This window comes from Microcebus murinus, chromosome 11 (assembly GCF_040939455.1).
Source record: "Microcebus murinus isolate Inina chromosome 11, M.murinus_Inina_mat1.0, whole genome shotgun sequence".
Taxonomy (NCBI): Eukaryota; Metazoa; Chordata; class Mammalia; order Primates; family Cheirogaleidae; genus Microcebus; species Microcebus murinus.
Genome location: NC_134114.1, coordinates 65,300,601 through 65,444,779, shown reverse-complemented (window position 1 = coordinate 65,444,779; position 144,179 = coordinate 65,300,601). Strand labels below are relative to the sequence as shown.

The following is a 144,179-nucleotide window of genomic DNA, read 5'->3' as shown; positions in this document are numbered from 1 at the left end:
CTAGCTTTTAATTTTGTCATGAAGCTTTTCATACAGAAAGTGAGAAAATATTCACATGTTACACATCCGATAAAGGGCTGATAACTAGAATCTATATAGAATTCAGGAAAATCAGCAAGAAAAAAGTCAAACAACCCTATCAAAAAGTTGGCAAAGGACATGAAAAGAAACTTTCAAAAGAAGATAGACTAATGGCTAACAAACGAAAAAATGCTCAACATCTCTAATCATCAGAGAAATGTAAATCAAAACCACAATGATAAATTCCCAGTGAGAATGACCTTTACCAAAATGTCCCAAAAGGATAAATGTAGGCATGAATGTGGAGAGATAGGAACACTCCTACACTGCTGGTGGGACTGCAAACTACTACAACCTCTGTGGAAAGCAATATGAAGAAACCTCAAAGAGCTACAAGTAGAACTACCGTTTGATCCAGCAATCCCATTACTGGACATCCACCCAAAAGAACAAGAGACATTCTATAAAAAAAAATTCTGCACTCAAATGTTTTTAGCAGCACAATTCACAATTGCAAAGATGTGGAAACAACCCAAGTGGCCATCAATACATGAGTGGATTAATAAAATGTGGTATATATATACCATGGAGTTCTACGCAGCCACAAAAAACATTGGTGATCTAGCACCTCTTGCATTATCCTGGACAGAGCTGGAACCCATTCAACTAAGGGAAGTATCCCAAGAATGGAAAAACAAGTACGACATGTACTCACCATCAAATTGGTATTAGCTGATCAACACTTAAGTACATACATAGTAATAACATTCATCGGGTGTTGAGCAGATGGGAGGGGGGAGGAGCGGATGGGTATATTCACAGCTAATGGGTGCGGTGAGCACTGACTGGGAGATGGACAAGCTTGAAGCTCTGACTCAGGTGGGGCAAGGGAAACACACATAACCTAACATTTGTATCCCCCTAATATGCTAAAAGAAAAAAATTTTAAAATTCATTATACAAAGAAGAAATGAGCAAATATCAGTTTATCTACAATAATCTGCATATCCTTCCATACATAACCATTAATGTAGATGATATTAAGTTGATTTTGTTTTCAAAAATTCATATTTAGTCTTTGAACAATTAAAGGTTCTCTAAAAGTCAAACATACTCAATGTTCAATTCTTGTTCATCCAAATTCCAGCTCCCCTGTCCATAGTCTGTATATTACACACTACACCACAAATTATTAAGCAAGGAGTTGTGAGCATTTGCTTTCGAAAAATATAAATAAACAAAATAAATCTTGATTTAGTTATTTACTACCTGTGAGTTATTCAAGTCACTTAACATATGCAAGTCTCAATATTCCAACCTTAAGATATGGAAAATCATATTTATTTTATAGATTTATCATGAGGATTACAAAATATAAATTCATAAACATATGATTTTAAATTAGGCATACACAGAAAATGTGGAGCATGATAATTATGGTTATTATTAATATTGTTATTTCCATGCAATAATTTGACACAGAATTTGAAACAAAATGTTCAATAAATTTGAATTTTTAAGACAGCATATCCTCTCCTGAAAATGATTTGTAACCTAGCAAAAAGGTGTTATTCTTGCAAGAAAGTGAACATCAAACTTAGGCACTGACTTCTTGAAAAATATTATTTAAAGAGTTCTTTTGTTCCATGGTGACAGCTATAAGATTTTAATATAATCATTAAAAGAAGAAGCTTTCTCATGATTTCTCAACTTGAAACATTTAAAGCACCATAGGACAAAACTTTCAAAGCAAGTTACTTTTCCAGATATCTGAGGCTCCTTTGTCCATATTTTGGACTTCACAGATATTGACCACATGATAAAAAGATGATTTCTTCTACAAAGTAATGTAACTTTTGATTTGAAATATTTTCCTTAAGAAATTTCAGAATGAAAAAGAGAATAATAATCCGTGTTGACAGTCTAAGAAAGGTGAAAAGTAGATATTGAACCACTCTTTCTCAAAGCTTATTGAAATAAATTACTCTCTATTTACTTGTTAAAGGCATATGCCACTTACCTGGTCGTGAGCTCATACACATTCAGAACTCTGCCTCTTGACTTGCTGTGAGGTACTCACCCTCACTAAAGCACCAGCAAGGCTCCCACTCCTACAATGGATAAGTAAGTTAATATAGTAGGTCAAATGCAGACCTAGCATTGGAGAGCAAATCTCAACATAATTATAATACAATTTAATTAGACTATATTTACTTGCTGGAAATACATTTTATAGCAAGAGATCTTATGATCTGGACCCACTGGTTTGAAAGTGGGTATTTGCTGACTCTCATTGCAACAAACATTTATCAAATGCCAATCAGGAATTAGACTAGGCATTAGGGACTCATAATGAAAATAATACAGTCCTTAAGGATATCATGGTCTCTGATGACAAATGCATAACCAACATTTATATTTATGCGTATTGTTAATATAGAGAAGGTGCATGGTCCACAGAGACACAGTGGAGAGTATCCATCCCAGCCTTTCCTAAAATATACTATGCTAAAATGTATGGAGTTGGTGACATGAGCAGGAGGGACATATGGACAATGAACAGACAAAAACTTGATAAGTGAGGGACGAAGTCTGCTTCAGTTATGAATGTACATTTAGTGAGAAACAAGGATCAAGTTTGATTTGAACATGGTAGGTGTTTGACAGAGCCCATTTGGACTTGGATAAAATGGAATGGAAAATACGAAGTGTAAGAAAGCTTGTCGTTTGTTTTCCAGATAGTGTTTTTACTGCTGCTTTACCACCAGTTTAAAAACAAATTTTGAAGCACTGTGTCTGTTCAGCATCTCTTGGTTTATCCTTCTCTTTGAACTAAGTTATTATGAAGAGTTCATGTTTCTGCTGCTTCTGATACCTTGTATCTGTTTATTGTATGTAAATTCTCTCTTCTTTTTTTTAAATGTAATGAATTAAACAGATTTCATATTTATGAATAAAACTATTCCTGATGGACTTTATGTATTTTAAAATGTATCTTACTGGGAGAGGCATTTGAAGTATATTCTTTCCCTCCCCAAGAACTGCAGTAGCAGTAATTTGGCTACATACAGAACTAATTTTATGTTGCCAAACATGCAGCCTCCTCAAATTGTCAACAGGAAGTGGGAGTTCCTTAACCACAAAACTTTGGAATTGATAGTATTTTGAGGGTACAGTGAATGGGATTTCCTAATGTATCTTCTTAGAGTTTGGCAACTGGGGTGGTGACCAGAGAATTCTTGATGCTGAGCCCTCAAGCCTGGAACATGTTTCCTGTTCATTATCCTGTAGCCTGAAGTTGATAGTTGTTAAGTCACAATATAAGGAACATCTGTTTAAAACTTTTTTTAGCAATTGAAAGGAATTTTTCACTGACTGTTAGGGTGGGCTTTATTGATGAGATAAAGTTAACTGTAGACATTCTTTAGATGGTGTTAATTTGTTCTTAATGTTTGTTTTATGCACTGAGAGACAGTTGTTTTTGAATGAGTGCAAAATAATAAATACAGTGTGTTAAAATAGTATTGACCATACACCTCAGCAAATAGACTACTATAATTGTGAATGGCCATGTAGGTCCATAAAAATCATTTTGGGTCCTGCAGTAGTCCCCAACCTTTCTGGCACCAGGGACCAGTTTCATAGAAGACAATTTTTCGATGGATGGGGGCAAGCAGAGTTTAGGTGGTGATGTGAGCAATAGGGCCTCCTGCTGTGTACCTCCCCATCCCAACCCTGCCCACTCCCCATTCCTAAGTTTCACAGAAGACAATTCTTCCACAGATTGTGGGGCGGGGAGAGGGGGCAGCAGAGTTCTGTGGCCCCATCACCCTAACAGGCCACAGACCAATATTGATCCGCGGCCTCGGGGGCTGGGGACCACAGCTCTAGAACACATACTAAGACAAAATGAGTGCAAGTAATTTATGGGAGAAATTTCTGTGAAAGATAAAGCAGAGAGTGAGTAGTAAGGCAGGAAAGACTTTCACACTAGGATGTAGGTCTAACACTTATGAAAGAAGAGAGGGAAGAAAGAAGAGTCTTGAGTAACAAGAAACTCAGACTGTTGTACATTTGTGGGATAGTCTTGGCCAGGCCAATGGGGACCCCAGAGCAAAAGTTGACCATTGGTGCTGCATTGGGCCAGGAAATGCTGGACTCTAGCTTCTCTACAGTGCTGGGTTATTGACTAATAGAAGTTCAGTTAAAACAAAGCCTCCATGAATTTTGTGGTAGACCCTAAAGGTGTGACAGTTGAAGACTTTCAGGTAAATTCTAGCCATAGTTTCTTTATTCAAGGTGATGCTGACCAGTGCACATCCTTGGCTGCCATAGTATTTTATTGCCTATAATGGAGGTCTCACTTAACAGAAAAAAAAAAAAAAAATGGAAGGGCTTTGAAAAACCATTACACTTTAATTAATTACAGAAATATTTTTAGTAATTTGGATGAAATAATTATTTAAACTTTACTGAAAAAAGTCTTCCAACTCTCACTAAAAGAGTTAACTACATAAGATTGCTATCTTTGACCTTAAAATGTCAAATGTCCTGGGGACATTTAATTTTTTTCAACACTAACATGAAGTTTTCAAAGATAATTAAACACACATTTTTTTCATGAACAAAATTGAGGGTTTTATTTCATAATCATATTGAAAGAATATAAGTAAGAATATCATAATCATGAAAAAATGGGGGATAATACTGAATAATTTGTGTTAGATTGTATGGGGATTATATAAAGGAAACTTGACATAGAGTTTTAGATAACCTATCCTACTGAGTGTCTTCAGTTGCATGTAGTGGCACCAGAATATCTTGATAGAGGGGGAAAAAGAAAGACATATGGCCCGCCATATATTGTATTCACGGTATATAACAAAATAGTTTAGAAGAAAAGTTAATGACAGGAGAAAATATTTAATACTATAATTATGGGAGATAAAATAGTGGAAAACAGATCCTTCTGATTGCCGAATTTATATACCAACATTTTAACAACTTTATCCCTGAGTATTCGGATTATATTCCTGTTTCTTTGGGTTTTATTTTTGCAATGTTCTATAATAAAGATGTTTCATTCTTATAATTCTGAGTAAACAATACAATATCTATAAATTTTTAGGGTGGAGGGTAATGACTAGTGTAGGCAAGTTCTTGTATACCTATGCATGTATACACACACACACAATCACAAATGCTTACAACACAATGTCAGAAACAAGCCAAGAAGAGAAAGGGATTTGACATAGAGCTTCTTTGAACCATCTACTTTGCATTGTGTAGCCAAAGTAAAAGTTTGAAATTTATGTTTATGGATTCAGTTTTATTTTGATGAAACATCCATCTAAAAGTGTAAAGATCCTCAAACTTCCAAACTATGATCCAGACAAAAAATACCTAACTCTACCCAATTCCAACAAATAGAATTGGCTTTCATGCAGGGGCATGTAACCTCATCCACCATTTTGTAAATCTACATTGTATTTTCAGTGTTTGTACTTATTTTTGACTCGTGATTTACCCTGTATGTTCAATATGTGCAAAGAAATATGTCAAAAGTGCTAGTAAAAGGATATATGGGAAATATGGTTACAATGGGAAAAAAACACAGCAATATTTATAATTGGCAGTGGGCAGAAGATCACAAATTTGTACAGAATACATAGTTGAAGAGACAATATGACTATAAAGAACAAAAAAGTGCCATGCCTTATGATTGAATATAACTGGACTAGAGAGAAGGAAGAATGATCTGTAAAACAAAAAATATTTGAGATATTAGATAGATATTTAACAACCTTTTTGGATATTCTTAGCCTAATATTAATTCATGGAATAACTAGGAGCTGGCTCAAGAATGTAAAGGCTAGGCCTGGTAAATATGCCATTGATAATACTTTGTATGCAACTAGAATTTGTAGAGGCTTTAGAATATAAATACCAAATTGAGTGGGCAGGCCTGGAGCTCCATGTTTGAGTTGAGACCCTCAAGGAGTGGCAGTACATGCTTCAAGAGATTTTCAAAGTAGATGAAAGTGATTTATTCTGGAAAATGATGCTCAACAGAATTTTCTCACCAATAATAATAAGAACATACCTAGTAGAAAATGCACACACAGTCCACAAGCTTGCACCCCTGCCAGTCACCAGTGACTGAAGAACAAATGGAGTCATGGGTAGAATCTTTTTTTCAGTAGAGAAAGTTCTCTATATATGAGGTAATATTTCTCCCAGATTAGAGTAGACATAAACTTGAAAGCCAGAAGTAAAAGAAAATTTAGAAATGCAACAGTATTAATAAGTTTCATTTACCTTGTCTCTTGTTATAACACAGGTATCCATTATTAATGTAAATGTACTCAAAGCAATACATAAAAATGGCAATTAACTTATAGTATTCTACATGGAGAGCCATCTCACAGTAGATCATTAAAGTGATACCTTCCTAAAGTGGACTAATTTAAACCACATAGGAACATTAAAAATATGAATTTTATAAAAATATAAAAATGAAAATCTTATGAAATGTGAAATATCCTGGTTCTTTATTCCAATGCAGGTTTTCTAAATAAAAATAACTGCTATAATCATATCGATTTTAAAGCTGAGTTAAAGACATAGAAAATATCAGGAATAATTAGGTGCCTGAGTCTGTCCCAGTTGAAACTTTAATTATGAACAATCAAGGAAAGTTAGATTTTAGATTAGAAAATCTTGATAAGAAATGTCTCATGTAAGGAATCCTTTCTATACAATTTCTAGGTTAGTGAATGTTTCAAAACTGTCATAATCTCCTGTGTGCTGTCTGAGGTCATTATTCCTTCATTCACAAGAGAAAACCTGCTCCTTAGAGGTAGAGCAGGTAACTCTTTATACCAAAGAGTTACATCAACTTTTTCTTCCTCTATCTTTTGTCTCTGAAAAGTTCTCAAACTTTTCTTCATGCATTGAATATTTCAATCTATTCCTGCATTTGTCCTGCTATCATCCAGGTAATTTCTGAGTTCATTTGGACAATCACAGCCAGTTCATCAATTTTTCTCTCTCTCTTTTTTTTAATCTCCTCTAGATCAAATCCCTTAATTACCCAGCAGCAGTTCATCCACCATTACTATAACCAAATCTTAGACGCAATCTTCTTTAGAATTGCTGTACTTTTGAAATCTTCAATTTTTATCTGTTACTTTCTCAGGACAGTCTCCAGGATCCAGAATTTTTAAAAAGCTTATGGAGAAATCAGAACCATATATGACTTAATCTTAAAAAAGCTATGAGAAAGAATAAATTACTTACAAAGAAATGACAATTAAACTGACAGCATCAATAGACACCAGAAACAAATGGAATAGTGTTTTCAAAGTGCTTTGGGGAAAATGATTGTCAAATTAAACTTCCATACTCAGAATTAATAAGTGAAGGTGAAATAATGATATTTTAATATATACAACATCTAAGAGTTGTTCTGCTCATAGACCCTTACTAAGTGAACTACCATACTTCACTGGACATAAGATGTCATAAATTTATGATGTAGTAGTATAAAAGTGCTATCATAAAACTATGAAATACTGTCAATTGTAAGGTACATCTCAATGAGAGTAATGTTAAAAATATGAAAAACTGTGACTGAGAATGAATTTTAGAAAGGATAGAGGAAATACTTCCTGAAGAAGGAATGAATCCAGAGAGTAGGAATAAGATGTAAAAGACAATAACTAGTAATAATGATAACTATGTGGTTTAAAAACAAAATTGAGCTAAAATACCAGTGAACAAAAACATGGAAGAGAAAGAAGAGATCATGTAAATGATAGTTTATGGCTGTTATATTGTTTGAAGGAAAGGTTAGCAATACTTTCAGGCATTGTTGAATGTGTTAAACATTTTAATGTAAACTATAAAAGAATAAGAAAAAATGTACAATATTCAAAGAGGTAAAGTAAAAACATAGAAATCTTTATTCATATAACAGAAAACAATATGGCAGAATGAATTAGATTTATATCTATACATAAATCTCAAAAATGATGAATGGAAAAAAGCAAGCTGTAGTACAGGGTGGGACCCTTTTTATGTTGGAAGGCCACGTTAATTTAGCTTTAATCAAATAAAGCCACATTTAAGAAACTTCAATTAGATACACTTAAAAATGTACATTATTTTAAAAAAATCTAACTACTATGTACTTAATAATTCTAAAATATGAAAACTGTTAATTTTAAAGTTAAATAACCTTTAATGACTTTGTTGTATCTGCTGTATGTTGGAAAGCATTTGAATATTTGGTTGCAGTATGGAAGTCCACAATTTTGGGTCATCTTCTAGATGAGTATCAGTCATTTGTGAACTTAATGTCGTCTGAATTAGGGTTAGGTAGGCAAATGTATACCCACAGTAATAAGCGGTTGAAAAGCAAGAAAACTTTTCTCTGGCATGTTGCCAAAGGTGTGGGTATTCTGCATTTTTCCATGTTTCAGTTGGATCTTCTTAGCATCAAACAACGACTTTAAAATGTCATCTACTGAGAGCTGAATCAATTCCATCTGTAGTTATTTAGGTGCCTTGGTGATATCAACTAGGTGCGACTGAAATGCTAATTTGAGTGTGATGTCATGATTCTCAAAGTCAGTGAAACTTTCATTGTATTCTCCAATTCAATAACAGGTGTATATGCTTCAAATGATTCTCATATATCATCCTGCTCATCAATGACCTTTGCTAACTGGGGAAAATGTTCATCTGAAATTTCCTATTAAAGAAGAAGTGTTTTGAAAAAGATAGCTTTTTTTGAAATGCTTGGATTTTTGCCACATATCATGTACAGAATTAGTTTTACCTTTCAAAGAAATGTTCAAGTTGTTTGGATTTGACATATCACACAAAAATTCTACATTCCTATAGAAATTTTCTTTCAATAATTCACATTGCTGATTCTGTTCTTCATAAAATTTAACTATCTGTGCTAACAGAGATAAAATTTTGGCTAACTCCCTTCCCTTTGATAGCCAATGCACTTTAGAATTATATGGCAAATCCACACTGAAGGCCTCATCCTTCAACTTTAGCATGTTGCGAAACTGAAGATGCCATGTTGCATTTGCATAAATATAGTTAACATTACTTATGATAACTTGTTGCAAAACGTCACTTAAAACAGTAGCTTTAGCACAGAGATTTTGCTGGTGCAAGATACAATGAAAAGAAATGAAAGCATCTGGATTTGTTAATATTTTTTTAATCTGTGCCATAAACCCTTCATCTTTTCCTGTCATGGAAGATGCATGGTCTGTATATACACTCACTAAATTTATCAAATTCAGTCCAACTTCACGACATTTATCTTGAAAGTTATTGAAGATATCCATTCCCCGTGTTCTGCTTGCAAGAGTGCCCAAAGTAGCTCTTCAGAGCAAAATAAATCTTCTGTTATGACCCTAATGAAATATAAAACCTGCACCGATTCAGTAACATTGGTTGATTCATCCAAAGCGATCGAATTATATATATATGTTATATATATATATATTTCTTTTGAAGTATTGCATCAATCTGGTCTGTTAAGTTGAAGGCTAATTCATGCTGCTGATCACTTACAGTTCTCCTTTAAAGAGGCGGTTGTTAGTGTTTTAATACGTTATCCAGGTCTAAGCATCCTACAACTTTGATAATGCACCCTTTCACAATTTCTACATCAGTGAGTGGCTTCTCTTTTTTTCCCCAAGTATAGTAGCTACTTTCTAAGTTGCTTCAGTGGCATTTTTTCCAGGTCTTATTGCTGCTTGACAAAATGGTCTTTGCTTTCGCTTTTCATCTTTTAATTTCTGCAGTACAATCTTTTGTGCTTCTTCCTGTAATTTAAAATATCTGTGGTCCTTATGAGTGTTATAATGCTGATGAGCATTGAATTTCTTTAATGTTGATATTGTAGTATCACGAAGCAAGCAAATCCTCTTATCTTTAGCAGGAACAAGATAATATTGCAATTCCCAATCCTCATTAAAAAATCTGTTCTTCCTTCAGCATTCTCTTGGTCTTCTTTGACATGATGGTCAGTTAAGCCGACAGGATTAAGAAATACTGTCAAGCTGTACAACTATGCACAAATTCTACTTCAAACAGAAACACAGTACACCATTGTCAAAAAGTGATAACAGACTGGCATACTCGCCCCCCATAAAACTCCCGCCAACCAGCCTCATGCAGCAGTGGCACCAGTCAGGTTGGAGAAGTTAGAAATAAATCATGAGCGCACAGCTGCCGATGCAGTCCTTATGGCTTACTAATGTTCTAATTGTGCTGTTCAATCTGGGAGGATTATTTCATTGAAACTTATTTTATTCTTTGGTATTTTAAATAAGTTCATTTAAAAAATCAAATAAAAATATAAAAGGCAAACAAAATGTATTAATGAAAATAAAAGGATTTGTTCTGTAATATTTGGATTCAGACAAAAGTCTGCACTTAAGGACCTAGAAGGCCACATGTGGCCTTAAAGCTACAGATTCCCCACCTCTACTGTAGTATAATACTAGCATAAATGTAAATTTTTTAAAAAGTAATATTACAGATTGTATGTATATGTACATGTGTGTAGTAAACATATAAAAACATTGAATGGAAAAATATTCATCAAATCTGTGACAGTGGTGGCCTTAGAATAGAGAGGGAGAGGGAAACCCTCAGTTGGTAATAAAGCGGACTCAACTTTAGGGATAATATTCCACTTCTTTTAGGTTAAAAATCTATTTAGAACTTCACAGACTAGTGGTGTTAAGTTTCAGATGCTGAGACCACATTTTTCTATATTCTTCTCTATGTTGAGCTTTTAAACACAACTACAGCAATTAAAAAAATCATTATTTTCCTCCTTAAATCTGATCCTCTGATTTCCTGGCCCAAGGCAGGAAAGTGGAAACCTACTCTTTCCCCATTCAATCAGTTACCACTCCCTTCCATTCTAGCCCTTCAGTATCCCATGATTTTATTTGATTTTTCTCTTTCTCCAATCTTGCTCCTTTCCCTACCTACAAAGCTATTTTCCAAATTGCAGCAGGAGTGACATTTTTGATAGAAAAGTTTCTGTCATGTAACTCCTCTACCTAAACATCTTTGATGTTCTTCAAGCTCTTTAGCAAAACATGCAAGGTGTTAGGGTAATCTATCCTTGAGTACTTACTAAGATCATATCTTCTCCCTTTGTACTCCAGACTCCAGCTAATCCAGATGACTTGTATACTCTTGCAAAGGAGTGGCTGCTTTGCCTCAGCCTGGAGTACTATTGCTGTCCTCCCTCCCATTCCTTGTAGACCAGCAGATCTGACTAAATTTTCAGTACCCTATTCATATGCCACTCCCCAGGAAAACATCCTTGTCTCTCCAAAGCTGTCTTAGATGCACATTTTATATGTCCCCACTTCCTCCTACTGTGGGCTTTAGTCCATCATAATGAAATTGGATTATTTTTTAACTTCTCTGACTTTGTACTTCTTAAAGGAAGGGATTCCATAATAATGATAACTAGCAAAACAGCTAGTTATTGATTGCCTATTACAGTCAGGCCCTATGCTAAATGGTTTGCCTGAATGTTCCTATTTAATGTACCCAACAACCTGAAGAAGAAACTCTACTTTCCTTGTGAGTACAAAAATGCTCAGAGGTTAGCTATATAGTATGAATGTTACTCCATGGACTTTGAGTAACACAGTTACTAAGTGATGTAATTCGGCTTCAAATCCAGGTGTTCCAACCCAAGAAGAGTATGTATCCTTTACCATTATCTCCTATCTTTAGTTCACAAATCCTTGTGTATCAGTACCTCACACCTAGCAGGCACTCAATGAGCATATTTTAAAGGAAGGAAATAGGGTAGCAGAGAGGAGGAAAAGATGAAGGGGGCAGAGAGAGGGATGTTGGGATGTAGGGAGGCCAGGTGAGAGGAAGGAAAGAAGATTGAGTGGATGCCAACTCATGAAACTAGTACCAAACTACCTTTATAGCCATTATTAGAGTGATGACGTGCTAGGAAGTTTTGTACATTTCCTTAATCAAGTAAATGAAGTGAAATTTATGATAAAGTTCAAGTTACAAGTGTGTAAAGTCAAGCCATATGTCATCCTTGCACTCTTTCAAATGATATACCAAGAACCAACTGAGATATTTATAATCTCTAATCAATAAGTTTGATAAATGTAGTTTGTATAATTCTAGAATGAAGATATTTGGATAGTTATTCTGTAGTTTCATCTGCTGGGAATATTGAAGTTTCCTAAAAGGTTTTAGTCTTATAAAAATGAGCAAAGTGGATGAGTAAGAAGGGAATAGAGTAGGTTGATCACTTATGTAAGATTCTGAAGATCCAAATATAAATTGCTAGTGGTTTCCCATTATGGAAATGACAATTTCATTGAAATATGAGTCAATGACTTAGCCTAGAACATTATATATAACTTACTTAGCTGGTATGATTCTTCTTACACGTGGGATCTGACAATTTGCTGAGTTGAGGAGAAAACATATTTTTTTTTTTACCATTTTTAAGATTAGAAAATCAGTAACAAACTCAAAATATAGTGGATTTTGTTCAGTAGAATATTTGATATTTGTATCTGACTTTGAAATAACAGCACATGTTTCCCTTTGAGAATAATTTAATAGTGGGGTCATTTGGGAATAGAAAAGAAAATAGCTCTCTCTCATCCTAATTCTCTCCCCACTTTCAAGTCTTCAGCATATCAAGAATTTCCCTTTATTTTATCTAGGCTTTTAAATGTGCATGGCATGACGTAGAGACAAAAGAGTAAGTAGGGAAACCCCTAGGAGAAAATTGGAAAAAATAAATACTGAGACTTTTCTTATCACTATTACCTATGTGGAAACTATATTTCTTGGTGGTTACAAAAACTCAAATTTGCGTGTTTTACATTTATATTCTCCTGACCATTTATGGATTTCTTGGGGAAGGAGAAGCTGATAAAATGAAAATACAGTCTAAATACACAGTACTCATGGAATTAGTTCTACCATTCTGCTTCATAGGGGAACACCTAAATTGTATTATTTTGCACATCAGTAAATGAAATAATATGCGCCTTATTTAGGGTTGATGGGTTAGTTTAATACAGACAAACACTTGAATATTTCCCAAAATGTTAGTGATCCTTGGAGTGATCTGTCATGTTATTAAAATTTTAGTCTTTTAAAATTAGTTTTCAATTCCTTTTTCCTTTTGAAACAGAGAACTTGTGGCAGATGTTAATATCTACCCATAATTAAATAATATTATTTTGTTTTTATAGTATTTACTTTTAGTTTTCCTTCTATTTCTTTCAGTGATTCTAGTTTTTCATTTATAGCAGTTGCATATAGTTTCTTATAAACAAATTTCTTTAATTGAAAAAGGCAAGCCAATTTAAATTTAAATAAGAAAATATTGGATAATTATACAAGTTCTTTTCTCTTTTTTTTTGATAATGCAAAAGTCACAAATTTGATAAAAGAATGTCTGAAATCTGGTACAACATTGTGGAGAGTGTTAAGTAAGTGTTTGGAGCATTGATTGAAGTAAGGATATAGATTAAATGCCTTCTATATCAGCAAACTTAAGTGAAGAATTGTGGCTTATCCTTCAAATAATACCCTACCCTGAACAATCAATATTCTACATGATTCTGTGCAGAGGGTGAGTGTATATTTGTGTGTGTGCGTAAGCTGCTGGTGTTGGGCAGTTGCCTCAGTTCTCCAGTTCCCTTGTGACCCCACAGTGTCCTCTGCCTTACAGTCACTGAGCAATAGAAAGTGTGTGCTAATATATTTAATATATTTTACTGGGAAGATGAACATATGCACCTTCAGAGCACATGTGCAAAACCCATAAGCAGAGTCAGAGTGAGTATGAATAAATTGCATGAAGGAACAATTTTCAATAGAAGGAAGAATCCCTTCTTTTTCTATTTGAAAAAGGACTTTGATACAGTATTTGTATTTTCATTGCTTGCTGGTTCCATTTAAAGGCCCATATGTTTTCAGAATCTGAAACTCAGAGTAAGGTCAAGCAACATGCTGTAATTAGGGTGCTCATCTTTAGGAACGGAGAAGGATTTGTGTAAGTTTTGAAAAGCATTATGAATGATGAAATAACCACGAGCCTGTTAAGTTGATTGTTACTGTAACCTTTGAAACTGAACAATTCATAACAGCTCTAGTTCAGAACCGTAGCAAAATTCAGAATTATTCAAGCTTTCTACATAACAGGAACTTAGCTTGCTCCAATGATAAACAGACACACATGAAGAAAAATTCCACTGACCCTGTATTCACCTCTGCCTCAGAGGCTTAATTGCTTAAGAAGTAGTATCAAAATAGAATATACACCTTTAGTCTCTACAGTTTGGAAGAGCAAGGAGGTGAATATTTTGCTTTTAAGTAAACCAGAATATGGTTAAAGTTAAACTGTTGCAGAATGATGAGCCAAATGTTGTAATGGTTTCCAAAGATAAATTAACATTCTTCTATATGCAGAAAAATTGCATGTGAATCTTGGGAAGGGCAACAAATAGTTGTCTTTGTTCATTTTTAACAGTGGTCAAAAGAGTCACTTCCATAGTAGTAAGACAGATGCATAGATAGTAGAGAGAGAGAGAGAGAAGATAGAATTTTGGTTTGTGGAGATATAGAAAAACAAACTCTTACTTTATTTAGGCAATTTAACAATATATATCAAAATTTATATTGTAGATATTTTCTAACCCAATTATGTCACTTGTGTAAATTTACCTTATTTGTAGAACTTAATCAAGTGTAGAACAATAATGGTTCATTAGAGTATTATTTAAAATAACAAAAATGTGGGAATGACCAAATATTCACTAATAGTAAGACTGAATAAACAAGCTATGGGATAGCCATGTTCTTGAATAGTATGCAATTATAAAAGCAAACAAAGACAGTAAGGTAAATATGCATGTAATCACATGAAAAAAGTCCACGATACATTCTATATTGCTAAAGAAGTTACAAAGGTGTTTAATAAGCAAGCATACAAAACATGTATATATACATATACATGCATGTGTATGTATGTATTCCTATGTACTGCTTATATTTTATAAATGTTAAATCATCTGAAATGTTTTTCACCAAACAATTAGCATCAATGAGGAGCCACTCTCCAGTGACTTTATGGGAATTCTGTCCATGGGAGAGTGAGAGCAAAGTGGAAGAATATAACAGAGTTATTTGTAGCTCTTGGAAGATACTCCTTCAAACTCCCAGACATAACTGGGTAAGACTTTGGTAGAAGTTGGAGACCTTACATTAGCAAAGAGGACAAATACCCATGATTGAGGATTGCTTAAATGTGACTACATCCATTGTAGAAATCCTAGGAAGTATGAGTTACAATTTCATTTTTAAATTTTTATTTGGCTGTGTGATGCCAAATAACAAATGAAAGATTATGTGAAAAGGTCTGTACAAAAGTGAAGTTTGAAGGGATACATTCACTGACAGGATGGCCAAATGTTAAGACTTGCGTTCATAAATGGCATTTACACGGAGCTTGATGATACATGAAATATGTCCACATAACGGTGTCTGGCTCACAGTCAAATGTCTTGATGTTAAATAATGCACCCAATTCTTTAGTGTTATACCATGTTAGATTCATCAATTATGAATGAAAAATATATGGAAATAGGAAGAGAAATATATATTTAATAATTTTGGCTTTGTGGTAAATTGAAATGAGTTAACCGAAATACCCTACTACATTATGAGTTAAGATCAGGAAGGAATGCTTTTGTCATACATTAGGATTTTACAAAGAGAACTAATTGAATCAGTGTGCTATTTCCGACACAAATGTGACTCTGATAAGTGCAAAACATGGTGACACAAAAGCCCTCTGAGGAAAACTTGAATGGATTTTTTTCTTTCAAATGTCCATAAGTCTGAATCAATACTATTTTTTTTCTTTCTTTTTTATATTCTCAAGCCATGTAACAAAACAATACTATCTTTCTAAGAATAAAAGTAAGTGTCATTCCATATGTGAGCCAGGATTTTTCTGGATTAGTGGGATTAACACTACCTTACAGAATATAGCCTTCATGTTGAGAAAATGATAAATGAAGATTCAGTAATGTTTTTTAATTAATTTTTCATATCTGAATCAGATATTTGAATACAGAAGACCTGACAAAGGAGGAAGTGGAAGGAAAGAGGAAGAGGAAAATAGGTGGGAGGTTGTTTTCAAGAATATCAAAGAACCATTTCAATATCTATTGTAAATGTTTATTTCAAATTGAAAGTGACATAGGAGGAAGTTTATAAAGAACTCAGAGGAAAGAGGTGATTCAACCCATGAGTTTCCTTTGTCTACCAAAGAGAATTTTTTTCTTCTTCTTCTTTTTTTTGCATATGTTATTTTAGGAATTCTATTTCCTTTTTTAAAAACAGGAATTAAAAGCAATACAATTTAGAAACTACTGACTGTTTAATCCATAGAAATTCTCCTCAGGGAAAAGACTCTATGACTAGTGTCTATTCAATTTGTGTTACTTAAGGAATAGAGCACTCATAACAACAAGCAAAACTGATTGTCAACTTCAGTAGAATGCTTCCAGAAAATGAGCTCTGTCCTTATCACCAAAACAACTGATGACTTAAGTATAGCCTAGTAATAAAGTAGTCATTCTACCCAATAATCAGAATTGAAAAAAGAAAATAATGAAATTAGTAAAAATTTCACTCAAAGCAGTTGATTCAACAGTTTTATTTAGATAGATGACTTGGTAATCTTGGTTTGCCCTAATAGGAACACATTTTACTTTAGACAAAATGAGAGAATAAAAGGTGAAAATGAATCCTCAGAGCCAGGTATACTTCAAAGTGGCTGAATCTTGTTACAATGAATTTCTGGAGGGTATACAAATTATTTTGTAGAGTAGTTGTGAAGCAGTATATTAAATATTATTTTAAATAGGCCTTTGGTGCTTAGAAATTTTAATAGCTTTTCTAAATAGAAAATGTGTGATAATTTCCTTGTAAAAGAACTTGATCTAGATCTCTAATTTTTACAATTTCATTATGTATTGCTAATTTGACTTTTTGTTTTTGAAATGTGAACACAGAGAATGAAGGAAACCTTTATAGCCATTTGCATTGAAAGACAAATAATGTATGATCTCACTGATATGTAGAATCTGAAAAAGTTGATCTCACAGATACCGCAGAAAGGTGGTTACCAGAGGGTAGGGAGTAGATGGATGGATAGGGAAGGGCAAGATGTTGATCAAAGGGTACAAAGTCCCAGCTAGACTGGAGGAATAAGTTTTAATGATCTATTGCACAATGTGGTGACAACAGTTAATAATAATGTATTGTATTTTTCAAAATTGCTGAAAGAATAGATTTTTAACATTCTCACTACAAAAAAATGATAAGTGGATGAGGAAATGGATATGTTAATTAACTTGATGGAATCTTTCTATAATGTATACATAGATTGAAACATCACAATGGACCCCACAAATATACACAATTACTATTTGTCAATTAAAAAGAAATAATTTTTAAAAATTGATTTTTAATTTTGGTTGTTGATTTTCAATTGATTCACTGATGGCCTGTTATATGATCAAAAACTCAGTTATGATTTCCTCAGCAATTCATGCTAAGGGAATCATTTTTGTTTCAATCTCATTCAATATCTTTAATATACTCTTTATATAGAGTGATAATACATCTTTTTCTTCCTATCTTTTCAATTTTGGTTTCAGATAGAATAATAAATTATTCAAAGTGGTCAATATAGTGGCTGGTTTGTAAAGTGAATACACAGTTTATCTGCAGTTCCTGAGGCTTGAAACTTTCTAATATACTTCCTCAACACCACTAGTTAATGAAGAAGAAAGTATTTAATAGATCTAAGTCTAAGAAAAATGCTTGAAAGGCTTAAAAATATCACCATACTTTTTTACCTTTACTATATCAACTAATTCTCTTGAAAAATAATATCTTTTATAAACATGCTAGGTGCAAAAAAGATGGAAGTAAAAGATATAGTCCATTCTCAAGAAACATATTAGACTGATGCGTAGCATATGATATAACATGGTGTGATACAATATGATTTAGCGCAATAACTAGTCTGATAGAGACATGACCAAGATATAATCAGTGCCCAGAAGAAGAGCACTTAACCCTGATGTTAGAAGTAGAAAATTATCTAGGGAAGGTTGCTTTTTATTTGTTTGTTTTCCATGAAATCTGAGCTGAATCTTGAAGAAGAAGTTGAATAAAGCCAGATAGACACAGTGGAAGAGATTTTATTTAAGGCCTAAAGGTATGAAACTATAGGATACACCCGGGGAACCACAAATAATTTCATTTTTGGAGGAAACATATCTAGAAGCTGTAGCAAGTAAGACCAAATTGATTGCAAAATCCAGATTATGAAGAGCCATCTCTGCTGAGCTAAGGATATTATTTTACCCAGAAAATTACATGAAGCCATCAAAGAGTTTTAGGGGGGTAATATGAATAGATGTTCATTTGGGGGAATGCACTATGGCAGCAGTGTGCAGCGTGGTGCAAAATTGTATTATGAGCAACAGGAAAATTAGAAGAGGGCTCTTTGTGATAATCTAGATTGAAATAAACTAGCAACATATTGAGAGAAGAGCAGGGGGTAGATCTGAGATATTTATGGAAACTGCGCATCAAGACTTAATAAGAAACTAGAGATTGAAGGGAAACTGGGGGATAACAAGGATTATAGCCAGATTTCTGTCTTGGGAGACTGGATGTGAGTGCTATTGCTTTATATTGCTTGAAATCACACTCTTTTTGCCTCTAAAACTACCCCTTCATCCATTTATTCCTTTTATATCACAGTCCCTTTGCCACCATTAATGAGCAACTGGAAAGATGAAGTACCATGAACTACTTTACCCCATTCCAGCTAAATATATGTTTATAACAAACATCTCACTAGTTCTTACATTGAGGGACCTTCCATTTTCCTGTCATTCTTAAATAAAATAAACAGTTTCTACTGATAGAAAACTCCACCATTGACAAATTGGGTTTTATGGACCTATCACAGTAAAAAGATTTATTAAGGCATAATAATTGATATAATAGAACATTGAGATATTAAAATATGTTGTACATTTTTTTGGAAACTTCAAATAAACAGATACCCATATAACTGACTAAACTTTTCCTTCTTTATTCAGAAAACTGAAAATCTATGACAAAATTTCAGTATGGATTAGACATATATAACTGATACAATTTACAGACGTTGACTATTTCACGCATATATTAGATCTCCAGGGCTGTGTACCAACAAAAATTATAGTGCTTGGTGCACATATGTATTTATCAAAAACAACTGGATTAACATGCTTTTCTCACATTACACGCAAAACCTGTAAATAGGGACACAGCTGGTAAGTAGCTTGGTCATTGGAATTTCCATTCTGAAAAAAAAAAAAAAAATTCTCACTCATTTTCACTCCTTGCCTCCAACCAAGTAGATTTGGATTTTACCCTTAGACTATGACATCTTACATCTAAAAACTAAAATGTAAATGTTTGGGTGGCATTATTCATCCACTCATTTAAAAATGCATTTGAACTTGTATTTATAGTGGTGTACAAATATAAATATCATGAAGCAAGAATAAACACTCTGTCTTAAAACGTTTCATTCCAAGAGTCTGTGGAAACCTTTAGAAGCGGGCAATAGAAATATCACACTGCCTGATTTAATTTATGATCTACCCTTAAAGGAGTGGGCAGACCAGAAAATCTGTACTTTTCTTTAGAGGTCAACTTCATCTAGGAGCAGGACAAGGTGTAAAACTGAAAGTGAATTATCAAAGTAATGCGTTTAACAGTGGAATGTGAATTAGTGCAATTTGGATTATTTTCCCCTCTGTTCACAGAGCCTTCAGAACTACCAAAAAATCATAATAGAATTACCTTCAAAAATAAAGGTGATCTTCATTCAATGGCATTTCAGAGTTTTGATTCCCGTGATTCCAAGGTGTTATATGGGTTGCAAATGCCAAAAGTAGTTTTACCATAATAGACTATGGCCCCAGTAGAAAATGAACTAATCTTCTAACAGTTTAGATCCTATTGTGTTCGGCATTTCTGCCAAACTTGAAAAGAAGTATGTACCTTGAGAAGTCAATGTTGACTTTAACAACAACAACAAAATAAATAAATAAATAATGCAATTGATGAATACAATTGAGTAAAACATGCAAAGTATAGTATTTTTTTTTTTATAAAGCAAAGGAGTTAATACATCTAGGTCATTTATCACTGGTTTTACTAACTTTTTTTTAATCCGACAAAGAATATGAGTATTTTCATAGTGAAAGAAAGAAGCAATTGGTAACTGTTTAAAGAGACTTACTTGTTGAAGGCTTACCTTTTTAAAAATTAATTTTCTATTGGGTGAATTTCTTTAAATCCATCATTTTACTAAAGGTAGAATTTTAGAATTTAGTTTTCTACACTTTTTGGCAGTATAAGTGGGGTGATAGAATAAGAATAGAAATATAAACTACTATATTTAGTAAACATCTTTTGAAAATGTTACTTCTTTTTCAGAATAAACATTCTTATTAAAGAGTTATAACATGAAATTGTAGGGGAGGAATTACAGTGGTATAGAGAGAGGAGTTATAAGAGTTACAGAAGTTAGTAATACGTATAGCTTTATTGGCCTAAAATGACTGCCTAGTTTTGAGAAACAACTTACTTTTATTTGATTTGAATGGAGTATCAGGGATGAGAAACAAATAAACCTATTTGGCTAGGAGGACAGACAGAAGTATAAATTAATATACTCAGAGACTGAATAATGAAAACTATTTCTACCACGGCAGCACTCTTTTCCAAAGGATTTAGGAGTGCTTATAATGACCATTTTTACTTGAAAACCCCTTTATCTACATGGCAGGAACTTAGCTCAAATAAGTAGAACATTTATGTATCTTAACATCTGTCAAATTATTAATATTTTAATGCAGAATCATCATTTGTTGGTAAAGAATAAAAGAAATAAAGAAGTAAAATAAAATGTGTGTTCATCATATAATCTGAAATAAGGAAATTTACTCTCATTGGGAATTTTTTGAAATTTCCTAATTACTACTATCAAATCCAAGAATAAAATATTCTTGAAACTTATTAAAGGTCATGCAAGTCATTCAGTCCAATAGACCAGATATGCAAAAGATTAAGAATGGTCTATATTTTTCCCCTAAGAAGTAAATATTTTAACATGGCTCTAAAACCTTTCTCTGACTGATAAATATAATATAGGTAAGAATTGAGCTCCAAGTATTTTAATAACTTTACAAATATATTGAGGCTGGAGACATATTTACTACTCTATAGTTTAGCCAATCTTTCACATATTTCAATCACGGTTGTGACATTAGATGTATAGCACTCTCTGGTCTCAGTTTGAAGTATAAAAAGGCAAATGTTGGATTATAGAGTCTCCAAATGCAGTGTACCATATTGGTCTCACATTATGTGCTCCTAAGGGATTCCTGGTCTTCCCACCATTTATAGAATTAGTTGTCAAACTTGGTTGTACATTAAATCACCTGCTGTACTGTTATTTTCTGTTTTTCCGCCTCCCTTGCATTTTTCATCCTTCTCTACCCTGCTTTGTGTCCCCCCAAAGGATGACTTCTACACACTACACTCTCTGGGTTCCCCTAGGCTTTGGCCAATCGGAGGCATAGACAAAAGACAAGTGGAAGGGAGGAGAGAGGTCAGGGTATTTTTTTTTTTTTGGATGAATTTTTTCCCGTTTTGGAATCACATCTCTGGCAGTAGTTTTGTCCCACTGTGACTATAGCTCCTGCCAGGAGACCTAATGGGTTCCAGATGTTACTAATTTCTGTCCACCTTCTCCTTAACACTAGGCCTGTTGCATTTACCTTGCTCATGCTTTTGCATTTAGTGCCTTAAAGAACGTTTTCATTTGAATCACAGGCTGGGACTAAAAAATCTAGAGAGATTAAAAAAAAAAAAAATACCAGTGCCCAGATCTTACTCCCAATCAGTAGAATTGAAACCTTGGGTGTGGGGCCCAAGCTTTCTAAAAGTTCCTCCTGCTAAATTATGAAGTCCAAACACTTTATATTATCATTCAAGGCTGCATGCAATCCAATGCCACCCAATCTTTTCAGCCAAACAGATATTGCAGGGACAAAAGTCTCTCAGAGCAAAATTTGGCTACTTAATTTTTTTGCCAATAGGTTAATTTAAAGAAACATGAAATATAAACAAGTATTGATAAATATAATGCAAAGTGGACCCACTACTTACTTGCTGAACAAAGGTTCTCAAGAGGGGCGATAACCTGAATCAGGAAGAATATTGAGACAAAGGCTTCTGGAAAGATGTGTTTTAGAGTTAATGAAATATATTAAAAAGGAGAAATCTTTCAAGGTATCACATACTTCTTAGATCTCTCTCATACTCTAAAAATGCAAATAACATCAAAACACCACTTACATAATTTTTCAGTCAGGTATTTGTCTCTTATGATTTGATCCGTAGCTAAGCAGTCACACACTTGACTGTTTCAGATTCTCTCACTGGTGTTGATCACTATTGGTTTAAGTGCCAACATCCTGAGAAATGGGCCAGTAAGTCAGTAGCCAGATCGAAAGGAAGACTTGCCAGCATTCTTCAACTACACAGGGACTGGTGTGTCTGCGGTGAACCGTGAATGCATGGGGGTTAATGCCTCCAGCTAGACACAGAGCTTGGTTTCTAGGCTTTTTCAAGTCTTGATTGTCTGGCAGACGACTTCTTCTCCCTGTCTGTCATAAAGACCTGTTTTGACTTCTCTGATCTCAGCTGGGAACCTACTGTTAACTGCTATTGGGAAGTGGTTTTAAATCAGCAGGTCAACCAAAGCTTTTGAAGAAAGAGCCATTTATTCAATAGTTAGAACACCAACCCCCAGCAACCAGAACAGCATAAATTTCATACCTGGAGCTGTTCATTAAAATAGGCGTTTACTGGATGTGGTCTTTGGTTGACTCAGTAGCATCACTGGTAAAATGAAATGATAAATGTGCATCTATGGCCATTGTATAATTTATTTATTCCAAACCTATATACAAACCTGCTTCAGGATTGAATGTTTGATTGCAATTTGTTCTGGCCCCACTGTCTCTAACAGTGTTTGGTTTCAGGTGATGACAGCTGTGAGTAATTTACCTGGAGCCCACCAATTAATATAACCTTTGGCTTTTATCACTCACAAATAGAACAAATCTTGGCTGAAGAGCTCTGTTATTTTCGTTTCAAAGCCTAGAAAGAGAAGTGAATGTATGTCAGTTTTAGTTGTAGTATTTTACCAGAACTAAATTATTTTATTTAATGAGCTATTTTCTAGGAAGTTCAGTTCTTGCACAGAGGAAAACAAGATGGTAACGTTTGATTAAATAGGCCCAAAATTCTTAACCTTAGCCCATTTGGTCAAATGTAAGAATGTAAAACACTTCTCAGGAAAAGAGTTGTTTTGATTCATAAAAATCTTTCCTTCATTATGAAACTTGTAGCTTTATATCTATTGCAACATGACTTATACTTTTTGACTTATCGGGACATAATGATGTTTTATCATTAGTCCCCAGTGGTAAATTGGCCAGTGACGCAGAAGTGACTAAAACATTCTCTGATGGCTGGTTTTCCTGGCTGTAGCCAGATGTGAAGAAAACTGCATCCTCTAGCCAATCAGTTCCAAGGTCCAAACTATTTAGTGTTTATATAAGGATGTGTCCTGTGGAAAGATACTTCTTCATGCTAGACCTACTGTTTAATACACATGTAGATTACAAAACCATGTAAATGAGCAGTGAAAAACTAAAAGAGCCCTTCTCAGTCAGTCAGAATGTATGTTTATACTACAATCAAGAAACTAGAGCTGCCTCAGAATGAAACACGATCTCGGCAGGTATTGTGGGCCTTGGAAGGCGTCGCGTGACTATGTCATTGAAAACCGTATAATTTTTTTTTCACTCTTTAAATCCTTTAACAACAACAAAAAAATGACTTTTGGCAAAAAGAAAGAAGAGTATGTCTTCTAAACACTAAAAAATTCTCTCAGAGGTCTTTCCAAGATGTTTTGGATGGCTCTCTGCCTCTCACTCTCTGGCAGCCCGCTGTTCCATCAGTGTTTGCTGAAGGTCAATAAACCCCGCGCAGGCCGGTGCTGGGGAGTGCATGTGTGAGAAAACCTGCTGTTGTTGCGGTAAATGCAGTGTCCACAAATTCATTAGGAATGCATTTGTTCCTGGAAGTGCTAGCTATTCCGGTAACTGGCTGCCGCCAATGTTTTTAACCATATTCTCTACTTTTATGCAGACGTTACAGGGCAGAAAACCAGTCTTCTGTTCTCACTGCCTGCATCAATTTGTAGTTTGTTACTTGATCGGCTCATTTTACCTTTCGTCTAGTGTAAAAGGGCAGTCTGGGACGCTGCAGTTATGTCTGGGGCCTCCTTATTAGACTTTATGATGAAAGGAGCTCTCTGGGTTAAAGGAAACTCTGAATCTACTTATTTGGCTCTAAAGAAAATAACAGGCATCGAGAAGAGCTGAAAAATTATAGGCAGTGTGAAAATTGAAGGAAAATAACTTCTACCTTCTAGATTTTTCTCATGTACAAAACAACAGAAAAAAATTATATTTTGTGATTCCACTAAAATGTTAACAATTATTTTATTGAGGATTCTTTCTTTCTTTTTCTCTTTGAAAAAAAAATGAGAAAAATGTCCCAATTTTTTTCTGAGCAACACTTTTTGTAAGCTAGCCCTTCTGAATGTCAATAATACTAATAGACTTGGAATTTATAAGGAGAAATTGTAAAAGGCAAAATGAAGTTTTCTGCTAAGACAGCCAGGATTTTATGAGCATAGGCACCAAGCAAAACACTGCTACATTTAACCTGTTCTGACCACCACGCTGAGAGGAGAAAACACTAAACAAAAATGGAATCACTGCCTTTTTCTCTGAAGATAACTGTGGTCTGGTTTTCTTGAAGGAATGTCACCTTAAGGGGGTGACAGCATTGAGCTTCCTGTGATAACAGTAGCTGACACATATGGCTTCAGCTTACTTGTAACTGGCATGTTAGAACTTGTGAGAAGTGCGAGGCCCTTCCATCACGAATGGAACACATCTGTCCAGGAAATACACTTCACTGTGCCAAAATGCTTTTAGTGTATCTGCCCCCTGAGTGCCCTATCAAGCTACAGTTCCCTGTCAGCAAGTACCTTGTAATTCCTTTCCTTTTATGTTGATGAAAGTCTTGATCTATTATGCCAATATTGCATACTTTCCAGTCTCCTAGAAACTATTACTCAGTAATGTGCGTAGAAGATCATGCTCTGTTCTTTAGACAACCAACCTCAGCAAAGAGCATCAGCCCTTGCAGAAAAAAAGTAGCTAGATAGTCAGACTTTTGATATGGCTCAAGTTCCACTTTGGGGGAGCAGAGAGTGGGGAGAAAAGACTGATGGTGAGAGTAGACACTAAGAAAATAATGCACTGCCTTGAGCAGGAGCCAAAGGAATCAAACAGTAATATGACTTGCTTTGTTCTCCAGCCTCATGGGTTCTGATAGGATCCAATGAGTTAGGGTCAGGATGAGTCAGACATGGAAGTCCCCCTAGTTCTACTTATAGTGCCAGTAGCAAGAGAGCCTCAGAATGAAGCCTGGGAGCCTCCTCCCCAATTCTTGAGAAAATCATAGAAGCCCAGATGCTCTCTCTGTTTGAACTTACTCAGGCATTCTGATGTGTTATCATATTGACAGTCTTTCTGAAGAGCAAACTGAATTCTTTTTTTATTTTTTTGAGACAGAGTCTCACTCTATTGCCTGGACTAGAGTGCCGTGGCATCAGCCTAGCTCACAGCAACCTCAAACTTGGGTTCAAGTGATCCTCCTGCCTCAGCCTCCCTAGAAGCTGGGACTACAGGCACATGCCACCATGCCCAGCTAAATTTTTCTATATGTTTTTAGTTGTCCAGCTAATTTCTTTCTATTTTTTTTTTTTTTTAGTAGAGATGAGGTCTCACTCTTGCTCAGGCTGGTCTCGAACTCCTGAGCTCAAACAATCTTCCCGCAGCCTCAGCCTCCTGAATTCTTAAATTCAGGAGTGTTTGGTTTAGCACAATCAGTGAAGACTCACAGGGAAGGGTCTCTGGTTAGAGCAACTCTAAGCTCCACTGATGTTTACTGAGACCACAGTGTCAGACAAAATGAAGTAAATTCAGGAGGGTAGGAAGTTGAAAATCAGTTGGTTCCTTTTGCTGGTTTCTAGATAAATTGAAATGTCATTAGCTGTTTATTCAGAATATATGAATGTTTACCTCGTGGCAGTCCCTGTGTGGGGTGCTGAGGTTACAGAACAAGTAATAACAAACACACTTGGTATGGCTTAATCTGTGCCAGGCAATGAGAATATTAACTCATTCCATCCTCACAACCTAAAGAGGAAAGTATTACTATTATGCCAGATTTACAGGTGAGGAATCTGATTCAGGGAGATTAAATATCTTGCTCCAAATGACAGAGCTTGTAGATGGCAGAGCAGTGACTTAAGCCAGGCAGGCTGGCTCCTAGTCCATAGCCCTAATCAGTGTGCTCTGACATTGCACCCATTAAACACAAACAGACACTGCTGGCAAAGTGATTACTATGGTCACAGGCCATTGATGACAAAGCCAAGAAGACAGTCCATCCACTTCTGAATCCCTGACAACTTGGGGTCAGGCCTCTGAGGCACTGGCAAGTGAGAGGTGAGAAATGTCCACCAGGCCTTCTACAGCCCAGGCTATGCTGGACAAAATCCATGGCTTTGAATGTGGCTTGTTAATTAATCTTTTGTTCTTAAACTATTCATCAAAAACAAAATAAAGCCACACATTGCAAATTCCCCAAATTGATATCTGTTCCTATATTTTATATCCAAAACCTACCCCAATGGAAGATGATATCTTTGAAGGTAGCACTAATATTTCATCAGCATAGGGTTTTTCTGCTAATAAGAAGCATGCTTTACTATAAAAATTCTCAACAGTTGCAAGAGTTTCAAGTCATGGTCCTCAGTGAATGTTTCTCAATGAATAATACACAGGATTTGCAATAGACCTTTTAGCCTCCATATCCCAGGCATCTTGAGAGCAGGCTAATAAATCCCAAGGCATAGGTATAATTCAGATTTTCAACTCCATATTCATATGATTGTTTAATATTTATTGACAAGCACTATTTGTTGGAGGCCCAAGTTGGCCAAACATTTAAAGTAATTCCCCCCAGCAGAAACTCCAGTTTATAAAAATAACTTGGCAAATAATTCGTAAGTGATGTTCTTAAGTAATCAGCATGCCATCTAAGGAAATGTTGAAGTTGGTGTGCTATTTTAGAGAAGGAGCATACAAAAGTTTCCAATACAATTTATTATGAGACAAAGTCGTAGGTGGAAAAATCCTGAATATTATTCTTCGGGTAGATATAAGAGATAGAAAAGCACTCCATTTAAAACATGTCACTGCAGGAGTGACTTAATTATCCATTTTGGCTTCTGAATCGTGTGTTCAAGCTTTGTAACCTTTTGGTTAAAAAAAAAAAACCTCCCATTTACTTTATAGGTTTGAGGCTGTTTTTAATGGCTGTTTTAAAGAAAGCCAAGTGAAAAATTGTCACTGTCTGTATCATAAAGAAAGACGTGGTCCATTTTCTTGTTGCTATGACTCCAATTCTTTTATCTATTTTATTCAATATGTATAAACAGATATTTGTCTAGACATGCAGTTATGTAATCTATAGCTACATTGACCAACCACTATATTCAAGGTACTATTTCAAGCATTGCAAGGTGAATAAGGTATAATTCCACACCTTAAGAAATGTATAGCTTAGTTAGAATATGAGATGTACATGAGTAACTTTTTAAAAGAAGTAGGTGACAGTTAACAGTTAATATGGTTAACTGTGTATTTAAAAAGTTCAAAGGGAGTGGCCACATCTCTGTTGAGACACTGAAGTGCTTCATGGAGAGAGAGCCTCTGAGAAGGCTCTGGGTGACACATGGATAGCACTAGGCTTGAAAGGAGGTACCAGGATGGAGGAGAACAGACCGAGGTAGGTACACGAGAAAGAAGCACCCCAAATACCAACAATTAATCATGTCATCAGTAGGAAAAACAGTGAAGAGAGACCAAATTAACAGGAGTGTAGAGTGCCTTAAAAGGTCAAGGTGGAAAAGCAAAGTGAGGAGTTAGTTTGTGTTTCATCTCATCAGGTAAAAGACCTTTAGAGGCCAGACGTGATAGCTCACGCCTGTAATCCTAGCACTCTGGGAGGTCAAGGCGGGAGGATTGCTTGAGATCAGGAGTTCAAGACCAGCCTGAGCAAGAGTGAGACCCTGTCTCTACTAAATATAGGAAAAAAAATTAGCCAGTCAACTAAAATAGAAACAAAAAATTAGCCGGGCGTGGTGGCTCCTGCCTGTAGTCTCAGCTACTAGGGAGGCTGAGGCAGGAGGATCACTTGTGCCCAAGAGTTTGAGGTTGCTGTGAGCTAGGCTGACACCACGGCACTCACTCTAGCCCTGGCAACAAAGCAAGACTCTGTCTCAAAAAAAAAGACATTTTGAAGAGGGTAATGTGTCATCAGAAATGCCATTTATGTAAGTATATCATGTGGTGACTTGAAAAATAAGCCAGAAGAAAGCCCAGAGATAGCAAAAGCCCAATCAGGCTTTGTGTGTATGGTAAACCAAAGTAGGACAATGAACCCACTGGTGCTAGAAGGACAACAGAAGGAATGGGACAGGAGAGAGAGGATTTGAGAGTCACTGTTAATGATGAATTTATAGAATCTGATTAGATTTTAAACCTGGGTTAAGAAATTTGAGTTCTTAAAACTGAGTTTTTCAAGCCTCAATGAGTAGGAGGAGCATCCCAAGGAAAAAAATTGATGCAAAAAAAAAGGATGAGCCTAACATTAAGCATCAGGCAGTTTAATATGTATGAGGCTGTTGAGAGAACCTTTCAAACTCCCAAAGCATATTCACAAAAGTAGATTTGCATCTTGAAATCATGAAAGCAGATGTATTTTCTATGACCAGGACCATTACTAAAAATATCCTCCAAGTTTTTTGTTCCAGATGAAAGTGCTACTTGGGTAAATATGAGCTTTCAAGTTGAAGGTGCTACTATTGTTACTTAGATGTGTTCTTCTTGCGTGAGAGTGATATTTCCTGTGGTGTGAGTGTTCCCCTGATAACACCAGCATGTTCTGATGGCCCCTCGCACAGATTGGAGAGAACAGTCTTATAGCTACGGCTGACAGGGCTCATGCTTTCCAAGTTAAGGTCAGAGAGAGATTACAGCATTTTGTTGTGCTACTCTCTCCAACAACCTCAATGGAGCCGACCACCGTGGCCACTTACTGCTGTCACTTCTGAGTGATTGACAGTTACCTTGCTCAGTTCTGTACTCAGATTCCAGTTTGGCATAGTGAAAAAATGCAGGTGATTTGTATCCTACAGACTTGGACTCTAATTCCATTTTAGTCATGTTGGTTACAAATTCACTTAACCTAAGGTAGGATAATTTTTACTTTAGCAATCTAGGCTTTATCAATTCTATCAGAGATAGTGATTACACTGTGTGCTCCTAAACTTAATTTTTGTTTCTTTAAAATTGTTTTACTGAATAAAATTTTTTAATGAACAAATAAACTGGCATATATTTATGGTGTAAAAACATGATATTTTGATATGTTTATACATTGTGGAATAGTTAAATCAAGCTATTTAACATATGTATTATCTCACATACTTTTTTGTTGTGAGAACACTTAAAATCTCTCTTAGCAATTTTAAAATATACAATATATTGTTATTAACTATAGACACAATAATACAATAGATCTCTGGAACTGATTCCTCCTGTCTAACTGGAATTTTATTTCCTTTGACTGACATCTTCCCATCCCCTCCTCCCACCCTCCAGCCTCTGGTAACCACCATTTTACTCTCTATTTCTATGAAATCTTGTCATTTCCAACAGCATAGATGGAACTGGGGGACATTATGTTAAATGAAATAAGCCAGGCACAGAAAGACAAATATTGCATGATTCTACTTACATATGGAGCACAAAAAAGTTAAAACTGAATTTTTGACAACTACTAAAATGGACATTCAGGCAGTTATTTAAAGTCAGAAGTAGAGCTATGTCCTAAATTCCCTTCCCTCTTGTTATCCATGTTAATTATTAATAACAGTTCATTTTCCCAACATAACACTTTGGTAATATATTTTATGATTCCATTGATTAAAAAATATATTTGGGTACCTATTGTGTTCCAAGCAACGCGGCAGGCTGTGAGGATTCACAACTAATATAAAGACACCTATGTCTTCAAATGATTTATTGTCTTAGGGACAGAGACAGGAACACATACCTTTTTCAAGAATATATTTTTCCCACCAATTCGAGAATATTTCGTATTTACTAAGTGCTCAATGAAACCTTAAGACAATATGAGTTACCTTGTAACATAAACTCATGAATTTCCCGAATATTACTTATCTGAACATTTTTGCCAGCCCTTAGCCAAACTTTTAATGCTTCATTTATTTACTCTCAGAAATCCCCACAAAATTGAGGCACCAGTCCTAGACAGTTGTTTCTGGAGTTTTCATGTTCCCATTAAAATATAGAGGGAAAAAAACAGTAATAGAAGTAAGAGTTGAAGCTGACAAGATATTGTGTGTCTGAAGCATATATTTACTTTCTGCATACAGTGAATACGTTGGTCACAATCTCTTTTCTAATTTAAACACAGGGCTCCTTCATAATTGAAATTGTTATGATAAGGACTTAAGCTAGCTCAGGGAAAAGAGTGGTCATTATCTCCTCTATGAGATCAAAAATAAAATGGATCTGGACTTCTGCTCTTACAAAGAATCTATTTTCTGGACCTCGTTTCTCTGGCACTTCTCTCCACACCTGGAGACCCTGAAGTTATTGCACCCAAAAAGTGTATTTTTAATCTTTAATTATGTATCATTAATTGATTATCTTTTAATTAATGGGTTAGTTTAAAGTAATCATAAAATACTTTTTCTTTCCTCATTTATAATGAATTAGAACTGAGGATATTAAATAGTTTAGAAATATAATCAGGAAGTGATTTTATTGTTCTCTATCCATTTCCTTTTAATGGACTATCATAGATCTATTTTCTATGTTCCTTAATAATAATTTGGGCATATATTAGATTTCCAGCCTCTTTCAGATATAAGAACACACACATGATGATGATGATGATGATGATGATGATGGAGGAAAGGTAGAAAGATTAAAGAAAGAAAAAGAAAGAAGAAAGAAAGAAAAAGAGAGAGAAAGAAAGAAAGAAGAAAGAAAGAAAGAGAAAGAAAGAAAGAAGAAAGAAAGAAAGAAAGAAAGAAAGAAAGAAAGAAAGAAAGAAAGAAAGAAAGAAAGAAAGAAAGAAAGAAGAAAGCAAGAAGAAAGGAAGGAAGGAAGGAAAGGAGGGAGGGAAGGAGGGAGAGAGGAAGGGAAGGAAATACTATATTTTTAAAAGTCCAATCTCTACTAAATACAAATGTCAATCTCGTATCTAATTCATGGTTCTTTTCCTCACTCCCATAAGAACTATATTTCCTGCAAAGATAATGAAGTTTAAGCTTCAGGGCCCTGAAATTTCCATGGTGCTTTACAAATCCTCTACCTAATGGTGTATTTGTAATTTTGTATTCTACTTTTTAAAGAGCATTCTTCATATTGCATAAGGCCCCACAAAACCTGGATACATCTCTTTTGGCAATTTAGGCCTAATCAGTGGCCAGGAGGACATGTGAGAAGGAGTGGAGGACTGATCTACACTTTAACGTTTTCCTCCTTTCTCACTCATTTCTACCCCTCACCACTGCAAAGTTAAAGCAGAAGAACAATGCTTAGAAGAAAGGAACAATTGCTTCTTCACTTAACAGCAATTATTTATAGTTAACTGTTGACTCTAGATACCCTCTCTGAGACCAATATTTAAATACTGTCTCTCTCTTGGGGTAGAGTTCCCTGACATGGGCAATGGTCTCTCTAGATGACCTCAGATAGCTACACACAAATCATTCCTCCCCTGGTTCCTGGTTCCTAAAGTTCACACCACAGCCCTTAGAAAGATGCACAAATAGTATAGTACATCCAATCATTGGGAAAAAAAGTTTATTGATATTTTTCTCTGTACCAGGTTCTGTGTTAGATATTTCTGTCACATGATTCCCCAATAGCAATTAAAAACATCATTTATGGTCAACACACACACACACACACACACGCATACACAATCCTTCAAACAGATAGCAAACATCACACTTCATGTATCAAGTGCAGGTGCAAAGAACAGAACTAGACAAGTTTGTATCCATATTGTTTGGGGATTTCACAAAATATAGCTTTAGAAAATCTGGACAATACAGTGAGTCCCAAATATTCCAGACAACTCATTCTCTGTGATAATTATGATGGGAGATTCATCTGAAGTTCATCTATTGTCAAATAGTTTATCCAGGAAATTTGTTGAGAATCTACCCAGGTAAATTAGGCATCAACTTTTTGAAGTGTTATAACTCAGTTCGAAACATAGTCTCTGGGGTTCACCACTTTACCTTCAGGTTTATACTGTTTGTGGCACATAGCAGGTGCTCATTAAATATTTATTGATGAATTAAATGAGTGAGTGAATGAATGAATGAATGAACAAATGATGTCTTTTCCCAAACTACCACCCAAAGCAAACTTGAGATGGAATCATTAAAGTAGGCAGAGAGGAACTTTACCATAACCTGCCAAGTGTACTTTTTATTTCTTGCCATGCCTGCCACACACAGGAATTACATATATATTTCATCTAATTCTCAGCTTCCTCTGAGGCTTGTGACTATGTGTGGCAACCATGTTTATCTTGTCTCCAAATAGACTAGTAACATTCCTGGAAAAGGTACCAGAGCAAAGAAAACTCTTTCTACTATCTCCTAAGGAAATGAGTCTCTTTCAAGAATAAAGGAAGCTACTTGTAATTATATGTGTTTTCTATTCTTCTGTCATATAGTTTGTCCCAACACAGGTAAATCCACAATAAAGTCCTTAAAAATCCAAAAATTGGAATAACTATACCTTTCTCTAGAAATTAGCTTTAGTCTTGAAATTTGCTTCCAATTTTTATTTAGAAATTAATTATCCATTTATTTTAAAAATGTAATAAAATTATGCAACATTTTTTACTGATTTTCTTAAAGAATGTAATGAAACAAGACAAGAGAAAACTTTGATTAGATTAAAATCTTTAATAATACTGCAGCGTGTCCTGATTATTTTTGTAGCCTGTTCTTTATTTTTTAACATATTGTGAGAATCGTAGTTGTTTTAAATGGAACTTCTTGAAAATATATCTCTAGTACCACATATGTAATATTTGTGACATGATGCTTTACATTTTAAAATGAATTTTATGGTAGTATTATCACCGATATGTAAATAGGACAGGGAAAAATAAGAAAATGAAGAGAATTTTCTTAAGGAGTCAGGTAATTTGCTTTTTGGTGAGTATAAGTAAGTAAGTCTTCAACCCTTTATAGACTTGTCTTTTCTCCCCGTGAGTTAATAATGTGACTTAAAAATGAGTCACATTATTAACATGGTGATTCTATGGCAGTGACCTTCCAGAATCACTGCTCAGGCTTCACTGCCTGAATTGATGATAGGAAGCTCTGGATCTATCTCCTTCCTCCCATGGTGACATTCCAACCTTCACTACCCCACAGAACTGCAGATTAGGATCCCAGATTCTAGCCATTTGTGTATATTCCATTGTTTTTAATTTTATAAGCATTTTGGCTAGTGGCAATTTTCTTTAAAATTATACTAGCAGCCAGGAATGAAAAAGAACCATTATTTTTTCTTTTTTTTCCTTTGACTTCATTGAGGTTGCACTCAATCTATTACTGATTTAAGTTGATTATAAAAACAAAACCTGCTGAACGTCCAAGATGAAAGTCTGGAGTATGGTTTAGGGTTTTATTTAACCTCCATTAAGTTGCCACCTGTATTAATTGTGAATTTCACTCAGCGTTTGCTAACCTAAGGGAGGGAGAGAGGGACACCCTAAGAGAGTTTTACAGTGACAAATGCAAGATAAACTTATTGACAAGGAGACATCTTCCACGTGATGAAATTTGCTCTCTTCAGTATATACAGTGATAACGCCATAGGCTTCAGTATTTAAAACATTTAAAAAACTCCATGGTAATATACTTTTTTGTAAATACACACGAGTGATGTAAATTGTGTTATTAGTAAAGCACTTGAGGTTGTGTTTTTAAGGCTTCCCCTATTTAAATCGACAAGTAGTTTGCCAAGGGACACATTAAGTCGACTTTTTGATGGCACGAGCAGGATTTCCCTCACCCATGACGAGTATGATTTTGAAACCAAGAAACTTTAGTTCTCCCTTCTGGAAAAGTGATTTATAAGAGATGGCTGTGCAGGGGGTGGAGGGGAAGGAACCCTACTTTACCCAAAAAGGAGACGAGAGCCTTGCCCCAGGCAGCATTGTGACACACTGCAAGTGCAAGAGGGTTGTGAAATACTGAGTGCATGTTTTTGTGGCGATGTCTGAAAGTACTGATCACTGCACTGATGTCTTGCTATCATGCATCTGTGGTTCAGGATCTACTTCCTTATAATTGCTCATGAAAACAGGGCAATGAGCAGAGCAGTGGGGAGAGCCCCACTTCCACAGTTCCATTCTTCTGTTGTTTGCATTAATAGGTGTCTTCTTCTGAAGGCGTCTAAATAATTCTCTTCAGCTTTGATGAAAGAAAATATAATTCTGTCTTTTTCTAGTTAAATAAATATGCTCTATTTTTAAAGGTTATTTAAACTTTTGTCCTATAAGCTAGCTTATCTAAGTCTTTTTTTTTTCTTTTACCCTAGGCATCCATTAAAAACAATCTCTGACTATTAATGTGCATTTTGCAAATAATCAACTGACTATATTGCAGTAACTCAGGAAAATCAGGACAAGCCTAATAGTAGCCAAGCTCTAAATAGGACTTTAAAATAAAAATAGAACATGTGACTCAGAATACAGTACTAGTTCTTCATCTTACAGATGTTCCCAGCCATCAGAGTCAGCGTGGGCTCTGACACTGCTAAGTGTGGGCTAAATGGGTACAAATTTGGAGAGAATGATATACTGTTTTTTCCCAGACTATCTTGTGGACGATTACCTCATATTACTTTATGTTTTATGGAACACACAGAAAACTTTGCCTACTCATTTTTTACTTGCCTTAGTAGCAAGCTTTCGGTGAGCCTTAAATTAATAATAGAATTGCCTGCCTCTTTTAATGGCATTTTAGGTTTACAAAACACATCTTAGGAAAACAAGCATCTAGGTTTAGTTACTTATTAGCTGAGCGGTGGCCTCATTAAACAAAATTCACCAACAATTTCTGTCCATTCATTGGGCCAACTGGACAGAAAAGACGGCATCTCTGACCACGAAAGGGACATGACAGAAATGCTGCCATGATATTTATATCCCACCTACTCAAAAGACCAATTGAGAAGCTCCATATGGACTCCCGTTTGCCACTAGCCCACAGAATTAAAGTTTCTTAGCTGGCTTAAATTAAGAATTTTGGGTAAGTGTAAAACTTTGCAGATATTTACTTTCATATTTCTAGGCAGTTTATTTTCATATAGTTCTTCTCATCCTACCTAATTCTTTTTTAGTTGACACATTCAGCTAAGGAAATGGCTTCTTAGAAAGCTTGTAAGAAGAGATCGCCAGGTATAACAGGAAAATACAAAAGAACATTGTCAAATGGCCTGAAGGTGCATTCATGAGAGCAGGTATCTACACCCAGTTTAAGACAACAAGGAAAAGAAGCTGGCCCTTATGGAGGTGGAGTGGGTGATTTGAATTATCTGAAACCCCTTCCTCTCACTTCTCAACATTGGGCAAATGACAGGTGGTACAAGTCCAGTTCCCCAGTAAGTTCCTGTAAACAAAACTACTTATTTATAGACAGTTTCTCAGTACTGTTTTCAGGAGTTCAGTCAGAATGCAACTCAGAGCCACCTATCAACTACAAAGAAAATGAAGATAAAAGATCCCATTTTCAAAAATGTGCTTTACAACTGGAACCAGGTAATCTGATACTCTATGTATTTGGAGGACCCTCAGAATCATGACTGAGAATTTGTTTGAAAAACAGAGACAAGCCCATGAGCTCCTGCATTGGAACAAAAGGAAAATTAGGCTGACATCATGGAAATCTGCCAGCAGACATAAGCAAAATTCGACATACCTACTTCTCCTTTCTATTCTTTTTTCTTTCTGTATGGTGTTTGTGGGAATCAGTCTTGATGGAGGAATTACTGAGCCTTAGTGTATATAAAGTGAAGAACTGAGCTATTGAAATATTAAAGCCTTTCCCCCAAATTGCTCTTATTTATTTATATAATTAAAGAAAAATAAAATAACAATAATGCTAATAATAATGTCCTTTAAAAAATATATTTCAAATTACTTTCATTTATTTTCATAATTCTCCTTATGATATTTGCAGATATGTACAGATTAACTCAGTATATTTTTCACAAGATAAATTCTTCAATTGTTTTAATCTAGACTTTGTTACATATAGAAAATAGTAGAAAGATATATAACTGCCTAGAAGGATAGACTGTATGGCAGTTTTTAATGTAATCACTCCATATATTTGAAATTACTATATACACATTCACCAATGGCTAAATGAAATCACTCCATAAGTTCAACAATTTTTATTCAGTTACTGTCAAATTCCAGACATATTGTTTTGTTCTGAAGTGAATATAATCACAAAGGTGCATAAACATAATCTTACTTTTGGGGAACTAAATTTCACCAAAGAGATAAAATGTAAGCTTCATTAAAGCAGAGATATATTTGATCCCTGCACTCACAACGCACATGTATTACAAATTTATTGAATGAGAGTATAAATTATGAAATCAAGTGATTCCAAAATGATGTAGGCTATCAGTCCCAAACATGATTAAATGTTTTGGGATTTCAGAGGAAGGGGGAATCACTTTTAACTTAATGATCAGGGAAGAATTTATGGAGTTGTGTGAACTGATAATGCTTTCAATTAGGCAATAGTTCAAAATGGGGCATTGTTTGGTTGGCAGAAATAAAAGAGGAAGTCGCAGGCAGAAAGAACAACAACAAAAAAAAAACAAAACAAAACCCAAGACCATAAAGACTATATAGGGCTGGGGTAAAATGCAGTGTACAAAAAAGTGGCATCCAAGAGATCAATTCAGTTTGAGTAAGTGGAATAGTAATGGGAGAATGGATTGGAGCCAGATTGCAAAGGTCTTGGTTGTTATACTGAGCACTTCAGACATTATTCTGTGGACCAGTGGTCTCCAGGTCTCCTAGAGTACTCCTTTATTGCTAAATTTTTTTGAGCAATCACATTATATGCATATTTATATATTAGGGTTTTATAAATCATACACATTATATTATCTATCTATATGTATATAAATGCATATTATAAGTAGACATTTTAAGTGTCACACAGCTACTGTACTTTTAAAAAACACATTATAAATGTAATTAGCTACTACTTGTACATATTTGTTTACTATATGTCATCCACATTTCCTACTGAATTGTAATCTCCATGACAGCAAGAGACTTTGTCTTGTTCTCTCTGTATTGCAAGTGCCTAGTGCAGTATTTGGCACAGAGTAGGTGCTCATTAAATATTTGTTTCATGAAGGAATAAAATGAACAGTTGAATGACTGATAAAATTTATTTTGAGTTGACCATACACAAATCTGGAGCTATCAAACATCCTCCATATTTCCCACTAGAGATTGATCATCTATTTACACTGTCTAATAAATATTAATCTTTAGTCCTGAAACTATTAATGACAGACTCTATAGTAAATAAAAGATGGACAAAATAAGATTGCCCCATCTTGAAGTGTAACACTAAAACTGTTTCTTTTCTTAACAACTTTATTGAAGCATAGTTGATATACAATAAACTGAACAGATTTAATGTGCACAATTTGATGAGCTTGGACATATGCATACACTGGTAAAACCATCACCAAAATGTCAAGGTAATAGACATATTCATCACTTCCAAAATTTTCCTTGTTTCCTTTTGTTTGTTATTTTTGGGTTTTTCTTGTGTGTGTATGTGTTACAAAGAATATTTAATGAAACTTTCCTAATGTATTCTACATTTCTACAAACTGAAAAAACAACTGGTCTACCTTAGGCATTTTTTTTTCTACAGAATATTTAAAAATGAACACAAATTTCATTTATAATTTATTCATATAAATTCATATAAATTTATTTATTCATATTAATTCATATAAATTTATTCGAAGTGGGTTTCTTGAAGCCCAAGGCTTCCCAATAGGCTCTTTACTGGCTTTTCTAGGGTGAGGGTTAGAAAATGAAGTTTGAGGGTCCATACACTGCTGCTTCAAACAGCCATCTCCAGTTTCCTCCTTTAATATGGGTACATTTTTATAAGATACTGTTGAGGGAAAAAAGTTTTAAGACAATTACAACAATATTTCTAAAAAAAAATATAAAACACTGATTTAAAGTTGTTTAAATACTGTAGACATCCAATAAAGCTAATTAATAACTGTTTAAAATCCTCAGTTTTAATAGTTTTGTCATATTGGTTTGTTTATATTGTAGCACACTTACTCCTCAGTCTCTGATATTCCTGCTGAAACTAGAGTAAAAAGAAATAAAATTAACACTATAATCAAAGACTGATTTTATCCTTAAAAGGTTTTGGTGATTATTCTTTGTTTGCTTTCCCAGGTCCATCTCCTCTCTTCTATTTTTTACTTAATCCCTGGAGTCCCTTGTTAGGTAGCTCCTGGTTAGGACCAACCAATGGGAAGCACTGGAGGGAGATGGGAATGTGGGAAGAGAAAGAGGTCATGGTTTATTTTCCAGCCCCCTACCTCCTGTAGCACTGCATCTCTGGCAGTAACTGCATCCCTCGTTGGCTCCCACTGGCAGGCCCTCCCCCACAGTTCCAGTACCCACTGGACTTAGTAACACTCTTTCCTTCTGTTCAACCCTAAAGGGTAACAACTTTGCACTGTTACAAATTTCCAGATCTCACCACTCCTTTGTCTGTTCCTTCGCCCCTTTTACATCTCCAATTACTGTCTCTTTATTTGAGTTATCTGGGGAATTATGTTTCCTACCATGATCCTGACTGATAAAAAGTTTAAGCCTCTTAAAACAGTAAGAACTACAATACAGAAAATGAAAGTGCTGGTCATTAAAATGCTTTAATTCAACCTTGTTTACTGTGTTTCCAAAATATCATACCATAGAATTTCTTTTTGTCAAAAGCAATAACTGCCCCATTCTAATAGACTATGAGCAAATAAGGATAGAAATAATTAATTTAGTGTCATGTCAATGAATGTCAAGAAAAATTCTTAGTTAATTGCAGATGAAGATTCAGAACTCCCCACTCTACACCTGCATGCAAGCCAGGGGGTGACAAGGCCAGACAACTCAATTCAGGAAGCCAGGGAAGACTCAGGAAATATCCTCGAAAAGAGTAATATTTATACCTGTGCACATGTGTTCACTTTCTGCAGAAAAGCAGAATACGTTACTGTCAGAGGCCTAAGGAACTAGTCAATGACCAGTAGCAAAATATTTTCACTCAAGTATAAAGTGTCAGTTACTGTCTGTATTTCAGTGAAAAGCATAGCTGGCAAACACCTTGATAACCATAACTAGCATTTACTTGAAAAAATGTTGTCTCAAGAAACTCTAAGCAAAAAAAAAAAAACTTATGACATGAACATGAAGAAACTTTAATAAGACTAAATAAATAAAGAACATTACTGTATGTTTTGAACATATTCTTGAAAAGAGATCATAGAGAGAAAGTTTCCATAGAGCTTTTTTGAAAACATTGACTGGTTATTTTTATATAGCTGTAAAAAAATAGCATGCTTTTTTACAAAGGACTAAAGAGAAATTTCTTGCAATGAGATTTTAAGAAAATCTTGTTTTGAGAGAAACGTTCAACAATTCATTCTATTACTTTAGGCATCTTAAAGGGATACCCACAAAAATAAATAGCGATTAAAAATAAAGTCAATCCTTGAACATGTACTGAGACTTTAATTACAGCACGACCATCTCTAAAAATAAGAAGGAAGTCTCATCTAGGTCCACCATTAGTAATGCACAAGACATGTCTTCAGGTCAAAGAGTTGAAGTTAATTAGATAGTGGCTTCTGCCTGCCTTGAATTTATAGACTATACTCAAAGTATGCAAAACAAAACAAAAAGAACCAGTTTAGGGCAATTGTTTTCTCTGTCAAGTAGAAGACGGAATGGCCACAACCACCAGGCACTATGGGTACATGAGATGAGAGATTTCTTACCCTAGAGACATCACCAAATACAGAGAAAAAGCAGGGAGTTATGAAATTACATCATAAGTCACATTTGCAATCTAGGGCATCCAGAATACTGATCAAATGGAGATAAAGAATTACTATATGAGAAAGAAGATAATAATTCAAACAGAATTATGAACAAAAACAAACCTCATGAGATATTGAAACCATGGTACCATTTTACAATTTGATGCAGCTGTGTTCTTCTAATCCTGCAGTAATTATTTTGTAATTCATACGTATGATAAATTCATTAAGGTCATCACTTTCTGATCTCTGGGTACTTACAACCTGGCTTCCACTATCACCAATCTGAGAATCCTCAGAAAAGCCTCCAAATTCTCTTTGCAATATTCAACATGAATATTGAACTTCCACTTATAATTCTTCCTCCTTTGGAATTGATAACACAGTATGCCCTTGCTTTTCCTCCTATCTCTCCAACTATGCTTTCTCTGACACCTTTCCTCTGCTCGTTCCCCAGATGCCAGGATGCCTCCAGAAAAGACTTTTTAATCAGAGTCTTGAGACATGAGGGAAAGCGGTTTGCTTTACATCCTAAGAACTCTTTCATCTGCCAATTCCTCAAATTGTCATTGAGATGGTTCTTAGGTTTTTTAAGGTCAGGAAGAATAAAACTTCACTTATAACATTCTTACATCGGAGTAGTCTTGTTAGTTTTGCTGTGAAGTGTGTGTGTGTGTGTGTGTGTGTGTGTGTGTGTATAACAATTCATAAGCATATCAATGAGTTTTTCAACTCAGAATACTTCCATGATGCATAAACTCATTGTGAAATTATATATTATATACTAATATGGGAATGTGCTAATTATTACAGGGATAATACTTATTTTCTAATAGTTTTCAATTTATAATGTAGAAAATGGTTAAGTAACAGTGCAAAATTAATGAAAGATTGTGATTATCAAAAGAAAATTAATTTGGTATAGCAAATAAATTATTATTAATGAGAAACCTATTTTTCTCAGCATATAGGCTTGCCTTGAAAAATTTAGTCACATAGCTTTTCACAAGAGACTTAGCTATTGGTTCATATAGTTTTCTTTTTATACACTTAGAGGAAAAAATACTGTCCTAAATTACTTTTGATACCAAGTCTAGCAGTCATCAGCTATTGATACAAACTTGTTTATATTCTTCAAGAGTTACCACAAACCCCTGTCCTCTTTCTCCTACTCTTCACCTTGTAAGCTCCTTGGGACCTCTCCTATTACTTTGGCATCCTGAGTTCTAATTCCTTAGTGACCACACTGAGTATGTGCTATTATGTGAAATGCTATGTTATTATTGGAAGGGACCAATTGATCATGAAGACATGAGTCCCTGAGAGGTTTGAAGATTTGCTCAGCTCGGAGAGTGAGAAAGGGGACTGGAGTATGCTTCCTGATACACTATGTGGAGAGTAACACTAAGCCATCATTGTGTATTAAGCTAAAAATGTCTAACACTAAAGGTTTATGCTAAATCGCATAGCATTGTATTTTATTTTTATATAGATAAGGAGTAGCAGCTACCAATATTTTAAGAAAAATTATGGGAAAAAACCCATTGAATTGGGAAAAATTCATATCTACCTTTTCCAATGAATTGGGAAAATATTAATATCAGTACTGAAACAAATTAATATAGCTTAAGGAAAACTGTCTAGAAAAGAGCTTGCAAACTTCCATACTGTATCACAGAACAATAAAATCACAGAATATAAGAAATTAAACAGGAATTATACATTATTTGTTCTAACCTTTTAATTTCACAGATTTGAAAAACGAGGCTCAGATAATTTGGGTGGAATTCCAGGTTAAGTAACCAAATATAACAGATCCAGGACTCCAAAACATAGATATTCTAAATCCTCATTCAGCACAGTATCTCTACTCAATAGTATCTTCTGCTTTCTTCGTTACTGGAAAATTTTTTTCTTTCTGAAAACATCCAAGAAGTATGAAAGGATTTTCAGGTTTCATGATTAACATGTTAAAGTTCTGAATTGTCACTAACAGGTATTTGATTCACTACCTTTTTTTATGGCCCTCACCCAGCTATTTCAATATATTTTATTGAAAGAAAATAAAAACTTTTGCTCAGTAATGATCTTTAAAATTCAGTGGCTTGAAATGCATTAGGATTTCACTTAAATTACTTAAACAAAACTCTTTTAATAACTTTTGAAATCAACATTTGAACAAATAATTATTGAGCTATTATATGACCTACATGCTAAGAAGTAAATATTTGGTATTCAAAAAGCAATAATTTAAGTTGATATTATAAATGTATTTTAGAAAAATCTGATTTCTTGAGATTTTTGTATCCATTAATTTTCGCCATTTTTGTGTATTTCAAATACCCCAGAGTTTAATGGTCGTATTCACAAACTTATTTACTTGCAGTTCTGCCTTTCCTTGAGGAATTTCTAAGTGCCCAAAACTATTAATAAGGATGAATAAATAGACACAAATGAGCTTCTTTTCAGTCATTCACAATTTAGTCTACTATGTGCTAATCCTGTGTCCTCTGTTAATCAACCCCCAAACACAAGTCTTCCATTGTGCTCCATAGAGATGAAGCATATGTGGTGGAATTCAGTCAAAATATTAATTTAGACATTTGGGAACCATCACCTTCTTGAGAAAACTATCAGGTAAAAACATTCATTTTCAGCCAACCTAAATTCCCATGTCCATGGATTGCACAACCCTGTTAAAGTCAGTAAGTGTCAAAGTCTTGAGCTATGGACTAGACAACATTGCCCAATAACCACAATTAGGGTTTCCAGCATCTGCTGTTCCTCTTTTACAAATCTGAATTCTTCTTCCTATGCTATCTCTCATATACATTATTCATGCTGATGTTGAAATAGTGACAATTTATGAGGAGAATTCAGTAGTTTCATGTAGCACTGGAAATCACTGCCCAAATAACAGAAGGAAAACTTACCCCAGGAAATTGTCTCATAAACGTTCTTAAAACCCCATTTTATTATGATGTGCTTTAAATATACAGAGAGAATAGTATCTTGTTAAATCTTTGGTTTGTCCTGAACACTGAAACTAAGATTTTAACCCTAAGTTTCAAGTTCCCTAACTAACTTGCCCTGATTTTACTTCTCTTTTTTCCCTCCACTCCCATATTTGTCCTTTTATCAGTCAAGTCTACCCAACTTGTAATCATCTCTCTTGCTCCTGGCCTCCACTTACACTTAATGTCCTTACCACTATAATACAAAATCCTTTCTTCCCCCTAATTCATAGAGCTCTCAAGATTTAACAGTTTAGTGTAATTGATAATTAAATACAGTGATTCCACTCTGTAGTCTTCAAAAAATTGTCCCCTTTCCTCTTTGTAATGTTGAAAGAGAGAGAGAAAGAAAGAGAGAGAGAGAAAAGCTCACAAAACATGTAAATCAACCATAAAAATAGATATTAGCTCTCAAGCCCTAGCCTGAGAGAAATAAAAGAAGACTTAGTAAGAATCAAAAAGTGGAACTGAAACAAAAGATTTAATATATTTCTCTTCATTGAAAACATTTGTTTGATTTTTGTGAAAATATAAGTTTTTATGAAACTCTAAATATTATTATTTTATGCAAAATTTTGACTTCTCTGATATAGAAATGGATCAAATTTCTGGATTACCAAGAAGAGAACTAAACGTGGGAAAGGTCAATTTTGAGGCCAAATACACTTGAAAATAAGAAAAGATGACAATTATTTGTTTATATTATGCATTAATTAATGTTTCCAAATGTGAAAAATTCTTTATAGGGGACATGGGAAGTCCAGGCACAGATTATCATTTTTATATTAAGTACTGTGGATACATCTTCCATCACTCTTGATGAATGACAAATTGTTCAATGTGTGACCCAAGATCTATGGTTGAACCCAAAAATCTCCATGATGAATTTCCTTGAGGTTTGTAATAAATAAACTTTCGGCTTGAGGGAGAAGTTGACTTGTTGATTTGCTGATTTATTACTAGAGCCAACTCCTAGGAAACGTCTAAAAATATTTTTAACATAAAGTTAGCAGAGTTTAGAAGGCATTCTAACGTTTTCATTCACTCCTTCTATGCAGACCACATTTGTTTTCTGTGTAATCCTGTCCCCCTCCTAACAACAGCTGTAGCACTACTTAGCGCCCAATAGTCTAATGCTATTCTTAACTAAAACTACTAAATTGCCTCTAAGAGAAGCACTAGAGGGGGCCAAAGAGTAACTCAATGTGGGGTGTTCCATTGTCCTATCCAATGTCTTATCCATTCTGAGCTTGCTAAATCACATACTTCATCAATCAGATGATCAACCAAGCTAAAACTCATTGACAATCTACTACATGTAAGTCATTACAGTTGGCATTTTTTGAGAATACAAAGAAATGTGTTACTGACAGAGGATTTAACATTGCTACGTTGACTACTGTCAAGAAATAGTCAAAGGTTCATGACATGTAGCAATTTGTAATTTTGCTGAGGCATGAAATTGAATTACATGTGGCGAGAGACTGGTCTCTAGCAGGAATCCCTTAGCTACAGTGTGCCCAGCTGACTGGCCGACATATCTTCTCACAGCAGTTTAGATATTCTCTCTTTGTGGTCAAGTTACTACGTAGTTATTCCCATGACATGATAAAAAAACAAAACTATTTTCTTTGTGAATACTTTTCCTGCAAATAATGTTAGCTGTTAGTGCTGGTGATAAAAGTAAAATAGAGGAAAACATATCCAAGAAAGTGATGGTTCCAAATCCAAGAAATAGAAGCTTGATGAAGACAATTACACGCTAAACTGATATTCATGAATTTGGGACTGTGGTATCCCTCATGAATATTGAGGCTCTGCCATATGTAATGAAGTCCTTATCTTTAGGAAACATTTAGACAAACACAAAATTGCTTCATCAAAGTTGTCTTCTTACAACCCACATTGTCTTTAGACCCTTATAGACATGAATGCCATTTTAATTACATTTTTAGATCAGAATATTCATGTTATTTGTATTTTGCTAAATATTGTGCATAAAATCACCACAGTATCTACTCTTCCATCATAGAAAACTTGGGATAATAAAAAAAAATACAGAAATTTTATTTATTCATTTAGCTTTAGTTTTACATGTTAGCAATTACAGCTTAGGTTAAAATGAAGCTAAAAATCAGAAAATCTGATTTCAATTAATTGTGACGATATGTACTACAGACTTAAGTTAAAACAACTCCATAAGCAAGTAGGACTTGATGTGTTTTCTGAAGTTGCCTTAAACATTTTTTTTTCTAGGCAGAATAAGCTTGGAAACAGTTTTTGAAGCCCAGAACATTGTGACAATATACATGATGTTACACAACGAGAAGTATATAGCATATATTGGCCACCTGTCCCTTGTGAAGACCAAGGCCCATCATTTCAGCTTATGGCAGCTGTTGTTTTCCATCCTCCTTTCTTCCTGCTGATGGTTATATATCCAGCCACCCAGGGTCCCCTAACCTCAGGCTGCTACTGTTTGTGGCGCTTGCCCCTCCTGTTTTCACTGTATGTGGGCTGCCCTATCTTCTTTCAAACTCATAAAAATACTGTTCTTAATAAAGATTGAAAATTCAATGCTTGACTTCATGAATATAAGCATCTCTTTTCCTGGACAAGCACACAACAAAATAGAGGGGGGGGGGAATGGGGATAACGGAAGCAGGAAAGAAACAAGTCACTTAGCTCTTAGAGTTTGCAAAGTACTTTTGGAAAATGAAAAATCTTTGTATTTTTAAAATCCTCTCCACCCATTAGCCTCAGCCCTACATTGCTGCTATACTTACACCTCGCTCATTATGTATTTACTTTTTATATAACTAAGCAGCACCCTGTCATAAATGAAATATTCATGCAAAAAAAAAACCTGCTCAAAATGAATTTATAAAAAGAACATATAAAAACTACCATCTGCTCCCACTCCTAACAAGCCCTTAGATACCCAAGTGTAAGGCCTCTGATTCCACAGAGAGGTAAAGCAACATGTCCATGAGGTATTCCTGAAAGACAAAACCTTAGACTTTGTGTTAAGATGGATATATGAGCTCTGGCCATCAAAATGCTTAGATCAACATTGATGGGCTTAGATATTGCACATAATGAATTCACGTGCTGGCATATCATAATGGGTAGTTATACCCGGTCATATTGTGCTGAAATGAGCTGAAACTCTTCTGGGAAGTTGTGAAAGCATTTTGTAGTCCATTGATACCGTACTACTTTATAACATGCCTTCCTTTAAAGAAAGTTGTCCAGACATTCCAGGACTCCAAGCTGAAGTGCAGGCACTTGGAGACTTTATTGTTTTTATAATAACTCAGCTAAGAAAGCTAAGGATATATCTAATGTACTCAATGCATTTTACTGCTCACACTTGGAATATCACCACTGCTATCCATCATAAGATACACCTGATTTTCTCAGTAGTCGAATTTCACCCAAGTGGCAAGTTGCCCCTTTAAAAGTTTGATGAACACCTTAAAGAAACTCTCCCCTTTCTGTACCCTTCCCTTCTTATCTAACCCATCCACACTTTCCTCAGTGTTCTGTGCTGAAGTTTGCATATGGAATTTTCATGTTTTCTTCCTGAGTCAATAAGAATTGTTTGCCTGCAAGTAACCAAAAACCAAAATAATAGTGATGTAAACAAGAAATGAGTTTATTTTCTCTCATAGGGAGGATATGTAGAGGCAGGCAGTCTAGAAATAACATATTGCTTCCAGGATCCTCAGGAATCCAGGTTCCTTTTCTCTTGCTGCCCCACCATCCTTGGTGCACTGACTTATGGTTGAAGGTGGCCTCTTCAGTTCTAGCCATTCTACTGTATTCCAGGTAGCAAGAAGAAGAAAGTTCTGCTCTCTTCTTTTTTAAGAAAACTTCCAGGAAGTACCACATACTTCTAAATACATTTCTTTGACCAGAACTAAGTCACATTTCTAATCTTGCTGCAAATTGCTCTGGGAAATGCAGTCTTTAGATTCACACATTGCTACTCCAAATAAGTTCTGAGTTCTGATAAGGAGGAGGAGATTGGATGTTAGGATAAACCATTCGCAGCCTTTGTTTCACATCACTAGATCATATCATAGCTTGCTGTTACATATAATTCGTTCAGGTTTATATTTCTAATTGTCTTAATTAAATAATCCAAGTGTTCACTCAATAATCAAATTATAGATAGAGTGATGATAAAAATGGGGGCGGGTAGAGAAGAGATTTGGGGTGTTGTAATGAAGCCTTTAGCCCTTGTTACACTCTGTTTATGTGTAAGGTAAGCTCTGAGACTGCCTTCAAATAACTGGCCACACTTAATGACCTGAATAAATACAGAATCAAGGCTCAAAATCTATGGCCTAATATTATTGATGCTTTCCTCATCAATAGAGTGGCCATATAGTTTATGAACCAAACCAGAACACTTTTGACCGTGTAAGAGGGAGGTTATTAATAATAACATTGAAAAATCAGGGGTTAAATCAGGGTTATCCGGGGAAAAATTGGGGCATGTGATCACCCACCTCACCCTGCATTCTCATACTGCATTCTTTCACATGCTGGACCTTGTGGAGATATCAGCTTACCTTTATTTTTTTGCCAATGGTTTGTCACTGGAAATGTGTTAGGATGTGAAGGAAAAATGGCAGAATTGGATTGTTATCATATACATTTGTCTTAGTCCATCCAGGCTGTTATAACAAAAGAGCTTAGCCTGGGTAATTTATAAATAACAGAAATTTATTGCTTACCATTTTAGAAACTAAAAAGTCCAATATCAAGGCACCAGCAAGATTCATTGTCTAGTGAGGGCTGGTTCCTCATATATGGCCCTTTCTATTGTGTCCTCACTTGGCTGAGAGGCAAAGAGCTTTCTTAAGCATCTTTCATAAGGGCATTAATCTTATTCACTCTTCCTTTATAGGCCTAGACACCTGCCAAAGGCCCAACACATTGGGAATTAGATTTTAACATACAAATTTTGAAGGGACACAAACATTCAGACCATAGCAACATTATATCTCTGAGTTGGGTACAGAAGGGCAGAAATCCCAGTTAAAGGGTCCAGATGAACTGAAGAGTGACATTAATGAACTATTTCCAGTTGTCCATGCTACTGCAAAGACAAATTGTTCCAATAGATGGGTATGAGAAATAGGAATCTACTCTTAGTGCTCAGAATCTAGTTACAAAGGATTCTGTTTAGAATCTCTCAGTTTGCAGTATTTTTATCCACCATTCTGAGTAGTTTGTCACTTTAATCTGTAACCTGTGACAGTTGACAGCTGTCAGTTGAGAGGATTTGCTCTGGCTAAAGGCCAACTGTAAAGAACAAGGCTGGGTGTGAGCGCCCAGGATGACTAACTATTTTGGCTTTCTTCATGGGGTACTAACACATTATTATGTTTGAAAAATCTCCCTGTCTGTGACAGAACCTAATACCAGATCCTACCTTTTTCCGTCATTCCCACACAATTTTGTAATATATTTTTTCTGAAATACATTCTTGTCTGGAAAAGATTGCTATCTGTTAAAGGGTACCTGATTGATCTGGAAGCTTCCAGAGATACAGAATGCTCACCAAGGGAGAAACAAAATCACTGGAATAATTTGGATTTGTAATAAATAGTAGAAATAGTCCTAAATGTCCATAATCTACCCTATAATTTCTTTGTTGGTTTCTAACTTTTCTTTCCCTAAATGAGTTTATAAGAAGCAGGATACCATGCAAGGTCAAAACATGTATTTTTGAGTTTGACTTACTGCGTTAAAATCTTTGCTCTGCCACTTCCTAACCATGTCACTTCAAGCAGATCAACTATCTGTAAAATGAAGATAATATTATTAATTACTTAATGGTTGCTTGAGTAATTCTTGAGCTAATATATATTTAAAATGCTTAGTGTAGTACCAGGAATACAGTAAGAACTTTCTAAGTGTTTGCTATTTTACAACCTAAAGATGGACACCAGATATAAAACTTATGTTTGTATATAGAGCCGATTAAACTCAAGGAGTTCAAAACTAACTTATCTTCTACAAAAACATATGCCTTTCCATGGCATCCTAATCTTTCTTAAGAATATTACTCTGTTCTATGCACCCAGACTCTAAATCTTAGTCTTAGTTCTTTTTTCTCCTTTTCCTCCCTCACATCTAAAACTATTCAACTATTCTTGATCCAAAATCCATTTCCTTCTCTCTCTTCCCACTGTCATTGCCTTAACTAAGACCCTGTCTACTCCTTGCTCAAATAATTCCAATAGCTCTTCTGACTTGTCTTTGCACCTCCAGGCTACATACTTCAGAACAATTTTCATACCATTTATAGAATAACTCTGTTAGAATCCTACTGTGGATCTTCATTTTCCAAAATGATATCTAAACTACTCCTCATGGAATTTAATAATTTCATGAGAAATTTCCAATCTATCTTTCTATTCGTATTTTTCTCCATCCTCATGTCCTAAGTCAACCAGATAATTAGCTGTGCATTTTGGCACCTTAATAGTTTTTTGCCTTCTTCCTTCCATACAAGGAATATTCTTATGTTCTTCCTTTTCTGAATATCAAAGCCTTCCTAGCCCATCCTCTGCTTGCCAACCTATGTAAAGCTGGGTGTGTCACCATAAATAAAGAGTCTTTTTCTAATCAATCCACCTAGAGTCTGCCAAGAGGCACTGCCTCATTCTTTCATTCCTTTCGAGAGGACAGCCCTGAACCCTCAAGGAGGAGGAGTTTTTCTAAAAAACTCTTAGAAAGATGTAGTTTCAGTTATTAGTGACCCTGGACGCTTCTAATAGGTTCTTAAGTTTAATTAAATAAACCAATATTGTCACAGAGTTCGGACAGAAAGATGTTAATGAGGCTATGGTAGAAAACTCAAATCTCAAAGATTTTGGCTCTTGTGCCACAGACAGCCCCCTTTACCAAGTAGATCACATCGGATAGTAATGATTAACAAGAATGTGACATGATCATACAAACAACTGCATCTCACGGCTGCAAAATTCCTAAATTAGTTAGGACAGGACAGGCTAACACATGGATTCAAGACTATATAACTGCTGAAATATGAATGAAGTGTATCTCTTGCTCACACAATGTGCTAAAAAGGTTGTTCTTGGGTGGGCAGGAAGCTCTCCTCCATATAGTAATTCAGGGACCTAGGATTCTTTTGTCTCATTTATCTACCAGTCTTTAAACTCTCATAATCACCTGCATCTAGATGAAAAAATTGGGGAAAAAAAGAATGGAAGAAGTATATTTTCTTTTTAAAAGCTTTGGCCCAGAAATGACGCACATCACTTCCACTCATAATTTCCTAGTGAATGATTATTCAGATGGCTCTGCTTCATTGAAAGAGAGGCAAAATATGTAGTTCAGCTATATGAAGAAGAAAAAATATGGATTTTTGGTGAACATGTATGATCATACTGCCATACATACTAGAAGCTGTCTTTATAAATGTTCTTTCTACCTAGAAGGTAGAGATAATTCCCCCTTTTAATTTTTGACAGATGATAAAGATCATATTCAGGGATTATAAATGACATACTGAGAATAACCGAGCTAGATGGTGAAGGAGAAGCGTCACAAACCCAAATCTTCTAATTTCAACTTCTGACTTTTAACTGTTTCACTGAAGCATCTTAGAATATAACTTAATGGAGAATTCTCAAGTACTTTTCAATGACTTAGCTTGAAAGCTACATAAACTTCCCAGTACTAATTCTTAACTACTAAATAGCACTTCAATATTTGGCTAGAAATGGCTATTTTTTGCTGTTTTATAGTGAGGGGAGGAATGACCCTGGAGCAGACAAAGGCCACATTACTCATGGTGGTTTTCAAACTTTTTTGGAAGTAGAAACTTCTTTACATAGTTTTATGTCAGCCCCTAAGATATGATGCTGGTAGCAGAGGAGCAATTCTGATCAAGGTGGGGTTGGGGACCCATAATCTCTCTGAGCCTCCCTGCCTCATTTCCAGCACCCTTGAACACCCTAAACAACTTTTGTAGAACACTAGGAACTTTAAGAATTCATTTGAAAACCATCCATATTAGAAAAATGTCCTTTTACCAGTTATAACTGGAAAACAAATCCAGTAAGTAAGAATGTCCATGTATCCATTAATTCTATAAACACTTCTTGAGAGCAGTAGCAAGCATTATGCCAGTTGCTGATGATTCAAATAGGAAAGAGGCAGGGACCATGGCCCTTCAACACACTGTGATGTAGAAAGGGGTATAGGTATGAAATGCAGAGTGAGAAAATGATATCATAGAAATATAAAATGTGCTTGGAACACACAGAGAAAGGATGTTATCTGGGAGGCAAGGGCTTTCCAGAAAAAAAAAAAAAAAAGCTTTATTGAAATGTAACGTGTAAGCAGAACGTGGAAGGATGAATTTGCAAGGTGGATAAGGGAGAAGGACATCTTTGTATGAAGGCATAGAGAATCCATAGCCAGTGGAGAGAACTGCAAATAGTTCTGTCTGGCTAGCATGCTGGAAGCATGGGAGAGTTTGGTAAAAGATGAAGTTAGAAAGATAGGTAGGGCCCCAAATGTGAATGCATTGAAAGTTTTTTTTACAGAATCAGACTTGCCCTTCAAGTGATAGGAAGCCATTGGAGTTTGGTTTTTGGTTTGTTGTTGTTGTCATTATTGCTTATTTGTTCGCTTTTAAGCAGGGTGGTTAATGTCATCTGATAGGAATGTTAGAAAAATAACACCTCCAGTTATATGTAAGCTGGTTTGGACTACTGTGAACAGAGAGTCAGGGTCACCAACAAGAAGGCAAATATGGCATTCCAGAAAAGATAGTGAGAGCCTAAAATAAGGCAATGGCGGTGGTGATGGAGAGGAGGGGAGAAGAAAAAAAGCAATTTAGGAAGCAGAGTAAAGAAGGTTTGGTGATTATTTAAATTTAGAGAATTAGAAAGAAGAAGTTGAGCATGCCCCAGCTTTCTGGCTGAATCTGTGTTAGTGCCAACAAAAATAAAAAGTTATTCATTTCTACTTTGCCACTGAATTGAATTGGCCTACCTAATAAGATTGTTTATTTTGCTCACTAGTGAACAAACTGAGGGAAATAAGTAGCACTTCCTACTACTAATCCTCCAGAGACCATGTGGATTAAGGCCTTTCAAGGTAGACTACAAGAATCTATCATGTTGTCATAATAAAGTTTCCAGGGTCCCTGTTGTTTAAGTAGGCAAGTAGCTGGCGAAAACTGACTGTGACTTTTCAGTGATGGTTACCTGACATAAACATCACCAAAAAACACCTCCTGGAGCCTCAAAATAGGATTAGCTCTAGCTCTTCTGAAGTTTCTATTCATTACTGATTGTCTTAACTTTGTTTTAAAAAGCATTGGCTTCTGAGTATTTGCAGCCCTCAATAAAAATCAGCATATATTAGAAGATTACTGGCTCTGTATGGCTGCTGAGTGCTATAAAGTTAGAAGCAATCAGTGAAACTTGTGCTAGCTGCTCTATTTCCCTAGCAGTGTGGAAAAAAAAAAAAAAAAAAGGCGGACTGGCCTCTTGAATCCTTTTCCCAGGGATCAAAGGAAACTGGAAATGGTTTTGACTCTTCACTGACTTGCTACATGAGGCTGGCTGAAGATGGCACTCTTAATGAATTGGCACAGCCCTGCACCATCACTGGAATGGTATTTCTTGACAGGGTTGGGTGGCATATGTAGTTTTGTGTATTGTTCTGGTGCTTCTTAAATCAAGTTGCCCAGTTTAAGCCAAACAAATGTTCTATTCTCTGTTCTCCTTTCAAATCACATCAATCCTTTGCATAGTCAGGTCATATTCCCCAACTGCGCTCTGCAAATCTCCATAGATCTTAGAAAAGGCTTTTGTTATAATAGATATTAATACAATATCTTTAAATGATTCGATATTTTTTACTTATTTTAATTGTGCTACTCCCATAGAACTGTTTGAATTACTTAGTAAATAAGTAGACGTTTTTAAATCTGTACAAAATAAGGCACTCTTGAAAACAAATTGAAAGCAAAAATGGTTCCCAGATCTTAATCAGTTTCTAGATTATACTACATCATGAATACAATTTTCCTGCACTAAGTTGTGCCCAACATTAATCAAAGAATGCTTAATGCACCACTGTGACTTTTGTGCAAGAGAAAAGGAACCAACTTGAAAGGCACATAGGGTTTTGGGTATTTCCTCCAACACCATGAGCAAGTGGGTCATCAAACTACTGCTGGTTTGTATTTTATTGGAGTCAGATTTAACAAATTTGAGGATGATTACAGATAGGTCTGTCTTATAATTTTTAATCTTCTATTTTAATTCATAAAGGCATTCCAACATTATCACTACCTTCCTAGATAATTTCTAAGTCTTGTCCATTCAATGCAGGCCCACGTTTCTGCTTTATATCTGCTGGGTTCCTAGTTCTCAGCCCCAAAAGTCTACTCAGCAAACTACTGGAAAAACCAGGCTCACGAATGATAATTCCCAGGGAGTGGCACCACAAGGAAAAGAGCAGCACTTTAGTAGTGACGTGTGTCACTGGTGTGTCAATGATGTCTCCCAGATCATGTCAGTTGTGGAGCATTTAAGAGTACCTAAGGTCAGGCGGGAAGGCAAGAAACACCTGCTGTAGAATAAAGAATACATGGGCCTATAACAAAATTCTCACTGAAAATCTAGATGTCAGTATAGCTTCAAAGTGGGAAAGAATAAAGATCAGATCAAAGAATTAAAACTTAATCAAATGGCTCAAGTTGATGTGAAAACAAGACAACTCCAAAGAATTACCCTAGCTGGATTCTCATAGTCTGTTTACCGTCCCATGACATTTTTGTGAGGTTTATTTTGCAAAATCTACACCCCAGACTGCAACGTCTTCCCTTTCTTTATATTTCCTGGTGGGGATCTACCCAGGCGGTACTGTCCCACTCCTGCAGGCTCAGAATCTCTCCTATAGCAATTACGCAGCAGGTCTTTAGCCTGTATGAGGCTATGATATGCCTAAGGGCTGTTTACATTGACACAGGCTCTATCTTCTTGTATCTTAATGCTTGCTAATGCTTTTTAGCCTCCAGCAGTTTGCTTCAGGTAATTCTTGATGGCACTTTTTATTCCAGATCTCTCTTTGAGCCAGGACCTGGGGGTGTTTAGAGAACAGCCCTTCTTCTTCCACCCTGCTTTATTATGAGCACACTTTCTAGCCTCATAGGTCACCAGGAGAAGTAGATGGGAAAAGGAAGTGGCTTGATTTTTTTTGTCCCTTGCAGGCCCCAGGTCTGGCCCCTTTGGAAATATGAAAATTCTTCACAGTCACTGGATCAGGCAGCTTTGCCTCAAATAAACTTTTATGGATCAGAGACATAAGACTTTTATTCATTTTTTCACGTTCAGTTTTTCTGTGGTCAGTGTTCTTTAGCTTCGTTTTCTTCTCCGTCTTCCTCTCTGCTTTTATTTTTTCTCTATAGCACTGCTGTCAGCCCCTGCCAAGTTTCTTTATCAACTGTCTCTATAGCCAGCTTAACTCTCTGAGCCAATGGTGTCAAATCAGAATACATATGGGTACTGTCAATCTCACATTGGGAAACTTGGAACTAATTTCTGATGCCTACCAGATACTTTACTCATAAGTAGAGTGAAACTTGTCTGGCCATACAGTCTCTAAAGTGACATGCTTCCTCCCTCATCCTCTATTCTCTCTCCTGCTACTTTAGCTCAAACAGAAAGCCTCAGGGTCTGCCTTGAGGCAGGGAGTACCTTCAGCCTTTTCTGACACACCTAGGTTTCTTCTATGGCTTGGGCTCATCCCCTCATCCCAAACTCACTTGTTCATGCTCCTGCCTAACTCTTGCTAATCCCCTGCTTCCTACTTGTTGTCTGCTCTAGCCCAGCTCCAAATGAGAAAGTACCTTCAAACTCAAAACCTGCGGTGTCAGAAAAGTCTGTAACTAACCTGTGCACACTTCTGAACCTCATCACCACCACTGGCCCTCATATTTGCTAGGACCCGACATGAGTTTGGAGAGTTTCCTCAAGGCACTTTATCTTATCCTAGTCAGATACACAAATAACCTGGCCTTACCTGATGAATGAGATCTGTGGTTCAAGCTCACTCTCCCTCTTTAAAAAAATTTCTTTCAAAGTATTTTAAGGGTACAAACGTTTTTGGATACATGGATCACTTTCAAGAAGCTTCAGTCAGGGTTATAAGTGTGCCCGTCACACAGATAGTATTTTTTGTACCCGTTAGGTAGGTTTTCCCCCATCCCTTCCACTTTCCCTCCCCTGTTTGACTCCCAGTGAGTTATACTTCCCTCTATGTATCTGTATGCTCATCGGTTAGTTCAAATTTAACAGTGAGTACATGTGGTATTGGTTTTTTCATTCTTTAGCTATTTCATTTAGGGTATTATTCTCCAGTTCCATCCATATTTTTGCAAAAGACATTAAGTTATCATTCTTCATGGCTGAATAGTATTCCATGGTGTGTGTGTGTGTGTCACATTTTTTGATCCACTCATAAATTGATGGGCATTTGGGTTGATTCCATATTTTTGCAAGTGTGAATTGTGCTGCAATAGACACTCAAGTACAGGTATATTTTTGATAAAATGACTTCTTTTCCTTTGAGTAAATACCCAGTAGTGGGATTGATGGACTGAATGATAGGTCTACTTTTAATTCTTTCAGGAATCTCCATATTGTTTTCCATAGAGATTATAAACTAAGCATAGAAGGAACATATCTCAAAATTAAAAGCCATATATGACAAACCCACAGCCAGCATCATTCTGAATAGGGAAAAGTTGAAAGCATTCCCACTACAAACCAGAACAAGACAAGGATGTCCACTGTCACCACTTCTATTCAACATAGTGCTAGAAGTCCTAGCCAGCACAACCAGGCAAGAGAAAGAGATTAAGGGTGTCCAAATCAGGAAAGAGGAGGCCAAACTATTGCTCTCTACAGACAATATGATCTTATACCTAGAAAACCCTCAAGCAAATCAGCAAGGAAAAAAATCAAACAGTCCTACTTTTTAATGTTAAAAGATTTGAACAGAAGCTTTCCAAGAGAAGATAGACAAATGTCCAATAAACGATCTCCTTCTTAGATGACCCTGTTTTAATGTCTTAAGCCAAGGCCCATGTCAGATCATAGCATCCAATTTGGATTCGGTGTATTCTCTCTGTCTAATTTACTTTTCTATAGATGGTAGCTGGCAACTTGTCTATTTCTTCTTGACTCTTAATATCCCTTTTCAAATACATCCTCGTCAGGTCCTCTTACCATACAACACAATCTAGCTCAATAGGGAACTTATTTTTTAAAAAAATCTCTATTTCTTTTTTTTTTTTTTAACAACTAGTTATCTAGCTCTTCAACAGAACATACCTTTCTCTACTCTGACTTTGGAAGAAGTTCTCCCCATGCCCACTTGTTTTGTGTTTCCAGAGCTCAAGCCTGACCTAAGTATAGTTAATATCTATTGACCATTCACTATGTGCTAGTTATTGTGCTAATAATACAATACTGGTTAAAATCACACTATATCCATATTAGGAAGATACAGTTCTAATCCCACTTTCTCTGTAAGAGCATTAGACTTGGAGAAATTAAGTAATTTGTCTGTGGTCAGCCAGATATTTTGTGATAAAGTGAAAATTTGAACACAGAGTTCTTGCTTTTATCCATTGTCACACTCAGTATGCATGTCTTGAAAGGACTTTTCCTCAAGTACCACTTAAGGATCCATTTCCCTGGAGGTAATTATTTTACTCATTCACCAAATATTTTCTGAGCACTTAGTAAGTGCCATTGATTGTCCTAAGACCTGGGGACATAGCCATTAACTAAAGAGGCAGGGGCTACTCAGAACAAGCTGCTGAGATCAGGAATGGACTCACTTGTTATGGTATAAGGAGAAGGGCCTTACCCCAGAGGAGATGTTTCATGCCCTGAGGGAAGTGAGGGTCCTCCTCAGCACTGATGGGCCTATTATCACCCTCTGTGGCTGGGGCATTCACCGCAATTTCTACCTTTGGTCATGAATGGCTCATTTTAAGTTAACCTACTGAGCATATAGACTGTCAGAACCAGATAGAACAACTGAGATCATGTGGTTTAACAGTCCCACTTGTGAAATGAAAAATAATAACGACAATATGCAGAGAATTTAACTTTTTCAAGATCACACACATTTGTAGTGAAAGGCTGACTTAAATATAGTTGCCCCAACTCCCCATCCAGTATTTTCACTAATACATCACACTGTCTTCTGGAGAAAGATATGATACATACTGAAACCAAAGTTTTCCACAGCTGGAGGCAAACGTCTCATGACCTTACATCACTTTCTCAGAAGATATCTCTTTCTTTTAAGCCATTGTCCATGAAGCATTTCCTCTAGAGTTTTTCAAAATGGTGTCTAAGCATTAAACAATGGGAACCATGTAGAGTAATAGGACTTGCACATACTATATTACTAATTCCTGTATCTAATGGTGTATGGTCTTAATACTTTGTGGAGAAAAAACTGGAAAACTTAGCCCCATCTTTCCTATTGAACCTGCTTATTAACCAACAATCAACATCATTGCAGGTTTCTGTCACTTTTCCAGACTCTCTCCTCCACACCCATGTAGGCAACAAAACTTGGGTTTTCTTTGCCACTGAGGATATTAGGTTAGCATGACTGAGTTCCGTGTACTCGCCACATTCTCCTCTTATCAGGTTACCAACTTTTGCAGTTTATCCTGGTGCTTTGTGGGTATAATCATCTCCTTGCCTCCTCCACCCCATCTCTTGCAGTGTGAAGCTAGTTGCTTTGTTTTTTCCTTCTAACAAGCTAGCTCTGTGCTATATTTAACTTCTGTACATTAGCATTAATATCCAGCCGCACAAGGGAAGTTGCCGCTGTGCATTACTTCCACCAGGTACGGTAGGGGTTTGTTCCGCTAATGCCTTTTGGGGATATGGAAACAGATGCACATACAATAAGAAAAGGGCTGAACACTCTCTCCACAGTAAATTGAATACAAATCTTTATAATATTTTTACATGCATGATTTCATTCTTTTGCTTTTTGCCTACTTTTGGTTTTGGATGGCGCACAAAGCAACTTCCAAAAAGGGAGGCTGACAAAATAAAAGAATATTCCCTTGAAAAGAAGGTACTTGAGACATGAAAAGAACACAGATGATCACCAACATGAATGATTCTTGTAAGAGTGTCGATTGCCTAGAACAAGACCTAGTACATAGTGAGGCCTCAAAATCTGTTCAATGAATAAAATCAGAGTGATTCCTCTCTTTTGGCTGATCTTCCTTTAACTATAGAGGAATGCCACTTATGTCTAGAAGGGAATAACCCTGAACCAGAAAGAAGCTATAGTCACTACAAGCTACCTGTTTATTTTTCCAGTTTCTCTTTAACTTTTAATTTTTCTTTCTTTTTTTTATCCAAGAAAGAAGCAACACATTTTGTCATGGTTTAACTTTGTTTTGTGAGTGAAGGAAACACAAAACCAATATTATTTGATTCTTAGGTGGTAAAATTGATTCAATGAATATGCTAAATATGCAAGACAGGCTACCATTTTATTCAATTAAGGAGATGGAGATGGCTTATAGGGGAAGAGAAACAGGGAGAAAGAAGGTTAAAAGCCTTGGGAAGGGTAAAAATACTCAAAAGTAACAGAGAAAGGTGACAGAGAGAAGTAGAATGCGAAAAAGTGACTGAAAAATTCAAGGAAAGCTAACAGCTCAAAAGCAGAGGCACTATCCATGTACTCTCAAAGGTCTTTTCATAGGACTTTTGAAGGGACAGCAAGGCCAATGTGGAAGGTGGTGTTCTTCTCTAAGTTTTATCCAACAGAAATGCCAGGTTGTTCTCTTATTAAAGCCCTGGACCCCATCTGCAAATCTTATTTCCATCCCCTGGGTTCTTTAGCTGCTTCAGATAGGAAGCCTATTGGGCCAAAGAAGGCTTCTAGGATGATATCCAAAGTTAGAACACTCTGTGCAGTTCTGCTTGGGGTAAATTAGAGTGCATTCAACTTAGGGGCCTTTTAGCTAATATAAAACCTGCCAACTACAGAAAAGTCCGGCCTACATCAATAGTGTACATGCACGGTGACTCATAGCCATGCCCACTCTTACTGTTAAGTGCTGATACTTTGTCTATAAATATTTTGAGTATCACCAGCTACTTTGAGGTAGCTACACAGAAAATTAAAAATGAAGACATTATTTGAGACTACATATACCTCTAATTATTTTAAATACACAATTTTAAGCAAGTTAGTTGTATTCATTCATTCACTTACCCAACAGATGTTTTTTTTGGCTTTGTTTTTTTTTTTTTTTTTGGTTTTTTTTGAGATAGAGTCTCACTTTGTTGCCCAGGCTAGAGTGAGTGCCATGGCGTCAGCCTAGCTCACAGCAACCTCAAACTCCTGGCTCAAGCAATCCTCCTGCCTCAGCCTCCCGAGTAGCTGGGACTACAGCCATTCGCCACCATGCCCGGCTAATCTTTTGTATATATTAGTTGGCCAATTAATTTCTTTCTATTTATAGTAGAGATGGGGTCTCGCTCTTGCTCAGGCTGGTTTCGAACTCCTGACCTCGAGCAATCCGCCCGCCTCGGCCTCCCAGAGAGCTAGGATTACAGGCGTGAGCTACCGCACCCGGCCCCAACAGATGTTTATTGAGTTTATTGTAGGTGATATGCCAAACAGATGCAAATAAGATTTGAGATAAAAGTGGTGGCCCAATTTAGGGGTACTTGTAGATCTTTCTTGGAAAACTATATTTTGTTCTATTTTTAATAAGGAGTCAATGAAACATTTTAAATAGGGGAGTAGTATAGTTAGATTTCTGCTCAGAAACATCAGTCTGATAGCCAAAGGTGAAACTAGTCAATTGCTGTTACAATAGCATAAGCAAGAAGAAATGATCACTTTAACCAGACCTGCAGTAAAGAGTCCTGTTGAGAGATACTTGAAAATGAAAAGAACAGGACATGGAGACACTTAGCCTGTCGCAAATTAGAGGAGTCAAGGGGGTAGGGTTCCTCTTGAGGGGGTTGCATGGAATGGATGGGATTGCTTCAGAAGGAGAGATCTTGTCAGGGAGACAGGAAGGAGAAGGGGAAGAGGAGTGCCCAGGGGAGAACATTGAGAACCAGGAAGAGTTGAGAGGAAGGCTGACAAAGACATGCGGCAGGAGCTGCCGAGCAGGCATGGTGTCAGAGGGTTAAGAAGAGAATCTAGGCAGCATAGTGAAGTTCTGAGTGATTGCAAGTAGAGACAAAGAGACTTAAAAAAAATAAAACATTGAAAATAGGAGATAGCATGATATAGTAGGAAGTGGGTAGGATAGGAGTCTGACTGACATGAAATTAAAACAGCTGTCACTTGCTACAAGCTCTTGGGCAAGTTACTCAACAATTTTCAATTTTGTTTGGTTTTGTTTAATCTATAAAATGAAGATAATATCTTATATGTAGAATTGTTCTGAGTGGTCAGGGTACAATGTTTAGTGTCTATCACTATGCCAGTATATTCCTTCACTGTTTTTTCCCTTTAGCTTTACCCTCCTTCATGCCTTCAATTTCTGAGCTTTTTTCAAAAACAGAGATCTGATGAGCCCAGAACTCTGCTTCTTATACCTCATGGTTTGCCTTTACCTATGAATGGAGGACACAGGTGGTCCTTCATGGCCTGATCCCTGCTCACTCCTCTAGCCCCATCTCTCATCACTTTGATATCTCACTCCAGCTACACCACATTCACAACATCATGCCCTTTCATACCTTCAATTCTTTGAACAAACTACTTCCTCTCCTTAGATTGTCCATCCTTAGTTCTCTGGCTGCATAACTCTTCATCAACCTTTCAAGTCTTAAGTTCAAGAACCTGTTTCTCCATGTCGATGTCCTTAGCCCAAACCATACTCTGCACTAACCTCTATCCACACACCAAAACTCAAAAGCTGCTTCCTTGCTGCCATGATATTTTATAAAACCAGGCATGGTGGCATGGGCCTATATTCCCAGCTACTAAGGAGGCTGAGGCAGGAGGATCACTTGAGCCCCCAAGTTCAAGTCCAGCCTAGACAACATAGCAAGACCCCATCTCTAAGAAAAACTTTAACAATATTATTTTGTACATTGCACCAGTCACACTGAAGCAATGTTTTAACTATTTGTGCATTAATAGTCAACTAGACTGATACAATCACAAAAGCAAAATGATTTCTCATTGTATCCGCAGTAAATTTTCATGTATGCATGAAGGAATTCCTTTAGTGAATGCCATATATTTTACAGGGTAAGTATGCCCTGTATTAAAAATTGCAAAGCCACATAAACAAAGAATATGTTAGAGCAATACTTTCTTGGGAGTTTTGTGGTTAGTTGCCTAGCCCAAGACTAGATTAGATTTGAGATTCAGCCAGTTATTATTCTACTGGCACTATCTAGGCTCCAAAATTATATTACCCTCAAGGTTTATTCCCAGCTCTGATTTCTGATCCAGTGTGGAACTGATCAGTAATTTAAGAAAGAGGCAGCACAGTGTGGTAGTTAAGAGCATGGGTGCTGGAGTGGGACTCCCTGGGTTCAAATCCCTTTCACTGATCTTCACTATGATCCTGAGCTAATTAGCCTCTCCATCATCCAGCTTCTTCATTTATAAAACAGTGCTGATAATAATGGGACATAACCCCTAGAGATGTTATGAGAATTAAGTTAGTTAATTCACATAGGGGATTGTAACTGTCTGGCACATAATAGCATCTTCACTTTCATAACTTGTGACTCCTTTTAAGAATCTTAGTAGGTGCAGTTATACATATCCATGTAACACTTTGTGCATGGACGTGGTTAGCTAGATAAGTACCATATGTCAATAGGAAACATAATTTCAAGAAAGCCTCAAGGGAGATCCCCAGATCCTACACTGGCCCTGAAATCTACCTGTGCTCCCTATCATTCTCTTTCTGCTAGGGCTTCTCCACCATGTACTCCTTTCAGAACAGAGCTCTGTTGGAAAGAATGAGGCATGGCAGAGCACTCCTGGATGAGTACTTGTTTTTAAACAAGGAATTTGACAAGAATGGATACTAGTGATGCCAAGCAACAAATATTTCTTAAATACCTACTGTGGTTGATGCACTGTTCTAGATACAATGGAACCAATCTGTTTTATTGGTTTTGGGATGTAGAGGAATCTTTTACTTGGATGAGAAATAATCTTTTCTTTTTTTCCCCTAGCTTTGTGATTTTTTTTCCTTTGTTGCTAAAATAGCATTCTTATCAACGTGTGTAGGTACTATGGTGATAGCTGTTATATAAATACAAGAAGAGAGAACAAGAGAAGAGGGGGAGGTAATTAACTCAATTGTGTAAAGCTTTCTTGAAGAAGTGGAAGAAAGGTTCTCCATAATTTCATTCCTATCTCCAAAGAGGCAGGAAAAGGTGTTAAAAGGGACACCCTTACAATCAGCCCTAGAGCACGATGCTGACTCCAAGACAGAGTCTATTTGCTTTTTCCACCTGAATGTGCAAAGCAATCCACTTTCCATACCACTTTTGCCCCTTTAAGTAAATAATCTCTTTATAAATGGGAAAATGAAGAGCAAGCCTTTCAAACAGTTGTCATAAATTAGAATACATTGCATTAATTCAAAATGTAAAACTAGGAGAGCCAGGAGAACATGCAGCATATTTTCCCCAAATAACACTGTGAACAAGCACAAGTGTATACTTTGGGCATATGTATATCTTTCTTCTGACTGACAGCCTGAAGGATCGTCCATGTGATTTTTGTGTTGCTGAGGTGAAAACATTCTTTATTTGGATTGAATAGCAGAGTAAACAGGAATGAATAAGAGACACAAAAGTTTACAGTACAGATGGTTTTTCAATTCTTTTTAAAAATTGTCTGCCTTATCAATTAAAGGTGCATTTGCCTTTTGTTCTCATCAATTGTCATAAGGTCTTTTCATGGTTATACAACAGAAACATTAGAGATGATCAGGAAAGTATGTCCTCAGTTTAATAATGCCATGCAGGTTAGATGTAGCAATGAAAGTTTACCTTTCCTACCTTTTAACTGTAAAAATAAAGACATACCTTGTAGTGTGGCTATGGAAATCACCAAAGAAACTAAAAACCTTAGTGATAATAAGCCAAGATGAAGAAATAAAACAAGAAAGCAGTGTGTGTGTGTGTGTGTGTGTGTGTGTGTGTGTGTGTGTGTGTGTGTGTACTTACAGGGGGAATGGGTAAAAGATTTTGATGATTCAAGAAAAACATTAAAAGGTGTGCCAGAAGTGGTCTCCGGAGACACACAAGGATTTGATTAAACTCTAATTACGCCTACCCGTCAGCAGCTACACCTGTGCACCTGAGAGCCTCCTTCCTAGAATTGGAAGAACGTTTTCCATCCCACACAGTCATCTGGCTCTGTCATCTGAATGAAGTGCTTCGGGAAGCGCAAGGAAGGGATAACATCCCCATCCATCTTCTGTCAACAAGACCCCATCCTTATGCACGGAAGCAAAAGGCTATTCTGATTGAATTATCTACAACTTTACTGCGGTAATGTCAAAATTTTAAACAAAACACCCCTGCCAAAATATTTACTGAGGATTTTTTGTTTAATATGCTTTTGGCACTGAATCATGCTATATCGTTTAATCTGTGACAAATAGTGCCTTTATCCCCAACATTTTTTGACCACAGACTCTATAACAGTTAAAAGGTCTAATTTAGGGGCACTTGAGGGAGCAAACACGCAGGTCTGACTTCCACACTCGTCCTTGATCCTGCGGGTTCTTCTGCCTGCCTTGAAAAGACCAGTTACGGCTCTCGAGGGTGCGCTAATCTGGAACAATTCCCACAAAACAATCAATGGCATATCATCATGTCTTTCCTTTTCCAAAAGAACAGGATACACAGAAAATAGTGCACAGGCAGGAAAGACTTGAAAGCCTAATGCAAATAGGAAACGGGCCCCTCCAAATCAGCACATCAGGTCACCAGATACCAGTCTCGGGCAGGAGTTAGTCATCATTTTCTTACATAAGCCACGCTCTTCTCCCAGGATTTATGTGTCTTCTTCCCCCCTCCACATAGAGAATTAGCTGAATAAAGTAAAAATAAGAGGACTCTGGGCCTGCAGATGGCTGACCAGCTGTTTCTGGGTGACACCCCATGAATCAGTGCCTCATCCAGCTTTAGTGCTTCCATGTTTTGGGGGCAAAATATTCTGCATTTTGGAAAACTAGTTCATGGAAAATAATACAGCAAACTAACATTTATAGAAAACCACAGTAATCTTGTAACAAATGTCCTAAATTATGTACTCAAAAGCAGATCCAATTTTACCCAAGGTTCTCATCTACAGAGCCTGCAGGACCCTTTTTAGTTGTTTATTATTGCGGCTACTCCCAACCCCCAAGCCAAGTGCCACTTGTTTTTTAGATGATATCCCACTTTCTATAATACACCACACAGAAGACAAAATTTCAGCCTGGAGAAGAGGCTCGGCTGGGGAGCTGGGGAGAGATGGAGTATTTAAAGGACTTCACTTTTATGCCCCCTTTGGAGATTCCTCTTATATATTTTCATTTAGTTTGATGTTAAGATTAATGCTGCTTTTAAAAGCCTCATAGTTTCCTTTTGAACAATAGTCATTCCTCAGTGCTCAAGTGCAATGCCGGGGGTGTGGACAAAATAAATGTAGAAAGGAACTTTATATTCTAACCTCTCCCACTCTCCTCCAAGGCGGAAGTTTCTGGCAAGGCAAGAGTTGCACCAAAGCCTTTTCCTGGTCGTCCTCCTCAATTTTAGATGATTGTTTGTTGCGGCTGTCATTCAGAAGGTATATTTTAATACATAGAGGAGTAGAGATAGCTCCACATGCCTATTATCAGGAAAAAAGGCATTTGTAGTGATGGGAGAATAAGAAACCTCTGTGATCATTTTTATTCAATGAAAGCCATTCCTTTGGGTGGGAGAGCCACACATGCTGCCTGCATACCAGCACAAGCCGGAGGAATGCAGATTTCTGTATCTGAGAGCAGCTGCTAAGTGAAATGGAACGTCCAACAGATGGCTGCATCGTCATTATTGGGGGAGGAGGAGAGGGGAGCTATTTTGGTTTTTCTGTTGAGTGTGTGTGTGCATGCTCACACGTGTGTATTTAATAGTACGTGTTCTGCACTACCTGGATCTCTCTGGTACTATCAGGGACTTTTGTTCATTTTGAATCTTAGAGCAAAAACAGGCATCAGGGGTCATTTGGACATTTGACACTTAATGGAGAAGAAAACAGAAGACCAAGGACTAATAGCTTGTTAGAGGCAAGAAAAGAACTCTTTCACTGGGCCATACTACATAGAAGTCCTGCATTCTATTTCCTTGGGTATGGGTACTGAGGACTGATACTCCAGCTCAAGAAAAGGAAACACTACAGCAGTTGCAGTTTCACAGACTGAGAAGTACCCATGTGTGTTTTCATTTAAAGACTTTTGGTGGAGTTACTTTGCAATTCTCCTGCTGGAAGAAAGTACTAAGATACTTCATAAGCTAACTTACATCTTGTCTTTATTATATACTGTGTTAGATGCTTGGAGCATTTTGACCCATGGCCTCCCAAATTTAAATAACATACTATAGATGATTATAATAAGATTCTCCTCCAGTTTCATATTCCAGAGCACAAGGAGTTACAGTTTTGAAGTCAAAGCTACCAAAAGCCATGCTGCTTAAGAGGCAAACAGAAAAGTGTTGTGGTCCCATCTGACCTGTCTGCAAAGGTCTTCATCCCCCTTGTGATGGCAGCTTTGGGTCAGTTGTACAGTCACATGGTTCACCCATTGGTTCGTGTTTTTTTCCAGAAATAGAATCAATAGAGAACAGACAAACCCACAGTTGCCAGTTTGTACAGTCTTGTGGTTTCTGTCAGGGGCTTCAGACTTGAGCAGGTCTACCAGATAATGAAGGCAAACTATTTCAGTTCCTGTGGGTCCAGAGCGCCCCAGCAGAGTTCTGGTTTTAAACAAATGAATAACAAATTAAAAGGTACAGTAACATAAGGGGGTGGTTAAAATATATGAACTAAAATCAATGTAGGAGAAACACAGTTAAAAAACCCTGCATTCTCAGCAATAGCCTGTGATGTATTTTGTTAATCTCTTAAAATTTATGTTAAAAGCCTTTTAACAGAAAGTCAATATATTTGGGTGGTAGAACAAGTATATCATCCTGCACTGGTGGTTGCATTAAATACTACGCATAGGCTCCACTGTCTGTAGGAAATGAACAGGGGTCCATCCAACGGAAGCCTCATCTCAAGGAGACCAGACACTCTTCCCAAAACGGACGGTGGAGCCAAGCTGAGTGTCAGGCTCCCCTCTGCCTAGGTTCCCCACTGACGTCAATGACAGTCCTGGAAGCGAAGGGGAATCAGAATACCAGAAGTATAGCCTAATAATAGAGCAAAAATGGAGAGCAGATGGAGAACAAAGCTTCTCGGATAAAGTGTGACCTAATGTAATAAATTTGTGGGGGGAAAGAAAACAACAACAACAGCAAAGCAAAAAAAAAAAAAAAAAAAAAAAAGGCCTGCAAGCAGACTTCCTGGTGTTAAAATTCTGGAATATGGCTGACTAGAAAAATATCTAGAATTCTTCCAGAAAGGGACTGAAAGATAAACAGGAAAACAAGCATAATCAAGTTTTAGAGTTTGAAATAGCACTATTAATTGTGCCTAGGGGCAAAAAGGACACAAAGTAGAAGCAGAAAACACCTGAAACAGATGATTAGCAGCTTCCTTTACACATGATTTTGCATGCTTTTATTCACTATATGTTCATCTCACCTAGAATAATTTGCTGCCCCCACAGATTAGGGGACACAGGCATGAGCTTGAAACATGGTGGGGAAAATGAGTTAAAATACTGGGCCCAAAGTAAAAGTTTCTAAAAAGGGTCCCTGCTACACCGAAAGCTCCTACAAACGCTCTCACCATTTACCCTGCATCCCCATTGTGTGTGTGTGTGTGTGTGTGTGTGTGTGTGTGTGTGTGTGGCTGAAGCCACCAAGGGCCACAGTCTCTTACTATGATTATGACATATTCAAAAACTTCATTTACTTTTCTGGAAAGAGCAGCACGCCTCGATACAAACCTGCCTGGAATCTTTACTAACTGTGTATACATTTTGACAGAAGAGGGATTTTTAGATCTACTTAATAACTGGACTTACAAATTCATTTTATTTTTTGATATGGACAAATCAGGCCCAAAGATGTTGGAGTGAGAGAGAAAGAATGGTCTCAATTTCAATCTCTAAATACTTGTTCTTCTATCTGGCAAAAATCAAGATGCTTTACCCTGTACTATGGCAATTAAAAAAAAAAAATCAAGATGCTCTTCTACTAAAACACCTTGTGTTTTCTTAAATGGGTGAGCTATTGGTTGGGAAAACTAAAAGACGTGAAGTTTTGCAGTAGGGCTATATTTTCTTTTTATTTTCATTTTTAAACTCCCGATGGGATTGAGAAAAAAAGAAACCAATTTTTAAAAATGATTTTCTTCTTTTGGTCTATTGTTCTATTGGTTCTTGGGCTCTGCCTCTATCACCCCTAAAAAGAAATCTTGTTTCTCTGGGGTAACTGCCTAGGTTATACCTCTTCAACCTCTTTGCTCTGGCCAATATTTTGCTTTGAGTCTGACTCTTGCTCTACCTGATCGTTTGAACTTGGCATTTCAGACCCTCACTCCCAGGGGAGCTCCTTCACCTTGGACTTGGACTTCACTTTCCCTCTACTCATCATGACTGAGGGTGAGCCATACCCATCCATCCTTTGCTAAGATTCTAGATGCCCAAGGCCCCCTGCCAGTACTCACGACCCCCAGGAGAAAATATAGGGCTTCCATCTTTGCTAAAATGGTCTGTAGGATGGTTTTTAGTCAGATAGATCACAGGGAATCCTTCTAAAGCAATGAACTTATGATACAGTGTGGATGCATAGACTTAGGGACATAAAAATCACAGAATTTCAGACCTGTAAAACTCCTAGAGATCATTCATTTTACAATAGAGGAAATTAGTACTCGAACTTGGTGATAATCTAGGGTTCCTGTGAAAAGAGAATGATATAATGTATATAAAAATGTTTTATAAACACTATATCACTGCGCTGTATGCATAAAAAATCAGTGTTTGTCTTCTGAGTAGTATGTTTGAGAGTTATTCCAGAGATGCTGCCATTACTCAAAATGTTTTAAATCTCTTCTTTAAAATTGTCATTTGAGGCAGTTAAAATTGTCACTGTATAGTCACATCTTGTTCTTATCAGTAAAGGTATTATCCAGGGCTCAGACATTCATCTCAGATTTGATCTTAAACGTCTTTGAAGGCAGAAACCATGTCTGTCTTGCTCCTTGCTCCTGGTATACTGCCTGCCACTTACTAAGTACCTAATAATTATTTGTTCAATGAATTTTTTTAAAAGCTCAAACCCACCCTCAGACAATGATGATTTGCTTTGATTGAAAGGTAAAGGCTCTAAAATCATTTTCCAAAGAGAATTTCCCCAATAAAATTAATTTTGAGCTGTAACATTGTTGTTGGAATAAGTTCAACATAATTATATCAGAAGGGGACAACACTCATTGCATTTACACTTCTGTGTTCTGGCTGACCTGTTTACATTATTGAATTTATTTATATCTCACCTTTGAAAAAACAACTACAACTAAAAGAAACCCATAATAACAATAATGTTAATAAAAAGCACATTCTTATAATCATGTGTCAGATATGCACAGCAAAACGCAGCCCACAGGGTGGGTTCCTTATGTGTGGTTAGCTGAAGAGTGACAGTAAGTAACAAGAAATAGAGAACAAATGAGACTCGCCCAGTCTCAAGCACATGTCTGCATGCCATCTGGCCCTTGTTCCCTGTTGAGTAAAAGAGTTACTTACAGCTAGTAAGAATGTAGTCATAAGGAAATATTCTGGGGTGACTGGGGTGACAAAATTCCCAGATTGATAATAAGTGCACAGGAAAAAAAGACATTTGCAGGTGGCATGATAACCACATCATTCCTGTTGTGAGCACTAACAGGTAAAGTCAGTTTCAAGGGTTCCACGTGACATACAAATGTGAGAATAGTTCCTTTGCAGTAGACTGTTATTTTGTTTGAAAAGGAAGGAATGGGTAGATCACTCAGAGGGGGAGGCATATTAACCCTTTGCACTCGCTTGCTTTTTTTCTCATTATCCACTCGACATTATCCACACTCAACATCTGAGTGCAAAGGGTTAATCACAAAACAAAATTGTCCACCTTTTTTCACAAGTGAGTTAATTTCAGGAGGGTCTAAGAGTGGTGATTTTACCATAGTTTTAAAATGCATTAGGCACATGCACAAAAATCCAATTCACACCACAAAAACATGAACTTTCTCCCATATTTCAACCGCTTCCAATCTGAAGCACCCTGACCAGGCAAGGAGGAGTTTATATATATTTTATGAATCCTGTTGAGCTCAGGGCTTGCATTAGTAATTGCTCAGGGAACATGTTTACTTGTTCTTTTTACTGCTCCCTGAAACACTGGACTAAGAAAATTCAAGTAGGTCCAGCTAAAAGCATAGCAAAATGTGGTACCTCATAAAAATGAAACTTAAGAGTGTTCAGAAAAACAAGTAGAGGATACTGGATTTCTCACCAGGCCACCAGCAGCTCACTCATTTGGGGTTAGTCTGGTTTTGATGAGGTCCAGAGCATGGATGTTATCCATGATGTGTGGCATCCCTAGGAACAAAAGTCATTTATTTTTCTAGAAATATAATAAGAGCTATTCAAGAGCCATAATTAAAAGGAGGAAGTGTTACTTGAATTCTGAAGTGTTTGAAAATTTGAGTTGAGTTCCTTAGTTAAGAAGGCAATGTGAAAGGCAGTGTTCATGACTACTTTTCTGTAACCATTCAGAGAATTTATGGTCCAGCTTTATTCCCTGAAATTCCATCCCAAATCCTAGCCTGAGTCTGGGTTCCAGTACAATCTCCACAGGGCATTGAGAGAAAAATTCTAAACTGCATGCCTGACTTTATAACTATACGGATTAAAATTATTTTATATCATCCATATTACTTACAGATTCTAAAGTTCAATTTCTAAACTTAACATAGAAAGATTTTAAAAGAACTTGCTCTTATCTTTCCAACTTCCTCTTGTACATCTCCTCTACATACATTTGAAGTTATAGCCATACAAATTAGTTAAAGTCTCCAGAATCTGGGATTCTAGCATGTTTGCTTAGACCACTGTTCTCTCTGAGGAACATGCATTGTCTTCTACCTTGTTTGCTGGAAAAGTACTATTCATTCTTCAAGCCACAGATTCATCATTCTGAAGTCCTTTTTTTCCATATTCTCGCTTTTTCCTCAGAACCAGGCAGACTAAGGTACTACTATATGCAATTCTATAAAGTATAGAATGTTTTAAACCATTTTGACTATCCTTTTGACTTTGAGGGTATTTTGACTCCACTGGTATGACAACCTTGATATTTAATCCCAAAGGAACAAAGCATATGGGTATATACCCAACTCACCTGGATCTCTAAGGAGGTTCTCCATCTGCTCCACAAGATAATGAGCTGCTTGAATGAGATTTTGACTTTAATCACTGTATTAGTCTATGTGGGTTGCCATAACAAAATATCATAGACTGGTGGCTTAAACAACAGAAATTTATTTTCTCACAGTTCTGGAGGCAAAAAGTCCATGTTCAAGGTGCCAGATGATTCAGTTTATAGTGAGGGATGGCTTTATGGCTTGTAGAAGTCCATCTTCTATGTTTTCGTGTGGCTTTTCCCTGTGTTTGGGAGAGAGATATCACTCTTTGGTGTCTCCTCTTATAAGGACACTAATCCTATCAGATCAAGACCCATTCTCATGATATCACTTACCCTTAATTACCGCCTTAGAGGTCCCATTTCCAAACACAGCCATACCAAGAGTTATTCAAGAACATATGAATTTTTGAGGGGATTTAAACATTCAGTTCATAACAATCACCTATGCTCTCAATAGCCACCATAAGACCTTGTAAGGACTGTAAACATTTGTGATATGATTAAATGCTACACCACATAATGGAAGAATGAGAAAAACTGGTTAACCCGTTAATCAATCCAAAGTGTTCATTTAGTGTGTACCATGTGTAAATCCCTGTTATCAAACATGTCACCATTATTAAGTAATTCATAATAAATAAGCTAATTTGGAAATTAAAGGCAAATAAGTGTCAAACAGGTGGTTCTAGTAATAAGCAACCACAGGGTAGATAAAAAACCATTAGGTTTGGAGTCAAAAAACATGAGTTCAAAATCCAGCTCAGCCAGGTACCATCTCCATGACCTTAACGCAAGTTGTTTAGCATCCATACCCAGTTCCTATAACATAGTAGCATAATATCTAACTGAGGAATCAAGTGAGGGAATGTGAATTCACTTTGGAGATGCTATTACTACACAGACAAAGAAAGGGTGTGACCAAGCCTTGATGGATGGCTCCTTTGACAGATCCTTGATGCCTTCCCTCTTCCCAAGAAGAAGGGAGAGCTTTTCTGCAGGGCATTACCTCCCTACAAGGCAGATCCTACTGCATTAACCATATTTGTACATGCCTAGTTATCCTCACTCTCAAAACAGTATTTTATGCTCGTATCCTACCAGGAAAAGAAGAGTTCTTGCTTATTTTCTATATTTGCTGTCTCGCGTGGAAGAGAACCAGCATACTTCAATTCTGAATCATAGAAAATTTGTGGTAAAAGTAGAACAAGAAATTCTGTGCAAGCAAATACCACATGGGTTACTTTAAAGCTCCATGTACCCTCACTGAAACACTCAAGCATTAACAACGTTAAGGTCTAGGCTGAAATGGCCAAGAATGATTTAAACATGGAGGCCACCATACAGTGAAAGTTCTCATTAAAGATCCACAAAATAGGTCATCATGTACTATCAGCAAATAGAGAACTGTCTGCCAGTGAGTGAAATATTCACTTTGCAGTCAGCACCACAAGGGGAATTTGACCTTGACCAACGGCTAATTATTGCTTCACCTTCCAATCAGTAACTATCAGATCACATTCCTAAATCTTTAAAAAAAAAAAAAAAGTGTGTGATATTTGCAGAGTTTGTGGCAGCAAATGGAGTCCAGGTGGAGCTGCATAGGAAAAACAAGAAAAATGGCTCCTCACCAGAAACAAGAGAGGAGCATAGGAGGACAGATTCAGACACCCCAGGCTCCCAAACCCCCCGTTGTGAGGTAGATTGTGTGTGTGTGTGTGTGTGTATGCTTGTGTGCTCACATGCACCACATAAGCACACATTATTTCTTTATTTTTTAATGGGCTCACTTCGTACTGAATTGACAATACTCTTCATTTTCATTCTATGTTGGAGAAAAGAATTAAGGGGCAGAAAGAAAAGAACTGTGAGACACATTGCTCTGATTCATTCAAAGCAAGGCTCCGGAATTGGCTTTGTATTTATTTGATACATCAAAAAGCAACAGATCATAACAGCTAAAGAAATATACATGGAAAACTGAAATTAAAAATGTAACTCTGAAGCATCATGGCCTGACAAATATAGCATTTAATACATTAGTTATTTTCTGTCAGTTCCTTGCAAAATGCAAAAGTGGCAATGCGTACAAAAAAATATTTGCTTGATTTCCTAGCAAAATACTACAGCGAAAGCATGCAAGGGCACTCCCGGCTGCAGAAAAAGTAAGTCGCTTGTCCAGTCACTGAGTGATCGGGACGTGCTTTACAAATCTCTTCAACATCTGGCTCCACACTCTTCACACACAGGAGTTCACACAGGCAGAGACACATTTTTTTTCTTCTTAATTACGTACCTTTTAAGATTCATAATTTGGGATGAGCAAAAGGCTCGGCAGGAGGTGGGGATGAATTAAAAACCATAAAATTGATGCTATCACTCTGATTGACATACCAGTAGTGCAGCATACATTTCCTGTTTGTCAGGAATGAAAGGTGTTCACATTCTGTAATAATACCTAATATTGTTTGGGAAAGACAAACGGCTGTCTGACTATATTTTGCCAGGATGGATTTTTTTTCCCTTTCTGTCAGCACTGAAATCAGAAGCTAGAGTATATATTCCAACCCTATATAAAGGATGACCTAGATATTTAATAGCTGCAGCTATTCCAGTCCACTACCTGGACCTCCCCAGGTCTCTGATGCTATATTCTAGCATACCCGAAATCACCATTATACCTTACGACTAATTCAAGAAAGCATCCAGGGAGCTTGATGTCCAGGAATGTCATAATAAACTTAAGAGAATGAGTCTCCTTTGCTCCCTGTAGCTGTCTCATCACAGACTTGGTCAACCCTCTACTTCAAGGTTTGTTTAATCTGACAATTAACAATTTGTGCAAGGTAGTAAAGAGAATCTTGTACACAGGGATCAGGAGACCTGAATCCCTCTAGTTGCCATGCCACTGACTACATAACCAGGCAAGCCATTTAACCTCCTTCATCTCAGTGTCATCAAATCTAAAATAGGGATTCTTCCATTGCCTTGAATTCTTGAAGGGTTATTGAAAAGTAAAAACAAAATGATAGCTTTGTAACTTGCATGTATCCTCTGTCATGTCGATCCTAAATATGATTATATGTTAAACAAAGGATTTTTGGAATATTTAAAATTACTTATTCTGGCAAAAGGATGAAGAATAAATGAAATACTGGATCTTATGTATTAGGGCAACATCAGAAAAAAATCAAATGCAGTTATAGCCATTCAAAACTATTCTTATGGTGATGTTTGAGCCATAGACATATTCTTCAATTTACTGCCCTGTTATTACCATTTATATTCTTATTGAGTACTGACTGTAGATACCAAGTACAGTTTTAAAACATTAAGATATTATTTGGAGGAAAGCAAAAAGCTTAAATAAATCTGAAAGTTTCAGGAGAAAGATAGAACAGGAATGTTTGTGTTAAATATTTTAACGACATATTTTTGCATTTTAATCTCGGGGATTCTGTTATTTCCACAGAGGATTTCAAGAAAATAAAAATGTAAGATCAGTGCTACAATCATTGTCTAACAATACCAAGTTCCAAGTGTTAGGCACGAGCGCCTGAACAATCCTTTGTCTCTGGAATTATAAACACTGACTTGGATGATTTGGGAAGCCTATGGAAAGTTGACCCAAATGAAAAAGGGGTGGTACTTGGTAGACCCTGCTCTTGTAATAATACTGTTGCAAGGGGATCAAAGTGCTTTTGAATACAATTTATTGCTGTTGTTTTTGCTAAATCAAATAAAGGCTTTAAGCAAAAACAGGTTTCAAGCCTTCTGCTTATGATTCCACTTCGTGTGACTTGACAATGCTGATTTCTGTGCAATTTTTTAAACCCATGTTTGGTAAAACAAAAAAGCTTTACTATCAAGTTTCTAAAGTTACTTCTAATAAAATCTGCTTATGGATGCACATGCTAACATATACTGTGCAAATAAAGCTATAGAAAAGCTCACCAAAGATCAATCCACTGCACCAAATTGGCCCTTGCAGGGGTGTGAAGCAACCCTTCCAGGATTTGAGGGCATTAAATCATGGCTTGACTTAATTTTATATTCCCTAGAAATGAAGTTAAAAACAGGATGCATGGATCATGTCCTCATAACCCTCAAGTGGCAGCTCATAGACTGCTACTGTCTGTTTCTGGAGTTAGATTGACAAGAACTGGAAAGAAAGCATTAGCAAAAGGGATCTTGAATGCTACCAGCTGAAATCTACCTAAATCCCCCAGCAAAATATAATCTGAAAGAAATAGGAGATTCACCTCTTGGTTCTAGTCAATGATAAATTGAAGGTTAGGTTAAGCAGTATCCATCCCTCTACTTGCTAAGTTTCCTAAATGCAGCTATAAAAAATAATGTTAAATACTCAGGCCAGAGGTATTTATTAGAAGGATATGATTTACAGGGCTATGTACCTCATGGTGAGCCTCACAGGAAAATATAGGTACAAATATGCATAAATCATATTTATATACTTTCTATAAAATTAGACTGGCATTAATTAAATGGCAGAAAAGGCAATGAGAGCATTGTTTGGAGGGTAGCTTGTTCCAAGTTCTGATTATAACTTGCTTCCCAAAGAAGGAGCCGCCTACAGCTTAGAAGACAGATGAGAAGATCATCATCGCAGATTTGCTGTGAACAGCTCTGCTCAGCTCTGTCCCTGCCAGACTTGGGGCCACACACACCCTTCCAAGATGGCTAGAGAAGATTCACAAAGAGAGTACCCCTGTCTTGCTTTGGATTTGACCAGGGTAGACTGTGTTGGGGTAACATGAAACCTGTCTGTAGAGCTGAGAACTGTTCTCAACAGCAAGGCTGTCATTATCCTCATCATCACACCTAAAATTTACTGAGCACTTACTATGCACTAGACACAAAATGCTTTGCATTATCTCTTCCCATCTTCACAATAACCCCATGAAGCAAATGCTATAATTACCCATATGGAAGAAGGGTAATTCCATGAATTACCCTTCATGGAAGAAGAAACCGACACCAAAAGTTGCCTATGATTGCAGAGATGGTGACTGCCAGAGTTGACACTTAAATTCAGACAACCAAATGCTTCTAGAAACTTCACTTCTTATAACCATCAGAAAACCTTCCATCAGCTGCAAATAGTTCATGGATTTGGCTTTTAAAAACTCCACTCCTACTGATAAAGCTCTTCCTATTTATTCATTAATTTTGTACGTATATTGTTTTACGCCCTACAGGATGCCAAGAACTGGTTTAAGCACTGGGAAGTCAGCAATAAACAAGATAAATTCTCTACCTGTGGGGAGCATACATTCTATAAACCACACATGTAGCCTCATTTATTCCTCAAAATGACCCTCTAAGTCTGACTACTAGTGTCTCCCAATTTTTAGATAAGGTATCCTGAGCTCAGAGAAATGAAGATCTTTACCCAAGGCCACAACACTGGTAAATGGGAGAGCTCAGATCTTCCCTCTGGGCTTCAGACCACCAATCCCATGTTCTTTTATGTTCCTATCACCCGATAGCTGTGGTTCCAGGATGGTTTTCAGTAGCTGGACAAAATGTTATCACTGCTAGGACTTCCTACAATGTTGGGAAATAAGAACAAGTTGGCCATCTTCCTCCTAATTTCTGCTTCTCTTCCCAATTTCTTAGTCTTCACTTCTATCATCATTCAGTTGCCTGCTGGCTTTTGGTTGCCCATAGTCTCCCACTTCTCTATCCTCCCCCACCACCCAGGCCACACCCATCCTGCCCCCAGCTTTACTGGAATTATATATATATATCCTTGTTTCCATTCTTCACTTCTCCCACGTCCAACCCTCAGGGTTAATCTTAATAACTCTCATTCTTCACTTTAGAGAACAGCCTGACATGTTGTGGGTAATGACCCAATGGGAATCTCTTATGTCATTACAATAGGAAAGGCCTGTTTCTGGTAAGTCACATATTTTATTTTCTCAGAATCTCTTCAGTGAGTTTTCCCTTAGAACCATTCTCTCATGTGTTAGTTATAGTCAACAGTATTTACTGCAGGTACATATGGGCTAAATATGTTTCTAAGGGCTGGCTAGCAAAATTTAACAGTGGGTAATATGCTTTGAATTCCAACCAACCAAACTACAAGTGACCTTCTGGCAAAGATGTCCTCAGGAACACATTCCTGTCTTCACTATTACTAACATTAAAGCAGGCATCCTCAAACTACGGCCGGCAGACCACATGTGGGCCATCTAGCACATTTATCTGGCCCTCCAGGTGTTTTTGCTGCCGCTGCCTGTCCTGCTTAGCAGCCGACTCATCCTGGGCCCACAGTGCGCACTCTCCAACGGTCTGAGGGACAGTGAACTGGCCCACTGTTTAAAAAGTTTGAGGACCCCTCCATTAAAGAGTGGAGAGGACTAAAAAAGAACTTGAAAAAATATATTATTCTGTAGCATTAGAGAGAGAGAGCCAAATAGTAAAAAACACAAGGTAGAAAAGAAATAATTTAAATTTTTAGGTGACAGCCATGGAAGCTGGGGGAGACAAAACAGAAATCTTTCTGACTTGAAGGATTTTCAGGTTGATGGAGTAACCTTGAATGGAAATGACATTCAAGAACCTCCCCAATTTGAATTTTTCCATTAGCTTGTAAGTATCATGAAGGTAAAGAACACATCTGAGTTTGCTCAACATTATACCAGCAGCACTTGGCACAGGGCCTGAGACTTAGTCAGCACTTAATAAATGGTTGCTGTATGAAGGGATGTCATCCTATACTTATCTCCAGCCACCTCCCAGTCAGCAGAGCCCTCCGTTGACCAGCAATCCCTACTTGAGATTGGATTTTGACATTTGTACTTTTCCCTCAGGCAGTAATCTCTGCTTGTATCAACTTTTGCTCCCCTCTACAACTGTTGATATAAGATTCTTTAAGGCCCAAATCAAAAATTTCTGTTATGATTCCCCTAGACTGGGGCCAGAGTATGGGTGCAGATGCCAGTGCCTATGGCATCTCTGGGGGAGGCAGGTGGGTGACTGTCTCTTCCCCTGCCAGGCAGAGCCCTGGGCATTGGGCAGGAATTGGGAAAAGGCTTCTTGCACACCCCAGACCCAGGTACTGAGCAAGTACCAACTCAGAGGTTATCATTTTTTGGGGGTTACCCATGCACCAAGGGTGGAGTAGTGGCCAGGGCAAGGGGAGATTGACCTATTCACCATGGTAGGTTCTATATCATAATTTTATACTGGAGCCCTGAAAATTATGTAGCTGGTCCTGGACCTGAAGAGAGAACCACTGTGTTCTCCTTTGGGCATACATTGCAATTCCCCTAATAGTCATGGAAGAACTCTCTAAGAGCAAAGGGTCCAGCACTCATCATCTTAGCCACTGGCTTTGCACAGTACTCTCCTCTCAGGAGACGTTGCATAAAAATGTGTTGAACTGATGTGAGAAAGGGAAAACATCATTTTATTTCATACAAAAATATAGATAATCCTAAATTTAAATTTAATTGAACAGATCAGTAAATGGACTAAATAACACCCATTCTGTTTTTTTTTTCCTGAGATTATCAAACTTTTCAAGAGGAAAATCTTACAAATTGACTATGCAATTCATAAATGCTTTTCTTCAAGGTAAATAGGGAAGATTAGGAATCTAAACTTGTAAGCTCATTTGGAATATGGTCTTCTGCAATGGATCAAATGTAATAGTGATTAAATTATTCATTCATAGCCATCATTTTCCAACTACCTACTATGTACAAAGCATAATAGTAGGTACTGTTAAAAGCTGATCCCTGCATTTAGTCCTCAATTTGGCCCTGCCCAAAACCACTGCAGACAGTTGCCTACCTGAAGGGGCAAATGGCAGCTGAAATCCAACTTCTGCAGTTTGCCAAACCATATACCATAGCGTGGGGTTGGCTATGTCTACCCAGGAGAAGTGGTTCCTTTCTTTAATTCTCACAAAGTACCTTATGGGTTAAAGGCTGTCTTAGCTCTGCTCCTCGGCTTCCACACATACCTCCTAAGCTGCACTTGGTCCATCTGTGATTTCCTTTCCTTTTCCAGAGTCATTGCTGTTCAGTTGAACATCCTTTCCAGGGCAAGAAAATGCCAAAGTAGAGGGAAAAGAGCACAACATGTGATTTCCCCAGGGCCAACATTTCCCCAGGGTTGGTTCTGACTGAGAGGACACAAAAACAAACAGTCTAACACCAGCAGATATCCTGTCCAAATTCTCTTTTTATAGCACAATGTAACTGTGTTAGATACAAAACAAGTAGACAGAGGATTGAATGTAAATTGTGGAACAGCATTCCCATCATGATGCAAGAGCTAAACATGAAAAGAATCAGGACTTCTTTTCATATTTTATTGGCAGCAGCTTTACCAAATAGGTGGTTTATTTGGAAATGTGGCATCTTTTTGAAATTAACTCTCAGCTCCTTGCAAAAGTTCAGATTGGCCCCATACTCCTGCGTCAACTAATAGCGATTATTTTTATTGCTATAAGCCATGTATGTTAGTTTTTGAAAACATGGTATTAATCATAATTAAATTGTGTAGGCTGACAAATATATATTACTTTCAAGAAAAACACAATACCTAACACAGCTGTAAAAATGTTTGGCAACCTGTAAAAAATTGTATAGATTTTCTAGAAAACTAGCAATGAAAAATTATAAAATGTGTATCTTTATTCTTATGAAAAATTGTGTAAGTTTATCTAAAAGGGAGGAATAAGATCCATTAGTTTACTATTTCAATAGCTATTGCTTTACTAGTATACAAATCATATTGAAATTGTACATTTGAGCTTTTAAATTATGACACCTCTGAGGTCTTATTTGGTAATTCAAATTATTCTGCTCCTGCTACCTCTCCCAGCTGTCCTCTAATGGAAACATACTTATGTTTCCAAAGCAGAGAGAGCACCAAGGGGGTGAACTTCCATCAGCCACTGCTATGAACTGAATTATGCCCATACATCCACCTTCAAATTCATTTGCTGAAGCCCTAACTCTCTATGTGACTATATTTGGAGATAGGGCCTTTAAGAAGATGATTAAGGTTGAATGAGGTCACAAGGGAAGAAACCTGATCCCATAGGACTAGTGCCCTAATAAAGGAGGAAGAGAAACCAAAGCCCTCTATCTGCCATGTAAAAACACAGTCAGAAGGTGGTCATCTACAAGCCAGGAAAAGAACCCTCACCAGAAGCTGACCATGCTGGCACCCTGATCTCAGCCGTCTATCTTCCACAACTGTAAGAAAATAAATTTCCGTTGTTTAAATCACCCAGCCTACAGTATTTTGTTATCGTGGCCCAGGCTGACTAATACAGCCCCTCAAGCAAACTAACTAGAAATAATATTATTAACATTTCAGTAAATAGGTGTAAAGAAGTAAGAAATGATTAATACGATTTTTTTAAATTTTTATAATTTTATGAGTGTTAATAAAAGCATATTTAAAAATTGATTTCTTTATAATGACTTGTAATAAACATCCTAAGAAAATTGGTGTTCATGCTATGTAAGCACAGCTTCAAAATAAAATATTTTTGCTTCCTGCCAATCAGAGCGCTGCTCTGAAATTCCTCCTAAAACAGGAAATCCCAGAACCACGACTGCTCAAGTTCAACACAAGTGCTGCTGATTCTCTTAAACTTTTCATATTCTCTGTCCTAGTCTCCCTCTTCTGCACTACCACAGTTCTTAATTTAAATATGTCATTAATCATGTTCCACCTTGTAATTTCCTTGATTTTGCATTTGCCTATCACCTTCACTAGGGGACATGGATCCTGAGAGTGGGTGTCATACTATCCATTTTGTATTTCCCTAAAGTTCACTACAGTGTTTTGCCAGTAGAGAGTATATATTTGGTGAAAGTATGAAGGAATGAATGAATTATTGAATCAATGGATGGCTAAAGGAATGAAGAAATTGATTAATAATTTATCGATTTATTCGTTAATTAATTTACTATTTTGTCTTATCCATCTTCCATGGCATCCAGAATTAACTTGCCACAATCATGCCTCCCCTTGATGGCACATTTATAAAAGAAACAGTATCAATAAAAAGAAGAGTGGAGTAGCCTTTAGTTGCAGTGCCTCCTATTTGTTAGTTATAGTACTGGTGTAAATGTTTTAATTGTCACTACTTTGGGAACTAAGTTTCATTACCTTCATTTTACTGACGAGAAAACTGAGGTTCTATGAGGTTAAGAGTGCATTGTTGCCCATAGAACTATTAAAAAAACAAAGCTACAAGTTAAGCACAATGCTAAAATCCAGGCTCAATCTTGCCATTCCTCCTCACTGGCCTTCCCCTGACTTTTTCTTCTGGTGGAAGAGATGTAAAGATATTTTCTGAGGCCATTTAACATGGCCATCTTCCTATGCCCAGTTTGGAGGTGTTCACTATTTCCCAGTGTTTTTCACTTCCCTGCAACTGTGAGACAATATCAACCTCAAGGTTTCCTCTGTAACCTCAGGAGAAATACCCCTAACTACCCTTAATTATAGTACAAACTGAATCCAACCTTTGATGCCACTGAAGTTCTGATATCTCAAAGAGCCCCAGAGTGCAAAGGAGTCTGGTTCCTTCCAATCTAATCTCATTCCTGACGCCACTCCCCAAAGTATAAAATATGCAGGGAGAACACAACTGAGATTCAGACAAATTAGAATCACATTTCAATTCTTTCACTTATTAACTATGTATATTTAAATAATATGCCTCAGTTTCCACATTAAATAATGTTTGTGAATTCAGACATATCTGAGTACATGGAAAAGGCCGGGAAGACAGACCCACTGAGGGTTAATTTGCATTAAGTTTGGAAAAGCCCCTTAGTGAATGTGCCTGCGACTGGCTAAATACTCACCAATCACAGTCTTTCTTCCTGGATACTCAGGAACACTACATTTCCCAGCATCCTTTACAATTAAGGCTGGGGCCATGACATGGGAGTAATGTTCACCATATCCAGTCATGGCCATGAAATACATCATGTGATCGTCCTCATTCTTTGCCAGCCAGCCAGCTAAACATAGATAATATAACAGAGGATTCTCAAGAGGCCCTAAAAGATGATCCCACCACAAGTTGGAAGAACTGGGATTCCAGAATCATAGAATGGAAAGCTGTCTGTCACACAGACTGTGACATTAGCCGGAAACAAAACAAAACAAAAACCTTTGGTAGGTAAAGTCACTAACATTCTGGGGGTGCTTTGTTATAGCACTTGGCACTAATTACCATGACCAAAAGAATTTCTCAAGAGTTAGAGAATCTAAGCCTAGGGCAAAAATAATGGGTCCTCAGAGGAGATAAGTTGAGATTTGTTATTCCACAACTGATGAGCTTTGCTGAGAGTATTCTTTGGACTGCTTTTTCTTTGTTTGTCTGTCACCACCCTCCCATGCCTGGCTAGTACTAATGCCACAACTATCAGAGGCAAGGCTATCATAAAGATTCCTCTCATTAGTCTCCACAAGACATTGACAATGCAAACCAGTATTCCTTTGTATTCCACATAACAGAAGGGAAGATGGAGACTATTTCCCCACTTTAACAAGAAAATGGTTAGATAGCAGAACAGAGGAGCAATCACATGTCAGAAGCAGAGAGTGTTACCTATGATGCAGGTAGCCCAGTTAGAAGTGACATGGGAAACGCAGCAAACTAAAACCTCCAGAGAGTTCAGACCCCCAGCCACCCCGATAGTCAGTAGGGCAGAATTAAGCTAAAAGAGCTCAGGTTTTAGTACCCATTTTCTTCCCTTCCTTATTTCCCTTTTATGTTGAACTTCTCTCATTAAAAGCATCCCAACTTTCCAACTAATGCTTTTGAGTAGCACAATGATTTTACACTTCCCTGTAAAGGAGAATATTGGAATTACACATTGAGTGCATGACATGCTGAGAGCTGCTGTCCATCCGCCAGTGAACTGTGTGATAATCCTGTTAACCTTCCTATCAGGAGGTCATTAAACAATCTTGAAAGCTGTTTCCTCTCACATCATAACTGCATGCAAAATCTGAGCTAGTCTTTTTAATATAAGCCGTTTGACTGCAGAGGCTTAAATAACAGCCAACCTCTCGCATGTTTTATATGGTCTTTTCTTATACTTCCCTCAGCTACTGAGTGTCTTTGTAGCCTTTCTCTCAGTTTAGGTATTGACCTATGTTTTTTTCTTTTTTTCTTATTTCAACATCCAACATATTTTCTTTCAACAGTATAGCTTCCTTCTCTAGTTCCTTTTGATGCCTTGTTCATCACTTGTACCAACCCATTTTTCATTCATTTCAACACACCACCTTCCTGTGCATGAATCTTTTTGAATTTGTTGTAATTAGTGTTTTTGTTCTTTATTACTGCTTGGCTATTTTCAGGAAACTATCTATTTCTGTTAAACATAATTTATTTCTGCATCTTCCTAACAATCTCTTTTTGACTCCAAAGACATTTTACTACCCATTTTCTCCCTTCATTTCTTCCTTCTTTCTTTCTTTCCTTCCTTTCTTCATTTTCCTTTTCTTTAAAAAGTATGCTAACAGCCATGTGATGTCAGAACTTCTGCCTGGATACATTTACAACAAATAAGTTTTCCATTTTTATATTCTGATCATTTAGTCCTTTCATTCAGCTTAAAACTCGATTTCCTTTTAGCTCCTTGGAAGCATTAATTTTTACCTCCAGGACAGAAAGAACTTACATTTTTAACCACACTTGAAAAACTGGGTAAAATTGAAATGTGCTTCTGGTCGCTTAACTAACACAAAATGGATTCCTGATCTCTGGGGAAGACTCCATAATAAGACCCTATCATTGAATTAGCAATTCAAACATCAAGATAGTCAGTTTTCAGGAGTGTCAGGTTTGGGACTTGACATTTTTAAGAAATGTCTTTGCAAAACAGGGACCCAGTTATCATTGGATTAAGGATACTGATTTAATCTCCAGGGGTGGCTGAACCTGATGTCTGGGGTTCTTCCAAACATTTAAAGTCATTTTCCAAATGTTTTTGATGCAGCGCAACCCAAAAAGGATTTTGGCAAGTATGTTTTCCCTTCATTTTAAAACCCATGCGTATTTCAAGGGAAATGCAATCCATATGTCTTTGATTCATTTACACTTAAATCATCTAAATGCCATTGTGTAAGAGCTATTTGATGTACAAGAAGCCTGTGAGCCTGTTTTATAAGCCTTTTTAAGCCTTATTTCTTTGAATCAGAAAGTCATGTTTTGCCGGCCCTAAACAGAACTTGAACTGGGAAAGGCTCAAGTTCACTTCTAAACTGAAAACCCGCAAAGTTTTGCGTGGCTTCTGTACTTAGCAATATGTTTCCCCTTGCCTAAAGCTCACAAACACCCAGCATTTCTCTTCTCTGTCTCACATGTAGTGAGAACAGGGTAAATCAATTTTTGAATCACATTTTACTTGTAAAATTCACATTTTGAACCTCAGTTATCTCCCAGGCATTGCCAGAAGTTAAAATAGCAACACTTGAAAATTAGGCTTTTGCTCTAAAAGGGCAAAACAGTCTATAAAGTACATAAATTACTGCTTCTGTACATTTATTTGTTTGACAGGTTTAAGATATAAGTGTGGCTTACATATGGATTTTCAGGATGCCAGATTGGATGCTCCACGAGCTACAGTCACAAATGTAACCTCTTTTTTTAAGACTTATGTTTGGGAGAATAGAATTGGAACAATCTTGCTGTTCTGCACAAATCTAATTGCTGTGTCAAAACAGCAATGGAATATGATGAACATTTGCATTTTTCTCATTTACTGGCCTTTTCTATGGCTTTAATCATACTTGCATTAGTGGTCAAGAAGAAAGTATGTTGGGCTATTTGTTTTCTTGCTCCCTGAGACTTTAAAAAATTGTAATGAATTATGAATTAATACTTTTGGGGATGAAATGTGCACCTCTAATCAAGTGCTTGGAGACACCCAAATGATTAGCACTGATTGCTATGGACATAGAAACATGTCTTGAGAATGGATAAATCTTTCTCAAGCAAAAGCACTAATTATCTTCAAATGTGTGATTTCTTTGTTTTTATTTAGACACATTTTAGAGGTTGCATTTTAGTGAGAAGGAAGAAATAGTGATGGTGTGATTGTGGAGAAGCAATATTTTAAATTTGCATTTGAAGCTTGGAGGGTGGAGATGAAGTTTAAAAGAAGGAAAAATCCAGGTGAATCTAATTATTCTGTATGCATTCTCTCCAGTTCACGTGTATGATAGAGTATCATATTTGTGTAATCAAAAGGACTATGAAATTTAAGTTTAGAAAAAAGAATTTGGGCATTAAATCTAGCAAACAGTTAATTATGCTGAGATAATTAGATAGCAGAAAGTTTTGGATTTAGTTCTTTCCCATAGTTAGTTTTCATTAACTACCAAGTCTTCATGATTCTCTGCAGGCAGAAATTATTAGTATTCTATTCTTAGGAAGAATGGTGCATGACTGACAAAGAATTAAACTTTCAAAAAGTGTGACAGAATTCTTTACATTGACCTATCCACATATTTTCTTTAAAAAATTTTTTTCTATTAAAAATTTGATCTAACACAGTTTTAAAATTCAAATTAAGCAGACAACCATAACAGGACTATATTTTCTAGTACTACTTTAAAATACAAAGCAAAGAAGTAGATTTATAATTTTGCTGTTGTTTCATTAAATTGAAGCAGAGGGTATTGATTAGGATTGCACAATAGGATAATGACTGATTTTGGTTAAAATGACTAGTGTTATATTGTAGAATTCCACAGCAAGATTTATGAGACTTAACTTGGGTACAGGTGGTCATTTAAAAACTTGAAGCAGTGAAGCTGAGCAACACTTCCTAACCCTGAACTGCTGCTCTCCATCTTCGCCCCTTCTTGCCCTCTCTCAATTCACCTCCACCTGGTAAACACAAAAGCTTTGTCAGCCCTCATCTGTCATCTCAGAATGACTTGCTGACTATCTTGAGAATCCACATGATTCAAGGCCTTATTTATCCCAGCTATTGAGTCAGATTGGCTTGCTCTTGTGCTGATGCCGGTAGAAGTTTCAAACCCAAAGGAAACCCAGCCAGGACACAGTGGAATATAACTAGAACCCTTGCAGTATGAGAGGACATTAATGAGGCTGCAAGTCTCTTAAGAGTAAATTGCAGCCCTAAGAATTCTAGCTCTTCCTCTTTTAAGCGGAATCTGGAAATATCTTTATAATGCCTACCTGACGCACATGTTTACCCACCACAAACACACTCACACATGTACATAAACACAATACACATATGTGTACAGGTACACATACATGCAAGCATGTACACAAACTCCAGCCCATATTCCTTAATAAATGTAATTTTATAGATTCTATTTCTAAATGCAATCATGAGTTCCAAATATACGCTACTATACATGTTGAAAGTTTAGAGGATGGAAATCCTTTCAAAGAGAATCATGATTTTAAAAATGTTTTACACAAAGGATCAAATTGTTTATTTTATCTAAATCCATGTATGAATGAACATTTACTATCTCTTTATTAGCACTTGATTTCCAGTATTATTTTACAACTTCCATATGTGCCTTGCTTTAAACAAATAAATTGTACAAGCTCCTTTTTACAAAAAGATACCCTGTAGGATTCCCAAAACTATGCTGTTTTCCCTAATGCAAATAAAAGTCTATTGTTTGTTCACAAAATATGATACATTGCAATACATAAATTTACATGAAAATTTTTAGGAACATATCAATTTAGTTGAAAATGTGGTGTTAATTACAATCTTTTCCTCGATGATTATCTTCCACTTCTCTAAGGAGTAGAGTTAAAACATCCCTATTTCTCAGTTAGCATTATTTCCTTTGTTGTTGAATTGATTCGGTGCTCAGAGTTTATATAACTTACTAACAGAAAGATTTCCACTCATTTGCACGTAAAGGTTTCAGCTATTTCTGGCATGAGACTAATGAACCCTAAAGTTTGGAAACTTAGAGTCAGTTAATTACATTCATGTCATCCATCCTTGTAATTGAAGACTATTACCCAGGTAAAAATTCATAGGATTTGTAAAGTAAGAAAGTTCTAAATGGCTAAAAATAGGCTTCTTGGGGATATATTTAAAGCACTTAGGTGTGTAAGAATTTGAATTTGGTACCAGCAGGCTTTGGGCTAGTGGTCCTAACCTGTTGTGAAGAAGGAAATAGCACGAGATGCACAGAAGCCACCTTTGGCCATGTACATAACATCTGCTCTGTTCTTTTGTCTCCTTGATCCTCTCCTTTTTGAACTAATCTCAGGACATAAACATTCTATCTTCGATCCTCTTTACAGAACACAAAATGTCCCCTCCAGCTGCCAGCTCCAATCCAAATTTGGCTTTTCCCCATAGACAGTGCTTTCTTTGCAGCATTCTTGAGTAAAGATCATGCTCTTACATCTCAGTACCATGTGAATGGGAGTAATGAACTGCCCCACCTCACCCTCTCTGCATTTTGACCCTTCTATTCAAGGAAGTTCAAGTTTCTCCTAAGAGAACATTTTATGCTTATACTCCAGTCCAAAAAAAAAAAAAGTAAAATAAAATCCTTCTTCTATACAAAAAGATCAGTTCAGTTTTACTTGTTCACAAAACATACCCTCCTTGTAAATATCATCTGCTGAGGAGGTCACCCAGACTACAGCCTCTTTCTGCCCGAATGCCTATTATTATCCCTAACAATTTCAGTGTCCAGATAAAAGACCTCTCCAACACCCTTTCACATGTATCAATAGTCCCTTCAATTCCAGGGGGCTTGACCTCCACTCTTCTCCCTTAATCCTTTGTCATGTGTCATCCTGGGCCTTCTCAGGAACCAAAACTTTTCCCTACTATCAGAAATTCTACTCTCCTGCTCCCTGGCCACACCTTACCTTTCCGCCTTCCTCCTGGAACCACTTTCTGTACCCACGCCCTTCTTCATTGCAGACATTAGAACCCTTCCTGACTCAGACTATTCTTTAATTGGTTTATTTCTTTCCCTACACAGACTCACAAAGACCTCCAAATCCTCTGTAGCTACATTCTTTTGTCACATCTCTTTAACCCTGGATCAATCAAACAAATTGTCCATCTCTGTACTCTAGCTCTGAGTTTGGGTGAAGAAAATAACACAATTCTGTAGGCTGAGGCTGCTAAATGTTTATATCCTTCAACTACAGCTTGCCCATCTTCACTGCTCATAAACGTTTTCCTTATCTTTTGTCAGTTCCCACTCCATTGCTCTCAGTAGTAATTCAAAACACATGTTACTCCACTCAAAACCTCTAAGCAACTCCTAGGCTTTTATTCTCCATAGTAAATGTTAATCTTTTTTTTTTTTTCCCCATTCCCAACTTATCCTCCCCCTGAATACCCTTCCTGCCCCTGGTACCATCATTCTACTCTCTGTCTCCATGAGATTAATTGTTTTTAATATTTATCCCCCACATATGAGTGAGAACATGTGAAATGTGTCTTTCTGTGCTTGGCTTATTTCACTTAACATTCTCCAGGTCCATCCATGTTGTTGCAAAGGGCAGGATTTCGTTCTTTTTTGTGGCTATATAATATTCCATTGTGTATATGTACCATGATTTCTTTATCCATTCATCTGTTAATGGACAGTTAGGTCAAGTATAAATCTTGGCTATTGTGAATCGTGCTGCAATAAACGGGAGTGCAGATATCTTTTTGATATACTGATTTCCTTCCTTTGGATATATACCCAGCAGTGGTATTGCTGGGTCATATGGTAGTTCTATTTCTAGTTTTTTGAGGAACTTTCATACCATTCTCCATAGTGGTTGCACTAATTTACATTCCCACCCGCAGTGTGCAAGTGTTCCCTTTTTCTACATCCTCATTAGCATTCATTGTTGCTTGTCTTTTTGATAAAAAGTCATGTTAACTGGGGTGACATGATACCTCATTGTAGTTTTGTCAACCCATTTTATGAGATAAAACTAAGATCCCCAATTTAACTAATTCAACCTCAAAACAAGCTTTTTTCTCCTGTTATCTCCCCACTTGTGATTTTTAGCCATTCAGTCAACCCCATCAGAAAACATGATAACATTCTCAATTTCTTATTCTCCTTTGCCTGCTACAAGCAGGCTGTCACCATACATTTTCTATTTTTTCTCTTAAATGTTTACTTTCTTTCTCTGAACCCCCTTCCATCATGTTACTTTGAAATCTATTTCTTTCTCTTCTAATAGTTCTCTTGCCTTCAAGTTTATTCTCCATACTTCAACAAGAGTGTAATTTCTAAAAAAAGTAAATCTGGGCCAAGTGTGGCGACTCACACCTGTAATCAATCACTTGGGAGGCCAAGGAGGGAGGATCACTTGAGGTCAGGAGTTCGAGACCAGTCTGAGTAAAAGGGAAACCTTGTCTCTACTAAAAATAGAAAAAAATAGCCAAGAGATTAAAAATAGAAAAAAAAGGGGGGTGGGCATGATTGCATGCATCTGTAGTCCTAGCTATTTGGGAAGCTGAGGCAGGAGGATCGTTTGAACCTAGGAGTTTGAGGTTGCTGTGAGCTAGTGCCTGGCACTCTGGCCAGGGAAATAGAGTGAGATGCTGTCTCAAAAAAAAAAAAATGGTAAGAGACTTATCTTCACTTCTTGAAATCCTTTAGAGGTTCTCCATAGCATGGCATAAAAGTTGTTCAGAATTGAGTTCCTGCATACCTCCCAATTTCTTTTCACATGACATTTCTTTATAATTTAATCTCCAGTTATACTAATCTACTCATGATCCCTATGCTCAACATATCATTGCCACCTTTGAATGAGGACAATTTCCTTCATTCTTGCTTTTCTTGGAGTACGCTTCCCATTCATTTTTCAGACTTTAATCATCCTCTCCGTAAAAACTCCCCTCATCTCTTTCCTCAAAAATAATTAATTACCCCTTCCAAAAGTGCTAGACTGAGCTTGGTAAATCAAGGAAAGATTTCCAAAAGACACAACACCTAATCTGAGATTTACAACCTAAGTGGGCATTGGCCAGGTGTATAGTTGGGGAAAATAATGATTTTTAAGTCCAGGTATTGGACAGAGGTTGTTTGTGACATTCCTCCTTCTGGACTATAAGACTCACCCAAGGCAGGATGGGTGCCTAACTCAACATGTGTTTTATCATAGTACTATATACAGAACAAATGTTCAATAAGTCTTTGGTAAAGAATGAAGAATGTTAGAAGGACAGGATTTCACTACTTTAAATTTATCTTATCAATTGAGTTTTCTTTTATAACATTCTTTGGAATATTTTATGTACAAAAGATCCCTAGCTAATATAGTGTATTGCTACAAAGGGCAATGGTCAAATAAACTATTTATCAAAAAAGAAGAGTGAAGAGTTATAATTGCAGTGCCAGCAATTTCAGAGTGAGAAGAGTGAGAATAAGGCAGATTCATAATTAATTTACTCTATATTTATACCATAGTAGCTAGGAGCTGCTAACTATATGTATATATACATAAGATATATAAATATACATCTATCATACATGGAGATATACAATTATTTATATATATGACTATGTACTTATATGTGTGTATAGTATCCAACCTTATATATAATGAGGAATAAAACATGTCTCCCATAACATTAATAGGTAAGAGAAGAAGCCAGACCCTCTAAAAAATTGCATCTCCAAGTAGTCAGAATATACTGATTTAATTTGTTGAATTTATGATTCATATATTCATTGAAAAATATCATGTATTTGGGGTTGAATAACACATGCATCCTGACCTCTAGTATCTAAATGTACAACCATAGATAAAAATTGTTATCTCAAAGAGAAAGGATTATGGGAAATTAGAGCAGAGAGAGAATATACTTGTCTCGGAAGATTAGGAAACAATTTATCGAAGAGGTGATAGCTATGCTGGGAATTAAGGGTAGGCAGGATCTGAACAAGGAATGAAGAAAATGAAAACCTACTTTAATCAATGGTCTACAGGGCAAAAATGATGAAAATAGGTATTGTGGGAACTATGGTGGTCATTAGTGTTATTCATCAAAATCTGTTTTTTGTCTTGTTGGCTTCACATAGTAGATTTGTATTTCCTACTTTCTCTAATGAAGAGTTAGGGCTGTTTAACTAATTGTGGCCAGTGATTTGTGAGTTGAAGAGACACTTGACACTTCTATGCCATAACATTTAGATGCTGGTGCAAAACTCTTTAAAGCTGTTTCCCATGCAATGGAGACCAGCAACCTTCATGATGAAGATTGCTGCCTTAGCCTGGGTCTTTGATTGACTACAATGAACAGAGAACATCCTTGCTGACCTGAAATAACTACATAGATTATGTGAGAAATAAACCTTTGTTATTTTAAGGCACAGATTTTAGAATAGTTTGTTACTACAGTTTAACCTATACCGTAAATGCAGGTATAGAAATAGCAAGATGTCCCGCTTGATAGGCATATAAGGTATACTAAATAGAGAAGTATTGCAATAAATAAGTTTAGAGGAGTAAACAAATGAATTTGCAGAGAAGCACCAATTCCAGATTAAAGAGTTTGAGCTTTATTTTATAGGCAATCGAGAGCTGTTAAAAGCTTTCGAACAGGGAAATATTATGAACAGAATTGTGCTTTAAGAAAATTAATCAAGCAGGATAGAGGATGCCTAGGAAGCAGAAAGACACTTAAATGCATGAAAACAAGTTATGCTATTGTGAAAAGCCTAGAAGTCATGGGGTTTAAACTAGGGTGGTAGCAGTGGGAACCAATTTGGCAGAATGAATGGAACAGTAATTTGCAGGTCCTGGCAACTGATGAGGCCCAAGGGACTTATAAATCATTCTAAGCTTTTGAGCCTGAATGACTGCTAAGAAGGTGCCACTGCCACTTACTCAAATAGGAAGCAGAGAAAGAGGAACAAATTTGAGAGGAAACGTGCAAATTTATGGTCAAGTATGACATCCAACTGGTGATGTCCAGCCGACAATTGGAAACAAATAGAATATACATTTGAGGGTTATTTGGGATATGAACCCATGATATCAATGAGACACAGAAGAGAAAGAAAAAAGAAAACCAAGAGTATGCTTTTGGGCAACACCTATATTTAAGCAACAAAAAGGAGAAGAAACAAAGATATCAAGAAAGGTCAAGAGAGGAAAGAATTTCAAAAAAAAGTGAGGTGATTAACAGCACCAAATATAATATAAGGATGGATTAAAAATGATGATGTTTTTAAGTCTAGTGGATTTGGTGACTTTTAATGGAGCAGTTTCAATTGATAACTGCAAGAGGATGCCGACGTTCAAGACTGGGAAAAAAATAATGAAAAACAAATTGAGGTTGTGTTTTCTTCAGATAGTAGAAAAATACTTAACAGTTAACATGAATGAATTAAATTATTATGTAATAAAACATATATATCTCAAAAATATATTGAATAAAAAAAGCAAATTGTAAAATTATACATACAGTGTGATTCCACTTATTAAACATACAAATAATAAGGGCATATATTATTTATGAATTCATACATGTTATAGATACATATCATAAATACAAACACATGCATTGAGATTATAACTATGAAATTAAGGATAGCGCCTACACTTGGAAAAATAGAGAGAGGAGAGGAGGAAGATGTCACAGCATTTATACACTATCTTATTTTTCAAAAAGAATAACAGAAGCAAAATAAGAAAGATGGAAAATGTAGCCTATTCCTTAAAGATGTTAAATGGTGAAAGAAAGAAATAGGCAGTAAATTGACAGATAAGAAAATAAGAAATACAACAAATATTCACTAAATCTCCATATTACATTGGGTCTTTGTTGTCTTTGGATCTTATAACATTTTAAATGTTTGATATAAATTTATAGACTAAATGAAATAGCTATAATGAAGCAGTCATATGTTTAATTTACATCAAATTCTAAAGAAAAACCTTTTACTACTAATAAACATTTTATGATATGGTGTCACAGATAGATTTCCAACTTCAGAGCTACGTAAATTAAATCTATAACCTTGTGGAAATTATGACCTCCTGAGCTTCAGTTTCTTATCTGTAGAGGAGGAGATAATAATTTTCATCTCAAAGAATTTTTATAAGGACCAGAAATAACATAAGTTACTCACTGTGGTGTCTGTCACATAGAAAGCACTCAATAAATAGTAGTTATTGTTTTCACTTTCCCCATAAGTGAGAAGAAGAAAAAGATAGTGATATTGCCCTTCCTGCATGCTACACAGTGAACCAGAGAGGATGTGCAATATTGTGGCCAAGTGCAAAGAATAGGAAACCAGAATTCCAGGATTTCAATCATGGCTGTGTTACAAATCAACAAGTTACCTTGGTGATCTTAAGAAATTTACTTATCCTTGTTCTATCTCCATTTATTCATATATAAAATGGAGATAATGAAGATGATGCTGATGGTGGTGATGATAGTGGCAATGGATATGATTATGATGACAGATTATTCTTCAGGATTTTTGTGAAAATTGAGTGAATAAACATAAGCTACTTTTAACAGGGTTTGCACACATTAAGGAGTTTATGAGTAGCTTGGATATTGTCATTAGTATCTTTTTAATATGTTCCTTGTAGAATGTTTAAAATTTTTTCCTTCAGTGGGCAGAGTGGTGAATAATTTGAACAGATACTTCTGGTCTCAGTCCTTCTTATGACCAGCAACAAATCTATCACTTGACTTCTCAGACTTAAGGATAGACTCTGTCATTGTGCTACAACTCCAGTTGTGCTTACCCAGATAAGAAATTACTCCATACTCCATAGTCTACCTCCATTAGCACAATGATCAAACCACAAAGAACATTTATATTCTTTCATTCACTGAACAATGGATTAAACTATTAAGTACTTACTTTATGTGCCAGACACTGTTGGAGGCCTTTCTGGGATAAAGCAATGAACAAAACTGACAATGTCTTTGCTCTCATAGAGTTTGCATTTCCCATGCACTGTTAAAACAATAAATTATATACTAAATTTTGGGTTAAATAAACATTGTAGAATGTATTTCCAATAAATATGTTACTTAGATATAAAATGAATAAAATAAAATAAAAATCCCATTATTTTGAAACTACATACATTTCCTTGAGCTAAATTTCTCCTAAGTTCTTTCTGATTCTGAGATACAATGGTCCACTCATCTCACTATTAAAGGGCACTGATGTGGTTGCATAGTGATTATAAGTTAGTCAATAATTTTTAGTATTTCTTGGCCCTCTGTTAACCACTTTACATATATTTGTGTAATTCTCATAATAACCTTACAAGTTAAGTTCTAATGTGGTTCTCATTTTATGCATGAGTAAATAGAGACTAATGTCATCCATGAGTGGCAGAGCCTGGACATGAACTTGGAGGAGCTTCCAACCACCACAGCATATAAACTCTCCTCAGCAGGATTTAAAGAATGGCCAGGAGGCTCCATGTGTTTCTATAGCCATAACACTATCCACAACCATTTATGACTTCCACGGTTATCATGGATTTAAATTAGGCTTTCAGGGCTCCATGGCTCTTGGCTAGATCAAGCACTTCTTTGGCCCCTATCTGACCCTCAGGTGAATTTAGGAGAGGCCCATAGACAGGTGTTTAATTAGGCTCATGTCCTTAATAACTGCAACCAGAATTATTAGGCCCCTGTCCCTACTCCACCTCCCACTACTACTACTACATCATGGCCAGCCTCACCACTACAAACACTCTAAAAAGTAAATTTCTCAAAAAAAAGCTATAGTTATAAGTCATACTTACCTCCCCCTAAGAGACCATAGGAACCATAGAATCATCACAGCTTACATCCGTATTTGCCTCAGTCTTCAACAAGAACTCCATTCTCCTGGATCATTCATCAATGCCTGGACTCTCTTTTCCATGTCTCTGAATCCAACCCAGTACTCCACCCGACTACAACTCCAGACTCTTTTAATGCTCCCTATGAAAGTCATGGACTGCCATCAGCGAAAGCTTTTATACAGTATTCTGAATGTGAATTTCTGAACATTCCATTTCTTGTCTCATTCTAACAAAAAGCCGGTTTTCCCACGAGAGCTCTGCTTCCCCTTCATCTCTCTCAAGTTGTGACCGTTCTCCTTCCCACATGCCACAGAACACAGAGCCTGAAAGTGAAGCAGGTACTCCCTTTGCTCTCATCACTGCTTGCAGAAAAGTTCTACTGTCCCTCAGAAACCCCAACACTTTTCAGCTCAGGCCATCAGACTATAACACCTCCTTGTAGTTGTCTGTCAAAGTTTTGACCATTTCTCCTATTTCATTGATCCATTTATGCGAAAGTACGATTGTTAAATGTCCAACAGAGAAACGGAAGGGGTTGATTGAAAACAGTAATTTCAGACAACTGTTCTGAGGAATTTTGCTGTAAGGAGAGTAGAGAAAGGAGGAGGTACTCAGAAAAGGCTGTGAAGTTAAAAGCTTTTCTTTGTCATTGAATTGTTTTGTTTTGGTTTTCATTATGAAAAAGTTAATAGCATTTTGTATGCTAGCACGAATTATTCTGTGGAAAGGAGAGGTGGAAGATGGAGGGGGAATGTTCTACAGCCATACCTTTGAGCAGATGAAAGAAGAAGTATCTAGCACATAAGTGGTAGAATTGGCCCTAGCATCTGGTTCACTATCTTTCTCTACTCTGATGATCAATTTTATTATTTTATCATCCTTGTAAATCAGTGGTCCCCAACCTTTTTGGCACCAGGGACCATTTTCAAGGAAGGACAATTTTTACATGGCCTCAGAAAGGGGGGATGGTTTGGGGATGATTCCAGTGCATTACATTTATTGTGCACTTTATTATTATTATTACATTGTTATTATTACATTGTAATATATAATGAAATAACTTTACAACTCCCTAAGGTTGGAGACCCCTGATATAAATGATCTATTCAAAACTCTGACCCTTATGTCCTTTAACCAATTATCCTGTCTTCTACTACTTCAGCCACAAACTCTGACAATCCTATCCTATACATTATATTGAAATCATAACTGCATGACTGCCAAAGTCTCAACATCAAGTACCCTTACTCCAAAAATTCTTTGACTCCATTAAAGCCCACTATCCCTACAATTCTTTTCACTATCCATTAAAGCCCTCATGACTTTACTTTCCTCCTGACTCAAATTAGATTCCATCATTTCAATGGGTCCCATCATTATGACTACAAATCTCCTCCTTCTGTTTTACGTTATTGGCAAAGTTCCAAACCTGGTTAAATCCATTACATAAATGTATTTGATGTAAAAAAAATGACACACATAAAACTACAGTGAATAATTTCATATACGTATGCATATGAACACAAATATCATGTTTCCCACATCAAACTAGGTATTCTGATTCTATTTCCCTTGTTAATTCACTATTCCACTCTCTTAAACCATTTCACTTAATTTCAACAACTTCTCCAACTACTCACTCCTACCTGATGATTCTGTCTCTAATTTTAACACATTGACTTCCACACACAATAAAACAGAAACTCTCCTTAGGGCCACAGTGTTTTATTATGAAAATAGAATAAAAACTTTGTGTATAATTTAAAGGTATACATAAATAGAAAAACAAAATACTGTTTTGACTTCTAGTGATTTCATCCACGTTTTAAAAATAAAATTGTCAATATTAATTGTAACAATAAGAAAATCAACAAGTTAGATTTTATATATGTTTTGCATGTCCCGGGGGGTCAAAACTAGAGTGAGTTAATAACTCTTGTGGTAGTTATTGTGTTAATGAGTAAATAGACTTTTACAGAAGAATCCATCGTCTTTTATGAAAATATTTCAATTTGTGATATTTGCTTTATCTCCTGATAAAAATGAATAAAATATCTCCACTTCTGGCTAAGTCCTACCTCACCATATTATTCCAGTTTGTTTTTCTCCCTCCTGCATCATCTATTTATCCTTCTCTGCTAGACTATTTTCATCATCATGCCATCATGCTGTAATATTGCTCCATGTGTGTGAGTGTGTGTGTGATATTTATTAAATACATTTAAATATTTGTTAATGCCCAACTGAAAACTCTTTTGTTAAGGCTACCAATAACCTCCATATTGCCAAGCCTATAATCAAGGATTTAATTACCTTTCACTACTTCTTTGCAGAAATCAACACAGTTGATCAAATCTCATTTCCTGAAACCCTTTTTTTCATTTGATTTTCTTGACATTACTACCCTACTGACAGTCTAATCTCTTTCTGGCTAATTGTTTTTTTCAATTTGTAAACGTGGGATATCTCAAGGCCTCAAACTCTTTTTCTCTCTATTTACAATCACTCCTTTTTTCTCATACAATTCCATGACTCTCAAGTTTTTATCTCTAGTCTCAACCTCTTTACTGAAATCCAGATTTTTTTCAACAAATTTACCCCCTCAATATTGCCAATGGACACTTCTCATGTTCTTATATGTACCATAACTATAGCAGAACTCTTATACCATCAGTTCTCATCACTGCTCCTCAGTTCAGTAAATGGCACCATTATTTGTTCAGTTGCATTAAACAAAAACTCTACATGTTATCCCTGAATCTTTGCTTTTTTGCTTTTCCTTGTTCAGCTCTACTGTTGAAATATAAGCCAAACCTAATCACATCTTAACCATTTCCATTATTACCACTCCATTCCAAGTCACTGATATCTTCCTTCTAAACTAGAATGGCCTCATAACTTACCTCATGGTTTCCACTCTTTCCCCCACATAGTAGCCAGTGGGAACTTTAAAAATATCTATCATATCACATTTTATTACTAATTTATCTAAAATCTCCCCATGGCTTCCCAACATACTCAGAATGAAATTAAAACTCTCAATCCTTGTTTTTCATAATCCAGCTTTTACCTATACTTTCAGTCTCGTTTCCTCATATATTTCTTCTTGCACACTACAATTCATCCACTGTGTCCTTCTTCCACCTCCTGGAATACATCAAGGTCTATTTCTACCTCAATGCCTTCATTCTTGCTACTCTTTTTGTCTGAAACAAGTCCTTGATCTTCCCATAAGTTGCTTCTTCATTTTATTCATGTCTGTGTTCAAAGATCATGAACTTAGAAAGGCTTTCCCTGACCAACCTATCTTTGATATTTTGCCTTTCATGTGTAATTCTTTACACTAATCTGTTTTTCTTAATTTACAGCTACTATAAATTACATTAAATAATTTGTTAATTTGGTATTTTTTTTTTCTGTTTCCACCGCTGGTATACAGGCTCTATCAAGGCAAGAATTCATTGCTTAAAACAGTTTCTAGCACTTGGTAGGCATTCAATAGATTATTTGCTAAATTAATAAGTAAACCATTGACCTCAATTTAAAAAATAATGGATATTTCAGAATCAAGGTTTTATTCCCCCTTTGGAGCTAAGTTTTATCTGAATAATATCTTGATTTTTTCGTTTTGTATGGTAGACATGGACGTGGCTGAAAAGTATTCTGTATAGAATTCCAATGATTTCTGCCTTAGAAAGTTAAAGGTTATAAGTTAACACTGAAGATCAAAAGTAGCTAGTACATAAATTGAAGCATCCTGCTAGACATTTTCACTTTAACACAATCCTTGCAAAGCACAAAATTAGCCTGGCTATCCAATCTCACAGAATACTATTTAGAGTTGCTGTTAAGGGTTAAACAGAATTTTATCGAATTCAGCAAGAGAGGAGAATCTTGAATAGTCTTAGATGTCACACAGTCAACAAACTTTCTAGAATACTGATTATATGACAAGAACTTGTGCTGGGCATTGTGTCATGTGTGGAATATAAAAAAGATGAAATAATGCCCTTTACAAGTATAGTTTATAATTTAGTGGCTGCTACAAAATACATGAACATGAGTGATTCTTAGAAACATTTCCAAATCTCACACAAATTATAACGAATTCATGAAGAATGAACAATGTATATGAAGAGAGGAGAAGGAGAAAACCAACAAACAACTTTAAAATAGGGACCACTTTAATCATAAAGATGAATTTCTTGATTTTTTTTTAATTTGTCAAATGAAGAAAATGGAGGCAGCATGGAGAGGTGTGGTTTTTCCAGAAGAAGAGAGTGCTAATGTTATGTGGGAACAAATAATTGATCATCTCATTTAAGAAGAATGAAGAAATTGGGCTGGCTCGATGGGGAAATAGGAATCTTAGCAAGGCCTTGAAGCAGGAAACAGTTCAGACTTATGCTAATTTTCACTCATTTTTCAAAATCAGCAAGAAGATTCCAAAGTTAGATGTAGTAGATCAAATTCTATTATCTACCTAGGTACTCTATGGGTACAGGGATTCCCAAGTGAATAATGGTCTAGTTCGCATAATGACAAACTGAGTGACTCAGACTATCCTGCTGATGATAACTAAAAATGCTGGACTTTTTTTTTTTTTTTAAAGAGAAATGTGCTTGAAGGCTCAATAGTGGGAAATTTTAGGGCCAGGATGCCAGGGAGGACAGAGGCCTAGAAGTGAGCCCAGCATTCAGGGCTGATTTACCAATGAAGATAGCTGCTGTTTCCTGGAGAGGACCCCTGAAAGACTGAGGGATGCTTTTATTCCTTCACATACAGTAATATGTATAAAGTATGTCAGTCCTAAGTTCAGTGATTTTTATATATGTAATACACCTATGTAACCACCACTCAATATTTCCTCGCTCCATAAATTTTCTCTTATACCCCTTCTCCTCGATGTAACCACTATTGTGTTTTTTGTCATAATCAATTAGTTTTGCTTGATTTGAGCATCATACAAATGGAGTCTTTACAAGGATAATCAAGTTAAGATGAAGGTTAGCCCCTACCCCAATGGGACTGGTGTGCTTGTAAAAGATGAAATTTGGACATAGAATCAGACACACACAAAGGGAAGATGATGTGAAGACACGCAGGGAGAAGATGGCCATGTGACTGGTATGAAGCATCTTCAAGGCAAGGAAATCTAAGTATTGTCAGCAAACCCTAGAAGCATAAGGCAAAGAAAGACTCTTGTAGAATCATCAGAGAGAGCACGGCCGTCTGACACCTTGATTTTGGACTTCTAGCCTCTAAAAATGTCAGACAATAAATTTCTGTTGTTTTAAGTAACTCTGGTTTTGGCACTTTGTTATAGTGACCCTAGGAAACTAATGCAATATGTAGCAAAAATGATTTGAACACACTGGAAAGCATCCTAAGCAGGCATACATTTAGGGTTTACTACTCCTCCAAGAAGACTGGCACAGCAGGTAAGATCCACATTTATCTAGCTTTTCCTCTGATAGCACTTTTCAGGTTGATACCACCAAGCAATTAATAGAGCTCAAGCAAAAAAGAGGATTCTTGGTAAAGAGACAAAACCAATAAGGGTTTAGGGCTGAAATAGTGGCTGTAAATTGAAGGGAAAGCCAAAGAACAGGAAACTACAAAAGACGGAGTCCCAAAATATGCACAGAAATTCCCATACAGTATTAGCTGAGTTCAAAACTGCACATGCATTCCAGAAGAAAGCAACATCTGAGAAGCCAAAGAGCTTAGCAAAGATTTCAATAGCTGCCTGATAAAGTTTAGAATTCAAGAGACACAGTTTGGAATTCACATCCTATTAATTTAGAGGAGCTTTGTAAAGAATTCAGATTTTCATTGAAACTCCAGAGAGTCACCCCATAATACTAAGGGCCATACTAAATTAGATATGCTCTTAAAAAGTCTAAAGTCAACCCTCTACAGATTAAGGTCATCCTCTGCTACTTTTTCTGCCCCCTTACCCTCCAAAAATCACGTTTCTTTAGTAGGAAAATAGTTGCTAGATCCTCTAAAGTTTGTCATTCAAAATGTCTAGTTACACAAACAAAAATTATGAAACATGCTCTAAGATTTTAATTATTGATTAGAAATTATTTTAACAACAGAGAGAAAAACAGACCTGTTGACCAATCATAAACTAAGTCAGTAAAAAATAATATATCATTCATAAATTTGTTAAAGAAACTATAGACAAAATGGTTATAATGGAAGAAAAGATGGAGAATTTCAACAGAAAATTGAGATCTTTTTAAAAATCCAACGAACATAATAGAACTGAAAAATGCATTATTTGAAATTAATAACTCGAGTAGGTTGGACACAGCAGAAGACAAAAATAGATAACGTAAAACAAAGTCAATAGAAAATATCCACACTGTAACACACAGAGCAAAAATAAAAGAATAGGACATAATCTAATACTCTACCATATATTTGACTGGAGTCATAAGAATTAAGGAGAAGATTAGGAACACAAGAAATATTTGAAGAGATAATGGCCAATAATTTTCCAAAACTTGTTAAAGACCGATTTAGAACATGTGATGAACCCTAAACAGGGTTTACTAGAGAAAAGAGCTCTCTGCTAGTTACGTTAATTCAGTCATTTTAAAGCTATATGTAGAGTGCTTACTCCAAACTAAGAACTGGGGATACATTGCTGAATGGATAGTGTCTCTATCCTCGCAGAGCTTGAAATCTAAGAGGAAGGAAAAACATTAAGACTTATTTACAAATAAAAGAGTAGTTTGATAAGGAAATATTAGAGTCCACAAAAAATTATGTGTATGACTGTGATATGATTTGTTACTGTGTGTACAACACTAGGTATATGATCATAGCTTTGGATTGTGGAGCTTTCTGTAAAATATTTCAAAGAATTTATATACTTTTCTAAAAGAATTAAGCTACAACCAAAGAGAAAGCAGGAGAGATCAGATTTTCATATAGTGAAGTTCATTCTGGAAGTAGGGCAACCAGTGAGGATATGGTTCTATCCAGTAATCTAGGCAAAAGATGATGAGGAATGAATTAGAGTATGATAACAGATACATAAATAGCTGGATGAAAAGAGAGGTAAAATGGAAAGCTCACCATATTCAGTTATTGATTATTGTGTGAAGTGAAAAACAGGCAATCAAAGATAAGTTCAATTTGGGATGAGAGATTTGACTATTACAGTAATTAAGATAGAGATTATACAAATACAAAGAAAAGGATGTATTTGAGATGAACTTGATAAACTTGAAAGAAATCTATTCAGATAGATAGAAATGGCCAAGCAGTGGTTAAATAAAGATCTATGATAGATCTTATCAATCATTCCTTTCTTCTTTCTGCCACTAAATTATTTTACATCATAACAGATATTTTTTCTTGAAAATTTTTGACAACTGACCCTCAAATATATTAGTCTTCTTGCCTAAAACAACCAATTTCAGCCTTGCAGGAATGCAAAATATTTTATACTCTGGAAGATTTAATACATCCTGGAATAATGAATATTAATAGAATCAAAGCCAATATTTTTATTATACTTTTAAAAACACATTATAAAATCTTACTAAAACAACATGATTTTTGTTGGATAATAATTGTAAATGTTTTACCTACCATACTACTAACAAGCCAACTACTTGTCTACTGAGCTACTGAGCTAAATATTTAGACTCAAATTGTTTGACCTAGGAAAGAAAAGGAGGAAAAGGAGGGGGAGAATGAGTCACCTTTCATGCCAAGAATGAATTATATTCCTCTCCTCCCAACTAACAAAGGCTCCAAGTTTGAGTTATTTTCTTTTTTTTTTTTTTTTTTTTTTTTTTTTTTTTTTTTTTTTTTTTTTTTTTTTTTGAGACAGAGTCTCACTTTGTTGCCCAGGCTAGAGTGAGTGCCGTGGCGTCAGCCTAGCTCACAGCAACCTCAAACTCCTGGGCTCGAGTGATCCTTCTGCCTCAGCCTCCCGGGTAGCTGGGACTACAGGCATGCGCCACCATGCCCGGCTAATTTTTTATATATATATTAGTTGGCCAATTAATTTCTTTGTATTTATAGTAGAGACGGGGTCTCACTCTTGCTCAGGCTGGTTTTGAACTCCTGACCTTGAGCAATCCGCCCGCCTCGGCCTCCCAAGAGCTAGGATTACAGGCGTGAGCCACAGCGCCCGGCCTGAGTTATTTTCTTCAATTACCATCTCCCAGAAAGATTTCAATCACCTTTTTAAATAAAGCTTATTTTTCTGTCTCTTCCAGCAATATGAAATCAGCATGGAAATTTCAGAAAACAAAGAAGAGTTTAATTAAGAAAACAAAATCTCCTATGATTCCAATCCAAGGATGATCATCGCTGTTAGCCTTTTTGTGTATTTTCTGTTCTCTTTTAACAAATGTGTTACTAATACTAATTAATTAGCCAATTCTTGGCCTACTTTTCTCTTTCTTTACATGAATTATATATTTAAAAAAGCATTTTTCAGTGCTATAAATCTCATTTTAATGAATTGGATTGTATTATGTAGACATACCATAATTTATTTATCATTTTTTCTAGTTTTGGTCCCAATATTTCACTATTGCATTATTTGGAACTGGAATCCAGTCAAATTATCCACATGGGATCCATAAATTTAATAGTTTATATTTTCATTTCTACTACCCTTTTAGATTAATTAAATGATTCTGCCTTGAGCTTTGTGTTGAAACAATCTATTTTTAAAAAATTGATTTTCATCTCAAAAGTCTTTCTTCTTTTCTTTTAACATGAAAGTTAGCATCTACACACATTGTTTTGCAACATTTTTCACCTTCATAATATATACCTGTTGGAATATTTTCATTTCAGCATTTCAGTACATAGAATATATTCCCCTTTTTTCCTCATGAAAGCAGAGTACTGTATTTATGGATGTACCAAATTTATTTAGCCTGTGTCTTATTGATACAAATTGGTTTTGTTTTGTTTTGTTTGAGACAGAGTCTCATTTTGTGGCCTAGGCTGAAATGTAGTGGCCAGATAATAGCTCACCATAACCTAGATTTCTCAGGCTCAAGTGATCCTCCTGAGTAGCTAGGACTACAGTCATGTGCCACCATACTCATATAATTAATTAATTTATTTATTTATTGTTGTTTTTTTTTTGTAGAGACAGGATCTTACTATGTTGCCCAGGTTGGTCTTAAACTCCAGGCCTCAAGTAATCCTTCTACCTCGGCCTCCCGAAGTGCTGGCTTGAATCACTATGCCCAGCCATTTTTTTTTCCTTGTTTTCTACAGCAATCAATGCTGAAATAAATATTCTTATAAACCTTCAGGTTAATGTGTACAAATGTGTACAAATGTATACAAATATTCATAGGACAGATTCTAGAAATGAGATTGCTCCGTAAAACTATAAATACTTTTGTAATATGCATTCACATCCTTTTGAATTTGCATTAAAAAATACCTATACCCATATACATACATGCACCTGGGAATAAACAAGAAAAAAATCAATGCAAGTGATTAACTTGTGTGGACAAAGGGCATGGGCTGTATGTATGGGAAATAGCATGACACTGAAATTTTTCACATTTCGTGTAATTTATAAATTTGTAATTTATATTTTATTGTGATCCTTATATTCACCTATTTAAAAAGTAAATTTTAAATGCCTACCTGTCAAGATCACCTAATAGCCCCAACTCTTTATTCCAGCAGAACAGAGGTCTAAAGATTGTTATAAAACTCAAATTGGTATACATGTGTAGGCCCTGTGCACTAATTCACCGAGTTTCATAGCATTTAGACATGTAGAAAGGCATCTCCAATTTAGATGGGGTGTAGAGATGTCTAGTCGGAACCAGAGAAAGGCCTAGGATACTAATTTCAAGGCATAGTCCACAATCAACTAGATATTCACAAATCCCCAAATGTTACAATGAAATCCTAAAAGGAAATCAACTCTGAGAACATTTTTTTCAATGCTTGTCACTGTCAGAGCGTTGAACAATATTATGTGAGAACTGGTCTTTCCCCCAAGGGCAGGATATAACCATTCAAAAATAGCTCTTGATTTTACAGTTTAGGACACAGTAGGCAGAGAGTCAAGTGTTTCCCACAATGAAGACAGTGGTCTTCTCGGAAGAATGCCCTTACACAGTAAGCTCTCTCCATTAATATTTTTTTGGCCCAAGTTAAAAAACAAGGGGTGGGAGAGAGAGAGAGAGAAAAAGTAAATTTTATGCCTTAGAATGAAGATTCTCTTTCTATCTCCCCATTGCACTCTGCCAAACTCAGACATGGAAAGAATAAATCAATGGAAATTCATGAGAAAACCATTACTTAACCCTGCAGTATCATAACTTAATGCCTTCTAAATATGCTGCTTTATTTTTTCTTTCTGTTTTCTGTTTTGAACCACGTAGCCACATATTAGATCAAGCAGGAGTGGAAGAAAACTGAACATGGACTTAGGAAAACCACCTAGAAAAAAACAAAAGAAACCCTCACAATAGAAAGAGATACAAAAATGTATAAAACCAAAGAAAAAATTGCTATAATTAAAATTATATTTTTCCCAAAGATAGCATATGTTTTAATATCTTCAAACAGATATATCGTATCTATCAAAGACAAGGGTCCTGAATGACGGCTCAGAAAGCTGACAGAATTCTGTGAAAAGTAACGTTTTAGTTTGTAGTTCTAATGCACGTCTTTGCCAAAACAGTACTCATGGAAGGATCCTAAGAGGTGGGGCCAGTGTCCTGTTACTACATCAATTTTCAGAAACACAGAGATACAACACTAACAAAAAGAAGTTAATACTTCTTTAAGAAAAGCAGGCAGAATTTGGCAGCTGAATAAAGTTGTTGATTTCACATAGCCAGTTAGCTCTATGGCATGAAAAGTTCTTTCCCTGCTATATATCAAAGTAATTGTCAGCAGTATGCTATAGAATCAGTCAAATGTAGCCCAGCCTCATGGTTTCTTATACACCCTTACTGGCGTGCTTGTAAATGTATAACAACTGCTTCTCTGGGAAAGAAAAGTATGCATATATCTATGTATACAAGTTTATTATAAATTTTACCAATGTAAAGGGAGTGGAGCACATAATTCATAAATAATAATGAATAAGATGAAAGTGATATAATAAAGACATATCAGAATGCACTCATTTATAAATGATATGTGAGCAACTTCTTCACTGAATCAAGGAATAGTTTTCAAATATTGAAAGACTATTTCCTCCATTTTTGTGCCATTCACAATGTAATAGACACAAACAAGGCATTTAAATTCAATCTGCATCGTTAACATTTTCTTCATCACTTTCTTAAGTTTGTACAGTCAACAAATCAATGATTCAAACCCTAATTATCAACATTAGTGATTTCCATGGTGTAAACACTACCACCATGACTGATTCAAGATACTGATGTGATATCAGTAAACAGGGAGTTGGGAGAGATGCATAGTAACACACCATTATGTGGTATTTCCACTATATAATACAGTAGACGTAAATAATCCCAAGAGCATAGATAATAGTAAAATACAGTGAATTCATTAGGAGACAATGTTTTAAATTTATCTTTTATTTTAATATAATTTGTTTAATTGTAGGCTTGTAATTTGAAAGTTTTTAATAACAGCCTTTAACAACTGTCTTACAATGAAAATTGTAATGAAAATTTAACAATTGGCTCTGATAAGCTGGGAAAAGCTGGCTGCAATATACCTTTTAAAATTCCTATAGCCTATTTCCAGCAAACAAAAATATTCCTTCTGCTTTAGTTGCTTGGGCCTTCTAAACTCCTTTGCCTGTGGAAATAATATTATTGATCATGGTTAGATGGAAATAGGCCCTAAATAAAACTCTGCATTTGTAATAACTAATTTTTTTAAAAGGACATTTAAACTTGAAGCCCATTTAACTAGAAATGAATAAAAGTGAAAGAGAAGTTTAAGTAGGAGCAGTGACAATTTCAGAAGATGTGGAACATGTTTAGAAGCCACCTTCACAATCATCACAAACATCTCTTTCACGTGTATTCTTTTCTGGTTTAAATAGACTTCAAGTTTAAATGTCTTGCTTATTAAAATGAACAGTTTGTGATGATTCCAAAGGTGATCTCTGAGCACATTCCACAGCTTTTGAAGTTGATGTCGCTGCTCCCAATCAAATCTAATTACACTGAAGAAGTGGATATGAAGTAGGAAAAGGAGAGGCTGTGTATTAAAGGATAAATGCAAATAACTTCCCAACTAAGAAAAGTAGATTTAATATTTGTTCAGTTGTAAATATTACCTCAAAAACTATCCACATAGGAGGGTGGCATCTTCCTTCACTTTTACCCTTTAACAGAAGCTTTGCTTTCAGACTAATATGTTATTTGTATATTGACAAGTGTTTTTTCATATCCAGGCTTTGTTGACCCACCCTAGAGTAAATAGGATCATTTTCTGTACAGGGGTAAGAATTCTAAGATTCTTTAATTAAATAGATTTTTTAATACTGATACCAAGGCAAACCAGAAGACAAACAGTGTGAAATAGCCTTTAATGTTTATCTAAGTTGAGTCCTTAATCATTAAGCTTTAGCTCAGCATGAGCTTTTAGATTACATTGAAGGAGGAAGGCAGGTTTTAGTTTTTGCAGCATATGTATTTCTAGTGCTCCTTTTTGATTTTATGGGCAATTCTGTCTTCATGCTTCCTTAATCTTGAAGCTTTTTCAAAGGCAACATACTGTGCCAAATGTACAGTGATTATGTAATGTGGACAAAAATCTAGTGGGAAATGCGAAGAGCAGATCAAAATCATTCCACTTAGGACCTTTTACAGTCATTTGATCTAATGATGTTCACTAAGGTCTGATGTACTAAAAGGCAGCCACTGTGTGAACATAAAGTTTGCAACAACATGTGACTTCTTAGTGAAACTGGAATCATTGTGGTCTTTTGAAGACGATTTTACATATGAAATAATAATATCTACACAAAAACAATCCCATGACAAACTATGAATTACTGAATTTTATGCTACTTCCTTTGAAAAATCTCTTTCTCATGTCAAATGGACATCAAAGCAATGTCTTATATGCATGGGAAGTAAAATGGGGAATTTCATTGATTATCCAAATCAGAAGTATGATTTATCTTAATTTTTGCAGATTGAATAAATCTTCATCTAGTTTGTTACTTTCATTTGCACTTACATCCACAGATCAAATTACTAAATGAACTTTCATATTTAAGCCAGAAAATATTAATGTTTCCTCATTTTATTTCATGTCCCATGCTTCAGTTACTTTTTTAAGATTTACCATTATTGTATATTTCAGGATTCAAATACACATGAGTAACTTCCACTCTCAACTCAGACACATGAAAAGTCTGGAAGTCATTATTTATGTTCTTACAATAAGAAAAAGCTGAACATCCTACAAAAACAACGATTTTTCTTGACCCATTAGAGAATGAAAGTTGCAGGGTAAATTGCTACTCAGAAATCTGGAGAGACAGGCAAATGCAGACAGCCACAATATTTCAGGTAAAATCTGCTTACTTGGAGCGGAAGCCTCAGGAGCCATAACATGGTAGGAACACTTAATTGGTAATTTTGACACATTGCTGGTAGATGAGTGGATTAGCATGAGAGTAAGAAACTCCTAGGGGCTACAGACTTGGGAGGGGGCTCACACTTTGTGGATTTTACCTCCAGGAACCATACCAGATTCTCACAGTGAAGATCCAAGAAAGATCTCTCATGGGGAAACCAGAGTTAGAGCTCCAAGAATGCTACAGCCAGGGAAGTGGACGGGGGGACCAAGGCAAAATCTATGCCACTGACAAAATACTTATGAAGGTCACAGCTCTATAAAACACAGGCACACTAAAAGACTTAGATTTAATTTCAAGATCACAGAATTCTTCCCCTCCTGCATTCCTTACCACATCAACAGATCTCCAGCATAACAACAGCAGATTATAGCTAAAAGATCTATAACATTTCCACTCTCTCTGAGGAGGAACACTTAGGGAAGTCCAGAGTCAACAGAGAAGAAGAAACAAGGACATCAGAGAAACCTGTAGCTTCTGGAACATACAACTACTACAAACATAAACACAAACCAAGTCTTAGCCAGATTAGCATATATGCCTATTTGTCAATATATCTGATACCCAATATCTCAATATATTATATCTGGTTTTCAACAAAGAATTACAAGGCAGACTAAAAGACAAGAGAACACATAGTCTGAAAGACAAAGCAAGTATCAGAGTAGAAAATAATAAAAAATAATTGCTTCACTAAATTAGAAAGGATGTTTGGTTTTCAAAGTTTTCATTCTATTTTCACAATAAAACAGCCTGGCCCAAAGGAAAAAAAAAATTATAGTGTGGCAGTCAATGTGATAAACATTTTTCAAAAGAAGACTTTCCACTGGGCAAAATATATGAAGATAATACTCAATATTACAAATCATCAGGGCAGGGCAAATGAGATATCACTACAATGGGGTATCACCTCACACCTGTTAGAATGGCTACTGTGAAAAAGACAAAACATAACTAGTGTTAGCAAGGATGTGGAGAAAAGGAAACCATTGTACTATCTTAGTGGGAATGTAAATTGGTATATCCATCATGGAAAACAGTATGAAAGTTCATCGAAGAAATTAAAAATAGAACTGCCATATGATCCAGAAATCCCACTTTGGGTATATATTTAAAGAAATAAAATCAGTATCTCAAAAAAAGATATCTGCACTCCCATATTCATTACAACATTATTCACATAGCCAAGATAAGGAATTAACCTAAGTGTTTATCAATAGGTGAATGGATACAGAAAATGTGGTGCTTATACACAATATTATTCATCCTTAAAAAAGAAGGAAATTTTGTCATTCGCAACAATCTGAATGAACCTGAAGGACTTTATACTCAGTGAAATAAGCCAGGCACACACACACACATACACACAAAAAAACCTCATGATCTCACTTATAAGTGGAATCTTAAAAAAGTCAAACTCAGAGAAGCAGAGATTGGAATGGTCATTGCCAGAGGATGGAGGAAATAGATGTTCGTCAAAGAGTACAAAGTTTCCATTATGGAGGATGAATAAGTTCCAGAAATCTAATACACAACATGGTAACTATAATTAATAATATTATATTGCATACTTGAAATTTGCTAAGAGAGGAGATCTTAAATGTTCTACCAAAAAAAAAAAAAAATAGGTAACTATGTGAGGTGATGGATTATATGTTACCACCACCTCACATAGTTACCTATTTTTTTTGAGGTGATAGATATGCTTGATTGTGGTAATCATTTCATAATGTATACATATATCAAAATATCATGTCTTACATATTAAATGTATACAATTTTATTTGTTAGTTATAGCTTAATGAATCTGCAAAAAAAGATAAATGAAGAATGCCCTTGATGTACTCATCAGTAGACCACACATGGCAAGAAAAAGAATCAGTGAGCTTGAAGATAAGTCAATAGAAACTTCCCAAACTGAAAATGCAAAGAAAAAAAGAATTGTGGAACAATTTCGAAAGTCATCATATGTGTATATTTTGATACCAGAAGGAGAACGAGAGAATGAAGCAGAAGAAATATCTGAAGTAATAATGGCTAAGAATTTTCCAAAATTAATGACAAATACCCACCCATAGATCTAGTAAGCATGAGCACACCAAGTAGAATAAGTACCAAGAAGTCTGCAACTAAGCATGTCATATTCAAACTACAGAAACCGAAGACAAATAGAAAATCTTGGAAGAAAAGAACCACACCTTAGCAAGAGGAACAAGGATGAGAATTACAGTAGAATTATCAGAAACCACAAAAGCAAGAAGAGAGAAACTCTCTGTGCCATCTTCATAATTTTTCTGTTATCTAAATTGTATTAAAATACAAGGATTTTTTAAAATGTGAAAAACCAGGCATATGACACTAATTTGGGGGAGAGAATGTTTCCCTCTCTTCAGTGTATGTTTGAAACACTCAGGGCAATCAGATGTTTTGGTGTTCTTTGTAATTGAGAAAAGACAATGAAAGTCCTGAGAAATTTTAACTGTACTTAAACCACTGTGGAAGTTTCTCTGCAGAACTTTGTCCACACCATTTCAAGAGGCTATACGGCACAATGGATAAAAGCATGGATGTTCGAATCATGTCAGGCTTCAAATCCTGGTTCCACCACTTCCCAGCCATGTTACCTTGTTCCAGTTACTTAAATTCTCTGTGCCCCAATTTCCTCATCTGAAAAACGGGGATAATCACAGTACCTACCTAATAATATTGTGATAAGAATAAAATTGTACATACATAAAGTTCATATAATAGTGCTGAATAAATCTTTTATCCAAATTGACTATTGATGGCTTTCGTAGTCTCTTTTAACATATTAGAAATATTAAATGTGCATTCTCTGGAAAAATATATCTAAATCTAGCTCATTACTCTGAATAATTTCATATTTTACATTAAAGGTTCAGTATATTTTCATTTAAAATGGCATTATACAGAAGCAAATTCAACAAGGTTGCAGGATACAGAATCAGCATATAAAAAGATAAATTGTATTTCTATATATAGCAATGAACAATATGAAAATAAAATTAAGAAAATAATTACATTTACAATAGCATAAAAAGAGTAAACTACCTAGAAAAATTTAACCAAAGAAGAACAAGGCTTTTATAGTGAAAACTACAAAACAGTCTTGAAATTGAATACTTAAATAAATAGCAATACAATCCTGTATTCATACATTGGAAGATTTAATATCTTCACACACTGGGAGCAATACTCCCTAAATTGATCTATAGATTTAATATAATCCCTATCAAAATTCTAATTGCCCTTTTTTACAGAAATAGACAAGCTGATCTTAAAATTCATATGGAATTTTAAGGGACCCAGAATGGTCAAAACAATCTCTATGAAAACAGATCTGGAGGATTCATAATTCTCCATGTCAAAACCTACCATAAACCTTCAGTAATCAAGACAATATGGTGCTGCCACAAAGATAGACATATAGATCAATAGAATAGTATTGAAAGTACAAAAATAAACTCATATATCTGGTCATTTGATTTTCTGCAAGGATGCCATGACCATTCAATGAGGAAGGAGCAGTCTTTTCAACAAAGTGTTTTCTAGAACAATTGTTTACATACATATAAAATAATGAAATTTACCACTACTTCATAGCACATACAAAAGTTACCTCAAAATGAATGAAGGTCCTAAATTTAAGAGTTAAAACCATAAAACTCTTAGAAGAAAATATAGTTGTTAATCTTCATGATCTTGGATTAGGCAACAGTTTCTTAAATATGACACCAAAAGAACAAGCAACAAAAGAAAAAGTAGATAAATGAAACCTCATCAAAATTTAAAAATTACTTTCTTGATGGTCAAAAAACACCATCAAGTAAGTAAGAAAACTATCCACAGAATGGAAGAAAGTATTTGCAGTTCAACAATAAGGAGATAATTCTTACAACTAAACAATAAAAAGCCAAATAACCAAATTAAAGAATAGGTAAAAGTTTCGAATAGACATTTCTCCCAAGAAGTTATACAAATGGCTTAACAAGTAAATGAAACCATGCTCAACCTCATTAGTCATTAAAGAAATATAAATCAAAACCTCCCTGGCTATCCACTAGGATGAGTAAAATAAAACAAACAAACAAACAAAAAACACCATAAATTAACAAGTGGTAACAAGGATGTGGAGAAATTATAACACTCATGCAATGCTGGTGGAATGTAAAATGATTCAGCCACTGTGGAAAACAGTTTGCCAACTCCTCAAAAAATTAAACAAAGAGTTATCATATGATCCAGCAATTCTACTCCCAGGTATATACTCAAGAGAATTGAAAACAAATGTTCACATAAAAACATGTACATGAATTTCATAGCAGCATTATTCGTAATAGCTAAAAAGTAGAAACAACATAAATTCCCATCAACTGATGAATGGATAAACAAAATGCCATATATCCATACAATGGAATATCAGGAAGCCATAGAAAGGAATTAAGTACTGGTACGTGCTACAACACGGATGAACCTTGAAATATTTTTCTTAATGAAAATATAAGAAAAAAGGACACATATTGTGTGACTCCACTCATATGAAGTATCCAGAATAGAGGTTGCCAGAGAGTAGGGGTAAAAGGAAACAAAGAGTGTCCACTATTGGATACAGGATTTCTTTTTAAGGTGACAAGAATGTTCTGGAATTAAATAGTGTTGGTTTCACAACTTTGGGAATGTGCCAAAAATCACTGACTCATACAAATCAAAATGGTGATTTCTATGGTATGTGAATTTTCTCTCTCTGTCTCTTTCTCTCTTATACTAGTACAGGAGTTGGTAGAAAGTAGATGACTTACTCAGATTAATTTAAAGGAAATTTTTAAGAGACTACTTAAAAAATAAATAGGAAGTTAAGGGAAAAATAAGGGAGTTTAAAATATACTGGGCTAGCAACATTGAGGCAGCATTACTGCCCTTAGGCTTGAATGGGCAAGGAAAAGGAAGAGTTCTCAGAACCTGGAAGGAACTATAACTATAGCTATAGCTGTAGGTGAAGGAGAGGGCCACACCATGAGAACTAGGCCTTTGGTAGAGGCTCCCTGTCCCTGCTAATCAGTGCCCTGTAAGAGAGGGAGCCTGGCTGGTTAGTAATACAACCTCTTCTTCCTCCCACCCGTTGATCTCCTACCAGTGCCTCTCCAGTTGACCAAACTCAATAGAAGACAGAAGGTAAGTGAGCCCGTATGATGCAGTCAGTCACAGTTGGCACCCTGCGATACAGAAATGGAGGAAGAAGAATATTGACTACATCTGGAGAAGGCTATCAATTACCTCCAGAGAAGGCAAAGAGAAGATATAGTAGCACCACTCTGGTCACTGTCTGGAGAATGAATTCTAAGGAGGAGGAGAGCAAGAGTACAAACTGAGAACAGTGGGAAGCTATCCCAGAAGTCCAGGGTGATGAGAGTGACTTGAAGTGGGGTGAGAGTAATAGAGATGAAAGATAACAAAAATCTCAGAGGTCTTCTTTGATCTCTGAAAAAGTACCTAGGAACAAAATGTGGTGGGTGAATCACAGACTACAAATGTCTAATGACCTAATTTTCCAACTTTTTGAGCAGTATCTAAATCTAACCAAGTTCACTTGAAATCCAGATTCAGTGTCCTCAAAAGTAAAGATAACTGGTAGAAGGTCTAGCAGAACTGCTTTATTAATTGGCCACCCAAACCTGGCTCCATGTTTCTTTGGGGCCACAGTCTGCATGGGCTGTGAAAAAGCAAATGATTATCTGAAGTACTTTTTTCTCATTGATTTTGGAACATAAAGGAGCTCTCCAATAACTTAGTGCAGGTTCAATTTTAAATGAGGAAAGTGAGGCCCAGAGAATTGGCTTGGCTTGCCCATCCCAGATTGTTCAGTGAACAAATGACACAGATAGATCTAGAATCCAGGTGGGTCTACTGTTAGGCTAAGGTGTTTTTAGTGATATTCCCTTAAGTGTGAAACTCCCAACAAAAATGGCTTGTTTTCTAGCAGCTTCTGTGTTTTAAATGTGATCCCAAACATTACTGCCTTCTTTTGGTCCTCAGTCCTGCTAGACTAGAAGAGGAAAAGAAAGCACAATGTTTAAAGTTAGAATAAAACTGAAAAGATTTCCAAAATAATATTAGTAGCATAACTAGTTGGTTGAGAATGATGCTCTGTGAGGCGTCATTTTCCGGAGCAGTGTATTTGTTTTGCACCCAGTTATGAGTCAGCACGTCAGATTGTATTACTCATGTAGTTTTACCTTCGGATATCACAGATACAGCTCAATATAGTAAGTACAGACTTCTGGTGGGAAAAGGCAGCTTGTGATTTTACGTTGCTTTCACATATGGAGCACACATTGTGGTATCAATGCAACAGAAAAGGAGTTAAGGAAATGCTGAAACCTCCGGAGAAATGTGAAGTTGGGCTCTATTGTATCGAAATTGAAAGTGCCACCTGAATAATTAATCCTGAAGATTGCCATACTTGTGGTTTGTTTTATGACCTTGCTTATCTCATCTGGTGACCAGCAATTAATTCCTTGAGAGCCTAAGATCATATCTAGCAGCTGCCAAGGTGGGAGTTACCTCTTGTTGCCATTCCATTTTTTAGTGTTTAGTTCCATTACATTGTAAAATGTGTTGGCTATTCATTTTATCTTGAGACACCTAAAACACATATCACTCATCAAGACAGACAAGCTTCAGGAAAAAATTTTTACAGGACCCTATCTATATAAACACTTGGAATCACTCCAAATCAGCTCTGTGTCAGCACCATTCTGCCAGTCCCACATCACAAGATTAAGAAAACGAAATTCTACTCTGACCAGTGAGAGCAATCCATGTGCTAGTCCTCTTTCCTGGAACCAGCCTGGCCTGGAGCCCTAGGTGCAAGTTCCAGAGCTACCCCAGCATCCGTTGACTGATGTATGAAGGCACAGGTGTGGGGCAGGAGACTGCCCAAAGGGGTGGAACACGGACTGAGCCCATGCACATTCCAGTCTAGGCTTGAGTAGGTGCCAGATATCAAAGTGGGACTTCTTAATAAATTTCAAAGCAAGCACTCCAAAGGCAGTGTTCTGAGATTACAGTCAGGGCAGATGCCTCGCTTGCCAGGGCCTAAAGGAAGTTATGAATACAGAATCAATGGAAAATGTAGAGTCAAGAAAGATGGCCCTTATTACACAAGAGACAAATAAAGGCAATTCTTCCAGCTCACTTACCCTTTTCCATGGCCTTACTACTCAAAGTGTGAAAACTGGAGTAACATCATTGACATCACCTGGAAGCTTGTAAGAAATGCAGAATCTCAGGTCCTGTCCAGACTTACTAAATCAGAATTTACATTTTAACAATTTCCCCCAGTGATGTACATAGACCACGTTAAAGTTTGAGAAGCACTGGTCCATGATATCCAATTCCCTAAGGCACTGTAACATAATTAGGAAGTCGCTACCCAAACCATCTTTGCTGCATTTGACCCACACAATGAGGGAGCCCACCAGGATTTTAGGATAATATAAAATCTTTTTGGAAGACCTGACCCTCAAGGGCACTATATGGATCCACACTTATATATACCCAGTTAGAATGAAAAGTTACAATTTCCCAGAAAGAAAAGCTCTTCTTTGTCTTGGCCTGGGATAGTGGTAGTGGAGATAGGCACTGACCTTCCCTGCCCCTCAAACAGTGCTGAGAACTTGAAATACAGCACTGTATTCATCTGTACCACCCATTCAGAATTTTACACATATTTAAAACAAAATGTTATTATCAGAAGGTTAATATGTCATTTCAACATTATTTTAAAGGCCAGCTCTCTCAGGAACCAATATATTTTTTTTAAAAATGTCTTAGTTAAGCAATCTCTGTTTTCCATAGAGGTTGTACTAATTCTAAGTCCCACCAATAGTGCATAAGCGTTCCTTTCTCTCTGCATCTGTGCCAGCATCTATTGTTTTTGGACTTTTAATAAAAGCCATTCTAAAAGGAATAAGGTGATATCTCATTGTGGTTTTAATTTGCATTTCTCTGACAATTAGTGATGTTGAGCATTTTTTCATATGCTACTCAACCATAACAAAGGATGAATTAATGCCTTTTGCAGCAATTTTGAAGGAATTAAAGACCATTATCCTAAGCAAAGTATCTCAAGAATGGAAAAATAAACACCATGTGTACTCTCTAATAAATTAAAATAACTGATGGGCACACAAGTTTACAGAGGGAAGTAAAAGTCATTGGAAATCAAGCAGTGGGGAGAGGGAGAAGGGAGGGGGAGGAGGAGGGGCAAAAGCCTACCTAATAGGTATAATAGGTATGATGAACAATATTTGGGTGATGGGCACATTCATAGCCCTGATTCAAGCCATGTAACAAAAACATTTTTACCCTCTTAATATTTTGAAATAAAAAATAAATAAATAAAATAAAAAATATACATAAATATTAAGAAATTAAAATTAAAAATGTCTTAGTTAAAACTAAGCAAGTTTATATAGCTATGTGAAACAGAAAGGGAAAAAAAGATACTTATAAAAATGCCACACAAGTATAATTTTTACTAATTTCAGGAGAAAAATCTATGTAAAATTCAGCACCAGAAAATGAGTTGCAATTCTTAAAAATGAGAATATTAAAAAAGATAAAGAATATATGATATATTGACAACCCAGTCATTTTTGCTTTTCTTCATATGAGACAACAATGTCAGCTTTAAAAATTCACTTAACAAAACCTGTTTACATATTCTTCTAGAAGAGTCACCTAAGAAATATCAGAATCAGCGTATTTTAAGTGTTTATCTTTCAAATAATAAAATACATATAGAATCAAGGATCAAAAAATATCTCTAAATCTCATGTAAGACTTTTCTTGATGATAAAATTAGTAACATATTTCTTTAATTACAATATTTTTTTCTTGAGACTATTATTCTTTAATTCTCATATAATGTGAAAAAAACCACAAAGAAAATGAGCCTCATTGACAGAGAATAATAGGATAATGACAGAGTAAAGCGTTATAAGAGCCCAATGATTTTAATGAGCTACAGCAAGTAATTTAGGATCATTTAGGATTATGTTTAAGTGAAAGCCAATAATCTTAAAGTTTCTATGCATATTACTGAGGATAATTTTTTTTATTTCAGCATATCATGGCGGTACAAATTTTAAGGTTTCAAATAATGCCCTTGCCCCCCTCCCCCCTACAAGTATGAGCTTCAAGCGTGACCTTCCCCCAGACGGTGGAAGTCTCACTCATTATGTGTGTATATACCTGCTCCCCCTCGCCCCTCCCACCTGATTAACACCCAATTAATGTAGTTCCTATGTGTCCACTTGGATGCTGCTCAGTTAATACCAGTTTGCTGGTGAGTATATGTGGTGCATGTTTTTTCATTCTTGGAATACTTCACTTAGAAGTATGGGTTCCAGTTCTATCCAGGAAAATACAAGATGTGCTATATCACCATTGTTTCTTAGATCTGAACAGTACTCCATGGTATACATATACCACATTTTATTAATCCACTCATGAATTAATGGGCACTTGAGTTGTTTCCACAGCTTTGCATTTATGAATTGTGCTGCTATAAACATTCGAGTGCAGGTGTCTTTTTCATAGAGTGACTTTTGTTCTTTTGGGTAGACGCCCAGTAATGGGATTGCTGGATCAAATGATAGATCCACTTGTATCACTTTAAGGTATCTCCATATTGCTTTCCATAAAGGTTGAACTAATTTGCAGTCCCACCAGCAGTGTAGGAGTGTTCCTATCTCTCTGCATCCACACCAACATCTATTGTTTTGGGACATTTTGATAAAGGCCATTCTTACTGGAAATAAGTGACATCTCATTGTAGTTTTGATTTGCATTTCCCTGATGATTAGAGATGTTGAGCATTTTTTCATATGTTTGTTAGCCATTGTTCTGTCTTCTTTAGAAAAGTTTCTGTTCATGTCCTTTGCCCACTTTTTGATAGCTTTGTTTGATTTTGTCTTGCTGATTTTCGGGAGTTCTAAGTAGATTCTAGTTATCAGCCCCTTATCAGATGTGTACGATGCGAAAATTTTCTCCCATTCTATAGGTTGTCTGTTTACTCTCATGACAATACCCTTCACAATAGCAACAATGAAAATAAAGTACCTAGGAATATTCTTAACCAAGGAGGTAAATGACCTCTACAGAGAGAACTATGAAACACTGAGGAAGGAAACAGCAGAGGATGCAAACAGATGGAAATCCATCCATACCATGCTCGTGGGGCGGCAGACTCAACATCATTAAGATGTCTATGCTACCCAAACTGATCTACAGATTCAATGCAATACCTATTAAAATCCCAACATCATTCTTCACAGATATGGAAAAAATAATTTTACGCTTCGTTTGAAACCAGAGAAGACCCCGCATATCAAAAGCAATTCTAGGCAATAAAAACAAAATGGGAGGTATTAATATGCCAGATATGAAACTATACTACAAAGCAGTAGTAATTAAATCAATATGGTATTGGCACAAAAATAGGAATATTGACCAGTGGAACAGATCTGAGAACCCTGGTATAAAACCATCCTCATATAGCCATCTAATTTTTGACAAAGCAGATGAAAACATATGCTGGGGAAAAGAATCCCATTTCAATAAATGGTGCTGGGAAAACTGGATAGCCACTTGTAGAAGGCTGAAGCAGGACCCACACCTTTCACCTCTCACAAAAATCAACTCACACTGGATAACAGACTTAAACCTAAGGTATTAGAATTCTATTAGAATAGAATAGGAATTCTATTAAAATTCTAGAGGAAAATGTTAGAAACACTCTCCTAGACATTGGCCTAGGCAAAGAATTTATGAAGAAGACCCCAAAGGCAATCACAGCAGCAACAAAAATAAATAAATTGGACGTGATCAAACTACAAAGCTTCTGCACAGCCAAAGAAATAGTCATGAAAGAAAACAGATACATTTTTTAATATTTTCTTTTCAAGAGAGTCAATTTAATAATTTCTCTAAGATAAATTAATATTTGCCAGAAACAGTCTAGAATACATAAAACTCATTTAGAACAGTGCCTGACATATCATAAACACTCAATGAATGTTAGCTATTATTATTATAATCTCACTTTGTCATTATAATTTAACAAGAATGGCCAACTATAAACAAAATAGATGTTCTTTCTCCTGTTGAGTCTTTAAATATCTTCATGTCACATACCTCATGCAAGAATTTTCTGATTTCTTGGCCCAATAAAAATTCAGGTAGTAAGTATACATACATGTCTCTGGAAAAAAAAAAAAAAACATTAATTGTGCTTCCCATCTTCCTATTACTGGTCCTGGGGCTACCAATGTTATACAGAACTTATGTTACAAAACTCTGATCACATTTGAGTGCTTCTTCTTAAACAGCTAATGGGAAACAGAAAACCACTGTAATGCTATACTAACTTATGAGGGCTGTGGCTCTGCTCACAGAAATCAGTCCTACTTCCAGCTGGCATTGAGCCTACAGCTCAAACTAAGTCCCAGATAGAGAAATCCCTGAGACTCAATGAAAATAAAAAAAAATCTAACAGAAGAGTTCAGATAGTTTTCCTTTAATCCATTGATCTACAAGAAGTATAGCATGCTTAAGGATTCTTCAAGGAAAAGATTCTGTGGAAATGTTATCATTAAATAATAGTGATGACAATCATAAAGAACTGAGTGACCCTAAAACATAATATTGAAAGACAATGGCATAATAATGATACCAATTGAGGAGAAAATTGATATAAGTCAATGGCCTGATAGTCTGACAAGAAACGAGGGCAGAATTATAATAAATTTTTACTGCTATGGGTCTGAGAAACTTCTGCAACCCAGTCATGAGCAAGTAAGTAGATTTGTGTTACTCCTCAATCTCCCTTGCCCAACCCTCAAAATGGCAAAATCTCTGCAATTACATAAAGCACAGATAGCAAAATAGCATTAGTTCAAATGCCAACTCCAATGACTTGCTACCTGGAGCTGGTGTTGAGAAGAGAACTATGAGGTCCTTCCAGTAAGAAAAGGAGATCCATGGAGTAAGGCAGAAGGGGACTAATGGAAGACGCTTTTATAGCATCCAACCTGATCTTGTTGAAACCATACAGTGGCTATACAGTTATTAATCAATTTAAAATTTTACCAAACATAATTTTCATTTTAAAATTAATGGAGACCTTGTTGCCTATTTAATTCCTTTTCTGATAGTTACTATGCATTTCCTCCTTAACCCACTGCAATTTTCTGCCTTTATTATTCTATGCAATTTTCTGCCATTATTATTCTATGGACATGGGCATTTCAAAGATCATCACTGGTCTCCATGCCATCAAATTCATCAGGCTTTTTTTTTTTTTTTTTCAAGATTTAGCCCCTCAGTATCAATAAAGTTTTGATAACTTTGGAGTTCTCTTCCTTCTTCCCTGTATGTCTTGATCCCCTTAGTTTTCCTCTGTGTAGGCTTTTGGGATAATAGTCTTCTGTCTAGTAATTCAGGTTACAGTTTCTTTCTATTCATACTTCTGGCTGTCCAGCTCCCTTCTGTCAGACGGGTCTTAGGAAAACATTTCTTTCATCCTGCAAACTTTTTACTCAAAAGCCTTGTCACATTTATGAGATAAAGGTCAAAAACCTTAGCCTGGATCATTAGGTTCTTGCATTAGATATCGCCTATAACAACCCTTTCAGTGACTTATCCCAACAGAAATTTATTTCTCACTCATGCAAATTCCAAATTAAAGTAAGGAAGGGCCTCTGCTCTTTGTAGTCATCAGGAAAACACAGACAGAAGTTCTGCCATTTCTTACTTGGGCATCAAAATCAAACCAGCAAATGGGAAAGAGAGAAAGTGGAGGATTACACAAGTTTTTAAGAATCAGGCCTCCCATCCACATTCCATTAGCCAAAATCAGTCATGTGGCCAAGACATCTGTGAAGAATTTGGGAAAGGTAGTTTACTATGTTCCCAGGAGCAAAAAGAAACAAATTTATTGAACAGCCACATAGTCTTTGTCACAATTCTACACAATTTGTTACAAACCCATTTTCAAATAATTTTCTAGTCTCTTTAAAATACAGCCTATCATACATATATATTTTTTTCTTGCTAAGCTCAGCCTTTTATGTCCCTTTCAGCCAATAATGTTAACCTGGTCTCTCCTTTTTCTGCACATCTAAACTCTAAACAGCTTATAAAGCTTGATTTAAGGTTCTTATTACCCATGACATTTCCCTATCTTTACATCTGCTTCCTTTAAATAGACAGCACTAGTTTTCTCAATTATGTATTAGCAGATATTGCTCCAAATATTAGAAGACATGGTGAGAAGACCACGTGTGCATGCCCAAGTCATGAAGTGAACTGCAGGGATATCTGGACCAAGAGTTAGCTACATATCATACAGCACCTGTATTAGTCCTTTCGTGCTCCTATAAAAAAATGCCATAAACTGAGTGGCTTACAAAAAAAACAGAAATTTATTTCTCACAGTTCTGGAGGCTGAGAAGTCCAAGATTAAGTCACCAGCAAATTCAGTGTCTGGTAAGGGCCAACTTTCTGGTTCATAGAAGGTGCCTTCTGACAGTGTCTTCACATGGATGATGGGCTGGGATGAGAGTTTTCTTTCATGCCTCTTTTATAAGAGTACAATCTCATTCATGAAAGCGCTACCCTTGTGATGTAATCATCTCCAAAAGCCCCACTTCTTAACAGTATTATCTTGGGGGTTAGGATTTCAACATATGAATTTAGGGGGAACAAAGATTCAGACCATAGCAGCACCCAAAGGAAAATTAGCTTGTTCCAAAGTATGAACCAACTGCACATATTCATGTGCATTTTGTGTATTTTTAACTAACATGAAAAAGAATATCCTTCAATCACACTGAATGTGTGAGTCCACAACTTTTAGAGTATTTGTTGTCCATTCTGTAGTCTAATATCTTTGTTCCTCATTCTCTTGAAACTCCTTCCAAGTGAAGCAGTATATCCCAAATCTCACATTAGTACAGGGTGACTCTTTTCTGTAGCTGTTGGGCAGCAAGCTATATTAAATAGGTTGGATGATGTGCAAAGGGAAAATTTCTGCCATGTAACAAAACAGGGAAAGCCAGCCTACAGAAAAATAGAAAAAAGCATGTGTTCAGGGAGAAAAGACACAACAAAGAGAAAGCTAAGAAAAGCCTGATATAGTTGCAATTCTTGTTCCATTTTTTACTGTATCTCTTTTCCTTGTTTCTGAGGTACACCCCTACATCCACACAATCATCTTCCATATTCTCCTTTTACCAATATAGCCAAGTGGCCGAGGGCACAGACCTTGGACTCAGAGAGATCCAGTTTTGAACCTTAGCTCTGCCACTTACTAGTCTTGTGACTTAGGCTAGTTATTTGCCTCTCTGAATCTCTGCTTCTCATTTTTAAAATCTCAAAAAGTTAAATAAAATACTCTTTGTAAAAAGTCTGAAACACTGGCTTAGACACAATAATGCTCAATAAATGGTAATGGCCATATTTAAAATACTATACTTCATCTAATATAAAGTGCTATTGATGCTAAAGGACATCATGATTATAATGATGTTAAATAAAATACAGAAAGAATATGACTCAAGATTGATAGAATGTTATTTTTATTCCTGAGCTTCTAGAAACTGTTAGAGGGCCTTATCAGGCTCTTTCATAGGTTGCTTCAATTACCATCTAGTGGTTATCAGGTCAGGTAGACCCAGAGCTCTTTTGACTGTTCACCTCTCTTGCTAGAAATGTATTATTAACTTCTAGGTGAGTTTGTTAGAATAATTCCAAATGCTAACTGTAAATTGAGCTTTTGTCTTTGGAAAAGTAGCACTTCACCACTTAGCTCAATGCTTCTCAGGTTGGGATGACAAGCAATAATTACTTAAGAATGAAAACTTTTTTTACTCTGTTTTTCAATTTCATGTGATAATTAATATGTGAAAGAGAAAAAAAGGACATCTTCATTTTCATATGTTAGTTAGAAATAGCAATATTGACAAGATCAAGTAACTGTTTTGATCATTAAATAATTACAGATGCTATAGAATTTTGCAATGGAATAAAATACATACAAATGCCAAAATTCTGCGTTAGTAAGTCATTGCCTTAAACATATGGAAATTTAATTTAAGACAAATGCCTGAAAAATATCTAATCATAGAAACAATACTAGCAACTAATGCATAAACAGTAGTAGGCAGAAAATGAATAAAAATATACATAATGCTTAACTGTGTATTACGTGAACAAAAATATTTTTTTTATTTTTAAAGAATTAGAATATTATTTTGTCTGTGAAGTTCTCAGAAATGCCAATAGCTAGTTCAGAGAGAAAAACAGTGATTTGTAAATCTGTGGAAAAATTAAAGTCATAAGTGCCTATATATTCTCTAGGTGTGTAATAAAACATACCCCAGAAAATATGCTTCTATTTTTCCAGTTGGAAGAAGAAAGTAAAGTGAACATATTGAAGATATCATGAAAAAAATAAAATTCATGTCTAATGTCACAATATTCTGTTAGTTATAAGTAACAGGCAAGGGCAAACCTCAGCAGCCTTCCATAGCACAACTGTTAATTATTTCAACAAACATTTACTGACCACTTAATCTGGGCCACCTTTCCTGGGCCACATATTAGATGCTACAGATTTTGAGATGAATTAAACGATCTCAAAAAAAAGTGGAAACTCCAATGTTATTTCATTGGAGGGAGAATAAGGACCTCTGCCTATGAAAGAAAAAAAAACAACACAGTGAGTGAGATAAGGTCACAGGTAACAATTTTAAAATGTAGCTATGGCCTCCAGTATAGTACACAACTTGCAGGACAAAACTCCTTGGTCTTTTGGCAGCAATTATACAAGTAGAGAGGAAGAAAAGTCCAACTCACTTATGAAAAGAGTCCTTTAGCACAATAGCACCATCTGTTTTCTCTCTCCTCACTTTGTGAAGTCTAAACTTTTCCCAAAACCCAACAGATATACATGTTACTCTCTCAAGACATACCTAAGGCTCTTATCCATCCATGAGATAATGTGGACTACCTTTTATCTGAAAATGCTTGTCATGAGAAAACAGACAACCATGGGGACAAAAAAAAAAGACACTCAACCATGAGGCAACTGGTAAGATAAACAAGAGCTGGAGTCTTGCTTCCAAGGAAACAGAAGCAGTTTGGAATTTCTTTTTTAAAAATGCACTGTACTAAGGAAATAATAGATGCTCAATATCTTTTAATAAATACATTAAAGTTTTGAGACAATGTCTTCCTATAGAACACAAGTCAATAAACTATCACCTAAGGATAGGGACAAGTCTAGCCCTTTGCCTACCATAAGTTTTGTACAGAAGGTTTTATTAGAACACAGCTACACTCATTTGTTGATGTAGTCTATGGCTACTTTTGATCTACAATACAGTTGAGTTGTGGCAACGGAGACCATATGACCAGCAAAGCCTGAGGTAGTTATTATACTATTATTAATGGTATAATAGACTAATAATTGGCCTTTTATTGTAAAAGTTTATTAACCTCTGACATAGAATTAGAGACTCTCTAATCCTCATGATCAAACATAATTAGAGTGTCCCCTATCACCCCAATCTATTTTCCTTCACTTTTTTTCAAGCTTACAATTGCTTTCAAGCTTGGGATTGCTTGGGGTCTGCTTTCTTCTTCTAAGCCCTGGCTTGCTGAAATTTATTACCCAATAGGTCTACCAGGAGTGTGCAGAAAAGCCATTTTTTGTGCTATCTTGGATAAACTGATGAAATTGCTACACTCTCATGAAGGAGAAGTTTGCACTGGAGCAGTTACTTAGAAGAATCAGTAGATGTAATGGTGTACCATATGAACAATAAAATAAGAACTGTGAGATTATCCAGCATTCCCTGATTTTTGAGGAAGGTAAAAGAAAGAGAAGAAAAGACTATGTGTGTACATAAATACTGAAGATTTATAACAAATGTAAGATTGCCATTAATCATTGCAATGGATCTGACTCTGTGCTTGAGATCTAATGAAAAGCTTCAGGAAATTTAAAAGTAAATCTATTTGACATTCACTGCCCCCATTATGTTATAGTTTCACAGCTATCAAACTAGTGAGAGAAAATTTTACCTGTGTTTATTAAAAGGAGCATATTTATAAGAGGGTTAAGAAAATATGTCTATGTAGAAACAATGCTTATTTATTGGAGGCTACACATTTAAGCCAGTAATTATTTTACTACTACTAATTGTAAGACTCTTTAATAATTATTTTGCCAATACAAAAAAGATTAATTAAACAAAGGAGAGGATATATGGCTCACAAATATTTATGGAATATAAACCACATTTATGAAAGTCTAATAGTTGATAAAAATAGAGGTCTCAATTCACACTTCTAGGAAGCTTAGAATATACTGAAGAAGCTAAGGCAATTCACCCCCTCCATTGATTTTAATAACAGAGACCAAAGTATGACTATCTGTCATACTTCTAAGGACGCACAAAACATTCCACTCTCATAGACTCAACCTTAAGCAATAGGTTCCATTGTGCCCATATGATGATAATCAATGCTTATTGTCAGCCATTGTGCTAAATACTTTATTTGCATCAATTCACTTAATCCTCAGTAACACCTTGTAAGGGAGTTACAATTATCATACCTCATCACATCTAAGAAAATGTAAATTATCAGACATGCCATCATGCTATGCATCGCCAAAGGAAAAAAATGTATTACCAATTAAATTATGACATTGCATCTGTTGCAAGACTCGACTTTACTTCAAAGAAGTTAATTGTGACAATTTGTGATTCTTGCACTCAATTTTTCAGATGAGAAAAGCAGAGGACAAATAGATGAATTTTCTTTCCCAAGGTCACTTAGCTAGAAAGTGGCAAAATACTGAGTCTAACTTCAAAGTCCATAATCTTAAACACTGAACTCTACTGCATGTGATAGAAAATTGGGTGTGACATATTGGTTTTCCCAGGAAATACAAAGGTGTTGGTTGCAGTTCCAAACAGCAGGAAGCAAAGTCACAGGAAATTAATAGCTGCCACAAAGAAGTGTTTTTCTTCCTGTGCCCTGTGAATTCTTTCTGTTCAAGCTTCTGTTATTTTAATGATATTTGGATTTGTATACCTCTCTTTTATTGCATTTTAATCATGACGTGAAGAAATCAAGTGAGAGCAAGAGGGCAAGACTGGTCTATAAGTATGTGTTAATTTAGAACACATTTGGAAAATATTAATAAGTACCATTCAGAGAGGACTTCTATGTAGCAAAAGCATGCATGGATACATATGACACAAAAACTGATAATATTTTAAAGTGGTAGAGTATGCATTTATAGATCATATTCTATAATAAGGTATATATTTATAAATTATATATTTTAATGCACAGGATTTTCTATTAGCAAAGCACTTTGGGAAGAGAAAGTTAAGTACGATAGGGAACACCTATATATGTCCCAGTGACTTAGGTTACCTATAGGGAAAAATAAGAGTTGAAAAGCTTTGAACTGCCTAAGGGCCAAGACTATGTGTTGTCTTGTACTTAGCACAGTATCTTCTGTGATAAGTTTTTTTAATCAAATTCCTGACTTTTTATACTTTTGCCATAAAGGCATTAATTCATTTGGCAAATCCTTACTTTTTGGTAAAAAGGTGATATATATATATATATATATATATATATATATATATATATATCTCACATATATTAAGTTGTGGATGAATATGACTTTTCAACACAAAATGCAAGATTTCAGGATTTCTACTGTAAGGTGAAATTGAAGTGAACTTTCAATTTTTTGTGACCCCAATGGGCCAGAAAAAGACAAAACGTTTATCTATTCCAGCCATTCTTAGCAATCAAAGCATAGGTAGATATACAATCTATAAATCTTTTCTTGAGACAGCAGGGCAAGAGGTAGAACTTTGCAATTCATGAATTTTTGTTGTTGAGGCTCACTCGATCATTAGTAACCATGTCTCTTGCAGTGAGGTTTGAAGTCATTTTATGAGATCCACTTTAGATGAGACTAAGGCCACCCTAGATCGTATGTTTTGGCTTATCCAGTCCCACAGAATTTGAACCCAAAATGAAACTTCATTGCTTTGCATCATGTTTAGACTGAATTTTCCTTTCTAAAGCCAGAATCTATTTCATTCTAATTGCAGTTATTTTGCCCTATCTCATCCCCTATAATCAAAGTATCGTTTCAAAATGTTAAGAAACTATAGACGTCAGGAGTAATTGGAAATGAAACAAAATGTAACAATTTGATCTTTCATGAGTTAGTCTTCATATCAAAATATAAACTAAAAAGAGATTTTATATCTGGCATGCTCTAGATGTAATGCTAGCAAAGTCCTGGAACGAAAGAAGAAAAGTGGCAAAGGGCAGAAGAGGAAAAATTAAAAGTCTGTGTAGAACAATGATTGTTTACTTAAAATGCAAGGGATATTCTTTTGAAGTGAATATTGTGCTAAGTGTCAAGCCAAAACCAAAATTATATGAATGGAAAGAAAGTAAAGGCTTTGAGTTTCTGATGGATTTTTTAAATTCCTGTGGAAAGTTTGATGGGCTGTCTTTCTTCTTATAAATAAACTATTGTGGTTTTAAGACATGTGTTGTGTCTTGGTTTATTTAATTCTGAATAGCAGGAAAAAAAAAGAATCACTTGGTGGGTAATACACAATATATTGGCATTCAAAGTAAATACAACAGATCATGTTTAAATTTAAAAAGGTCTGCCTCAGAATAAAAGCCAAAAGGCAACATAAAAAAAAGATTGTGGTTGTGAAGAAAATCCAGCCTCTATAAAAATGATTTAAACTAAATTATGGCAGGAGAAATATTTCTCATTTAGCAGATACTCTACCTAGTCGGTTTGATTTTAACATTGCTAAACATTTTCTCTATTATTAGAGAGGGCAGAATGTACAGTCCATTTTCAAAATCATAAAGAGAGAGATGGTTGTTAGGTGTATATTACCTAGAATCTCATCTAATTCATATATTCCAAAATATTCCTCATAGTTTTTAGTGACATTATACCAAGACAACCTGTGACTGAAAAATAGGCATAATATATGACTGTTTTCTCTTTTAAAAACATTTTGTTTTTTACAGTTACAGAGTCTTTGGCTTCATTTTAATTCTACATTAATCTTTATGTCAATGGTCCTTGGAAATATAGATATTTGAGAGATTTTTTTTTCCAGTCATCTCAGTTTGACCTCATCTGAATATTCTGATACATATATGTACTTAGGGCTTCCATGTTTAAACTACCAAAAAGAAATCTGTGGAAAGAAACAAAATGGGGCTTCAAATTCTAGGAAAATTTTAAAAATGATATTTTACTGACCCTAAAAAATTTTACCAATTTATACCAATTTTGAAAGAGTAATAGAATCCATTCCTTGCATGATGTAAAATCCATATATCTACACTGAAATATAACTAGGTGTTTCTCACATGTAAGTTTTTCCTTTATGGAATCTCTTTGAGGAAAACAACAAACTGTTTTTCTTCTGCTTTTACCTCACAAAAGTCAACACAGAAGGCTTCTGTGACCACATATGTGGAAGTTTTCTCCACACACAAAGGAAACAATCAGTTCTTTAGTGGGCATCAGCTGAATATCCTCCAATTCAATTCTGACACTATATACCTGGAGATAGCATGAGATTCCACAGGTGAAGCCTTAGCCCCGTAAGATAGCTTTGACTTAAGTCTCTTTGGATATATTTTCATTTATAACTAATGTATAACAACCATTTTGCACACTCATATTCAGCTTTTTTCTGTCTCTCTCCTCCATTTTATAAGGTATACAAATTAGAATAAATTTTCCCCCTTAAAAGAAACCATTCCATTTTATCTTTGTAAGAGTTTGAAATCACATCCTTTCAATATATTTCCAGTGTTGAAAATGAGTATCTGCAATAAGTTAACGTACCTTCCATGTCATTTTCACACATTCACTATAGTAGGAATTTCCCAGAAGGATGTTCAGATGACCACTAACATATGAATTAATGGAGCACATTTTGAAAATACAAATTCTGTGGCTGCAGCCCAAACCTATAATGTCAGAACCTTGGCAGATAGGATCTAGAAAGCTAGATGTTTTACAAGTTACCCAGATGATTCTTGTGTATACTCCATTTTGATACTCACTTATAACAGGCATTCAGGGGTCATTGAGGAGGAAATAGAAAGAAAAAAGTTAATTTTATGGATACATAGAATAAGAAAAATTATGTAAAATAATTCAAAGTAGTGGAGAGGGTATAAATCAAGGCTAAGAGATGTAGAATTCAAGTTCAGATAAGTGATAAAAGATAGATAAGAATGAGAAAGAAAGAAAGAGAGAAAGACAGAGAGGGAGGGAGGGAAGGAAGGAAGGAAGGAAGGAAGGAAGGAAGGAAGGAAGGAAGGAAGGAAGGAAGGAAGGAAGGAAGGAAGGAAGGAGGAAGGAAAGATAGATATTTCTGATGGATCAAGGACAATAGATATCTAAAAAAAAGAAAATGTTTTCCTGTAGGATGTATTTCCTCTTCTGAATGAATTACTTATTCTTGTGTGCACATAATTTTCCTTTCCATTACACAATTGCCAGTATCTTGCAAGATATTATGGGTTCTTGTCATAAAAATTGTTAGTTTTATAAAGGCAAACTTTTTGTGTTATTTTAGATGATTTGGGCACTGAATTCTATGCTATAGTTTTTAGTACAGAGGTTCACTGGCTGCCCCCATGTCAAGTGAAGATTTAAATATATTAAATAAAATAAGAAATCACTCCTCCATATTTCCTGTCCCCAAAACACAATAGTTAAACATCTCTCAAATGAGTTAAAGGAGCTCAAGTAGGGAAGAAAGAATATTCATAATGTTATGCTTAAGATTTATATAAAATGTTAGTAATAAAATTATCACTTTAATTTTGGAGATAATTAGTAAACAAAAAATTAATAATTTCACTCAAAATACTACTATATTTCAAGCTACATTTAAAAATGATTTTTCACTTCTTCTGCTGGGTTTAGGGTTGGTCTGTTCTTCTTTTTCCAGCTCTTTGAGTCGTTTCATTAGATTGTCTATTTGTGATCTTCTTGTCTTTTGGTTATAGGCATTTATGGAGATAAACTTTCCTCTCAGAACTGCTTTAGCTGTGTCCCAGAGGAGTTGATAACTTGTCTCTCCATTGTCGTTTTCTTCATAGAACTTTTTTATTTCCGTCTTGATTTCTTCATTTAGGAAGTAATCATTTAGTAGGAGGTTGTTTAATTTCCACGTTTTTGTGTAGAAATGTGAGTTTCTGTTAGGGTTGATTTCTACTTTTATTTCACTGTGATCTGAGAAGGTACATGGTATGATTTCTATTTTTTTAAATTTCTTGAGATTTTCTTTGTGTCCTAGGATATGGTCAATCTTAGAGAATGTCCCGTGAGCTGATGAGAAGAACGCATATTCAGTGGATTTGGGGTAGAATGTTCTGTAGATGTCTGTCAGACCCAATTGTTCTAGAGTTTTGTTTAAGTCCATTGTTTCTTTATTAATTTTCTGTTTGGAGGATCTGTCTCGTGCCGTCAGTGGGGTGTTGAAATCTCCAGCGATTATGGAGTTGCTATTAATCCATTTGCTTAGCTCCAGTAAGGTTTGCTTTATGAATCTGGGTGCACCTAAGTTGGGTGCATATATATTTAAAATTGTTATCTCTTCTTGTTGGACTGTGCCCTTCACCATTATATAATGACCCTCTTTGACAAGATCAAATCAGAACTAAATGAAATTGAAAACAGGGAAGCTATTCAGGAGATTAATAAAACAAAAAGTTGGTTCTTTAAAAAAATAAACAAAATTGACACACCATTGGCTAAGCTAACGAAAAGCAGAAAAGAGAAATCTCTAATAAGCTCCATCAGGAATAAAAAAGGAGATATCACAACTGATCCCAAAGAGATACAAGATACAATTTATGAATACTACAAAAATCTTTATGCACACAAACTAGAAAATGTGGAGGAAATGGACAAATTTCTAGAAACACACAGCCTCCCTAGGCTCAACCAGGAAGAAATAGATTCCCTGAACAGACCAATATCAACTGCTGAAATAGAAACAGCAATTAAAAATCTCCCTAAAAAGAAAAGTCCCGGTCCAGATGGCTTCACACCTGAATTTTACCACACTTACAAAGAAGAACTAGTACCTATCTTGCAGAAACTATCCCACAACATCGAGAAGAACGGAAACCTCCCCGACACCTTTTATAAAGCGAATATTACTCTGATACTAAAACCAGGAAAGGATGCAACAAAAAAAGAAAACTACAGACCAATATCCCTAATGAATATAGATGCAAAAATTTTCAACAAAATCTTAGCTAACCGAATCCAGACACTTATCAAAAAAATAATCCACCACGACCAAGTGGGCTTCATCCCAGGGATGCAGGGATGGTTCAACATACATAAATCTATAAATGCAATTCACCACATCAACAGAAGCAAAAACAAAGACCACATGATTCTTTCAATAGATGCAGAAAAAGCTTTTGACAAAATTCAACACCATTTCATGATACGAACACTTCAGAAAATAGGCATAGAAGGGACATACCTAAAAATGATACAAGCCATATATGACAGACCCATAGCCAACATCATACTGAATGGGGAAAAATTGAAATCATTCCCACTTAGAACTAGAACCAGACAAGGGTGCCCACTATCTCCACTTCTGTTCAACATAGTACTGGAAGTCTTGGCTACAGCAATCAGACAGGAAAATGGAATCAAAGGTATCCAAATAGGGGCAGAAGAGATCAAACTTTCACTGTTTGCTGATGATATGATATTGTATCTAGAAAACCCCAAGGATTCAACCAAGAAACTCCTGGAACTGATCAATGAATTTAGTAAAGTCTCAGGATACAAAATCAATACACAGAAATCAGAGGCATTCATATACGCCAACAACAATCTAACTGAGAACCAAATCAAAGACTCAATTCCCTTCACAATAGCAACAAAGAAATTAAAGTACCTAGGAATATACTTAACCAAGGACGTAAAAGACCTCTACAGGGAGAACTATGAAACACTGAGGAAGGAAATAGCAGAGGATGTAAACAGATGGAAATCCATACCATGCTTGTGGATCGGCAGACTCAATATCATCAAAATGTCTATACTACCCAAACTGATCTACAGATTCAGTGCAATACCTATTAAAATCCCATCAGCATTCTTCACAGATATAGAGAAAATAATTTTACGCTTCGTATGGAACCAAAGAAGACCCCGAATATCAAGAGCAATTCTAGGCAACAAAAACAAAATGGGAGGCATTAATATGCCAGATATCAAACTATACTACAAAGCTGTAGTAATTAAAACAATATGGTATTGGCACAAAAACAGGAATATTGACCAGTGGAACAGATCTAAGAATCCTGATATAAAACCATCCTCATATACCCATCTAATCTTTGACAAAGCAGACAAAAACATACGCTGGGGAAAAGAATCCCTCTTCAATAAATGGTGCTGGGAAAACTGGATAGCCACCTGTAGAAGGCTAAAACAGGACCCACACCTTTCACCTCTCACAAAAACCAACTCACGCTGGATAACAGACTTAAACCTAAGGTATGAAACTATTGGAACTCTAGAGGAAAAAGTTGGAAACACTCTCCTAGACATTGGCCTGGGCAAAGAGTTTATGAAGAAGTCCCCAAAGGCAATCACAGCAGCAACAAAAATAAATAAATGGGACATGATCAAACTACAAAGCTTCTGCACAGCCAAAGAAATAGTCATGAAAGTAAACAGACAACCTACAGAATGGGAGAATATTTTTGCATCCTATGCATCCGACAAGGGACTGATAACTAGAATATACTTAGAACTCACGAAAGTTAGGAAGAAAAAATCAAATAACCCCATTAAAAAGTGGGCAAAGGACTTGAACAGAAATTTTTCTAAAGAAGACAGAAGAATGGCCAACAAACATATGAAGAAATGCTCAACATCTCTAATCATCAGGGAAATGCAAATCAAAACCACAATGAGATATCACTTAACCCCAGTGAGAATGGCCTTTATCAAAAAATCTCCAAACAATAAATGCTGGCGTGGTTGCGGAGAGAGAGGAACACTCCTACACTGCTGGTGGGACTGCAAACTAGTTCAACCTCTGTGGAAAGCAATATGGAGATACCTTAAAGTGATACAAGTGAATCTACCATTTGATCCAGCAATCCCATTGCTGGGCATCTACCCAAATGATCCAATGACACTCTACAAAAAAGACACTTGCACTCGAATGTTTATAGCAGCACAATTCATAATTGCAAGGCTGTGGAAACAGCCCAAGTGCCCATCAATCCAAGAATGGATTAATAAAATGTGGTATATGTATACCATGGAGTACTATTCAGCTCTAAGAAACAATGGTGATATAGCACATCTTATATTTTCCTGGTTAGAGCTGGAACCCATACTACTAAGTGAAGTATCCCAAGAATGGAAAAACAAGCACCAGATATATTCTCCAGCAAACTGGTATTAACTGAGTAGCACCTAAGTGGACACATAGGTACTACAGTAATAGGGTATTGGGCAGGTGGGAGGGGGGAGGGGGCGGGTATATACATACATAATGAGTGAGATATGCACCATCTGGGGGATGGTCATGATGGAGACTCAGACTTTTGGGGGGAGGGGGGAAATGGGCATTTATTGAAACCTTAAAATCTGTACCCCCATAATATGCCAAAATAAAAAAAAAATGATTTTTCTTCAAACAATAAAGATTTAAATTGGTTTGCCACATGTTCAAACAACATTTTCGAAAGAATGAATGACTTGATGAATGGCTAGGAAACCCATACACTAATTCATGCACATTTAACATTTATTATTTAAAAGAGATGAAAAATCCTTAGGTGTTTTAGTGGTTTCATGTTAAAAAGAAAATAGAATAATAAATTATTTTAAATTCTTTGAATTAATATAGTTAAATAGTCACCAGAGATTTCATAGAAACTACTTATTTTCTTTTTTTTACAGTTTGCTACTTATCCCTGTGTCACTGTTGTTAATGTTCTGAGCATAAAACAAACTCCAAAAAGAGTTTGGCAGCTGAGGCCATAGAGTTCTGAAGACATAGCTCATAGCCTAGGTTCAAACCCTGACTCTCCACTTCACGTAGGATCTAGAGAAATAGACTTGCCCCCTTTCCTTTTCTGTAAAATAGGGATGATGATACTACCAGTAACTGCATTTTAAGATTATGAGGAAATATAAAGAGATAACTCACTCCTGATATATAGTATGTCCCCAATAATCATTTATTAAGATTACTATTTTTTTTCATAAGAGGAGGCTTACTTTTCTCATCTTTGAAGTAATATATTTTGAAATTTTAAAATTATATCTGGTAGTAATATACTACTATTAATTTGTATATATGTGTATGTGATTATCTTTGAATACAAAAATCTAATTGCTCAATAAAGTGTGAAAATCAATATAACACTTACCATAACTAAGTATTTAAAGTTTACCTAGTCATTTAAATATATCACCTTGTTTGTCTTATAATAATTCTGCAAATTATGCATTTTTATTTGTATTCCCATTTTACATATGAGATAAGTGAGCCTCAAGAAGTGAAAACACTTTGACACAGGCCACAAAGCTAGAAAATAGGAAGCTTCATTATTTAAAACATTTTGAGAAGATGGCAAAATAAGTCTCTTCAATGTTAATTCCCCCACAAAAATATCAATCTGAACAACTATCCATGTATAAAAATACCTTTACAAGAGCTAAGGAAAATAGATGAGAGATCACAGTACCTGGGTGTAGTGCAGAAATAAGAAAAGATGCATTGAAGAGGATAGGAAAGACAGTTTTATGTTACCCACATAATCCTTCACCCAACTTCAGTCAGCACAGCTCAGAGAAAGATATCCTTTGCTTAGGGAAAGAAAAGAAGAGTAAATAAAAACCTATGTCTCGGACCTCAACATCAGGCCTGCCCCACAAAAACCCTAAACTGGGGAAGGGCCCCAGGAACCCAGGATCCAGGCCAGTATCCACAGTCTGAGACTTCTAGCCCACTCATCCCCAGACTGGATCCCATAGTGCCAACCTCCAGGTTAGCCTTGAAGAGTTGGTCTCTAAGGCAACCCCAGCACCAGGCCAACCATGCCACCAGGGCTTTGGGTTCAACACAGCACAAGGCCAACCTCAGTAGCACTGAGATTCAGCCTACCTATAAGCTGTCCCGGGCACCAGGCCACCCTGCCCAAAGAATCCAGTAGCAATCTCAAACTTGGAGCATGGAAAACAGCCTGCCTAAAATCTCTAAATGGGCTGACTGGTAAAGAATTGTTGAGGCAAACTAGTCTGCAAAGGCTGGACTAAGACCCCACTTTTTCAAATGTGCAAGCATCACTGCAAAGCAGCAAGAAACAAAAAAGCAAGGAGATATACCCCCAAAAGAGCACAATAATGTCTCAGTAGCTGACCTCCCAAAAATGGATATATATAAACAGCCTGACAAATAATTCAAAACAATTGTTTTAAGGAAGCTCAAAATTTAAACAAAATAAAGAGAAACATAAAATTAGAAAGAAAATGAACTACCAAAATGAGAAATTTAACAGAGATTGAAATTATTTTAAAAATCAAACAGAAATCCTGTAACTAAAAAATACAATAAGTGAAATAAATAATGCAATAGAGAGCATCAATAGCAGAATTGATTAAGCAGAAGAAAGAATCTGTGAATTCAAAGAATGATTATTTAAAAATATACAGTTAGGGGAGAAACAAAGAATTAAAAAAAATGAAGAAATCTTACAGGATTTATGTGATAGCCTCAAAAAAAGCAAATGTTCAAGTCATAATTCAAATGAAACAAGACTACACCAAGGTATATTATAATCAAAATATCAAAAATCAAAGACAAAGAGAGGATTCTGAAAGAACCAAGAAAAAACAAGCACATAACATATAAGGGGTAGGTGGTGGGGTGGCCACTAAGGCTAGCTAGCAGCAGATGTCTTAGCAGAAACTTTACAGGCCAGGAATGAATGATATAGTCCAACTATTGAATTAAAAACAAAAAAAAATTCTGCCAACCAATGTATCCAGCATAGCTATTCTTCAGAAATAAAGGATATATAAAGACTTTTCCAGACTAACAAAAGCTAAGGGAGTTTACTATCACCAGACTAATATTAGAAGAATGATAAATAAAGTTATTCACACTGAAAGAAAATGACTCTAATTATTAACACAAAAAATATAAGAAAATATAAAACTTATTGGTAAAAGTAAATACACAGTCAAATTCAGAATACTCTAATATTTTAATTGTGATGTGTAAATCACTTGTATCTTTAGTATGAAGGTTGAAAAATAATAATAGCTACAATAATTTGTTCAGGAATACATGATATATTAATAAAAAAGATATAAATTATGACAGTAAAGATTTTAAATATGAGAGTAATGGAGTTAATGTGTAGTTTTTGTATGTGATCAAAGTTAAATTGTTAACAGTTTAAAATAGCCTGTCATAACTGTAAGACATTTTTTGTAAGCCTCATGGTAACAACAAAGAAAAATCTATAGTATATACAGAAAAGATTAAAAATAATGAATCAAAGGATGCTACTAGAGACACCCACCTAATCACAAGACAGCAAGAAAGGAGGAAAAAACAAATGGTCTAAAAACCAAGAAAACCATTAACAAAATGGAAGTAGGAAGTACTGACCTATCGATAATTCCCTTTAATGTAAATAGATTAGATTACTCAATCAAAAGACACAAAGTGGTTGAATGAACTTTTACAAAATGGTCCAATTATATGCTGCCTACAAGAGACTCACTTTACCAGTAAGAGCACACATAAACTAAAAGCAAAGGGATGAAAAATGATATCCCATACAAATTGAAACCAACGGAGAGCAGATAAAATAGATTTTAAGTAAAAAAAAACTGTAAAATGAGATAAAGAAGGTAATTATATAGGGATAAACACATTGATTTCATCAAGAGGATATAATTATATATATTTATGTACCCAATATCAAAGCACCTAAATGTATGAAGAAAATATAATAGATCTAAAGAGCGCAATAGACTATAGCACTATAATAATAGGGGACTTCAATATCCCACTTTCAGCACTAGACAGATCATTTAGATAAAAATATTAATAAGGACATATCATACTAAAATGACACTTTAAACAAAATGTACCTAAAGATATATAAAGAACATTTTACCCAACAACATAAGAATATGCATTCTTATTATATGTATACAGAACATTTTCCAGAATAAAGCATATGTTATATCTCAAAACAAGTATTAACAAATTTTAAGAAGACTGAAATCATATCAAGTATCTTTTTTGACTTATATGGTATGAAACTAGAAATCAATAACAGGAAGAATTTTGGAAAAGTCAAAAGTACATGGAAAATAAATAACAGGTTTTTGAAACACCAATGAGTCAATGAAGAAATTAAAAGGAAAAATTAGAAATATCTTGAGACAAATGAAAATAAAAACACAATATAGCTAAATTTATGATATGCATCAAAAGTAATTCTAAAATGGCCATTTATAGCAATAAAGCAGCCGTACATCAAAAAAGAAGAAAACTCTTAAATAAACAATGCACCATTTCATTTAAAGGAACTATAAAAATAAGAACAAACTAAGCCCAAATTACCAGAAGGAAAGAAATAATAAAGATCAGAAGAGAAATAAGTGAAATAGAGACTAGAAAAACAATGAAAAAGATCAATAATAGTAAGAATTGATTCTTTTAAAATTCAAACTTAATCAATAAACCTTTAGCTAGACTAAGAATAAAAGAGAGAAACCTCAAATAAATAAAATCAGAAATGAAAAAGATGCTAGAACTGATACTACAGAAATACAAAAAATCATAAGAGACTACTATGAGCAATTATACACCAACAAATTGGATAACCTAGGAGAAATGAGTAAATTTCTAGACACATACAACTTCCTAAGACTGAATCAGGAAGAAATTAAAAGTCTGGAAAGATCAAAAACAAATAATGAGTTTGAATCATTAATAAGAAGTTTGCTATCAAAGAAAACCCAGAACCTGATGGCTTCACTGCTGAATTCTACCAAACATTTGAAGAACTAATACCAATCCTTCTCAAACATGTTCAAAATATTCGAGAAGAGGGAATGCTTACAAACTCATTGCATAAGGCCAGCATTACCCTAACACCAAAGACAGATGACAATACTACAAGGAAAAAAAAATTATAGGCCAATGTCCCTGATGAACATAGATGCAAAAATCCTCAAGAAATTACTAAATTACTAAACCAAATTCAACCAGACATTAAAAGGATCATTTACCATGATCGAGTTACATTTATCCCAGGAATGCAAGAATGGTTCAACATACATAAATCTATAAATATAATACTTCACATTAACAAAATAAAGGACAAAAACCCACATGATCATCTCAATAGATGCATTTGGCAAAAATTCAACAATATTTCATGGGAAAGACTCTTAGCAAATTAGTTATATAAGAAAGGTATCTCAACATAACCAAGGCCACATATAACAAACCCACAGCTAACATATTCAGTGAAAGTTGAAAGCTTTCCCTTAAGATTATCAATCCTCTAAGGCAAGGAAGCCCTCTTCTACCACTTTTACTCAAAATAGTACTGGGAGTCCTAGCCAGAGCAATTAGGTAAGAGAAAGAAATAAAAGGCATCCAAATTAAAAAAGAAGTTAAATTGCCTAGTGCATAGACAACATATAATATGTATAGAAAACCCTAAGATTCCACCAAAACTGTTAGAACTATTAAATAAATTCAGTAAAGTTGTAGGATACAAAATCAACATACAAAAATCAATTGTTTTTCTATATAACAATTAACTATCTGAAAAGAAATAAAAAATAATCCCATTTACAATAACTACAAAAAAATACTTAGGAATTAATGTAACTAAGGAGGTGAAATACCTGTACAGTAAAATCTATAAAACATTGTTGAAAGAAATTGAAGAAGATACAAATAGACAGAAAGATATCCTGTGTTTATGGATTGGAAGACTTAATATTGTTAAAGTGTCTATACTAGCCATAGCAATCCCTGTCAAAATTCCAATGACATATTTCATAGAAATAGAAAAAACAATTCTAAAATTTCTATGGAACCACAAGAAACTCCAAAAAACCAAAGTAATCTTGAGCAAAAAGACAAAGCTGGAGGTATAATGATACTTGACTTCCAAATATACTATAAAGCTATGGTGATTGGAGCAGCATGGTACTGGCATAAACACGGACATGTAGACCAATGGAGCAGAATAGATATAGATAGATAGATGCATTTATATTCAATTGATCTTCAGCAATGTCACCAAGAACACAATGGTGAAGGGATAGTTTCTTCAAACAACTGGTATTGGGACAACAGAACAGCCATATGAAAAAGTATTAAATTAGACCATTATCTCACACCATATATAACAATCAACTCAAAGTGGACTAAAAACTTAAACCTCAAACCTGAAGCTGTAAAAAAGCACAGGGCAAATGTTCCATGACATTGGACTAGGCAATGATTTTTTGGATATGAACTCAAAAGCACAGGCAACAATGGAAAAAATAGACAAATGGGATTATATCGAACTAAAAAGCTTCTGTACAGTCAAGGAAACCATCAACAGAGCAAAGAGATAACTTATGGAATGTAAGATAATATTTTCATACCATATATATGATAAGGCTTTAATAACTAAAAATATCTAAAATGTATAAGGAACTCAAACTCAATGCTAAGAAAACAAATAACCCCACTAAAAAATGGGCAAAGAATCTGAATAGAGATTTCTCAAAAAAAAGAGACATACAAATGGCCAACAGGTATATGAAAAAATGTTCAACTATCACTAATCATCAGGGAAATGAAAATTTTAAAACCAAATCAAATATCATCTTACACCTGTTAGAATGGCTATTATCAAAAAGATAAAACTGTTGAAGAAGATGTAGAGAAAAGGGAACTCTTGCACACTGTTGGGGTGAATATAAATTAGTATAGACATTATAGAAAAGAGTATGGAGTTTCCTCAAAAAACTAAAAATAAAACTACAATATGATCCAGTAATCCCAGAACTAGTTATTACTCAAAGGAACTAAAAGCATTACGTGGAAGATGTATCTGAATTCTCATGTTCATTGCAGCACTATCCACAATAGCCAATGTATGAAATCAACATAAATGCCATCAACAGATGAACAGATTTTTAAAAATGTGGTATATTTACCATGAAATACTACCCTGCCTTAATAAAGAAGGAAATGCTGTCATTTGGGACAATATGGATGATCCTGGAGCACATTAGTTTAAGTGAAATGAACCAGGCCCAGAAACACAAATACTACATGATCTCACTCACATGTAGAGTATAAAAAGTTAAACTTATAGAAGTAGAGTAGAATGATGGTTACCAGGGGTAGGGATGGAGAGGAATTTGGGGAGATGTTGATCAAAGGATACAAATTTCAGTTAGATAGAAGTAATAACTTAAAGAGATCTTTTGTATAACATGGTTAAAATAGAAAATAACAATGTAGGATATTCTGGAAAATTTCTGAGAAAATAGACTCTAAGAGTTCTCACCACAAAAATGATAATTAGGTGAGATAACACATATGTTAATGAGCTCTATGTTAATGAGCTCAATTTAGCCACTTTAAAATGTATCCATATTTCAAAACAACATGTTGTACCCAATAATATATTTTTTATTTGTCAATTAAAAAAATAAAATAAAATAATAAAACACTTTGACTGCTTTACATCAATGCAGGATTTTAAACACATAAGACATTTAGACTGTCTGGATTTAGAAACTACGTTCAAATGCAGGTAAGGAGTATACTAGAGCAGTAAAGGATATTGGGGAAAAGTTGAGATCATAAGGACCAACTAGGATGGTGGATGGCTGGGATCTACACATTCTGATCAAACTACCCCCTTGCTCCGGATCACATTCTAAGATGGTTTTGACATGGCGTCCATTTCCTTAAATGACTGCTGTCTGCTGCTTCTTAAATCCATGTGGTAGTCTTCCTGGAGAAGAATGCCTGAAATGAAACAGCTGCAAGTATTCAGATGCCCCTGTCAATCTCATATGTCATTTTCCATCAAAGCCATCTTAGTCCGACAGGCAGTTCTGTGGTATTCTTAGTTCAGGCCTACTTAGCTGGCTGATTCACTATGACCTTTCTTTTTATGGCAACCTATTCAAATAGCTTCACTTGCCAGGGACCTCCCATTCACACTGTTGTTCTCCTCCTTCTTATTTCAGACATCTCCTTAGGAAAGACGTTTTCTGAATAATGTTCTATAACAAACATAGTTTTCTTCTCTGATTTTTAAAAAATGATCTATAAACATACACGTCACCAATAGTAGCTTCTGATGATAAGATAGTTTCTAGGCTGATCCAGACAAAAATTCGAATGGTCTATGCATGGATGACTGATGAAAGTTAGAACTATGTTGTGTTGCTTGTGAATACATAGTCAGCTCCAGCATAAGAAGCTTACAAACTCCCTTTACTTGGTTCAGTGTGTTTCTACCATTTCTGATTTAGTTTTTTTTTTTTTTTTTTTTTTTTTTTACTGCATACCACAGGAAGCTAAAATTGCAGCAATTTCCAGGGTCAGCTGGGGAGAGAAGTCCTGGATGAAATTTAGACAGAACCACACACTTCCCTTCGCAACCTCCCCAAGATGTGGCCCCTGGAAAAGGCCTTTCATAAAGGACCTATCAGTTAAACGTCTCCTTTGTGGGCAGATCTGGCTCCGGCTAAGTCTAAAGGTGTATAAAGGGAGTGGAAGTTTTTACAGCAATTGCCCAAAATTGTGTTTTAATTTCCATACACACATTTGGAATCTTGTGTTATTTTTAGGTTTTGCCATCACTGTTCAAACAAAGCAGCAGGTTATAGCTTTTTTTTTTCCCTAGATCATATGAAAACCTCATATAACAAAAGTCCAATGCTATTTTAGACCAAGTAAATACAGACAAGTAGTCCTTAGACCTCCCCTTGCCTTTTGGCTCTGCTTCAGTTCAAAGTAAGAGAAGCCTTTCTGGAAAAAAAAAAAAGAAAATTACAATTCTTAAAATGAGTCTAAATTTAGGGGACCTAACAAGCAATATTCCTGCATAGAGTTATTTTGAATTCCACAAGGAACAATCTAAAATATAAGACATTAGGTGCCATTTCCTTTTGAATTTTTTTTTTTTTTTTTTTTTTTTAGGACAGTACATGTGTATGTGTATTCTGACAGCAGGGCTTGGAAATAATAACCATGGAGACTAATTCAGTCCTTTATTAACATAATCAGCAAACATTAAATGTGTACTATGTGTAAAGCCTTAGGCTGGGTTGGAAGAAAAACAATGTCTTAGTCCAAATCTGGCCCACAATGAGTCACAGTCTAGAAGGGAGATCAAACTATAAACTAATTATTACAACACAATGTGGAAAATATTAACGAATGTATGTATAAAGTGCCATGAGAACACTGAGGAGTGAGCAACTAACAGTGTGGGATGGAAGGGGGAAGGGGGAAGAAAAAGCAATTAAGAAATTATTTACCAAAGAGATGGTATTTTAGTTGAGTTGTGATCAAAGTGGACCAAAGTATTCCAGATACTAAAAAGACAAAGGACCAAAGAGAGCAAAACATATATTACATTCAGATACCCAGAAGCATTTTATTTTAGATTTTAGAATTAATTTTAAAAGTAGAAAATGACCAATGTCCTGATGGATTCTGAGGAATTTGAGTATTATCTGGGAAGCAGTGAGGAGGAGCCTTTGAAAAACTTTAAACTATTAAGTAATGATTAGAGAGAGAGCAATTAGCAAGCTAGTGTAGCAGTAGAGACAGGAAAATGAAAGGACTTGTAGGAATGGAGACAAGGGGACAAAAATCAGGCACTACCCATAAGAATCAGAAATTGTTGGCACCTGATTAGTTGAAGAGGCTAAGGGAGAAATGGAACCAGAGGTAGTTTCAATAACCTCATAGGAAGCTTTTTGTTGCAAATGATGGACCACCTAGCTCAAAATGGCCAAATCAAATGAGCCTCATACAAGTAAAGTGTGTGGAGGTTAGAAGAGTCACAGGCAGGGTTGCTTCTCTGCAACACCCTTGAACTGCTTACTTTTACCTGGTGGGCTTAGTACTAGGGTGGCCC

The 144,179-nt window shown here is 35.8% G+C and overlaps 1 long non-coding RNA gene across 1 annotated transcript; it reads right to left on the bottom strand.

Moving 5' to 3' along the window:
* Positions 1-69,460: 69,460 nt before the first annotated feature.
* LOC105880438 (uncharacterized) lies at positions 69,461-120,166 on the bottom strand. Its single transcript, XR_012921777.1, has 3 exons — positions 120,012-120,166; positions 71,338-71,600; positions 69,461-70,535 (listed from the first exon to the last, which is right to left on the bottom strand). It is a non-coding gene; the product is annotated as an uncharacterized LOC105880438 (long non-coding RNA).
* Positions 120,167-144,179: the final 24,013 nt, after the last annotated feature.